Source organism: Urocampus carinirostris, chromosome 4 (assembly GCF_059441175.1).
Source record: "Urocampus carinirostris isolate Australia breed hairy pipefish chromosome 4, RoL_Ucar_1.0, whole genome shotgun sequence".
Classification (NCBI taxonomy): domain Eukaryota; kingdom Metazoa; phylum Chordata; class Actinopteri; order Syngnathiformes; family Syngnathidae; genus Urocampus; species Urocampus carinirostris.
The window spans coordinates 43,374,839-43,506,286 of NC_142352.1; the positions used below are offsets into that span (position 1 = coordinate 43,374,839).

Below are 131,448 nucleotides of genomic sequence, written 5' to 3' on the forward strand. Positions count from 1 at the left end.
CTGTTTTGCTCTGTCCTGTTTTGTTTGAGTCGGAAGAAACCTGTGTTTGCACGTTTTTAGTTAAAGCCTGTTTGTTCTGTCTTGTCCCTGAGTTTTGGACGACTTTTATTTTACTAAATAAAAGTTTTGATCGTCAACGCAATTGAGTTCTCCCTTCCTGCCTCCTGCCTCCTGCCCCCGTTCTGGTCCGGTCTCCCTCGTGACAGAATGAGCCAGCCAAGAAATGAACTGAGCGGACGATCCCATCCGACTCCCGTGCCTGCCTGTCCGACCCCCCTGCCGAGCGCCGAGTCCGATCCGTCCGACGCCGATGGCGCCTGCCTCTCCTCGTTCCTGCTTGTTCGGAGGAGGGAGCGGGGTTGCCCCAATCGAGAGCGTCCACCCATTCCTGGGTGCGAGGGGGGTTTTGGGTATTGCCCGGGAAGATTTGACGCCTGCCTGTTCGACTCTCCTGCCTGCCTGTTCGACTCTCCTGCCTGCCTGTTCGACTCTCCTGCCTGCCTGTTCGACTCCCCTGCCTGCCTGTCCGACTCCCCTGCCTGCCTGTCCGACTCTCCTGCCTGCCTGTCCGACTCTCCTGCCTGCCTGTCCGACTCTCCTGCCTGCCTGTCCGACTCCGCTGCCTGCCAGTCCGACTCCACTGCCTGCCAGTCCGACTACGCTGCCTGCCAGTCCGACTCCCCTGCCTGCCAGTCCGACTCCCCTGCCTGCCAGTCCGAATCCCCTGCCTGCCTGTCCGACTCCCCTTGCCTGCCTGTCCGACTCCCCTGCCTGTCCTGATTCTGCCTGTTCTGATTCCGCCTGTCCTGTTTGCCTGTTCTGATTCCGCCTGTCCTGTTTGCCGGTTCTGATTCTGTCCTGTCTTGCCGGTTCTGATTCCGCCTGTCCTGATTTCGCCTGTCTGTTTTCGCCTGTCTGTTTTCGCCTGTCCTGTCTGCCCGCCGGACCCCCCCTGCCAAGCGCCGAGTCCGGTCGTCCGACGCCGATGACACCTGCCTCTTCCCGTTCCTGCGTGTTCGGAGGAGGGAGCGGGGTTGCCCCAATCGAGAGCGTCGACCCATTCCAACTCCGCTGCTGATCGCCTGTCCGACACCCCCCTGCCGAGCGCCGAGTCCGATCCGTCCGACGCCGATGGCGCCTGCCTCTCCCCGTTCCTGCGTGTTCGCAGGAGGGAGCGGGGTTGCCCCAATCGAGAACGTCGAACCATTCCGGGGTGCGAGGTAATAATTTTTCTTTTTGGGACCTCAGGAGCTGTCCCTTAAAGGGGGGGCTCTGTCGTGTCCAGCATGGTCGCCGTGGCAACCGGCTGGCCCCGCCCCCTGGGCAACAGCTGAAGCAGATCACCTAATTTGCGTGTTTGCTTCTTATGGGGGGTTTGGGGTTTTGCGGGGGCTGGCTCATTGCATTTTCTGTCTGCATCTCCCGTTCTGTTTTGCTCTGTCCGGTTTTGTTTGAGTCGGAAGAAACCTGTGTTTGCACGTTTTTAGTTAAAGCCTGTTTGTTCTGTCTTGTCCCTGAGTTTTGGACGACTTTTATTTTACTAAATAAAAGTTTTGATCGTCAACGCAATTGAGTTCTCCCTTCCTGCCTCCTGCCTCCGTTCTGGTCCGGTCTCCCTCGTGACAGCTGTGAACATGCATGGTTTGAAATACACATAGCTCGAGAAATTTGTATTTACTTTACATAACATGAGCTATGCTGATACGATGAAAATATGCTGCTGCCCATAGCAAAAATTATTTAGTGTTCAAATCAGACAGAACCAATTGTGACTCAAACAACTTTTACTTCTTTCCGTGAGTGATGGTGAATTCTGTCCCTTTGAAAACCAGCCTTTTCAGCTCGGTTCAATGAAAACAGCTCTTCAGATTGTTTTTGTTGCTTCAACCTATGGCTCGCAAGCTTTATATGTATGGCTTATTTCATGAGTACATTTGGCTCGGAGATGAAATTTAAGTAATGCTTATCTTTTTAGCGACGGTCCAAAGTCAGATGGTTGAATGCCTAATTAGGTACATGTGAAGTCATAGCACCACTGAGAGAACATCTGGTTCATTTACAACTTCAGTTTACAGTCAGGGTGTCACACCAACATATCCCGTTTTGGCAGTATGAGTCCCTAGGATATCGTTTTAAGTGATGGCTCATTAAACCATGAATGGTCACTGTTGAGATACTTTATGAAAACCCAGAGAACAAACTGTAAACGCCCAGAAATGCCACTAATACACATTTACAGCAATTTGGTTGGGTCAGTTATAAGGGTGGGCGGAGCCATGCACACAGCTCCAACACACCCTTGGCTCTCTTGTTTAGTGCAGTCTGTGCCAAAGGTAAATATGACGATACAATATTGTCATATCATTCTTGTTTGAAGTATTTTGTGATATTTATACAAAACAACTTGCTTGCACCCTGTTTTGAAACCATAATTAAAGACAAAATGAAGGTAAAAAATAAACCACTACAACAGGGTGCATAGTGATTTTATGTGTCCCAGGATGAAATTGATGTGAATTAAAAAAAAAAACATTTTAAATACAGTCCAAACGTCAACCCAAACTTAAACAAAGATGAAAAAAAAGAGTTTATTCTAAGATAGACATCTTGCGCCAAACAAGCAGTTTGACAAAGGCTGCAATGATGATTTCAGCCATAAGAAACCGTCAGCAAGTAGAATATTTTGACCGGAAAAAATGACAGGTCCGTATATTACCAATAATAGTGTAATCTTTTTCACAAAATGAGTATTTTGTCGGTTTTTAGGTCGTTTATCAAATTCTGGTCATTTCCTCGTCAAATTTTGCTCATTTTTTTACAATTCATGTTTGCTTTTTTTCCTTTTTATGACGTTTATTTTTGTTTGTCATATTTTGGTCGTTTCCTGGTCATTTTTCTTTTGTCAATTTGTGTTTTTGGTCAATGTTTTTTGGGGTCACACTGCGGTTGTTTCCTAGTAAATATTTGTTTTTGTTTTTTTAAAGGGGGGAGTGAGTTCCGTGATGTGTTTTTTTTTTTTTTAATATATTTCTTTTTACTTTCTTGCTTTTTAGGGGCTGTATCTTGGACATTTTTTGTTTATTTCTTGGTTATTTTGGGGGGGACATTTTTGTGGTTATTTCTTTTCAAATTTTGGTTGTTTCCTGGTCATTTTAAACAACAAATTTAAAGTCAACAACACTGAGTCCATGAAAACATTGCGTAAAGACCTATCACAACAGAAAAATGCGCGTCATAAGGAAGCGGTTCTTGATTGATGGGGAGCCAACTCAAAAAGCCGTTTCGTTTGCAAAAGACACATTACTAGTTTCTGCACACGCAAGCTGACTTGTCATCCAAAGCACAGTGGAAGAGAATTGACTAGAAGAAAATGAGTGTAATTTTATCACTTTATTGTCACTGTTTTGGATTTCTGCTCACTGCTAAAATCGATGTGAAAGGAAGCGAGAGGTCAGACACTTGATTTTGTGGAACGGAAAAATGAGCTGCTGTTTTGAAATTATAGATCTGTTGATAGACAACACTCACATTTTCCGGGCACTCTACACTTTGCTTTAGTTATTACAAGAAATCTATCAAAAACGTTTTTTACTAATTAGAGCCCACGCAGGGTTGGTATAGGTCTGGAAAAAGGTGTTATATAAAATAGCTATTATTACTGTAGTTTTTTAGATTGGGGGTTACTGAGGTTACATTAGTGCAGATACTTACCTGTTATGGACGGGTTGTCTAGCTATCGCTCAATAGATTTTTCATTTTAATATTAATGTACTAAATTACTTATGTTTCAGCTCTGTGTTTGTAATTTTCTTTGCAAATTACTTGGTATATGGGAACCTACTCGGTTCCTTTTTAGGAGCAAACGATAAAAGTAATTCGGATTTACATATTAGTGTCATGACCTGTGACTGCTCATTTGGCATTAACTGGCTCGGACTCTGATCGGCTCACTGTCCCTATTTAAACCCACTCCTATCCGTACCCTTTTGTCAGACCATCTGCAAACCTCAGTTAACACTAGGCAAACCTTTTTCGACCCTGACTCTCACCTGTTCTTGCTCCCGGCTTCGACCCGTTTTTGATCCTGACCATGTCTACTCTCCTGTCCCGGCTTTCGACCTCTTTGTCCCTGACCATTTCTACTCTTCTTTCCTGGCTTACGACTCGTTTAGGACCCCCACCACGCTTTTGCTCTTCTGTCCCAGCTACTGACAAATTTTTCCATTCCCGACACCGCTCGCCACAGAAGATCCACTTCAGTGTTCAGCGCAACCTTCCCGCGCCTAGCGAATGCCGGATCGTGGGCGCAGCCCTTCCTCTTTCCTTTAATAAAACTTGTGAGAACGTAACAGAATTGGGTCCCGTTTCCGTTCTGGTCCTGACAGATTAGTTATTTTAGATAGTCTTGTTCTTTGAGCACTTTCAGGTTATGGTCCATGTCATTATCGGAAGAAACACTCAGCTTCTTGTCCGCCAAAAATAGTGGTCTGATGATGACAATCCACACAGAAAATAGAACAGAATCTTAATAGTATAGCGCTTTATTTACAATTGGTTTCTTTGATCGTGTATAAACTGACCTAAAAAAATTGTCCGTTACTGGTAAAAAATAAAAATAGTACCATATAGTTACTTAAAAATATATATCTATCATTAAAACGTGAGCAATGTAAAGGAGTAGAAAGACAGCTACAATTTAGCTTCAGAAAAATAACATTCATAAAAAAATGACTCTCATAAGCAAATTCTTGAACTGAAGCATCGATGCAGAATTTTATTAGCAATACTCCCGCTGGGTTTTACTTCCTTTCTATACAAAATGTACACTATTTATACATCAAATAATGAATGAGCATGTTTTTGGGCCCACTTTTAAAATGGTTTGTTTAAAAAACAATATATAGCTAGGGATAAAATGTTTCTTTTAGTTATTACAATCAATAAGATTTTCTGTATATAACCTACTTATAAAAATGATTCATAAAGGCTTAAGATCAAGTACATTTGGCAGATAAAAACAATAGAAACTACAAATCCATAGTATTGCAAACCCATAAAAAAAGAGGTCTGTGGCAGCAAACAGAGTAGGAGGGTCTTATTGTGGAAATAGTTCCTAGGACAAACCCCTCATCCTCCCTTCATGCTTTCTGCAGAGACAAAGATTAGTGTCTATTAGTCTTGAACTTCTACACCTAAATGGCACCATATCGCTTGGATCCGAGTGTACATAAGGAACAAGACATGATGAGATGTTATATAAGTGTTTTTGGAATCTGATGCTGTTCATCGGCAGGCCTGCTGCACTTGATTTATCAGCTCCCCAAAACGGTCAAAGAGCCTCTCCAGCCAAGCTTCATTCTGCAGGCACTTCTGTACGGTTTCCTCATGGCCCAGCACTCCCAACTGCACACGCTGGTTGGCAATCTGGTAAGCAAGACACCATAATGAAAGTGAGTGGCTTTAAATAAAACAACAACTATAGGAGCAAGCATCTCACCTCATCCTTACACATGAGGTATGTGTGGTACTTGAAATGCTGTAGAGAGTGATAGAGAGAGAACCACTGGGTTTTTTGTTGCTCCACTGTGTATTCCTACACAAACACGGGCAATGTACAATAGTAAGCAATGTACAATTTCACCCTCTGCTGGACAGACTTTATAGTACCGTATTTTCCGCACTATAGGGCGCACCGGGTTATAGGGCGCACTCCCAAAAAATAGTTTTTGGTCCTATATCTTCCATAGATAAGGCGCACCGGATTATAAGGCGCTACAATGGGAACGTCGACAAAACAGTCAGATGATTCAGTCAAACTGATTACCCCCTTAACATTCCCAAAGCTTGCAAAGAAGCAAATACGTGTCGTAGACACGTGCGGATGCGGTGTTCGTACGATGTCACTCAAATGCATCGTTTCAAATATCATTCGGAAGGTTAAAGTCTTGGGATTCAAGAAATGCCAACCATTCCTTAGTTTCTATTTTCTTTTTCGCCTACAACTTTACTGTGCATATGACAATAAACACTTGGAATTGAGTTTAATTCACTCAACTCATCACAGCAACATCAAGACCGTTCTAAAACAAGATACCGGGAAAATATAAAGCCGCATAGCTCACATAAGTTCTCACGTTCAACAATGATACGCAATCATGGTCTTCTTACAACCGTGAGTGTAGTAAATCCAGGAGAGTAAAATATTTACAAATACAGACTAATGAAACATGTTTCTTTATGGCGTAGTTTAGCAAGCTTGCTATTCAGTCATCTTTTTCGGCCAATTGCAGGGTTTGTTTTGGCCCTCCAGCCAATCCGAGGCCCCGAATAACATCAGCCAATAGCGATCGATTCAACTGATGATTGACACATCTTTTTCGGCCAATTGCAGGGTTTGTTCCGGCCCTCTAGCCTATCCGAGGCTCCGAATAACTTTAGCCAATAGCGATCGATTCAAATGATGATTGACACATTGGTTAGCCAATGAAACGCCGGTATATAAATCCCAGCATACAACGCGGACTACTCCACGTTCGTGGGAAAATCGAGTTGGCGGCTGTTGCGTAAATTGCGAGACCTTGCGATTTAATATTGAGCCATTTATAGGGCGCACTGTATTATAAGGCGCATGGTCAGCTTTTGAAAAAAATTAAGACTTTTAGGTGCGCCTTATAGTGCGGAAAATACGGTACTTTTACAAGAAATCTCCAAAAGGGTTATGACAAGTTTATTTGGGACAGAGGAAGAAGTAATAAGAATGGTAACTATTAATACATTTAGAAAAACATGGCATCTGCTGTCATAGCAGTACGAGAAGTGGAAGTACTGGGCCTTAAATAACCCAAATAAGTCAAGTTTGAAAAGAATACTTTAATATTTTGTAGACTAAACACAGTTTAAAACATTGTAAAAGAAGTCTTTAACTCCTTTTGTAATTATTGTTAGTGGCAGGGTTTGGTCCGTATTCACCTCAAATAAAGGAGTGTAACAACTCTAAGGAGCGCAAGATAGAAGTACAAAATTCTATCAGATGTAGCCCAGTGTGTCAGTACATTTCTTTGTAAGTCAAGTCAAGTGATGTTTATTTGTATAGCCCTTAATCACAAAGAGTCTCAAAGGGCTGCTTTGCAAGTGAAACTACCGTGACTTTTATTCATTGGGTTAAAAAAAGCTACAACATTTAACTGCAGGAATATTTGACCTACTTGAGGCACTTTGTTAGACATCTTGTCTGGCATCATGGTCTTCTTGTCATAGGCAATTCCACTAAGGCGGATTTTAAAGGCGGGTTTTTCCCCATCATTTGTAGGCTCTGTCACCATCAAAATCGCTGGCAAACTATCCAGTGCTGTCTGAAGACAATAGTATATCAGGTTAGTGTTCTGCCAAAGCAAAGTATGGAGATTGGGGCCCCACTAAAACGATGGATGATCAAATTGTTGAGGTTGTTCACACAAGATGAATTGGACAAAACCCACCTTGACGACTTGCTCAGGGTGCATTTTGTGAAGCAAGCGTTTTATGTTATCGTTGATTAAGACCTCCATCTTTCTCATGTGTGGGAGGAGGAGCTCATCTGCGCGTGACAAATTAGGGAAAATCAGAGCTTTCAAGAGAAACCATCTTTAAGATTTTCAAAGCTGGGAAAAGTCTTTTCTGAAATTTACCATTGGCTCTTGTAACTTTTGTCATCACATCTTTGTTGAGGGCAACACTAACAAGCAACTCAACAAAGCTTCTGAAAGTCTCTTTCATTGTTCTTGTTTTAAGAAGTCGCAACGAAAAAGGCATAGGAGGCGTTAAATCTGTGAGAAAAAGACAAGGAAATGGGAAATAAAACGTTAGACCGCAATCCAAATAGATGTTAGAACAACTCAAGTGCTCTTTTACCATCCTCTTCTGCAGAAGATCCCGAGTCAGCGGGTGACAACGCGTCCTTCCATTTTTTCCTTTTTTTGGGCGGGGGCTCAGCTCTTGGCTTGAGAAGTTTGCTACGAGACTTTGGGCTTGGAGATGACGTGAAGGGCCCTGCTGTGAAATCCAGCAATGTCTTTACTTGAATACCCCTGTGAGGTAAATCAAAGGTAGACATCACTCGTGCAACCAAAACATGCTGTAAACTAGTGCAGTGTTAACACACCTTAATGAGTTCATGGGCTTGCAACGCGGCTTTCGGCTGCATAGTCGAACATATTCCCTTTTGTTAACCGTGTCGAGAAACTTCACATGGACCCTTTGGTAATTAGCTTTAGCATCGCCAAAGTACCCAAGATACTTCACACAGGAAACAAAACAGGATAAATTATATTTGATTATGAAGGAATAGTCACAGAAGACAAAATACGATGCATAGTTAAGAATGACACACATTTTAATATTTAAATAGACATATGCCATCATGTGAAAAGATTAAGGAAAAATATCCAAAAGTAGAAGATACATTTTATACATACATTAAGTGGGGTAAGATTTGGCTAATGACAAATGGTGTTTACATTATTAGACATTCACTTAAGTTATGTAAGCTTACACTGTTCGTGGCAGAGAAGACGCGCTTTCCATCTCTTAACTCGGGCACAAATTTCTGCAGCAAGGCTTTCTGGACTTTCCAGATGGCGGGAGGCTCCCTTCCTGTGCTCATTGTTCCCTGGTAACAACCCATTAAGAATTCAAACATTTAAATCAGAGAATTTTCTTTTGTTACGTTCTAATACGTAGTCCTTGATTTGCAGCCAGTGGCATACCTTCAAGGTCTCAATATCTTCACTCCTCACAACAAACTCATCTCTTTCCCGGTACATTCCTTCCCCTCCGCTGTCGGACAGCTCCTCGTCAGTCAACCCCTCAATCGCCACACTAAATAACTGAGCAGCTAGCTGACCAGGCTCCTGCTTGACCGCAGACGTGGTGACCGTGGTAAACGTGGTCGGCACTTGAGCAGCAGTGGATATTAGTGCTGACCGAGTGTCTGTAATGCCGAGTGTCACAGTGGGAACTGGGACTGGTTTTGCCAGAGTGGGGCTGTGGTTATCTGACGGAATGTTAAACATTTCGGTAAGAAATACAAGGATTGAAATAAATATCTTCAAAAGTATATTGTTAGTCAACGTGGGAGATAGGGAACTTGCATGAACATCTGATCTCAAACCTCCAAAAAGGCTATTTAAACAAACATGTATTCCACCAATGCATTTGTCAAAAATGTATTATGACCCACGAAAGACTTTCAACACATTAAAATACCACCACCCCCTCCTTTATGTAGCACCAACGGTGGTTCCAACCAAACATGAAGATACTTTACCTGACTTGACTTTCTGTTCTGAAGAAGGATCATCAAGAGTAGAGAGCACTGAACAGATGCTGTTCCTCAGTGCCTGGTTTCTTCCTGCCTGCTCTTCTTCATCTGAGCTGAACGATGGTAGTGTCTCAAAACTGTTCCGAAGGTCCTCATCTGGAGGTTTCTGCTGAGGACTTACTACTTGACTTTGTTGGGAAATCCGAGAACCCGATATAGTCTGAGTTTTAGGGGGTACAACACATGCTGGTGATTTGACCAAAGGTGCAGGCTTTTTGGAGCGGCCAACTGTTCTTGAAGGATTCGTGGGATACTGCTGTTTGGGGCCAGATTTAATGAATTCCAGGAAAGAGCCAATAAAACCACTTTTCACCTCTGGTTGTTTGGCCTCCACTTCCCGAATCTTTTGTCTGATCCTCTCTTGTTGTGGACATTCATCACCTAAACTTTGTGAAGGAGTTGGGCTGGCGTCACCACGTTTGGAGGTTGGTTGTTTTGCCTGCCCTGTGCGCTTGGCTGGTTTAGGTGGTACATTATCTTTACCAGACGCATCTTGTTTTGTCAAAGACTTTGAGTCAACCTCCTTTTTGGAGGATTCTGGAATACTTTGGCACTTTACAAGCTCGTTCTGAGTTGTAATTCCCTTTCCACTGCCATTGGAAGCTAACGTGTTGTAAACCTGGACTGCTGAGTGATACCTCTCAAGACATCCATCTTCTTTTAATTCAGTGGTAATTTCAGAACTATTATTGAGGTTAACAGATTTCCCTTGTTGGTTTGTAGGGATGTGTGTACAATTTAGCGTCAAAGAAATAGAGTGAGAGTTAGTGTCTGTGAGGATTGTCTGTTGAGGTGTTGAAAAACTAGGTGACATTTGTGATATATCTACAGTCTGAAATGAATTCTTGGCATCAACAGGACTTTGAATCGCAACCATTTGAGCTTCTGAGGAAGGCCTACATTTAATGAATTCTTGCGGTGTGACACCACAGGCAGCCACAGTCGCAGCCAATATGTCATCAACATTTGATAAAATATGTCTATCATCAGCAAGTAACATGGAATCTGAGAAGCAAAGAGAGTTGAGGGCAAAGTGGTTTTTAGCATCATTTGACTGGTGAATAGCAGACTGGCTATAGTGGTCTTTAGAGGAATCAGAGCATCCTGGGCTCTGCTCAGACACGATTGTGGCCAGCTGACTTTGGCCTCCAGCGACATTTGGATCCATCTGAAGATACTGGATGTTAAGCGAGCCCAAACCCTGCACTGAGTGAAGACTTTGCACTGGTACAACCTTTGAAGACATTTGAGCATTGTGAACAAGGGGCTGCTGAAGAAAAATCATCTGGTTAGGCTCGAATAAAACCTGACCACCAGTGATAAAATGGGGTTGGTCCTGGTGTTTTTGTTGTACCTCTGATGATTTGATGAGGACAGAATGTTGCTTCAGTGCCGGATTAAGAAGTGGACGAGGAGCTATAATACTGGAGTTTTTTGTCCTGGGATTGACAATTTCCTGTCTATTAATTTCACCCTGGTCATTTGGGGAGTTCATTCTTTCATCCCTAATTTGTGCTGTATTAAATTGTGCAATCTGGTCATCGGAAAGCAAAGTGCCTCTGATGACGCTTTGCGTTTTGTGGGAGTCATCCATTTTGGAAACAATATCAATCACATTGTTTTGCGCTCCAGAGGTGCCATTTGAAACTGAACCCTGCGTGGATGCCTGTTGTAAAGCCTGTAGCTCCCTTATAGGAAGTTCTTCATAAGCCAGTCCGCTGTATGTTGGTTTTATGTCTTTTAGTGATGAGCTGGAGTTATTAGTTAAACTTTCTGTTGTTGATGGGTAGGAAGCAGACACAGTTTCATAGATGTGTTTACCCTGCACTGTTGCCTGTTGAGTAATAGTAACAGGCAGTGTTTTATTCTCAGCAGAGCCTTGCATCATGTTGTAGTGTTGTGCAGTGGTAGACAGATTCTGTCCACAACCAGGATTGTAGGAGGAGCTCATGGTTTGCACTGTGGCATAACATTGGGACTGACTCATTGATACCCGGTCCTGTGTCTCTGTTGAAAACGTCACATTTGGGTCAGACTGAGAGTGTGATGAGGGATAGTTCTCAATGAGGGCCCTTTGACTCAAACCCTGAACCTGGAGACCATATTGTTTCTGGCTCAGCCCTGGACTTGAAGAGTATACAATAGACAGACCCGTTGATGGCACAGTGGCAGACAGAGTTGAAGGGGAAGGGAGAGATTTGTAGAGGGAGGACATATTGCCTGATGAAGAATACGAGGGTTGTGAATGGGTTTGTGTCGTGACATAGGTTTGGGAAAGAGTTTTTGACATAAGGCTTGACAGTTGGTTGGCAATTACAGAGTTCTGCTTTTGCTCTGGGTTAGAATAACTATTAGGGAGCTGAGATGTAAGGTTCTGAGAAAGTCTTTGACTCTCTTCATGTCTCGCAGAAATACATTTTGGGGAAAACTCTTTAGTTGATGGCACTGTAGTGCAGGAAAAGCTCTGAGTGATCGTGTTGGCTTTATGATTCAGAGCTCCATTCACTCGATGAGGAGAATCTTTTTCTGTGGAAGGCCTGCAAGATTCTGGAGTTGCACGGGGTTGGTCTTGTTGGAAGGACATCGCTCTGTCATTGTGAGATCCATAGTACCCTGGTAAGGAGTCCTCTGAATTAGGTACTTGCTCCGAGGAGGTGTGGCTACTAGAAGGCCTTTGGTGGTGTTTGATCACACTACATTCTCGCTGCAGTGATCTCTCGACAGAGCTTGAGAAAACTGTGGCCCCGTAGGATTGTGAGGCACTATGAGAGGCAGGAAGAGTTGATGGTAGAAGGCTAAACTGTGGCTGTAGGAGGTGGGGGGCTGACTCCTGAGCAGAGCGGTAGGTGGAGGACTGGATTGGTAGAGATGAGCCCAAGACGGGCCCAGAAATGTTGAAGGCAACAGCCGATGGAAGCACAGTTTGATTCGGTTTGAGTTGTTGAAGCGAGTCCTGATGAGTCAGTAGAAGACTGGTGGAAGTGCTAAGGCCTGGATCCTGGAGAGTTGCAGAAGAGTTGGCAGAGTAACTCTTGGAAGCATATGGACTGCTAAGTTGATAGCTTGACAACGCAGCTGGAGAAGGAAATGTGGAAGAAGGCAGAGCACCAGTCAAATACAGCTCGGTGGTGGAAGAGTTTGTACCTGCATTGCGAACATTGTAAAAGCAAGATATTACATTATCAAGCATCACATTTGTCAGGAAGACACAATTGTTGAGCAAAGGGACCGTAAATTTTCACCTGCAGTCCATGAAGGTGGTCGAAAGACAGGACCAATTGAAACACTAGCAGGACTTTTTGATTCCATGGATGAAAGGAAGCTCATGATGGAGGTCTCTGAAGTATTAATGTTCGATTCAAGTGCCCCTAATAGTAAACCGAAGAAGAAAAACTCAGGAAAATGCAACTATTACTATTATTATTATTACTATTATTTTAAAATAATAATAATAATCACGCTAATAATCACTCTAATTATAATAATTCAAAAACCATTTTAATAATCTAGTAGAGGGCTCAGAAATGTTGAAAAAATATAAATAACCTCACATCTGTTCTAATTTGTGTTAAAAAAACAAAACAAAAAAAAACATCACAAACATTAAAAGTAAAGGCACCAACCATTTTGGTATTTTACTTTGACCATTAGGTTACTAACCGATAGCAGCGACAGGCATGCAAGTCAGCTACCTGCTTGCATTAGGGATTCGGTGTGTTGCCCAAGGAGACTTCGACATACAACACGAGGAGCCAGGAATCAAACCCGCGACCTCTTGATCCCAAGACGAGCCTATAACTCCTGAGCTACTGCCGCCCGTTAAAGCGAATGTGCTGTACTTGCCCAGGTATCTCATAATCAATTCTACAAAATATTCATGGGCTTTCAACACATTAGAGGGCTACATTTCAAAGCAATTCTGCAATTCTACAATTCACCTGTGGCATTAGCAAGATGTGCTGTAGTGAAGGTGGGGAGCTGCTGTATTGATGTGTAGTTCTGCCGCTGAAGAAGCCCTGCATTAGGCTGTGCTGCACCATAACTGGAACTGAATGCACACAGACACACACACATACAAACACACACATCCAGATTACCTCAAATTTTACTCCAAACACTCGCGGATAAACATGATTGAAAAATACATCAAACCATCACAGTTGTAATGTACATTGTATACTGTGCAAGAACATAAACATTTGGGATTAACACTGTAGCTGCACTAATAATTCCAACTTGCAAAGTTACTGAAATAGCTTTTAAATAAATAGATCCCTGATATCCGTTGGCCTTTCCTTTCACATAATTGAATCAGATGCAATTGCCAACAATGCATGAGTGGTCTGATAAAGAGACTTTTGACTCACTGTGGCCTTCAATCACATTGTCCATAGTGGCACCCAATTAATTGACAACCTGTGTATTTGACAAATTATCTTTTTGAATTGATGTAAAAAAACGAATACGCCTTTACTTACTTTATTTTTTAAGTGGATAGGGTCAAACGAATGAGCAGGAGTTATTTACAACAACCACCAAACTTTAAGTTACTGAGTACACTGCAAAACAATCAATCTTATTTGTCACCCAATTTTTGAAGATATTCTATCCTGTGTCTGGAAAAAAATAAGAAAAAGCTTCCTTAAAACAAGCTAAATTACTATCTACAAAATGATAATTGAAACCTTCAAGTAGCAATACAATCTTCAATGTACTACGAAGACAATCGTGTTTACTGGTACATTCTCTCATTTTACCTGAAAAAAACAGGATTAAATATCACAAAATAAAAACAATTACAGTACTGTATACTTAATAGGAGCAAGATTTTGTGTTAATTGAGTGAGAATTTATTTTGCGCAGTGATTGGTTGGTTTGCTTTTATTAGTGATGAAGTTTGCGAACTTTAGTATAAAGCTCGTTCCTCCATTGTGTATCAGTAATTACAAGCAAAAACAACTCGCCTCTGTCACGAATATTTAAAACGGATAAAGTAGGACATAATTTTGGACAATGGCTTCTGAAGCTAGATGTTTTCGCTTGTCGTTTATTATATTGACTTTAGATCACTGAACAGTGAGTCAGGGAAAACATTTACAAAAATTCTATACAATTTTTATTGATAATATGTTACAGAAAGATAATGTAATTTACAACTCCCGGTAAGCGCAGATAGTAGACTCGACGCTAGCTAAACTAGCAAGGTACAACGCAATAATAACCAATGACATAGCCGTTTAAAAGTTAGACAAAACTAATAGTGTGATGTTCCAACCCCCAAAATCGCTACAGGTTCACCCCAAAAACACAATCTGTTGTACTTCTGTACTTTATACATCGAAAGCTAGGCCCTCCATCACCGACGTTTCCTTTATACGGTGACCGTACATCTTTCACTCACCTCGGCTTGATGGTCGTCGAGCCGCGGTTATAGGCCCAGGAAGCTGCGGGCTGTGCTGCCGGGGCCAGCGCGTCCGCAAAGCTGGGGCTCGGGTAGTTCCTGTCCATTATCCGGCGAACGTCTCTCTACCCCGGCAGAGCTTCGTTTGGCAGCGGCCACCCATCGTAGCGGCTGCGGTGCGGTGCGGCAGACTACTGCACTGTGCTCCGGTCAGAGCGGCACGCAGCCCGCTAACTTTGCCCGGGTGAGTTCGAGCTATTGCCCGGATGAAAAAGCGTGCCTTACCCCCACGCCCCCTTAGCATGTGTTGATTGAGTGCTGCATATACAGTACATGATTTTAGGTGCACATGATAGTGGTATTATGCCATAATACACACTCGAGAAAGTTTTCTGAAAATTCCAAATTACTCACACTGTTTAGATTTAACAATAGCGTTGTTCTTGTAGCACCATTTCCCATGTTTTCTGTTTCTGCCAAAGCAGGAACAATGCACCTGCGTGTCTACCGGCTGCCATTTAACAACAGATCACGGGTTTTGACTTGTGAATGGTTGGTCAAATAAATTCACCATTCCAACTTTTTAAGCTTGATTGTTTATGAACTAAAACATTTGGTGGGTAGATCCAAGTATTGATACTAAGCAAGCGTTTGGATTGGATCGATACTATTCTCTTGGGATCGACAATGTTTTTGCACTATTATTTTTTCGCTGCAAAGTGAAAAAGCTCTACCTTTCTCTCACTCTGCTACTGCCCAAATCTATGCCTGAATGGGTGATCGATAAACTAATATGATAGACACTATTGTAACTACTTGACTAGCCCCTCTCCATACTTGTGTGCTCTGCTGCATCCAGCCTGCAGGGCAAAATTGGGGGCAATGAAGAGTTTTAGACAGCCAGATCAAGCCCAACCCCACTAGAAGCTAAAAATTACAGAGGCAAACATGAAGCATGATGTGGACTTTTTTCATCTACAGAAAGGGACAATGCTGAGTTTCATTTGCGTGGCAACGTGGTCTGGTTCTATGGCAACACCACAAATATACATGAACCTGTGAAAAAAACAAAAAAACTAAATGTAAAAAAACAAAAATGTAGACCTGTAAATCGGTTGACACCATGGCAACAGAACTTAATTTCCCAAATATTGCGCAACGGAAGCTATTTTAGTTGTCTTGTTATATTTATTTTATTCAATATGTTTTCCATTATTCAATAATTATGATGTTTCCAAGCAGAAGGTAAAAGATCAGTAAAGATCGACACTGTACTACCCTGTCTTCACTTGGATCAGATTGATACCAATATTCCCAGGGTCGCCCGCCAACAGGTTTAATCCGCCCCACAATACAACATGAAGAGCAGCACAAGAAAAAAATGATAGGCATCATGGCAAAAAATACATGTCCAGCAGATGTCAAAAAAGTGTTAAAACACTTAATTCCCAGGGCTCCCAGTACTTTTTTTTTACTGCTTTGTGTCATCTTCAGTACTTTTAATACTATATGTAGATTTCATACCTTTTAGTACTTTTCAATTATTTCATACTTTTTCAGTAGTTATTTCAGTTTTTAGTATTTCAAGTACATGTTGTACTTTAACTAGTTTTCAGTAAATTTCCATACTTTACAGAAATTTTTCAATTTCACACTTTTTAGTATTTGTTTTCAACAGTTTTTAGTATTTATCATTACGTGTACGACTACTTTCAGTTCATTTTTTATACTTTAATACTTGTTATGGTTTTATATATGTTTATATACTTTATTTTTTCAATTTTTATACTTTTCTCATATTTTATTCTACTGAGACAAGTCTTCTACTATGTGAGTTTAATATTCCTTAGCCCGCAAAGATTAAACTAACATCGCAGGACCAAAGCCCTTCTGAAGCTCTGTTTTTATTATATTTGTAATATAGGTGGTTTCATGACATTTGTGAATACAAAGGCATGGTAATAATCACAGAACAGAACACGAATATTTTTTTTTCTTGTTTAAAACTTTTAATGATGTTGTTTTTTTAATAATTACAGATACAATGTTTGTAAAGTGCTGGTATGTAAAAGGAAATGCAAAAAAAATAAAAAAAAATTAGTCCCTATATTCATTAAAATTAAATATATAGCTAAGATTTCATTATGCGCAATATGCTTCGACTTGATACCTTTTGTTAAGTGAACAGAATTTTGTATCATTATTTTTATCTGGAGTTGGGTTTGTTTGAAAATAAGCCTTGAATGTCTGTTTAGCAGGTGTTATTGTATTGGATAACATTCATTTATTGCTTTTGTCATTTGCTTATTTATCCCCTTTACTCCCTACAAGCAGATAGATAGATAGATAGATACTTTATTCATCCCCGAAGGGAAATTCACAATTAAGTAGTTTCAGATACAGAAGATCATTCTCAATCACCTTTACAGATTTTAAAACAATAAAGCAAACTTTACAGCAACAAAACCATCCTTTAACAGTATAGAAATATTGTTTAAAAACTACTGACCCCAAAAAAAGGATGTGCTCAATCCTACTGAGCTCAATAAAATATCTTCTAAAAGTAATAACACTGTGGTACCTTGAATCACAGGTACAGTCCATTCTGTATGATTGTTTCCATGCAAAGAGAGAACATGTTTGTGTTTCTTATAGGTTGACTGACAATTGCAGTTGATGAATACTGTATATACTTCTGAGAATTTGCATATTTTCTGTATACATTTGTTGCTTCACTAATCCAATGCGTTAATAATAATAAAAACTAGGGTTTTTATTGTGTTGATTAGGCTAGGTGACCGTATAAATTATACTGTGTTTGTAAAATCATTATTTTGGTTTTAGACATTAAAAGAAGAAATAAATCGATTATAGTACTTTTTTTTTTAAAAAGAATGGCTTAATAAATTAAACAATGATAATACTTTGTGAACCCAAATTTAGGCCACTCAAGTTAAGGTACCACAATAATTTGCTATTTTAACTAATCATACATTCTAATTTACCCTTATATTCGATTCTAACACACAAAAACATACTACAGGGTAGTTTTGCAATACACGTTAGGTCAGGGGGTCACCAACCTAGGTGAGCCATATTAGCCCCGCTGACAGATTTAATCGGTCTCGCGAGACTATGCTGAAAGAAGCATTAAAAAAAGTGAACTGCTTCTAGTCAAACAATGACCTGCAGTTTTTAATGTCCACTGAATGTCTCCAAAACATGCAATAAAACACTTCCAAAGTAGCCTTATTGCATGTTTCTCAATGCAAATAATCACACGTTGTGCTTAAAAAAAGATATGTTACTTTTCAATTACTCTTAATCAAATACTTTTTGGTAAATTCATATAATTATTCGTATATTTGTGTGTGTTCCCAAACCAAATGGATAAGTTGTTACGTTAGAAATACATATCAAAATGCTACCCTTTGCACTAATCAGTGACAAAAAAGGAGCACCCAGCTTCAAAAAGGTTGGAGACTCCTGCTCTAGAATGTTAACATTAAAACTCAATTCAGGACAAATACATGAGTTTAATAGGACAAGTCAATTCCTATGGTAAAAAAAGAGGTACAAGAATCGAGTAAATCTTGTGATCTTTTGTATACATTGTAGAGCTTCTCTGGAGTGGAATCAGATGGGACACTCTTAAAGACTACCTGCGAATACGTTCAGGTTGGGTCCTAGCAAGAGAAGACAAAAACTGGTAAATACAAAAATATGAACACAACTACTACTAATAATACTAATGATGATAATCATGAATTACATAAATTTGCTAAGTCAGGGGACGGGAACTTTTTCGACTCAAAGAGCCATGAAATCAAAATATTTTTATTTGTTTTTGAGGGGCACGCCATATATTTTAGGGCAAAATTCAACAAAACCACCAATCTCGCTCTCCAGACAAAACCTAATCCTTCAGTACATTTTATTTCACTGTGTAGCATTTGATGTAATTAATAATTGCAGGGGCCTGTGTCCCATATCAACAAAATTTCCACTTAAAATTAGTCTCTCTCCTGCAATTATTTTAAGTCAAGGTAATTTTTGTCGTAAATAATGGTTTCGAAAGAAGTTTAGTAAAAATGTAACAAAATACTTTAAATGAAAAAGGATTGGAATGTATGTTTGGGAGTGCTCTATGTGTGCAGAAATCCAATCACCCCAACTGCTCACCCAATCGAATTGCTCCGGGTGCTTAGCTGTTGTTTTCTGGTGTTTACAGTTTTTCTGTGGGTTTTCATCATATAGTGTCTCAACTGTGAACATGAATTGTTCATGGCGCTTCCGTACGAAGAATTCCCTAAAGTCGTACAGCCAAAATGGTGTCTGTTGGTGTAACAACGTGACTGTAAACTGTAGTTGGGACTTTGTCCTATATATTCTGGACAAAACTACTTCACTGTTTTTTATTGTGTTGCTTCGGCTACTTATCCACTAAAAGTGGAAAGTAATGATGAAGATTACCATGGAGACATTTCTTCTCCAAGCCAGAAGTTTTCATGAAAAGCACCATCTCTTGCTCACGAACCATATGTTCCTGACCTCTTGTCTAAAGTGGATAATTTACCCTGGATAGGGAGGAGGCGGGGCATCGTGTTGCCCGCTTTTTGCAATGGCTTGCTCATAAGAGGGCAGTCCCGGGGCCTCCACGTCATCCGAAGGAAGCGGCGGTGGGAGAACAGGCTCTAACGACACTTCCTCTAGCCTACGTATGAGAGGGGCGTTGCTCCTCCTGGGACGAACCCGAACTGAGCTGTGGGAACAACACAGTGTAGACATTTGCACAATATCTATTTATTATTGTTTATTCAAGTTTTACACAGTGAGACTTCTATATACGAGCTGCTTGAGATCATCTTAACCCAGCAGCCGAGTAAGCAACAACATTTCTGCTGCTTTAGCGCGTGGCGGAGCTTCAAAGTCATTTTATCACCATCTTATTTATCCTATTGCTGTATTGTAATCTCCCATTACTATTCAAGTGTGTTTTTAATGATATAAAATATGTCTTTTGTAGCTATTTTGGATTGGATGATTTTTGGAAGGCCGACCTGATTAATTGCTTTTCAGTTACAGTAATCCCTTCGTTGTATCGTGGTTTAATTTTGGCGGTTTCGATACTTAGAGGATGGATGTTCCACGTGCATGCATTGTGTTCTGCAGCAGACAACACAAAGCAAATTCTATCACAGAGGTAGATTGCGAAGGTCTTTTTGTGTGTGTGTGTTTAGGGGTAGAGGGGGGTCTTGGGCATGACTTGTGATAGGCTAGTGAATGCTGGGAGGGCGGACAATTCCAGTGTCCTCGTTTGCCTGCGTCCCTGCGTCTTAGACGCATTATTTTTGCTGGGGACGCATAGTCTCAAATCAACGTGCGTCCCCGGGACGCAACTTTTTTGACACAAAATTGTCATTATTACCCGATTACATTTTTTTAAACAAAGATTTACCGCACTCCAAACTTTTCGTCAGGCAGATCCGCCATTGTTGTTTTGGTCTCGTGGATCGAGTTTTTGTCTGCACGCCGATCTCGAGTTGTGTGGTGAAAAGTCCGTCTCTTTTTAGAGAACCGGCTTTTTCGGCTCAACTCATTCAAGAGAGCCTGCTCTCTAACGGCTTACTTGCTTTGATGCATTATATTACGAATGATTATGTTGTATAAAGAAGTTAAGAAAAAAAGGAAGTATAAAAGGAGAAAATGAAAAAAAGACAGGTTTGAGGTTATCCCTTTAACAATCATATTACCAACAATAATTTGATGCAGAAAATGAATTAATAATTTGATGATTAAAACTGAATGAATATATAGATTTTATTATATTATTTGTCACCGATTTACAATTTCAACCTCGACAACACTAAATTTTGGGGACCCATAGATCTCTGTTGGGACCCATAGATTTTTGAGCATGCGAGTCCCCTGGACCCATCACTTTTCAGAGGTAAAATGAACACTGCAATTCGATGTCTTACCCAAAAAAACTGCTAGGCACAGCGACAGCTAGTATTTTAGCAGCTCGTTACATTGGAAAATTAAATAATCTAATTGGACTTTGAGGAAAGTCAGAAAAGTGAAAAGAAATGCTAATCATCACCGGGTGCTGCATGGACTGTTATCGGGTGCGGAAAGAGACAGAGACGGCTAATTGCGGCGTCAGGAGAGAAAGCTTGAGCGGGGCCGCGGGTCTGGCCCACTTCGACTACTACAAGCAGCTTCTAAGAGTGGCTACTTCAAGCCACCCCTGACGAGCCTGTATCTCACCAACACCAGATAGATTACCCAGAAAACGGATGTCCTCCTATTCCTCCTAATCGCTACATTTGTGACTCCTGTATTTTTATCATCACAGAGACCTGGCTCAACCAGAGGATCCCCGACGCTAACATGAAGCAAGAAAACCACTCTCTACATAGTGTTCTTCCACTGAATGGAGAAGCCCTCTAATGCAGTTGTATGATTGTATAAGGACAACCTGCAATTCTGTGTCCTGTGTTCTTATTTATAGATCTAGAGTTGTTATTTTGTTACAGTCGTATTTATTATATGTTACTGATAAGTAATAAATAAATAAATGTCTATACTTCATAGGTGTTGACTATCGCTGGACTTTTTTGGAATGCTATATTCAGTATTGCTCGAGATATAAGCAATTTTTGATACAAGTACAATAAGGGAATTAATTAATCTCGTATGTAGAGGTATTATTGTACAGTTACACTTCAAAATAGGGCTGGGCAATTGGCACAAAAACAAAATAGTGATTTTTACAATACTGGATGATTAATTTTATTCAACCCATTAAAAATAAAAAATAATGAATTGGAAAAATTATCACATAAATCAAACTATATAAAAAATATGTATATTAACAATATTTGATGGATTTTGAAGACATTTTAAACCCATCCCATCAAAAATGTCTTTCAAAAAGGTTTTTGTACAAAAATATTTTTTTCAAAAAAGTTCAGACAACAATAACGGCTTTTAAATGGGTGTTAATGTACAATTAACATTTGGTTTTCCCAATTAAAATAAAATTAAGGGGTTAGTACTTATATTAATCCTTAACATCCCGACTAAAGATTCTGCCAACTATGCAAAAACTTAGAAAATGCCTTTTTTTTCAAACTGTCAATTTTTACAATTATAAGTGTATTTGAATAATAAAAATAATACTTTAGAGTGTTGATTAACCCAAATACAGTTTTTTTTTTTTTTACAATAATATGCTCTATGCCAGGGGTGTCAAACTCATTTTAACTCGGGGGCCACACGATAGAACAAACATTCTGTTGGGGGCCGGACCAGTAGATTAAAGAGAAAGAAAAAGAGAGATAAAGAAATAAGAGAAAGAGGGGGGGATAAAGAAAGAGAGAGAGGGGGAGAGCCTGAGAAACAAAAGAGATAAAAAGAGAAGTCATGAGAGAGGGGGAAAGAAAGGGAGAGGAAGAAAGAAATCTAAAGAGAAATAGAAAGACAGAAGGAGAGAAAAGAGAAAAGAAAGCGCAAAGGGTAGGAAGAGAGAAAGAGAAAAGGAAAAAAAGGAAATTAGAGCAAAATAAGTTAAAAAGACAGAGAGAGAAAGAGACAAAGAGCAACAAAGGAAGAGAAAAAGAGAGACACAAAGAGTGAAAGACAGTGGGAGAAAAGGGATAGAAAAGAGAGAGAGAGAAATAAATACAAGTGCAGTGTCTTTGTGAGAAGCACCATTCTTTAGCAACATCAAGTTGACATATTTCAACCTGCAGCTTGTTTTTATCTTGTGCTTCTCTGAGTGTTGTCTCACGGGCCGGATTCAATCCCTTAGTGGGCCTGATCTGGCCCGCGGGCCGCCACTTTGACACCTGTGCTCTTTGCCTTACCATTAGTCACAGCATAGTAGTTCGTATAATGTTCCATTGACTTGATCAGCAAAATAGGCTAAATATATTTTAGGTGGCGGCTATTTTGTCACTTGTTGTAGAGTAAAAATACCTGTCAATACTCCACAAAGTCAGCTAACCATGATTGGTCGTTACCTAAACCCTGTGTTTATTTTCATTATGTTTCTTAACTCATCTTAATCAAATATCAAAATGTGTATTGTGAGGTATCAGTTGTTGATAGAGAAGTGAATCTTGGTAAACTTTCATAATAATTTAGAGGCTTTTTGCGATGGAATTACTGTTAACCCCGATCTCCTTTACCTGGCTTGGCTGAGGCTGTCCTTGCATTTGCCTGGACAAAAGTACCAACTCAGCAAGCCCACAAGGACAAACACGACTCCCAAAACAACCAGTGCCACTAAAAGGGAAGTGATGTCCACTCTTGAAGGTCCTTTGGTCTTCTCTGTGGAGCATCAGAAAATAATTAGCAAGCATCATATTGTGTCTCTTTCTGACTAAAACAATGAATAAAAAATAAAAAAAAGATCGCCGTTCTGACAATAAAAATTGTTTTATTGATAAACAACTTACATATAATTTGGGTATGATACTTAATGAAAAAAATAAAGCAGCAGACTGTCAATACAAGAAGCTTGACAAATATTGTGTGCTCAGGCAGACAGACAGGTTTTATAGGAGCTGCAATTGCTCTGCATGACTTGAGTCAGGCAAGGGCTTGTGTAAACAACACGTTTTACTAAATTATGTATTTTCATAGAAGCTCATTTCAGGTGAACGGATACAACCGTCATAACAGAATAATAACTGTTAAAAAAAACAACAGATTAGATGTGTCAACTAAAGCGCTATTATTGAATCCGAATTCTAATGTATTATACCAGCGTTTCCGATACCACCTCTTTAAGGTAAATGACAAAAGGCGCTCCCTTTCTCCCAATCTGTCCTTCTCTTTTTTAGAGGGAAGGCACTAGTAACTAAGAGGCGTCATCTCTGTGTATGCCTGCTTTTTGAGCTGAGCAGAGTGGTTAGGGGCAGAGGCCTGGAGTTCAATAAGTAAGACAACATGAAAAAAGAACTGTATGTAAAAATAATGAGTCGAAGCAGGAAAGGAAGCCAAATATTGATTTATACTAATGGTATTGGCTCCTGGGGTTAAAGGAGCAAAACATCATAATCCGGTGGTCCGCAGCTGATGACCCAGTCAGGCCCAAATGTTTAGGGTACACTAGCATTCCAAAGGCACCAGATGAGGTGCATCAGGCAGAAATGATTGGCAGGAATACCACCAAATTTTATTTCCAATGGGTTTTTCCAGACAGGATCTAGTGGCTACTGTGAAAGAGCAGTTGGCATTCAGGAATGTCTAAAAGACAACCAGGAAAGACTGGATGACTGCAGGAAAGTCTTTACTGGGAGTGGAGGGCCAGTCACCCTACGCACTAGTTCTGTAAAGGACACCCAAACACACTACAAAGTCAAATAAAAGAAAACAAGCCGACAGGCCCTCAGAGAGGCAGGGTGGAAGAAGGGGCAAGACGAACAGACCTTACGGCAACGACTGGAATGGAACTGGACAAAGTTCTAGGACATAGAGGAAATGCAGGGCTGGGTGGGAAAAGGTAACCTCGTTCAGGGGTCTGCGGATCCACCAATGAAAGATGAGGTGCTCATCAAGGGATTAGCAGCAACAGTACACTGCATCTGCAGGAACTAGGAAATAAAAATCAGGTCTCAAACCGCAGAGCAAAAGGGTCCAACGCTGCTGAAGAAAGGCAGGAGGGTTAAGGGCATATTCTTCTAGGAGAGCACCCCCTCGGACACTCCCCATTCTATGGGAAATACTGTACACTAATATCATATTCGATATTAGAGTTGTGAATGTTATGGCCATTGAGTGTACATTTTAATATTTAGTAGTTTATTATTACACAAAAAAATTGTCCTTACCTGCAGTGTATCGCTTCCAAAAATCATTCTGTAAAACACAAATATCGGAGTTAGTCTTCTGAATTCAGCGTGTTACTTAACATATTGCGTGACTCAACTGTAGCCTGGACATTTTCAAAAACCTCACGGGCTTCCTCGTAATTGCAGTCTTCTTCGTAACACTCTCGTTCCAAGTTTCCAGGGACGAAAATCTCAAAATCAAACCGGTTGAACAGCAGATGACGACCCAGGAACGAATTGGCCTCCCCTTCATCCGCAAACACTGACAGGCCAAACATATTGCGACATGTAAAGTCACGACAGCCAGGGCAAAAGCTTTTACTCTCTGTACTTAAGTTAATACACTGCATAAAGCACACATTGTGTTAAAAAATGATAGGACTGATTCAAAATACAGCTTCTAAATGTTACCCATTTAAAAACTGAACACATATTTTAACATTTATCATTTATTAAATCCAGATCAGTAGTCTAGATGGTAGGGCGCCCGCTCCGAGACTGGGAGGTCGCTGGTTCAAGCCTTGGCCGAGTCATACCTAAGACTTACAACATTGGTACTCATTGCCTCCCTGCTTGGCGTTCAGCATTAAGGGTTGGAATTGGGGGGTTTGGTCACCTAATGACTCCCAACACCTCAGTTGGGGGCTGGGAATCCCCTCCTCTAAATCAATCTCCCAAAAAGAGTAGGAAATGACTCTAGCCACCTCCCACTAGGGGGATATGGGTGTGGTATATATATTTATTAAATCACTAATTTTACCATTTCGTGTAACATGATTATCTCAAACATGGTTTTAATCCTCTGCAAAGAATGTTTTATAATCCTGCTGAGCTGGTGAATCAGAATGTCCGGTACAATACGGTCATGGCCAGTGGTTGTCAAATATTTCTTATTTGTTTTTTCTGTATTTTTCAGATGTAGATTTTTCTTTTGAGGCATATTGCAACAAACATCACAAGATTAACAAATCCCACAAGAGGTTTTAAGCCGAAGAATTATAGGTGAACTGTCCCCTATATAACTAGAGGGTTTTTCTATTAATAATTTCGACAAATTTTCATGTCTTTATAACAGTCATTTATTAGAAATTATTGCATGGTTTAAAGTCACGATATATACATTTAAAAGTTTCTGAAGGGTTTTCTCTTCACACATTTTCCCTCCTAAATTGTGTGAATAAGGGAAAATTCACAGAGAAATGTGAGAAATGTCCTTTCTCATAAGACTCCTGAAGTGAAGTGAAGCAAAGCAAATTTTAGAGCAATGAACTATCCCTTAGTATGGATTACCAGTTGAAGACGCACCTAATGAACACAGAATAACCTTAAAACAATGAGATGTTTATGGGCCACCACTCATCTATACAAGGCATTTGTATTGATATTGTGTTTGTAAAATATGAGTTGAGAAGCAAAATACACCTTGATATAGTTTGAGAGCGTTCTCCATCCGGGCCCCGGTGCTGTGGAATGCTCTCCCCCCTGAGATTCAATCTGCAACCTCAGTGGAAATGTTTAAATCTAAGCTTAAAACACACTTCTACTCTATAGCATATGAATAACCTATATTTTATGTTGATAATATGTGTATTATTTGCCCTCATGTAGGTTTTAGATGAGGGGATGGTGTCTTAATAGTCTCTGTGGTTTGCAATAATCTGTGGTCTGTGCAGCCCTTTGAGACTCTTTGTGATTAAGGGCTATACAAATAAACATGGCTTGATTTGACATTTGCAAATGAGATTTCAGTTTGTTTTTTTGACTTTTGTTGCACACTGTTGTTCATGGTTTTGAGTATTATAAACTGTTTACATCATTGTCACTATTGGCCAATCATGTTGCTGTTCTTTGTTATCCACAACCTTCAGGTCGAAATTGTCTTTGTGTGGTTCAAGGTTCAGGGATCATTTAACCCTTTGGGTCGTAGGGGCACCGCTTTCTTTGTTGTGTCTTGGGTTAGTACAGCCTTCCGGTGCCCATCCCTCTCCAGGCTGGTATTTGAGGTCTGGGTTTCATCTAACTATCCAAACACAAAATGCCATTTTAGACTATTAGAGGCCCTAACATCAAAATATTGGAAGAAAAGCCTTTAGGTTGACTTCCACTTTAATCAGATAATGTAATATTATATATATATATATATATATATATATATATATATATATATATATATATATATATATATATATATATATTGATTATGCAGATGATTTTATTTAGTTTTTTAATCATGTTTTTTTTGCGTCACGTTATTGCAATTTTGACTTTGTGTGGCTTTTTCTAGGTAACAAACGTACTCATTAAATTGAAGTCAAATCTCGATTCACTACTGACTAGATATTTACTTTTTTTTTTTTTAAATAATAAAGAAAATGTTAATTGTTAGCACGGCGGCGCAGTGGTTAGCGCTTGTGCGGCACAGTTCATGTCATGGGAACCTGTCGTGGGTTCAAATCCAGCTCCAGACTTCCTGTGCGGAGTTTGTATGTTCTCCCCGTGCTTGCGTGGGTTTCCTCCGGGCACTCCGGTTTCCTCCCACATTCCAAAAAACCATGCATTTCAGGTGAATTGGCCGGTCTAAATTGTCCCTAGGTGTGAATGAGCGAGCGAGTGAGTTGTCTGTCCCCGTGAGCCCTGCGATTGGCTGGCAACCAGTTCAGGGTGTCCCCTGCCCACTGCCTGGAGATGGCTGGGATGGGCTCCAGCCCCCCGCGACCCTAATGAGGATAAGCGGTACGGCTAATGAGATGAGATGAGATGTTAATTGTTAATTTAAAACAAATTAAATACATCACACATTAAAGCAGTGATTTTCAACCACTGTGCCGCGGCACACTAGTGTGAGAGATCTTTAGGTGTGCCGTGAGAAATTATCCAATGTCACTTCTTAAAATGTAAAATTTTATAAAACATTTATGAATCATTTTCTGCAAATATTATTATGTCATTGTCAAGTGTCTGTGCTGTAAAAACTTGGGGTATTATAAATTATATTGTAATTAAACATACTGTTCAGTGTCATCTTATAACATTTTTGGTAAGTGGTGTGCCGTGAAATTTTTCCAATGTAAAAAACGTGCACTGTCTCAAAAAATGTTGAAAAACACTGCATTAAAGAGACATTGTGTACTATTTGACCACTGTATGTCACTATATTGTGTCCTGCAACCAAAAACAAGTGATAAAAAGCACAAGGAAGAAAAAAAACTAAAGATTCAAAGGGACCAAACTAAACTATTTTTCTTGTATTTTCTTTTCCGCCATGCCTTTTATGAGATTCAGTTTTTTGGGTAGCTGTAGCAGCTCCCTATAGGTGAGACTTAACATTATGTAAAATAAATCCTAATTTCTCCATCCAGGAGTATTTTAAAACATGCAAGTTTAAATGTAGTTTTGTTTTAATTTATTTTTCCTATTAATTAAATCATTATTATTTTTGGGCAGCACGGCGGCGCAGTAGTTAGCGCGTGTGCGGCACAGTTCTAAGGTCTTGGGAACCTCCTGTGTGGGTTCAAATCCACCTACCGGACTTACTGTGCGGAGTTTGTATGTTCTCCCCGTGCTTGCGTGGGTTTCCTCCGGGCACTCCGGTTTCCTCCCACATTCCAAAGACATGCATTTCAGGTGGATTGGCCGGTCCAAATTGTCCTTAGGTGTGAATGAGCGAACGAGTTGTCTGTCCCTGTGTGCCCTGCGATTGGCTGGCAACCAGTTCAGGGTGTCCCCTGCCCACTGCCCAATGATTGCTGGGATGGGCTCCAGCACCCCCGCGACCCTACTGAGGATAAGCGGTGCAGCTAATGAGATGAAATGAGATTATTGTTTTTATTATGAATTATGATGTTTTTTACCACTAGGAGGCGGTAAGTTTATTTAGTGCTTACTATTGGTTAAAAACTTACTTAATTAAAATATACATATTGATTTACAGTGCATCCGGAAAGTATTCAAAGCGCTTCACTTTTTCCACATTTTGTTATGTTACAGCCTCATTCCAAATTGTATTAATTTAATCTCTTATCTCAAAATTCTACAAAAAATATTCCATTATGCCGATGTGAATTTTTTTTTTTTTTTTACTTTTTTTGAATTTATTAAAAATAGAAAACTAAGATATCACATTTACATAAGTATTCACAGCCTTTGCTTAATACTTTGTTGATCCACCTTTGGCAGCAAATACAGCCTCAAGTCTTTTTGAATATGATCCCACAATTTTAGCACACCTATCTTTAGGCAGTTTTGCCCATTCTTCTTTGCAATAAGTCTCAAGCTCAATCAGGTTGGATGGGAGACGTTTGTGCACAGCCATTTTCAGATCTCTCCAGAGATGTTAGATCGGATTCAAGTCTGGACTCTGGCTGGGCCACTCCAGGACATTCACAGAGTGGTTCTGAAGCCAATCTTTTGAGATCTTGGCTGTGTGCTTTGGGTCGTTGTCCTGCTGAAAAATGAACCTTCGCCCCAGCCTGAGGTCAAAAGCGCTCTGGAGCAGGTTTTCATCCAGGATATCTCTATATATTGCTGCATTCATTTTTCCTTCTATCCTGACTAGTCTGCCAGTTCCTGCTGCTGAAAAACATCCCCACAGCATGATGCTGCCACCACCATGCTTCACTGTAGGGATGGTATTGGCCTGGTGATGAGCGGTGCCTGGTTTCCTCCAAACATGGCGCCTGGCATTCACACCAAAGAGTTCAATCTTTGTCTCATCAGACCAGAGAATTTTGTTTCTCATGGTCTGAGAGTCATTCAGGTGCTTTTTGGCAAATTCCAGACGGGCTTCCATGTTCCTTTTACTAAGGAGTGCCTTTCGTCTGGCCACTCTACCATACAGGCCTGATTGGTGGATTGCTGGAGATGGTTGTCCTTCTGGAAGGCTCTCCTCTCTCCACAGAGGAACGCTGGAGCTCTGACAGAGTGACCATCGGGTTCTTGGTCACCTCCCTGACTAAGGCCCTTCTTCCCCGATCGCTCAGTTTAGCAGGCCGGCCAGCTCTAGGAAGAGTCCTGGTGGTTCCAAATGTCTTCCATTTACGAATAATGGAGGCCACTGTTCTCATTGGGACCTTCAAAGCAGCAGTTTTTTCTGTATCCTTCCCAAGATTTGTGCCTCAAGACAACCCTGTCTCGCAGGTCTACAGACAGTTCTTTTGACTTCATGCTTGGTGTTTGTGCTCTGACATGTACACTCAACTATGGGACCTTATATAGACAGGTTTGTGCCTTTCCAAATCATGTCCAATCAACTGAATTTACTGCGGGTGGACTCCAATTAAGCTGTAGAAAGATCTCAAGATGATCAGTGGAAAAACGATGCACCTGAGCTCAATTTTGAGCTTCATGGCAAAGGCTGTGAATACTTATGTAAATGTGATTTCTTAGTTTTCTATTTTTAATAAATTCAAAAAAAGTTAAAAAAAAAACTTTTTCACATTGTCATAATGGAGTATTTTGTGTAGAATTTTGAGATAAGAGATTAAATTAATACAATTTGGAATGAGGCTGTAACATAACAAAATGTGGAAAAAGTGAAGCGCTGTGAATACTTTCCGGATGCACTGTAGATTAACAGCAGAAATACATGAATTATCTAACAAGTTTGCATTATTTTAAATACTCATAAACCAAGACATTTGCATTTATGTGACATAACATGAGCGCCACTTGGAGGGAGCTAACATATGTCAACACATATCTTGCTGTTACGTGTACCCAGAAAAAACAAAAAGCTTGCAAAAGGCTTAGCAAAACAATTAGTAGAAAAATGTTCCAGTTTTGTCACTTTGATTCTCTGTATCTTGTATTCTTACTTGTGCTTTTTATCAGACGTTGCATTTCTTTGTAAGAAGTACTGTAATGCAGTATTAATAAAATTATGTGACACTTCCGTCAATACCAAATAGTGCATAACCGCGTTATTTTGCTACTCATGAGATGCACATCATGTATTCCAATGTCCTCCAAGTTCTGAACACACCAGGGTCTCTCACATTGTCACATACTCTCGATCCACCAGCTACCTCAATTTGATGGGTGGGTTTGTCTATATTTACATACAGAGTACAACTGAATACAGTTATGGTGGCGTCCTCGGACAACTAGTTGCCAGCCAGTCACAGGTCACACAGAGACAGACAGCTCACACGCTCATTCACACCTAGGGACAAATTGGATCAGCCAATTAACCTAACATGCATGTTTTTGGAATGACAGAGGAAACTGGAGTGCCCGGAGGAAACCCATGCAAGCACGGGGAGAACATGCGAACTCCACACAGGAAGGTTCAATCTCACGACCTCAGAACTGTGCCGCACATTCGCTGACCACTGCGCTGCCGTGCTGCTCATCAACAAATATTTGTCCTCATTTCAGCTGCATGGAATTGAATATAACAATGCCCAGCTTAATTGTTGCGTGCGTGTAAGCTATGTGTGTGGTCATCCTCCCAGCACCACATTTGCAGTTTTTTTTTGTAAAAGAAAGCAACATGTCCAAGTGAGAGGCTATTACCCACAGTAACTATAAAGAAATTAACAAAACCTCATCCTAATTTATTTGTAAATGTTTGTCAGCGCTACCCAGTCGATCAGTTTGAAGTGTAAGGTGATGTTCACAAATGGGAAGTGAGACTCCAGAACAGTATTGAATGATCCTAAATCACTTGGAGTAAAATATAATAAAATATATACCAGCTAAACACTTTGGGTGACCAGCACCCCCAAATCTCTGAAACCAAAATAGCCCCTGCTTCTTGATTTCAGTATTTCATTTTAGAGCTGTGAATACAGCTTAGATGTGAGTGTATACGATAGGGATAATATCACAATATAAGAAGGGAGAAATTACGCGGCCTCGTACTCTGCTTGAGATGGCACCACCGTAACTATATTCAGTTGTATTTTGTAGGTACATATAAACATAAACCTTGAGCAAATGCCATATTCAGTGTTGTGCTGCTGGCAGATTGAGGGATGTATGGCAATTTATGAACGAGAAACCGTTAAACAACAACATATATAGTAATTAGTGGTTTGCTTTAAAAAGTGGCGGAGAAACGCACCATGGTGTAACGACAGTTAAATTACATTTGCGTATTAAAGATATGTTACAGTCCTTGGATTGAGAAAAGTAATTGCATTCCAGGAACGCGTTACTTTGCAACACTGTTTGTAACTACATAATTACCTTCAGAGTAACATGCTAAACCAAAAAATATGAATAGTTCAATGTTTCCACAGTTTGACCTACAGGGGGTTGTCTTCTATGTGAATATAGGCTCTATACCAGGGGTTGGGAAACGTCTTGACCCAAATAGACATACATTTTGAGAAATTCAGGAAAACCCGCTCTCCTGACAAAAACTAATTTTTCATAGCATTATATTTCACTGCGTGGCATTAGATTGATACATCCCAACCATTATCTGTAGCGCTTATCCTCAGTAGGGTCGCGGGGGTGCTGGAGCCCATCCCAGCTGTCTTCAGTAGTGGGCAGTGGGCAACCTGAACTGGTTGCCAAAGAGTTGCAGGGCACACAGAGATAGACGACTCACACGCCCAATAACAGCTAGGGACAATTTGGACCGACCAATTCACCTGACATACATATTTTTGGAATGTGGGAGGAAACCGGAGTGCCCGAAAGAAACCTACGCAAGTAAGATAGTTTAATAACATTTATGAAATAAGAACAATGCCAGAGCCTGTGTCCTATATCAAGAAATGTCACACTTTAAACTTGTCTCCCTCCCACAGTTACTTTGGATTTTGACCTTTATTTTGACAAATAATAATTTCAAAACAAGGTGCAAGCAGATTTCTTTTGTAAATATGTCACGAAAAACTGCAAACGTTAATGGATGTATTTCTTATCAGAGCAGTGGACCGATATGAAAGAGAGGAGCGTGCTGTTTATGCATAGCTTCACCCACCCATACCGCTAACACAATCAAATGTTTCTGTGTGCTTGGCTAGCGTTTTGGGATAATTAGTTTTTTTCTGTGGATTTTTATCATTTTCTCAACACCGAACATGCATTTTTTTACAAGCTTGCATAAGATTCTTTAGCAATGTACAGCCAAAACAGTGGTGTGACACTTTGACTGTAAAGCAGGGGTTGGTAACATATTTTGACCCAAAGAGCCATAAAAGCAAAAATATTTAAAACTATGTTGGGGGAGAGGCACACCATATATTTGACGACAAATTTCAACAAAACTGCCAAACCCACTCTCCAGATAAAAGCCAATTCTTCAGCACATTTTATTTCACTGTCTGACGTTTGTTGGTTTCTCATAGCCTATATAAATATAAATACACCACCTAAAATGTGTCTCCCTCCCGCAGTTACTTCTGTTGAGGCTCATATTGTCTGTCATTTTTTCCCCCTAAGTAACGGTTTCAAAACAAAGTGTAAGAAAACTTCTTTTGTAAAAATGTCCCAAAATACTGCAAACGAGGATACCAACGTATTTACCTTCAGTCCTGACAGCGCTGGGCAACATAGAAAGATTGCACATGTCCTGTTCTATGTATAGCTCCGCCCACCCCTACCGCTCACCCAATCAAATTGCTCTGGGTGCTTTGCTAGAGCTTCTAGGTTAAACTTTTGTTTCGGGTTAAAGTATGCTCTGTGAGTTTTCATTATAAAGTGTCTCAACAGTGAACCTAAATTGTTTAACAAGCTTCCATATAAAGGGGCCAAAACGGGGTCTGCTGGTGTGAAACCCAGACTCTAACCTGTAGTTAAAATTTTGTCCCATATTTAGTGGACCGGACATCAGTACTAACCATATTGTTTCGGCTTCGCATGTATGATAACCAGCTCCATATGAAGCAATATAGTAAAAAGTACTATTTTTTCCCCGAGCCAGATGTACTCATGAAGAGAGCCATATATAGCTCGCAAGCCGTAGGTTCCTTGACCCATGCTGCAAACTGTGCCCTTCATATACTGGACAGAATGTTTTGCGTTTTCGAAGTAGCTTCGGCTATCCGCGCACCAAACTCTACACTGGGTTTATCGTAATTGAAAAACTACAGAGGAAATTTGCACAAGTAGTATTTTATCACCGAACCATATGCACTCATGAAAAGAGCAACATATGGCTCGCGACCCATAGTTTCCGAATCGTGCCCTATACGATAACTAGACAGTTACTTTCGGACTAGCACGTACTTTTTGGTGTCAGAAATTCAGGAGGTAACTTAGTAACTTTTTAAATTTCAAGGCAGTGTAGCATTTGCGACGCTGCTTTGTTTACGTATTGTTTCTAGAGTTTTTCATCATATTTAAGTGTAACGGGTGTAATAATAACTTTTGTTTTATTGAAATTCCTGCTGAAATATGTGTATAGTTTTTGGTAAATGTCCTGCAATGCTGAGTCCAACAGTGCCATCTGCTGGTATGGGGTGGGGTTTGGTTTTGGCTTCTAACATGTGACCAGGAGGCGGGGTTTGTTGTTAGTCTTACGAGAGAGAACTACAAAGGTAAGACCTATCTTTTGGTGCTGCACAAAAGAAGATAATTTTAAACATTATAACCCCAGCTGACAAATCTCTCACCATGCATAGTAATGTGATTGATATTGTCAAGCTGTTTACGTTTATTTTCGTTTTGTTTCTGTTTTACTAAATATTAATTCCCCTTGTAGAGATCAAAGAGATCAAACCCAGCAGAAAAAGCTAATGTTGTGACTCATCCATTTGCAGGTAAATTGTACCCATTTTTATACTCATTATTGTTTTAATTCCTATTTTCTCATATACATTAAAAAAGGATGATGTTGGTTAAAATTCAGACTAAAGAAAAACATGTTGAATTCATTGTAAACGTTAAAAATCCACTATACGATCTCTTGTTAAAAGTATCTTGTTAAAATGTAAAGATGTAAAAATGTATTGTGATATTCTAATGTATTTTCTGTAAAGTGAAAAGAAAGCTCTTTGATATGCTTTGTTGTTAGTCTTACGAGAGAGAACTACAAAGAGATCAAAGAGATCAAACCCAGCAGAAAAAGCTAATGTTGTGACTCATCCATTTGCAGAAACTGTAATAATAAAAACCTCATCATCCAGTCCAGCGTGAATGTGGATCTTTGGTGGGACACGTACACCGCGGTAACATAAGCACAGACTGTCCTTTATTAAGGAAAGAGGGTTTTACAAATGATATCTTTTTGGGTGGTGCTTGGGTAGAATTTGGAATTGTTGCAAGCAACTCCCAAAACGGACTAGTTATACATATTGAAGTAACTAGAAACTGTAACTACAGTATTTCAGTAACGTGCCCAACACTGGTGGTCATATAATGGTTAAGGGGTGCAAGTCTGTAATTTTTGATCTGCAGTTGTCTAAAAATCGACTCACCTGCTTCTAGAGATTCGTCATCAATGGAGTGCAACCTCCTGACGCAGGCTAGCTCTGCACAGGTGAAAAAGAGGACCAGGGGGACGAGGAGAAAAAACATGGCTAGGCAGAAACCGACACATCAAAAGGCCAACAAAAGATAAGTTTGCATAAAGTCCACTAATCTCGTTGTAGGCAACAGTCGTTTATGTCCACGGGATAAACCGCCGTTTATACCCCCACATACTACTGATAAGACTCACGAAACGTCACAAGCAGTAGGGTCCACTTTTCTTTTGTAATTTGTTATAGAGGTATTCTCAAGAGGACGCTCGTGGCTTGAACTTGGGTCAAAGGAATTTTGTTTACTCTAAAGTCAAAACTGCTCTTCCTTGAATTACCTGCGCAGGCTCGACCAATCGAGCGCCATACCTGGATGACGCGTGGAATGTTGTGCACATGAATGGGCGCTAGATGGCAACAGTTTCTGATTTTCTACAAGGTTGATTTATATTTACGTAAAATCGAAGTAACAAAACTGCACACTTCAGTGGGCCTGGTATTGTGAAAAAAAAAGAAACAATGATAGAATGCGACTAAAATTAATGATACAAACTTTTCTATTGCTATCATTATGATTAATATTATGGAAAACGAAGCAAGGTACACTTCTAAAAAGGCCAAACCCTTTAGATTTTAACATTCATATTAATTAAAATAATCTAATGTTTGAAAATGATAGAAAACGATGTTGTTGTCACAGCATTGTAAAGCCAAATTTAAATCAAACAGATTGGAAATCAAAAACAAAAGTATTGTTCCTTTGTTTTGGTCATTTGTTTTCCCCGTTTTTTTTGTTTTCCCCTGTATAATGTTTAATCCAAATTGAAAAAACAAAACTTGCGTTCCCCTTTTTTCAATTTTTGATTTTCCTTGTTCAATTTTTAATACATATTCATAATTCCAACTGTTGGGAATAAAGATTCAATCAAATAAACCAATACAAGCTAAATCTCATCTGAAATTACAGTTTTAAATTCCTATAGTGTCATAGTTGCCATGGCGCTCAATTGGCCCCGCCTGTGTGGCGCCAGCTGCGGCTCGTTGACAGATTGGCTTCCCTTTTGTTTAAGCTCAGTGCTCTCACTCTCCCTGGGTCAGTCCATCAGCGAACCTCTGTTGTTACAAGGCAAGCATTTTTTACCCTGACTCCCTCTTGTCCCGTTTTTGCTCCTGTTTTTCCACCTGTCCGTCCCTGATCTCCCATGTTGTCTCCGGCTTACGACCCGTTTTTGATCCCGACCACGCCTTCTCTCCCGTCCCGGCTATCTACCTGTTTTTCCGACCCTGCCACCGCCATCTCCCTCTATGGGAGATCCACTTCTGTTTTCGGATCACGGTCTGATTGCGAGAACGACTTGCTTCCCGCATCCAGCGAGCACCGGATCGCGGGCGCTGTCCTTCCTCTTTCTATTCAATAAACTTGTGGTTAACGCTACGTATTTGGGTCCTGCTTGCGTTCAGGTGCGACATATAAAATCAATAGAACACACCGTACAGTGTAATGTTTTGTAGAAAGACACGTTGAATGTTTCTTGGAGGTTCAGCAACAATGCTGGAGAACATGAGGAGAGTATATTTTGGCTCCAATATTTCTGGAACGAATTGTGGTATGCTTTAATGAAAACTGTGGGATGTGGGATACCCAAAACATTCAATGTGTTCTATTTGGGGAATCTAACAGAATAAATATTGCAGAAAAAGGAAAGAAGAGCACCAAGTAAAAGTTCATTTGAAAACAAGGAAAAAAAGGGAAAACAAGACTATAGTACAAACAAGAGATCCCAACCGTGGAGAAGTGGGTGTGCACTGTTGAGGAAATATTTGTAGAGGATGACATTCCGTATAAGGATAGGCCGACAGGAGACCTAATTTATTGACAAATGGGAAAATATGAATGGACTATAGGAAAAGGAAGGACAGTGAAAACCGAACAATGAAGACTGAACTTTGAACAATGACTTGTTAACGATAGATCCTCTATTTCACAACATTTCGATGTTTTCACCTTTGTTGTCTTGTTTTTTGTATGTTAAAGAAAAGAAAGAAAACGCACAATAAAAAGCATGATAAAAAACAGAATGCCACTTTGACATTATATTACGTTTAACACGAACCACAATACTTAAATATTTGATGAGAAAATAACAGCATTTAAATCCCGAGTGAAGTAAAATATACCGGTATTCATTGGAAAACCTCCACTCTGCAAAAGGGGTAAACGACGAAACTTCAGAATAAAACAGATATTCATTCAAACTGCGGTGGAAAATGCAGTACAAAAAATCATATAACAAACTTTATCCACAGCTACAAGCCTAATCCTCATGTTTGATGCAAAGTGTTTTGTATTTAAATCTTCTAATTTGTTTTGAAATAAGTAGAAATTTTGCATACCACAAGAATGCGCACTTGTACCACTGATGGCTCGCATTCACTTCAAAAATCATTGATCGATCCCGTAAAAGGCTGCAGTGAAATGTAAAAGCCTTTCTCTTTTTTAATGAGCCTTCAGACGCCAGATTCTACCTAAACATTCGAACTCCATCAATCTATTTGAGGCTTTTACAAGTTCGGGGCTATACCATCACCTCTTAATGGTGAGGCACATATGACATTTGTAATGCAACGCTATCTTAGCGATCTCTATGCTTCTTTTAAAGGCACTCAACCTGTCGCGGGAACTGGCCAGCGACCTGGACTTGTACGGGGAAAACTGTTTGGAAGAGCCTAAAAGTGTTATTTTTGGGAGAACACGCTACCCTGAACCCTCCCCACCCTCAGCCCGACATAAAACAAAAACAAAACAAAAACCCAGACATCTAAAATCATGAAACTACACATAAACTATTTTAAATTGGGTTATACAATTGATCTCTTGCCCTGCTTTCGTCCTAAATTGTCCTTGAATAAAGCATACCTTTCAACCTGTACGTTTTTGCCGTACAAAGTACGTTTATATTGCATTTTAAGACATGTACGACCTACAAGAAAATCTGTACGGAGTAACGCAAATTTGTCAATTATGGGTACCATTCGGTATACACCGACTATCATGAAACGGCAAATCAATCAAATCAAACGAGTTCGCCGCGGTAGCCTCTATCTCGGTATTGTTTTTTTTTTCTCGTTGCAAACGAAGCAAGCGGTTTGATGCTACTGCGCGCATGCATTTGCCGCCTCGGATTTCATGAGGTAGTTATGTAGTGAAAGGAAGTCCGTCTCTTTTTAGAGAACCGGCTTTTTCGTGTCATCTCATTAAAGAGAGCCGGCTCTCAAACGGCTCACTTGCTTTGATGCATTATATTACGAATCATTATTGTTGTATAAAGAAGTTAAGAAAAAAAGGAAGTATAAAAGGAGAAAATGAAAAAAGACAGGTTTGTGGTTTTCCCTTTAATCAGTATATTACCAACAATAATTTAATGCAGAAAATGAATTAATAATTTGAATAAGAAACTGTATTGTTCTACTTAATTATATTTGCATGTATTTTTTCCTTCTATAGTGAACGTCCAAGTTACTTCAGTCATGTCAAGCAACTCAGTATCTCACAACAAAATGTTAATTGACAATATATATGATATAACGAAACACATCTACAATATAACATGTTAAACGACATAAATAAACACATTTGAAAAAAAAAATATGGTGTAAGATTATTTTGTATTTTGTAAGAGGAAAATACAACATTTTATAAGGGCATGGAGCCGTGGAGGTTGCAAGGTATGATAAAGGGACATTGTTATTTTATTGTCATCATTATTTAGAACCTCATAGTTGTAAAAAAAATCGTTATTTATGAAAAACAAAAACAATATTAATGTGAATAAGAGGAAAAACACACATGAACTGTCATATAAAACAGCCTTTCTAAAAGTACTCATAAGTCGAGAAATTTGTATTTGTTTCACATAACATGAGGCTGACCTAGAGGGAGCTAATATGATTGTCCAACATCTTGCTGCTATGGGTACCCCCCAAAACCAAAATTATTGTTAATGGCAAGGCAAAAAAGAGAATAAATACGGTCACTATAAGTCTCTGTGGTTTGTTATCTTCCTTGTGCTATGTAGACCAAAATTTCTGTTGCACTACACAATGCAGCGTCATAAAGTCGTCAAATATTACCCTTTACCATCTATACTTTTGCTTGTTTCTTCAGGATCAACAAGGTTTTAAGACTTAAAAGAGTAAAATAAGATAAACAAATGTTACGATAAAATAGAAAAATATTAACAGGTTAGTCCTTGGAGACTGGTTTAGAGTGGGGATGTTTACTTCTTGTTTTAAGGGACTTGTATTGTCCGCCAGAAGGGAGAGGATTAAAGAGGGTGTGGCACGGGTGAGAGGACTCCTTTCTGATGTTGTTGGATCTTCTGCAGTATTGCAAACCGGCAATGTCCTCCTAAATAAGCATAGAGCAGCTAATTATTTTTGAGGCTTTGTTGACCTGCAACCTCAGCGGAAATGTTTAAATCTAAGCTTAAAACACACTTCCACTCTGTAGCATATAAATAACCTATATTTTATGTTGATAATATGTGTATTATTTGCCCTCAAGTAGGTTTTAGATCAGGTGATGGTGTTATAATAGTCTGTGGTTTGCAATAATCTGTGCTCTGTGCAGCCCTCTGAGACTCTTTGTGATTAAGGGCTATACAAATAAACATGACTTGACCACTCCCTGTTAGGTTTTCCTGTGTGCTGCCATGCTTCCAGGACACTTCATGAAAGTCACAAATATGTAACAATACAATGCATTCAAAAGAAAAGGACAGAGACCCAATGCCGGAGTGACTAATCAGGAAGAACGGGTCATGTCAAGGTCGAGTTTGGGCTGGTAGGATGAGAAAAATAATTTTTACTTATCTGTCAGTTGCGCTATCTAACTTTACTTGTGCATTCATTCTCTAATAGGCCACATTCAGCGCATCTGGGGGATTTCTCCCCTTTCAAATTTGAAGTTTGTTTGGTCCACCACCGTTCTTCTTTTCTCAAGCGGTAAAATTAACACTGGACAGCGCAAATTAGATAAGTAAATGATAAATCGTCTGCATTTATATAGCGCTTTTCAAGTCATGACTTTCCAAAGCGCTTTACAATGTGCTTCACACTTACCCATTCACACACACACACACACCAATAGCGAGTCAGCCATGCAAGGCGCCTATCTGCTTATTGGGGGAATTAGGGATTCAGTGTCTTAGCCAAGGACACTTCGACACATAACGCGGAGGACACGGAAATCCAACCTGCGACCTCTTGATCCCAAGACGAGCACTTTACCTCCTGAGCTAACGATGGACGGCAGAAAGGTGCTCGTTGGACCCGGAAAAGCCAGGAAAAGGAAAAAGTGTGAAGACTGGTATCATTCATTTTACTCATCTTGCACCTGTCAATTGTGTGTCTCCAGTTGTGTTTTGTGCTACGTGTTTGCAGAATTTTGCAGTTAAATGTCTTCACCGGGTAGCTCCTCACAATCAAATAAGCTTATGGTGATGAAAATTACATCTCTTTTTCGAGAAGCGGCTTTTTCGGCTCGGCTCACTAAAAAGAGCCGACTCTTTTGGGTCGTAAAAGCCTTGTCAGATTTAGCTTTTATCCATATATTAAATATTATTATGTAACAAAAATTATTTTTGAGTGATAAATAAAGCTAAAAAGCGAAAGACTACAAAAGAAGAAGACAAAATAAAGGCAAAAAGAGAGAAAAAAGAAAAAACAATATTAAATTTTTTTGGGGGGGGCGGCAGTGGCTCAGGAGGTAGAGCGCTTGTCTTGGGATCAAGAGATTGCAGTTCGAATCCCGGCTCCTCCGTGTTACATGTCGAAGTGTCCTTGGGTAAGACACTGAACCCCTAATGCCCCCAATAAGCAGGTTAGCGCCTTACATAGCTGCAGGGCCGCTATTTGGAAATGTGAAGCACATTGTAAAGCGCTTTAGGAAGTCTTCATTGTCTTGAAAAGTGCTATATAAATGCAGATCATTTCATTTTTTTTAGTCTTGGGATCAAGGGATCCTAGTTCGAATCCCGACTCGTCCGTGTTACATGTCGAAGTGTCCTTGGGTAAGACACTGAACCCCTAATACCCCCAATAAGCAGGTTAGCGCCTTACATGGCTGCAAGGCCGCTATTGGGAAATGTGGAGCACAATGTAAAGCGCTTTGGGAAGTCATTGACTTGAAAAGCGCTATATAAATGCAGATAATTTCATTTCATTTCATAAAGCAAGAAAAAGAAGTCAAATGCTAGAAGAATCAAAAGAAAATATGGGTAAATTAGAAAAAGGAAGGGAAAAAGCAGGAAAAAATCAAATGAGGAAAAGGTAGAAAAAAGAAGAAAAAAAGCTTGGGGGAAAAAGGGAAAACAATATAAAATGAATTAAAAAGAAGAAAAAAAGCAGGTCCTCTCACAATTATTCCCAATAAAAATGCATCATAAGAGCTTGCTGTAGTTCCATCATTCAGATTCCACTTCCATAGGTAAGTGGGCTGGCTTTGGGTGTAAAACTCCCGGGCTAAAAAAGCGGCCCACTCTGGCTCTTGATGGACCCCTATGTAAAACACGATTATTTTTTTCACACGGGCAAATATCTATCCCCGAGTTGAGTCTAGGCCTTCTGCTCAGTGTTTATATAAAGCTGATATGATGTAATTGCACCATATCTGGTTGACTACTGGACGTTGCTAATTGAAGGCACGACAAAAACTCTCTTGTACTCGAGGTATCTGGATTCTGTCGAGTCTCAGGATTTATCCAGAGGAATGTTGACACGGAGAAAAGGGCACAAGAAAATGATGAATCTCAGACTTTATCTGCTGTCTGATGTGAAAACCGAATCTGTCTTATAAAACGATATCGTTACCCAAATGAGGAATTACACTGCGGTATGCATTTACACTTTTTATAGTTCACACACACTAAGGCTGACTTTTGTCTGTTTATTACTTTTGTGCCTTTTTCATGATTTAAAAATGCAGAGGCATCTCTATCTCGTCTGGCCTAGATAACAATAGGGTCGGAGCGCTAACAGCAGATAAAATGACCCGAGTATTTACATCTGGGACCTCTCACATAAGGAAAGCTCGATTGAGACAAATTAGAGGCCAGGAACCAAAGCAGGAGCCAGACCAAAACAGAACATTTTGCAACCAAGATACAAATATTCCACTAACTGAAGACACGTGACTCGGTTTCTCTGTTGTCACAGATGGCGTGGGCCTGAGAAGAAAAGATGCCACTTCATCCCCAAGCCCTCTGAGATAAAAGCTGGAGATGCTGCTCTCTGTGGACAACTTGGAAAGGGTGAGTGATGAGCTACCGCAGACGTCTTGTGGTAATGGAAAAGGAGCTCACCGGCCTCAATGAAGGGGTGACTTGATTGATATCCCAAAAGACTTGTTTGCTGTTGTTAAAAGAAAGTGTATAAGGATGTGTGGAAATTTCAAAGTAGACTCCTATAAGTTTGAAAGCCGCCGCCCATTTTCAGGTTCTGGTGTAGCTGGAAGAGTGGATCCCGTAAATGTAAACACAAAATACTATTTTAGAAAATGATGTATCTACATTAGATGAATAGGTATCGGATAGTGTACAGAAACAGAACAGCAAAGTTTATCAGGGTCTTTATAATTCAAAGACATCAAAGCTACTGTAACACCATTGTTTACACATTGTTTATAAATGTATTTCTCAAACATTATTAAGAAAAAAAACAGTTTTTTTTCAATGCATATTGTCAGATTTAATACTTAAAAAGGGGCATAAAACATTACTTTGCTTTTATTATGAATGTTTCAAAACCAATTTGATGACATTGCCTAATAATGAACCGAGATGAAATAAAATATACATCAGATATAACAAATACTACTAAAAGATTAAATCATTTTGAATAATGCCATCTTCACTGTTCCACTGTTAAATTACATTTTCTTATTTCCATACCATAGTACTACAAAAAGACTAGAGGCATTTCACACAAAAAATATTTTGCAGAAAACGGACTAATCAAAATTGGAGAACACACTGGTCAAAATTAGAGAACATTGACTCTGGCATAGAAAAAATTCTGAAGGTTACATTAGTTAACAGTTAGAAAGTGTACAGGCTTCTGTTGAGAATGACTTCAGCACGTTTTCCGGCCACAGGATAACACTAGTCTCTCACACTGTTCTGGTGTGATTTTGGTCCATTCTTCTTTCAGCCTCCTCTACAGTTTGGTGATTGTAGTGGGTGTTTTGACCATAACTTTGTCACCAAAGATTTTCCATAGGTTCTCTCTTGGATTTAGATCAGGCCAAGCCATTAATTCTATGTTTTCGCCTTCAAATAAATTCTTTACCCTGGAGCATTGTTCTGCATGAAGACTGCATGCTGATTGGGCGATGAATGCAAGTAAGGAACCATGTTGAAGAAGGTTCTGATACACATTTGCGTTCACTCTGCCATGTATCTGTATAAGGGGATCGACTCCTGCTGCAGAAAACATGCCCTAGACTACAGGTGTCAAACACGCGGCCCGCGGGCCAGATCAGGCCCGCTAAGGGATTGAATCCGGCCCGCGAGACAGCACTCAAAGAAGCACAAGAGAAAAATGAGTTGCAGGTTGAAATATGTAAACTACATGTTGCCAAAGCCAGGTGCCTCGAACAAAGACACTGTACTTGTATTTCTTTTCTCTCTCTCTCTCTCTCTCTCTCCCTCCCACCTCTTTTCTCCCACTCTCTGTCTCTTTAACTTTCTGTGTCTCTCTTTTTCTCTTTGTTGCTCTGTCTCTTTCTCTCTCTGTATCTTTTTAACTTATTTTGCTCTAACTTCCTTTTTTCCTTTTCTCTCTTTTATCTTTCTCTCTTCCTACCCTTCGCGCTTTCTTTTCTCTTCTTCTGTCTTTCTATTTCTGTTTGGATTTCTTTCTTACGCTCTCTTTCTTTCCCCCTCTCTCATGACTTCTCTTTTTTATCTCTTTTGTCTCTCTTTGTCCCACCCTCCCTCCTTTTCCCTCCCTCTATCTCTTATTTCTGTATCTCTTTTTCATTCTCTTTAATCTACTAGTCCGGCCCCCAACAGAATGTTTGTTCTGTCATGTGGCCCCCGAGTTAAAATGAGTTTGACACCCCTGCCCTAGACAATGACACTTCCTCCTCTACCTTTCACTGACTTTTTTGCACACTTTGGGTTAAGCCTTTCTCCAATGTCTCGCCGGACATAATGCTTCCCATCAGACCCAAACAGATTAAATTTGCTTTCATCACTACAGTGAACTGTGGACTAGTTATCCTCTGTCCACACAACCTGCTCCTCTAATGAAAGGTTTGGTCACTGCAGTGTGGGCCTGTCTAAATGCTCCTAAACAGTGAGACACTCTATGACGAGATACAAGTTTCAAATAAGCAAAATTATCTGCCTATAGGGCTTTTTTGCAGTGTTCAATTCTAAACAATACATTCCATTGTGTTCATTTTCAAAAAATATATAAACTGGACCCACCATCTATTCTGCACTTCTGATTCATACATGCTAATGTCATGATTACCTAAGTGAAGCCACCTGGGTTAATCAACTGGCGCGCTTGAGTGCGCTTCCTGATTGGTTTATGTTCCCTTTTTAAGCACGCTATGCCGAGATCTCTTCGTCTGAGGATTACTTTTGTACCCCGTTTGACTCTCCTGATTTACCTGTGCCTTCTTGACCTGGTTACCTGATTCTGCCTGCCTCCGATCCGACCTGCTTCCGTCCCACGCTACGATCTTCTCTCCAGTCCCGGTAAACTCGACCTGCTTCCGTCCCACGCTACGATTGGCTACGTGTTCCGAAGTAGTCTTCACGGCTTTGCTGCTGACGTACGACGGTCATCGCGTCTCCCGCTATCCCTTTACGCCTCCCCAAATAAAGAATTGTACGAACGCTCTGGGGTCTCCTGCTCTGTTCTGGTCCTCCTGACAGCTAAAGGTTTTTGAATTATGTTGGAGAACTATAAAAAGGGTGCATTTTCTTTAATTTATGTAATTGTTCATGTGTGGATGGCTCTCTATGCCTCCGGAGTCTGCCAGGAAGGAACCTATGCTGTACCGCAGTGGCGGACCGTCAGGACCTGCAAGGCCTTCTCTGCTGGCCTATAACATATCTGAGTCATGGAGGTAATTATATTTTGTTTATGAATACGTATTGAGTAATTCCAAATTGACTGTCAGCTTCTAAAAATTGCTTTCCCATGGCTGCGCTCTGTGAGATGTGTGCTTTCATATTTAAGCATTTAACCAATTACATTTCAGCCTTTACCTGTTGCCAGGGTCATAAATCTGAGTCCTCCACAAGGAGATATGCGGGCCTTGAGGCATAATAGGTGAGAATGAAACTGTTGGGTAAGCCAATCAGATTTAGAGTTGGCCTGCTAGCAGGTGAAAGGAATCGTCAGCTAGGGGTGGTAATGCACCAAAGTCTAAAATCCATTATTCTCCTAAATCAAAATTACATTTTTTTTTTTTACCCTACAGTGAAGTTTTAACTTATTTACACTTTGAACTTTTTTATGCAAACAACTTTAATGTCAAGCAACTCAGAATCTCAGAAAACATACAACAAAGGGTTAATAATAAGTATTGTCTTTTGCAACAACAGATACATGATGAAATACAAGAATAAACTTAACCTTTTTATGTACAACACATTGTCACTGAAAAACACAGGAAACGTAAATTTAACTATTTATAGATGTAAAAAAAAAAAAGATCTAACACAAAACAACATGAACCTTTTTTATACTCGACTAATTTGAAGTCAACAAAACAGAATCCCTGAAAAAAAAACCCATGCATATTGAGCAATCACAAGTTACACATCATGAAGAGCTATCACTGAGGGCCGATGTGAAAATGGCACGGCCCGCCACTGCTGCACCATCATATCCTGCCCTCTCTTATGCCCTGCTTGACGTATTGCAGGGCGAGCAGGCTGGTGTTTTGTCAGTTGAAGGCTATACGTGTTCTGTGCCTCTGACAAGTTTCCATCACATGCGGCTCTCAAAAAGAAAACAAAAAAGCACCAAGCGTGCACCTTTGATAGCATTTGACTTTTGCTATTCTGCAGTGTTTGCATTTCAATGCTTCAGAGTGTGAGAACATATTTGTTGCAAGATCAAAAAACAAACACAGTGAGTCATGCTGACCAGTTGGACATTGCCTAGCAACCCAGTGAATCATCCCCCGCAAGTGTTACTAACGTTGCCGGTCTCACCACGAATTCCTCGCAGTTTCCCCAATGAGTAGGGGTGGGTGGATCGATCCAAATATTGATATTATCGATAGTCAGCAAGGACTGGGATCGGATTGATACTATTGTCCTGGGATATTTCGCTCCTTCACCAATTTCCTCAAATCGCTGCTATCCCACCAGTATCCTCTGCTTCTCTTTAGGTGTATACCTCTGTGCGTCTGACAGGCTCACCTTTAGCATCCCTGCCAATCTGGCCTGCTGCTGCATTCTGCCTGTCAGGCGTAAAGAGCCAAATCTATAGTTCCACCCCCCCTGTAGCTAAAAATTAAAGCGGCAAATAGGAAGCGCAGTGCAGCATGGACTTTTTTTTTAAACTACAGGGAAGGACAATACCATAGCATTGCTCTCCAACCTTTTTCAAGCTGATAGGTACTTATTGTTGCTAAGTAGAGCAAGGGCCACCGTTTTAATATGCATTTTTGAAATCATAACTCATTAAGTTAGTACTAGGTTGTTATTATGTTATTACTGGGTCAAAATGACTCCGCCCTGATGATCTATTTTCAGAACAGGTCCGCGGGCACCTAAGGGGTCACTCTGGTGCCCGTGAGCACCACGTGGGAGACTCCTGATCTATACAATTGATATTAAGCAAGTACTTGGATTGGATCAATACTGCTGTCCTTGGATCAATACTCCACTCCACCAAAATGCCCAAATTGTTACTTCTCTATGAAAATAGTGCAGCCATTCTCTCTCTCACCCAACGCCCACGTTCACTATGTCTATGACTGAGTCGGTGATTACAGGCACACTTTTAGCATCTCTTCCTTACCTGGTTTGCTGCTGTGTTGTACCTGCCAGGCAGAAAAGTTGGCCAAATCTTTCACCCACCCTACCAGAAAATGAAAATTACAGAGGCAAAAAGGAAGAGCAGCATTGTGTGGACTATTTTTCAACTACAGAAAAGAAAATGCCTGCTGTAATTTGCGTGGTAAAGTAGTCTGCTCCTGTGGGAACACCACAAAATGACATAAACACATAAAAAAGGAGGGCAACGGGCTGTAATCAAAAATGTAAACCTGTTACTGTTCCTGAACAAAAACCTGTAAATCCGTTATCATCATGGCAACAGAGCCGATGAGACAATTGATACTTTATTTGCATTACTAACTTTATTTTTAAAACATTGTGCAGTGGAGGTACTTTATTTCTGTAGTTGACATTTTTACAGCATTACAGTATTTGTATTTTCATTTTTTTGGGTTTGACTTTCTTGGCTTTTGTTCTGAAACAGTTGCAAAAGAAATATTTATATATTTTTTTGTTCTTTTAAAGTTTGCAATGTAGTTTTTTGATAAGAGGTTAAATCATTATTACTGCCTAAAATCTTGGTGCTGTGTTTATCGAAATTATAAACCAGACTTAATAAATGGCTACGTTCTTTAATTAGGATGTCATTTCCGGGCTAAATGAATTGTTATTGGACCGGTACTGATCAATACTAGCCTGTATTCTCTTGAATCAGATGGATACCAAAAGTCCCAGTATCACCCACCCCTACAGACGAGTGACCTCATCATTGCAGCTAATTTCTCAACGCAAACTACTGCCCGTTTGATAGTAACGTGTTTTACTGAAAACAGATGTCCAAATTCTCGGGCATGGGCCACCTTCGAAACTGATAAAAAGAAGCCTGTACAACAGGGGTGTCAAAAGTCATTTGTCACCGAGGGCCACGTAAGTTTAATGGCTGTCCTTAAAAGGCCTGATGTAAATTATAAATGTAACTAAACGTAATTGATATGTAAATTAAATTTGAATAGGATACTCATCAATCCCCCTTCTTTCGTTCTATTAAAAAAAGCCTTCTGACTAAAAAGAAAAATCGACCGCTTTTTCAAAACTAAAAAGTAAAAAAATCTTGACTCGAGACTAGTATTTTGGTCTACGCTTTATTTTGAAGGGAGACAGTCTTATTGCGTGATTAATCCAATCCAATGATTGAATTTGATTTTTGTTTAGGTAAAATTTTGAGACTTCTTGTTTCAAACACATTTTTTTAAAAAAAATTCTCTAGACAGATTGTGCACAATAAAAGCTAATGCTTTTTAAAGTCAAAAGCTCATGTAAGGATAGATAGATACTTTATTCACCCTCGTTGGGAAGTTCAAACTTCCGGCAGTATCCTTGTGTTGAAAAATAAAGTAATAAAATAAGAATATAGAATACAAAAAATACCCAATATTGTCAATTCATGTTTATTTGTATAGCCCTTAATCACAAATAGTGTCAAAGGGCTGCACAGATCAAATACTATTGCAAACTATTATTACTGACTATTATGACACCACCCCCTCATCTAAAACCTACATGAGAGCAAATAATACACATATTATCAACATAAAATATAGATTATTCATATGCTATAGAGTGTGTTTTAAGCTTAGATTTAAACATTTCCACTGAGGTTGCAGATCGAATCTCAGGGGGAAGAGCATTCCACAGCACCGGGGCCCGGATGGAGAACGCTTTCGAACCTGCAGATCTTTTCTTGGCTCTTGGGATCACTAGTATACCAGCATTTTCAGAGCGAAGGCTCCAAACCGGAACATAGGGGGAAATTAAATCTGAAAGATATGAGGGAGCAAGTCCATGCATGATTTTGTATAATACCAACAGAACCTTAAAATCACATCTTAAGCTAACAGGGAGCCAATGCAGGTTAGCTAAAATCTGGGTAATGTGATCAAACTTTCTTGTCTTAGTTAAAAGCCTTGCAGCAGCATTTTGTACCAGCTGAAGGCTCTTGATTTTGGACTTTGGGAGACCAGAGAGTAGTGCATTACTAACGTTTTGCTATAGAATATTTAGATAGTGCTATGAAAAATACACAAAATGTGGGGGTGGGGTTTAATGTGGGCTTTTACTCCCCCGGGTGGAGTTAAAGAACCTCATGGCATGAGGAAGAAATGATCTCCTCAGTCTGTCCGTGAGACAACTGTGACAGCAGTCTGTCACTGAAGCTGCTCTTCTGTTTGGAGATGACGCTTTGTAGTGGATGTCATGAATTGTCCATGATTGACTGCAGCTTGTTCAGTGCCCATCTCTCAGCTGCAGTTGTCAGGCTGTCCAGCTCGACAGACTAGGGCTTTTAATTTGATCTTTTTACTTATGTCCAACCACTATTTTAGTGTTTTTATTGTTGAGGAAGATGTGTTTATACGTAATAAGGTTTAACTTGGATGATTTTAAGAGGCTGGGAACATATGACTTGGTTTTTGGTTATTTAGCATCTGGAAAATTCACTCAAGATACGAGCAATTCTACGTATGCGCACGATCAAAGAACAAATTGATCGCGTAAGTAGAAGCATCACTGTTGAGGCAGCAATAGCTCAAGAGGTAGAGCGCTCGTAGGTTCGATTCCCAGCTCCTCCGTGTAATATGTCGAAGTGTCCTTGGGCAAGACACTAAATCCCTAATACCCCTGATAGCAGGTAGCTGCCTTGCATGGCTGACGCTATCTGGTCTTCATTGACTTTAAAAGCACAATATAAATGCAGACCATTTACATTACACTGTATAAGAAAGTCTTTTGGTCATTTTCAGGATGATTAATTTCCCAATTCCACTCATTGACATCCATATGAAATATTGGCGCCTTGTGACACTGAGCCCTTACTTTGCAGCTATAGAAGTTGACAGGCATTGTGGGAAATTCAGTTTTTGGTCAAAGCACTTTTGTGACCTGATTATTTTTAGACGCTTAGACATGTAAAGCTCTCACGGGCTACATAAAAAACTTTTGGTTAAAGTTTGACACATGCTGTAAAAACATCACAAAAAAAAAAGACTATTGCATCGATCCCCATTGTTCTTTTATTGGATAGGTATAAAAGTTGAGGGAGCAGTTGTTAAAAGAAGGAATCCAGGGTTAGGCAGTTGATAGAGGGTGTGAAGGTGGAACTAGGCGGAGGGTGACAGCGTTTGCAGGCTGGATTTGACAGTGGCGAGGTTGGCTTTCCAGGAGGAAAGGGTGTCAAATAGCTGTTGCCACTGCTGCTTGCCGAAGGTGCGGTGCGTGCTGTGGCTGTTGGAAAACACATTTTAGAGAAGGGGTGAGAAAACCTTTAAAGGTTTCATTTTTTTAAAAGCATAGGGTTAAAAATTTGGCAAGGGGGGGGGGGGGGGGAAATGAACGATTTTATCTTTTGTTTCTACCAATACAGTCTCAAATCAGATACCTCAGCAATACATGTAGGCCTAATGCAATTTGTCTCATATAGCCTCTGCGATTTAAAAAGATCAATCTTTAGTGTGTGGCATTTTTCACTTTTGCATTTCCTTTAAGGCAAAAAAAAGGAGACAAGTCTTTTCATCCTTTTGTGAATGCAAAAACATTAAGAAGTACATGTCATATAATGTTTCTATAAATACACCATTTAATCTTATTAATTTTGAACAGCTTAACAATAAAGCAACTTAATTGCGTCCCTTATAAAGCACTACATTAGATCATACTATTTACTATCACTATTTAGTTACTCTATATAACACGCTGCAGTGGGCATTTGCACGTCACACTGGGTATTTGTATATTGTATTCTTTTGGCTTTATTATTGTACTGTTCTCAGCTCAGGGATGCTGCTGGAAATGTGAATTTCCCTTCGGGGATTAATAAAGTATCTATCTATCAATCTATCTATATGGATTGAAAAACTCCATCTGCAGTACAAGTAGCTCAAGTATTTTCCCCATTGAATTTGATAAATACCTTTATAAATAAAATAAATACATGAACAAAATAGCCAGCGAAGAAAAATGTAACTGGCGTTTTAAATGTTGGGCACACTGGGGACAAGAGTGGCACCAAACAACACAATTTCATTAGTATTACATCCTGACAAGCCACATGTATTTGTTTGCCCATCCATGTTTTAAATTATATTAGACACAATTGGGTGATGCATTTATCCTGGAGACATGAAAGTAAAATAATTTGAGAGGCTTACACCAGGGCCTTTGCAACCCAAAATGTTGGAGGAGCCATATTGGAGCAAAAAAAATGTTTGGACCCACACACACAAAAAGAAAATGCTTTATATAACCCTTAAAAAGAACCGAGACATTCTACTATGCATACACTTTTACTTATATTAATTATAGAACTCAAAGACAAGGCTCATTTAATTCAGAAATAAAAATAAATAAATCAGTTCCTATTAAGCCTTTTCACCCCCAAAGTGCCAACTTTTCAAACTTTTGTTTTTAGATTTACAATGAAAATAAGAAAGAATTTTGGGCAAGTTGTTCCCAACCTCTTCTAAGCTGAGAGTTACTTTTTTTGATACTGATTAGCAAAAAGGGCTAGCAATTTTATATGCATTTATAAAATAAAAACATAAGCTATTACTTTGTTATTTTAATGTTATTGGCAGGTGGGAATTAGTTGAAATAGGGTTAAAATAGAATCAGTCAAACACTAAAACATCTGCCCTGTAAAAGGAGGACCTCGGCACCCAAGTTGGTCATGCTTTAGTCTTTCCAGATGAAACGGGACACAAGATAGCTGCCATGTCACTCGGGTCAGGGTGACAAAACACACTCTTTTGTTCAACAGCAGGGCCCGACAGCTTTCACTGGTTTACCCCTGCCGCATCATACGGGTGCCCTTCCTATCCCATAGAACATGTCTAAACATCCCACTATCCTTTTACAACGCCTCTCCACTCACTCCTACAGTGTTCTCTTTTGCCCGCATTCCCGCGTCCTAGACGCATCATTTTTGCTGGGGGCGCATAGTGTCGAATCAACGCGCGTCCCCGGGACGCAACTTTTTTGACACAAAATTGACATTATTACCCGATTACTTTTTTTAAAATATAGATTTATCGCACTCCAAACTTATCGTCAGGCAATCTGCCATTGTTGTTTTGGTCTCGTGGTTCAAGATTTCGTCTGCACGCCGATCTCGGCAAACGAGATTTCGTTGCTTCGAGATTACGTCATTGTTGTGGTGCTTGTCGTCGAGTGAAGGTTAAGTATGCCTCCGAAAAAACAGTATTAAGTAAAAATCAACACAAAATTGGTCATTTATCAGTGTCAGTATTAAGTCGAAACGTAATGCAGAGAGTGATATCAACGGCAATAATTCCAGCAAGGAAAGCACGTGTGTTGAAGCGAACGATTCGACGAAAGAAAATAAACAAAAGAATACTCCTAGCAAGAAAAGGACTTTTCTGCCAAAATGGACTCAATCATATTCCTGGTTACGCTACGAGAAGGATGATAATGGAGGCTACATGTTCTGTGATGCGTGTACCCAGCGTGACAAAAAAAAAAAAAAAAAAAAAACTGGATTGCATAAATCATTTCGCAATACGAACTTTCAGAAGAGCATATTGGATCGGCACCACGACAATGAAAACCACAAATTAGCTATGGAAATTCTGTTGCTCCAATTGGACCTTGAGAGGGCATTGCCAACTGTGGCAGGAGAGCAAACCATGAAGAATATATGAACTGAGAACCTGAAGTGATAACTGCCTCGTATTAGAAATTAACTGTGATGATTAAAACGGAATGAAAATATAGATTAATATTTCAGCAAGATTATTTTGTATAATGTACAATATTGTGAACTGAAAAATCTGAAGCGATAACTGCTATGTATTACCAATTAACTGCGATGATTAAAACTGAATAAAAATATAGATAAATATAATTATTTCAGCAATATTATTTTGTATAATGTACAATATTGTTGTGAACTGAAAACTCTTGAAGTGATAACTGATTTGTATTACCAATAAACGGTGATGATTAAAACTGAATGAATATATAGTTTTATATTATATATTTGTCGCCGATTTACAATTTCAATATAACACTTAATTTTGGGGATATCTGTTGGGACCCATAGATTTTTGAACATGCGAGTCCCCGGGACCCATCACTTTTCAGAGGTAAAATGAAGACTCCTCCTATCACCAACAAGAGCTCTAGCTTCCACTAGATTTAGACCTTTTACCTGCAGTGCACTCATAACACCATCCATCCTTGTCAATCGCGGCCTTCCTCTTGGTCCCCTTCCATTTACTTCTGCTCTGTAGATCCTCTTCAACATTTGCTCCTCATCCATCCTCTCCATGTGTCCAAACCAACTACTCTCAAAGTACTCTTATCCACACGCTAGCTCAGTTCCACTACTACTCCAGTTCTGTCCCTCACAATTTCATTTCTAAATCTATCCAATCTTGTCACTCCTAACATACTCCTCAAACACTTGATCTCAAAAACATTTAATTTCCTTCTCAAATCTGCGTTCAGGCTCCAAGTCTCTGCAGCATACAACACAGTCGGCACAGTCACACTCTCATACAGTCCCCTCTTAACATCCATACTCATACTCTTGTTGCTCATCACTCTCCTCAGAGCACCCAAAACCCAGCTCTCAGCCTCCTTCCTTGATTCAATACCTCGCACTCCATTCCAGCAACTGCAACCACATCACAACCCAAGTACCTAAAGCTTTCAACTTCATTAGTACCTCTCCATTCAACCTTATTTCCAACGCCATGCCCACTCCATCACGTGAACACTTCACCTTACTCTTCCCAACATTCACACATAACTTACGCCTATCACACACTCTTCCAAAATGTTACAATGTTTACAATATATGATTTTATTTTACCTGACAACCACTTTTTGCTGTGTCTGGTCAATTTTGCAGCACACCATCTTTGCCCGAACAGCTAAAAAGTACACACACAAAAAAAAGAAAAAGAATATAAATGGTCAACATTTAGAAATGCTGGACAATGACAGTACTCCTACAGCTTAAGGAAAGTTAAATCAAAACTTTTTAATGATGACCAAAAAAATAAACATTTGAAAAAAACAAAAACAAAAAAACAAACACAAATATTTCTTTCAAACGATGCATTGTCCCTTGTACACATTACCTGGCATAGCTTTTAGTCACGGCGAAAAATGTTCGTTGGACAGTCACTTAATTGAACTGACCCTTTCTCAAGACAACAGATACATGTTACGCAATCTTTTTAGTTCAAAGAAATCAAAATCTTAATCATGTGTTCACATTTTTAAAATTTTGAAAATTTGAATTAATGCCAATTAAAGCTTTATTTTTAGAATAATTAAATCAATGCCTTTTAAGAATTTTCAAGGATCCGTGGGAACCCTGAGTTAGCGGAGGAAAAGAGTGTCAAGTGTTTTGTTCTGAGACATGTCACAGTGCCAAGTAAACATCCTTTACCGTCAATGACAAAAGCTTCAACATCTTCTGCTCCAATCAGCAGCTCCTGCTCCATGGTTTCAAAGGAAATCTCCTTAAATTCCACCGCCATGCCCATGAACGTAAGCAGACGCATTTTGGCCATGTTTTGCTCGTGGTTCAGGCCTGTAAGGGGGTCATGTTTCAGTCATAGAGCAGTTACAAGCTTCCTTTGGGGACTTTATGACTGTATTTTCTGGACTATTAGGCGCACCTAAAACCCCCAAATTGACCAGAAACTTTAAAGTGCGCCTTGTATAACACAGAATAGGATGGATAAGATGAAAATGCATTCAGCTTTTTTAGGTGTGCGTTACTACACGAGGTTTTACAGTAAAGTACCATATTTGATCAATTGATAATCATCCCTGGCTCAAATCGCCAACATCGTATGCAACAGAATTTGAACCCATTTTGTGGTGGTGATAGAGCTGACACTTTACCACTAAACCACCAGAGGTACATATGGCATACGAAAAGGCATTAGAGCTTATCTCATCGCACCATTTTTACTCACGTTGCCAGAATCATTGTTTGGGTAGTACATTTTGTTCTGCATTGTAATAGGTTAAACAGTCTCTCTACTTCACCTGTGTGTCATCAATGTAGCCAAAGACAGAAACAGAAAGTCTTTCAATGAAATACTATACAATACCTACTTTATCTTTTACGTATGTATTAGATGTTGAAAGATTATCGGGCGGGCCAGTTATCGGCACACAGATATTTGTAAATTTCCAATGGAATATATTTAGCCAATCAAGCCGATTATTATTAAGCACAACGAAGAGCCAAACTTTTCTCTTCCTCTCCTCCCCCTTCTGTCTCAGATGCTACTCAACTTGCACCTTCTGATTGGATAAGTAAATGGGGTGAAGCCACTGAAGCAAAAAGCCCACTCTGCACTGTCGGCAGTCACAGACTGCAGAAAGAGCTATGATGTCAATATTTTTCTTCATATTCACAAATATTCTTTACATTCGCAAATATATTTCTCATTCGCATTTCCTGTCTTTGTTTTGTGTCTTTTTGCATTATTAAAAAAACGTTCACGCCAATTTTCAGGCTTTTACAGCAAATGAATATCAGCTCTCAGCCTCCTTCTAATAATAATAATAATCGGTATTGGCCCTGAAAAAAACCCATATAGATCGATCCTTAGTACGTTTACAAATTAAACTGCATTGTTATTTACGCACCGGTGAAGAAGTGGAGAGACTGTTTAACCTATCAGAATTCAGAACATAATGAACTATGTTTCTGGGACCGTGAGTAAAACTATTGTGAAATAAGCCCTAATGCCGCTTTGTATGTCATCTGTTCCACTGCTTGTCTTGTGAGGTAGATTGTCGGCGCGCTCACTGATGAGACCCAGGTTAGATTCCCGCTGCATACAATGTCCTGCAGTTCTAATAAGCGATGCTTATCGACTGAACTATTATATGCTGTTTGTGTATACAGAGCCCAACGGTTGTACATGAATAAACATTGGAGCTTTTACTGAAGTCTCAGTTTCATGTGCCTTCCAGTCTGGTGTGCCTTATGTAAAGAAAATATATGACAAAAGATAATTTTTGGGGTGCTGCGCCTTTAAGTGCGGAAAATACAATAATCATATATTAAAGACCACCACGGTAAGGCATGCAACTTTTCAAAACTTCTACTTGTTTTTTTTGGGGGGAGTCCGCCCTACGTGTGTGTTCACAACTGATCTTTCAGGAGACAGCAACTCTGCTGACGAATGCACATTCTTTGTTTGTCAAATGATTGGTGGGGGGCAGTGCAGGCTTAGTATACGACAAATGACTACAAGGTCCAATGCAGAAAGATGTGGTCTTGCTTAATCAATATTAGGTGATAAAATTAGTCTGTTCTTAATATTGGACACCTGCAAAGGAGCTAGCACCTGATGCCAGTTTGTTATTTTGACTAAATTGCACCGCTAACATCATTATGGGCCAATAATGTTGTTTTTTGATATCCACATCCTTTGTCAGATCTGCGGTAACCAAGGAGATAAAATAAAACAAAAGGGTCTGGGGGAGACATTTTAGAACAATTTTGAATTTCTTAATTAAAGGTTACTCCTGTTTTCCTTGCAAGTCATAAATCCATTGAGGTCTTTTTTTGAGTGTCCAATGAACTATAAAATAATAACTATCCCAGTTAGTATTATATGACCACGGGGGCAAAAAAAGTAATTTTGGTAAATACTTCCACTTCCAATATTTCTTGCAGGATGAAATATTGTATGATGGTGATAAAAATGAAATGATGGTTGGTTCAAAGATAACATTTTCCATGCCAGTTTTTACATCTAATAATGTATCAAATTAACTTACCCGAAGAATCAATGAAGTCTTTGTTATTTTGGTAAAACTTGACATATGATGCCAGCTTTGCACTTACAAATATAGTTAACAGCTGTAAAATCGAGAGAAAATACATGTCAAACATATGATCCAAGTTCACTTGAAGACAATGAATATTGATGGCTTTGGTGACTATATAATGCAGGTACACAATTCTTTGACCATTATCATATATCGTAGCTTATTACACAAATATTTACACTCACGTCATGGATAAGCTCTCCCTCCAAGAAACGAACGGGCTTGAGCGTGAGTAGGTGGTCAAACAGGAAGCAGTTAGGGTCTTTTAAAGCTCGGACAATGCATCTAAAGAATATAAAGTGGGACCAATTGGCAGGGCGTGCAGTAAAAATAAAGGGGACCACATTGTGGTGGAACAGGGCTGCAAGTTTACCTGTGAGCATCAACGCGAGCTTGAGATGCATTGTCTTCTGTGTAACTTCCCAGCAACTCTACCATCACTTTAGCTGCAGCTTCACTGCAAAACAGATTTGCATTACTATGATAATGTATTTGGCAAAAATTGTATGCATGTTTTGCATCTTGGTCAGATTTTATATTAAAGTCAGTTGACTGAATATGGACAAACTTGCCAACCAGCTTAATGTCCTGTCATCTATATGACAAATAGAATGTAGTCACCTTTTTTTGCAATCCACCAGAGCTTCATACACCAGCCTCAAAAGAGTTTGCTTCTTCTCTGTATTTAGATTCCAATCTACAATCCACTTGGCCACCTAACCGACAAGATGAAGAAAATATCAAAGGTAACTTTTGACAAGAAAGTGGAAATATCAACTCAGAATGAACAAACCTGATCAAGGTCTGTGGGGATGAAGGCGATGGCATTGCAGGCGGCAGCCACTTTGATGAGGCTGCATAATACTGTGTACCTGACAGGAGCGTTCTCATCCATGCCATGGAACAAGTTACTGAGCCTAAAAAACAAACACGTAACTAATTTCAAATGCATTTGTAGTGTCCCTCCTTACATTTGTTGTGTCTATTTTGAAAATCCATGTCATTGACTGTGTATTTTGATTCAGAAGATTGCTAAGTTTTCACTGACACTTCCAATTTAATTGCTTTAAACTTCATTCTGTAGCTCATGAGACTAGAGCTTGAAAGAAACAACATAAACGTGCATAATGATCAGAAAAACACTCACAGTTGCATCCTAAGGGAAGGTCTCTCTCCTTCACGGAATTTGACCAATTTGTCACATAGACTCTCTATGAGAGATTCTTGTTTCTCTGCATCCAAGATCAAAAGCAGTGAAACAATGCTATTCATTACACTTTCCACATCTGTAAAGGAAACAAAAAAGGGATTGTAGGATTACAAATCATTTGTAGAACTTAATAACTGTGTGAGGTTTAGTTCCCCAGTTTTTGCCATTTGAACACATTTAATCGTTTTTCAGATTATTATAGCACACCTTTATCATCTTCTTGAAGACATACGTCACACGCCTCAATGATCTGTGCCAAGTCTACGTGTAGTCCACCCTCAGAGTTCTCCTCGGGTATTTCAGCTCCTTTGGACTTGAGGTAGGCTCTCAACTCGGATGCCTTTAAAAAAGAAAGTTGCAAATACTTTAGTCTAGAAAAAGGTATTTTGCATCAAAGAGCACGAACGCATTTATTACATTTGTTACATGTTGTTCAATCAGTTAAAACATTTTATTCATCCGGAACTAAAAATTAATAAAACAACAAGTAACAAAATAATACAGGGGTCAATCAAACAGGATGATATAGAACATATGTACTGTAATTAATTTGGAAGTTGTGGTTATCCGCTTCCAGTAATGTAGTTAGCTTAGCTCGGTTGCTAACCTTTCCGTCTCAGTGTTGAGGAATTAAGCATCAATAAAAATAAGGTAAATAACGTATTCGGATTTGAAGGTGATACCTGGTCGTCCTCTGTTATATCGATGAAGGCAGGGACGCTCATTTTTGTTAATTTCGTGCGCCTCGCATAAAAGCCACGCTCCAGCAGGGATGAGCTACCCGGAAAAGAAAAGGCAACCGGTCACAGTATCTACTTCCGGGTCCTTTTCTTAAAGAGACAGTAGTGTAAAAGAATCACTCTGAAGGGGTTTCATTCACCCCTGGTGTTTCACAAGCGTTTTGAATGATGTCCCGTTTTATTACACTGAATTGTTTCACTTAATTTCACCCTTCCAAATTTACGACTAAATACGTGCATATCTGTGCTGGAAAGCCTCAGCTAATGTAGCCTTAGCCTCAAAGGTCAGCCAACCTCTTAAATTTGATGTCACCCAGACTTCCACACCACATCTCCATATTTTATTTTCCCTGTTCAGATATCCATCTCCTCTCTTTGGGAGATTAACCCTGGATGACTTGAATGAGAGTTACTGAGGTGAACCTGATCCCTGAAAGAGGTTATCTGATGGAGCTGCAGCCCATCTCCTTGGACCACCATTACAGGCTGGCCCAACCCGGAAACGACGTCTGTGTCAGAGGGGAAACAATAGGTGTGGCGGATCGATCCAAATAACCATACCAGGGCTCTCCAACCTCTTTAAAGCTGAGATTTACTTTTTCTTGCTAAGTCCGATATGTATTTCTAAAATCACAACTAAATCGATTCAGTCAATCACTAAAGATGTCTTTTTTTCTAGAAAATCACAATGACCCTGCCCTGGTGAGCTAATTTCAGAACAGGTCCACAGGCACCTATGCTGTCTGTAGGGGACTGTACTATTAATACTAAGCAAGTACTTAAATTGGATCAATACTATTGTCCTGGGATTAATACGCCACTCCACCAAAATGCGCAAAGTGCCACTTCTCTATGAAAATAGCGCAGCCCATCTCTCTCTCACCCAACGCCCACTTTCACTCTAAATTTATGCATGAGTTGGTATTGACAGGCACACTTTTAGCATCCCTCCCTTACCTGGCCTATACCTGCCAGGCAGAAAAGTTGGCCAAATCTTTCACCCAGCCAACCAGATGATAAAAATGACAGAGCCAAACATAAAGAGCTTCGTTGTGTGGACTACAGAAAAGGACAAGGCCTGGTGTGATTTGTGTGGTGAAGTGGTTTGCCACTGTGGCAACACCAAAAACTTCCATCAACACATGTAAAAAGCTCACCCTACAGAGAGCAATGATTTGCAACAAAAAACATGAACAAGTTCCTGTTCCTAAACCAAAACCAGTAAGTCCGTTGTCACTATGGCAACAGTGTCAATGTATTTATATTTTGTGTACTGTTAAAGTTTGCAATGTAATTATTTAATATTAAAATACAACTTTTTCAGTGCCTATAATCTTTGTACTCTGTTTATTTTATTTAAAACTAATTTACTGAGAATGGTTAAATCAATCAGTTATTATAAAATCCAAAATGTTAAAATTTGAAGATGCTGTATAGTGAACCTTAATTCTTTCGTATTAATATACAAAGCAAGTAAACACCAAGTTCCAAAACACATTGAACAATTGTTTTGGTCCAGAGCAGACACTCATAATCTCACGGAAATGCATAACTTCAAAGAGCAATATTCTAAACATTGAAAGCCGTTGTGCCACCCGAAAAGTATGCATGTCAAGAACAATATAGACGATAATCTTAAAAATGTCCCTAACTCAAAAATATACACTATGCATATTTGAGATAAATGTACTAAAGAAGATTAATACATCAAGTGGTTTTTTGGGGGTATTGTATGTTATAGGAGTCACTCGTGATATTATTACAAGTTTAAAAAGTCATTTTATTTATTTTCTTATTCTCCTTTTGTCACGACCAGAACAGAAGTAGGACCCAGATGCGTAACGTTACTCACAAGTTTATTGAAATATAGAGCAAAGGCAGGTCCAGCGATCCGGTGCTCGCTGGACGCGGGAAGCATGCCGCTCACAGATCGGAGCGTGTTCCGAATGTGGAAGTGGATCTTCCGGGGCAGGAGATCGTAGCATAGTTAGATGGAAAAACAGGTCGTTAGCCGGGATGGGAGATCAAAACGTGGTCGCGGTCAAAAAACGGGTCGTAGCAGGAGACAAACGTGGAAATCAGGAACGGACAAGAGGAAAACGGGTGACAAAACGGGATTGACGGTAGTCAGAGTCAAAAATGGTTGCCTTGTGAATACAGTGGTTCCCTGATGGACTGACAACAGGCGAGTGAAAGGACTGAACTTAAGTAGGACGGGTAACCAATCAGGTAGCCAACAGCAGCTGGCGCCAAATGAGCAGGCACAGTGTAATGAGTAACCATGACACCTTTGTGGGGTAAGCTTGTGTTTTCTTGTTTTGATTTTGAATACATCTTCCCTGGAAGAAAAAATGGAATAGGGGTAGGCACTTACTCAAAAGCTTTGGCTTCAGCCTTCGCCCTTGTTTATGTCGTGCATAACTGTATTGTACAGCTGTTTTTTTGTGAAAATGGTTTGTTTCCTTCTGTCAATCAATGATTTACTCTGCCTAAATAAAAAGCTGTGTATTTACTTGGATCGGATCGATACCAAAATAATCCGTCTTACCCACCTCTATCTAACACCCTCAGTGACCTGTGGGTGCACATATTCTGCCTCTTTGCCAAGCTCAATCCTGTCCGTTGTTAAAACGGCGGGTCAACGGGTGATGGAAGTGAGTGGGGTGAAAAGGGTAAGTAGCAAAAGAGGTCACCCTAAAAACTGCGGGGTCGTGTTGCAAACATCTGAAAGGTACCGTGCAAGGTTTCAATCTTGGCTTGAACATACAGGATTTGTTTTCACTGGCTTTGCTCACAGTTCATTTGTCAGAGAAATTAGGATATTTTTAGGACTGAGTTACTTTACAAGAAGTTATTATTCCCTGAAAGGCTTCTTGCCACATATTTTTTTCGGGCTTACATTTAAGGAACTGAGCTTACTACAGTCGGCTTTTAAAAAAAGAGGGGAAATGGCTGATGGAGTATTTCACCATCGTGCTCACACGATGCGTCATCTTGTTGGGAAGGCAAGTGCCTGGTACAGAATCCAAGCTTCAATCTCTGTTGCCCTTGTGCGCTGTCACACCAAATAATTTATAGATAGTTCTCCACAAGTGTGCTAGTGTACCTCTACGCCTTTCATTATCTGATTAACAACTCTTGTCAAGAGCCTGGTGTATATCAAGCCCTACAAAAGTTTTTTCCCCCCGCCCGCCCCAACTTTAAAGCACCAGGTGCATATGAGACTTTTAGAGGTTTTCTTCAAAACGCTCTTGTAAAATTTACCTATTCCGAAACAAAATTTCGTCTGGCTGTTGGTAAAAAAAACAAAACTTTTGTGTTTTCATTTTGAATGTGCAGTGTTGCAGTTTGAGTTATTTGCATCGCATTAGAAATGGAAAAGTAGATAAATAACTTCTGAAGTAAGTTTGTATTTCCTGAACTAAGGTTGGGCAATAAATCAAAATAAATTTGATTATTTGGTCATTTCCTAATTTGAAAATGCATTTCATTTTGAGATCCAGTTTAAAAGGTAATTGTGTATTATTTAGCGCCTCCTGGTGTTAAAACACCCTTCATTAAAAATCACCATTGATTTGAACAATAAGCAAAAATACATGAGTTATCATATAAACATGCATTTATTTAAATACATTACCCGTACGTTGAGATTTTTAAACCAACTGAAAGGGAGCTGACATGATTGCCCCCCATTTTGCTTCTACGGGTACCCTCAATAACCAAAAATCTTGTAAAACGCTGTGCAAAAAGTGCAAAGAAAATTGGTGCTGTTTGTCACTTTGAGTCTCCGTAGTTTGTTTTTGGTTGCATAACATAAAACAGCCGCATCAAGTGTTTAAATATTACACAGTATCCCTTTAATGTCACGGTTGCCCATTGACTTTACTTGGGCCCGCCCGTTTGGCGCCAACTGCTGCTCGTTACCTGATTGGCTTCCCTCCTATTTAAACTCAGTGCGCTCGTTAACTCCCTGTCAGTCCGTCAACGAATCTCCAGTATCTGGCATCGATCAGGTCTGTCTCGTCCTGTCCAGTTTCTTGCTCCTGTCTCCAGTATATGTTATCGATCCCGTCTGTCTCGTTCTGTGTGGTATCTTGCTCCAATCTCCAGTATCCGGTATCGATCCCGTCTGTCTCGTCCTGTCCGGTATCTTGCTCCAGTCTCCAGTATCCGGTATCGATCCGCCCTGTCTCGTCCTGTCTGGTATCTTACTCCAGTATCTGGTATCGATCCCATCTGTCTCGTCCTGTCCGGTATCTTGCTCCAGTATCCGATATCGATCCCGCCTGTCCTGTCCGGTATCTTGCTCCAGTCTCCGGTATCCAGTATTGATCCCGTCTGTCTCATCATGTCCGGTATCTTGCTCCAGTCTCCGGTATCCGGTATCGATCCTGTCTGTCTCATCCTGTCCGGTATCTTGCTCCAGTATCCTGTATCTGGTATCGATCCTGTCTGTCATGTCCGGTTTCGATCTCTTCTGCCCAGCGATTGCCAAATCGCTGGCGTTTGTGTTCCCGCGCATGACTATCCCGTTCTCGCAAATTAAAGCTTGTGTGAAAACGTTACACGTCTGAGTCCACAGTCTGTTCAGGTTCTGACATTTGAGTGTTTCATTTGAATTTCTCAAATATATTGCAGTTTCTTACTCGTTAAATGTTTAATTTTAGCAAGGTATGAGTAGGTACTCTTTTTGCACAAGCTGTTTGGATTGTGATCAAACTTATTTCAATTCAGCTCTTCTTTTCTGAACGTTTTGGAGAGGATTAAAAGGGCGCACTGTAATATTTGACAACTAAATGTATATTGAAGTGCAAACAAAACAACTACGACAAAGTACAAAGAGAATACAAACTGCACTAATTTTCTTCTCATTTGTTTTTTGTTTAAGGGTGTACTCATAACAGCTAGATGGCGGACATTCAAGTTAGTTCCCTCTAGGTAGGTCTCACTTTATGTCAAATAAATACAAATTTCTCGCCTTATGAGTATTCAAAAAATACTTCAATACGATGCATTGTATATTTTTGCTTGCTATTAAAATGTAAAAAAAAAATCAATGACATTTTATTTACCACTACAAGATGCTAAATAATACACAATATCCCTTTTATATTAAAGCATTATTTAAGAAACTATGTGTACTCTTCTATACTTTGTTTGGATTTTTTAATATGTTTTCAGAATTGTCACAGATGCCACGAAAAACAAAGAAAAGTGGAGGTCAAACTGTCCTGAGTAAGCTCATCACATGCTAAGCCATGTTGTCATCCACCACTGCAAAGGGATTAAGGTACTTCTTCAGCAGTAATGCGCAACAGGGTCAAAGTGACTCAATTTGACAAACACGCATTCACACACTTGGTGGTGCATTCGAAAACAAGACTAGTTTTCAAGATTCAAGATTCAAAGTGTTTATTATCATATGCACAGTAAAGAACCACGATTTCCTGCACAATGAAATTCGTACTTTGCTGTCCACACGGTTGCCAGCGTAATAAAACTAAGAAACTATATACATGTATGAATAAAATAATATTACGAATATTAAAAAGATAAAAATACAAGGTGAACTTAAGATGAGTAAAGGCAATTAGGTAAAAATAAGATAAAAAGACAGTTGAAAGTGACTGTAGTGCAAGAATTGTCCAAAATAATTTGAGGCGTTGGAAAAAATATTGATTCGGCTATCAACGTTAGGAGGCCCTACAATTGTAACCTCACAGAGTTATTGATATATTTATTAACCATAAACAACATCCACTAAAATGAGGACTTTGGACATTGTGGCGGTTTCATCTTATTAAAAAGCTAGCAATCATTTAATATATAAAATATTTCGGCATTGATCATTTTATTTATGTATTGGTCCCATGTACAGTATTTTAGTGACGTCAGTCAGTCACAATGCTTTTCCCTTTTTGTAAGTGAAATTGAAAGTATACCTTCAAGAGAGTAAAATGAAATGTCACACGATCTCAGTAGAGTTTATTATTCATTGCATAACTTAACCTACCACGATTAAACACAACCACTGATGTCCTCTGAGGCCTGGCTGACTCTCGCATGTTTTTAGTCATTGATGTCTGATGAAATATTAAAGTCCCATTTCAGTGGAAGAGTATTTGTCAATTTGCCTGAGTCACGCAGTCTTCTTGTGGATGCCAGTTTCCCATTTGATGGTAAAATAGTTATTTTGAAGCATTGTTGCCACAGAGACACTGTCAAACGTTTAATTAAATTCAATCAGAGCAGTTTTTGCTTTGTACAGAATTTGAAACAGTGGCAATCATTTTTTTTCAGTTTGTCTTCTGTAAATGCAGTATCCTAAAATATATATTTGGGATGGGTTTAGGGGCTGACTTTTTGCGCAATTTGGATGGTACTAAATTAAAACCAGCTTTAGGCAATGATATTTACTGAAAATACACTTAGGTGTGTCAAAGTCTTGTTTATAGAGTAAATAAGTCCTTCCACAATGAACTATAGGCGTTAATGTTATTACGGTATATGCAAGACGCAATGGGGATGCCTTTCTTATCAAATGTAACTTACTTTGCTGGAGATTATTTTTCCCAGGAAGTAGGACACCTCTTTCATGACTGGACTTGTGGTGCATTCAAAGACCAGACAGACTCATATTCAAAGGAAACACTCTGCTGAAATCTCAATGTTTTTTTGCAATTATGTTCCAGTCTAGGTACCTCCTTAAAACATTTTTCAACTGAGCTTCACTCGAGAAACGTTAATTGTATCATTACCATACACAAACTACAAGTTTCTTTGTCAAAGTAATACACTTAAAGTTGTATCCACATTTTTATCATTTCAAGCCAAAACTCCACAGTTCCATTCTGCTGTCTTGTTATCATTCACGTCATGATGAAACTATTTCGATTGGGAAAGAGTAAATATAAGTCATACGTATGACCACTGATATTGCTCTAACATTATGATAACATTGTTTCGGGAACTGTCAGATTCTCAAGGATGTTAGCTTGGTGCCACTTCTCAGCACTCTTCCAAGAATCTAAACCAAGCATGTCAAACATATGGCCCGCAGGCCGGAGTCGGCTTGCTGGATGATTTCATCTGCTACACCCTAAATCTCTGTGTATGTAAAAATAAGAGGCGAGTCTCTACGTCATTCCCATTAAAAGTTCAGACAAAATAATAAAATGCAAACCCAATGTTCTTTTCGGCTGCTAGAAGGAGTAGAATAGAAAATAATACAATTGAATTAATGGCAACAAGTGAAATGCAGTGCGAAATTAAAACGTGCCTTCCTGATGGTGCAAAAACATTTACAACATTCAATACCACAGTTCAGATAATAGGTTAAGGGTAATAGTATAAAAAAAGTTATATTCCTAGTTATATTACATTAAAAAACAACAACTTTAAAACAAATAAAGAAATACCTAAATCATCCATCCTTTGTCATTATTGCGGATGACAGAAATAAGGATGACGATTGCCTTAGGGCAGAAGCTGTTTTTCAGTCTATTAGTTCTAAACTTGATGGTCCTAAATCGTATACCTGAGGTCACAGTTCAAACAAGTGATGTTCGGGGTGCAAAGTGTCCTTAACAATTTGTCCTTAACTGAACGAGTTGGTACTAGGAAATATGCATTCCTATTTTGCAACGTGATGTGTCCATCTTGAAATATGGCGTGGACTTTAAACCCTGGTGTTGCATATTGGGTGACAATGTTCTGAGGGTGGCCAGATCACAATGGCACTGAAGGAGCAAGGGCAGTGGACTAAGGTGGGACTTGATTGCTATTGGATTTGGAGAAGAGAGGGTCTGACCCAACGTTATTTATTTCAAACCAGTTTGACAATGAAGCAAAATTATATTGTTAAATGTTTTGAGTTCAAATTATTTAAATTTTTAAATTATTTTACTAGTCCATCCGGCCTGAGAACAGAGTCTGGATTCGGCCACAAAGCCAAACTGACATCCCTGATCTAAACTGAAAATGACACCTTTTGTCGCAATAGTCTTTAAACTCTTCTGACACCTTACGATAGTCATAGTGTAGAAATGTTCCAACTAATAATTTCTGTTTTGGGGTCTTTGTACTTTCTGGCAACATTTAGTGCTGCCGTAACGCCCATGAAATCTCTTTGTAGCAATAATTCTTTGTATGTGTTGATGGCAGGTCTCCCACTCGGCCTCCTACAAGATAAATGACGGCATATTAAGAGTCAGCTGAGCCCAGGTGCATCCTCACTCTCTATCGGCCGGTCAAGCGGTGAGCATCTATGTAAAGCAGCTTCATGGTCATCGTCCAACATGGCCACCTACTTTCCGCCCACTAATTGTCTGTTTCCCACAGTCCAGACCACCTTCGCCGGCTCTAAAAAATCCCCCTCGCTCAGGCTCATCTATCAGTCAGTGACCTTGTCAGGATGCATTGCTTGACTTGCTTTGTGCTTCCCGAAGTGAGGTCGATTGCTCATTAATTAGTTAAAGGCCGAGTCCAAGCGCTTTCTTGCATTTATGCAAGCCATCGCACAGAACAAGAAAAAAATGCTTTCACGGAAGGGGCCTCATTTATGACATTTCAATAGAGGCTTAATGATTTATTTTTGTTTCATTTTGAAGCCCCAAAAATACCTTTCATAGTTGCATTGGCTCGTGACAGTTATAAACAAGGTTGTCAGTATGTCATAACTGTTTGATCATTGCACACAAAAAACGTGATTTTGTTTTTCAACACACACACATTTTGTTTGTATAGTGATCACAGGAAATAGATTATACCATTTTATTAGGACCACTAACGGTTTGGGAACAGCTGGTGATTTTATATTTGTTTCTTGATCTTTTGCCGTCCTCGACTTGCACTTTGAATAACTCTCCTAAATTATTTTAATCAGTTTTAAGGTCATACAGTTAACGAACAAGCCTTAAACTACTGCACCTCAAACAACTCAACATTTATTATACAATGGAGGCCATTGATTAATATAATCAATTATGGGATCACATTTGTTTGTTATTGTTTACACTCCAACAATTGTGTGATTAAATCCCTTGCTGATTTTGTACATTAGGTTTTGTTTGGCCTATTTAACAAACTTGTAAGCTTGTTTTGCACTAGAAGCAAAGACATCTTCACTAAAATGTTATTTGTTTTTCAATTTTCCTCTCTAGTAATACTTTAAATAAACACAATTGTCTTATATGGCGAATGGAAGACACTCTCTTATTTTTTGGATTTTTTTCCCCCTTGATCTATTATTTGAAAGAAAATTATTACGTTTTTGAAATAATAATTTGATCATAATTTTTAATACTATCATATTTATAATAAATTTAGAAAGTTGACACAAATAATCCCCAAAAAAATCAAGAACAACAACAACAACAACAACATAAAAGAAAATCAAACGAAACAAGTGGAATTGATCAAAAACTAGATTGTTATGTATACACACACACACTCATATACATACATACATGCATATGCATACATACATACATACATACATATATAGGGCAGGTTCGATTCCCGGCCCCTGTGTTATATGTCGAAGTGTCCTTGGGCAAGACACTGAATCCATAATGCCCCCAATAAGCAGGTTGCCGCCTTGCATGGCTGCACGGCCGCTATTGGTGTATGAGTGTGTGTGAATGGGTAAATGTGAAGCACATTGTAAAGCACTTTTGGAAGTCTTTATTGACTTGAAAAGCGCTATATAAATACAGATCATTTCATATATATATATATATATATATATATATATATATATATATATATATATATATATATATATATATATATATATATATATATATATATATATATATATACACAAAAATCACAATTTCCCTTTTTAATTATTTAATTGTATCTAACTAACTAACTAACTAACTAACTAACCATCCCATAATGTTGGAGGTGGAATCAAATGCAGCAAAAGCCGGAGGCAGGTGTGCGATATTTATAAACGAAAACCAGGAAAAACAAACAAAAACAAACCAGGTTTTCAAACTAAAAAGGTGTCCAAACCATAAACAAAAACCAAACCTGACATGGTAACGGACTGTAGGACAAAAGTGGTGTTTAATAGCAATGATGCGACAAAAATTGAGTCTAACAGTCATATATGAAGGGCTAGGATGATTAGGGACAGGTGCTTGTAGATTTGTCACACCTGTGCCCAGTTCCAAACCTGATTGGGGCCCTCATGGGGAAGGTAGGGCACTGGATTTTGACTGTCGGCCTGTCCGTCTGTCCGTAGGTCCGTCCGTCCGCCCACCATCCGTCTGTCTGTCGATCGACTGACGCACTCTTGCACTGACGCACCTAACTACCTCTCTTCTTACCTGCCCACATACCTATACACCGACGTCTTTGTCGATTTTGGACTTAATTAAAATACGATAGTGCCTTCCTAGGCTTTACCCAAAAACAGTTTTACAAAAAATAATTTATTAACTCCATAAAACTGCAATGACCTTCGACTTTTAAATATGCTGAAGCCAATCAATATATTTTCACTTTTTGGACAGCTTCTAAGTCTTTGATATTAATGATACCCCCGTATTTTCAGTCAGGCAATGTTATGATCAGGATCATGTACTGATAGGCAACTCGGAATAATTGTCTATTTAGGTCTGACATGCACCTATGATTTAAGCCTCAATTGAAAAAATGAACACAACCAAAAACGGTTCTGCCCATGTTGTATCACTGTCAGCCCCATGGTAACCAATCTGGCAACTTCAGGGTCATTCATTCCCTAAAGTGGAATGTGAGTGATCTTGTTCAACCTTACAGCAGCGCCCCCAAAAAGTTGTTGGAGTAGGACGGCGTCTCCCGCCATGATAGACTGACTTCTTGTCATCAAAAGCTGTTTATATTACGCACATTTGCAGGCTTGTACAAGTGTTAAGGTGACCTATGGAGACAACGGTTCACATCCACTTTGCCTGGCTTGAAACCAAAGATGCCAAGAGTGCGTCATACTAATTAGAGGCATGTCATACGCTGCCTGACCTTTCACTTTTTAGATAACGAAACAGCCTATCTCATTGGAGTTGTTGATTTAGTCAGAGGTTCTCAATAGGTGAACCCGAGTCTAACTCCAGTATCGGTGGCATTTGCGTATGGAACCAGACCTCTGTAGTTGTTTGGACACTTCTAATCATTGAATTCAGTTGTGAGCAGTTGGGACTAACGCGTTACAAAGGGACCAGGCCTAGAATGCAGTTACTTTTCATAATAACGAGTACTGTAATGCTTCATTAATGAAATTTTGTAACTCTACTGTTGTTGCTACATGATGCATTACTGTGTTATTTGGCCACTTATGAAATGATTATCATGTATTGCAATGTCACCCTCGATCTGTTAGCAACATAATTTGAAGGTTGGGTGTGTTTATATTTACATACAAAGTATGAGGTCACAGTTCAAACAAGTGATGTATGGGAATGTCGAATTTCTCGTCATGTACATACTGTTCCTACTGTATTAACTTGGACCAGATCCAAATTTACGACAATAAAATACTCAAATCAAGAGGTCACCTGTTATACACGTATTTAGTTGGATGTCACCAGTAACGAATGGTAGGCAGCATATTGGGAAGGGAGCATGGCTCACACAGGGACGACAAACCAACAAGAAATGAATGGGACAAACGTTACAGAAAAGACATTTTCTGCAAACGTGCTAAATTTTGATATTTTTATTAATAAAATTATTTTTACACACCATGTCCTAATAAAAACAAAACGTCTTTGACAGTACCTGGAAATAGAAAAGAAGATTTTCTAGTGGTTTGAACCACAGAGACAAAATTGATATAGAGTGTCTCGGCTAAGTGTTCGTTGGCAAGCTCTCAAGATTGCACAAGCCAATAAATATGAAGGCTTCACTGCTTCCAAAGGTTGATGTACATGCTTCTTCTATTTGTTTAGTCATGTGGATAGTTTAAATCAGTTTAGGTTGTCAGCTTCTAATATATACTGTAGTTTGTAACTAGATAGCTACTTTCAGTGTAACGTGCTACTTTTTCGTGTCGTAATCTGGGAAGTAACCGAGCTACTTTTTCAATGAAGCAACTAAAACTAATGACGTTTTCAGTAACGCTCCCAACACTGATTGTGAGTCATGGTGTCCACGCTCACAATGAGGTTGATGACAGCATAAGCGCAGTAACCGCTGGAGATATGCACAATGTTTTTGGTTGCCTGCTGACGCCCTGTTGGCCGCAGCTGCTGCTGGGCGTGACAACACAAAAAAGGACGCGGTTTACTGTAAAGCGCTGATAACGCGCCGGCCTTGAACGTGACACACAAGCACCTGCTGGGATGAGACATGGATTATAGTGCACATCTCAGAAGTCTGCAACTTCGATGTAAACGCCACAATAGTTTACATTTTTTGTTTTACATAAGACCAGTTATGACTTATTTATCACTTAATGATGTATTGCAAGCACAAAACTATTTACCAAATCCACAAAGAAGTGCTTGAAGTAAAAAATGTTTTTACAGTAATGTTTTTACTTTGATGGCTGTTTTTTTTCAACTGAACGTCCCAGAGATAGCTTTCCCTACAAAAACTAAATTCTTGTTCCAAGACGAATCATAGTCCTCATTTTAGGTATTATCTTTCGTCTAAATGATTAAAAAAAACAATAGTATTAATAACTGTAAAATAAGATAATATCCTCATTTTGCTACATTTGAACTCTTTTGTTTCTCTCATACAACAAGAAAATAATAGTTTAAAATGTTTCAGATATTGTTAAGGGTAAATAACGTCTATAAACGTCAGACATTCTGCGATAAAAATCTGAAATTGCTGCGTTTTCTGGGTATTTTAAATAAAATCATTCCTTTAGACAATTCATAAAAGTAAAAATACGTGATACACTTTACAAAGTTTTAATACAAATATTCCTTAAAGGAGCATCGTGTATTTTTAGCACCCCCTAGCAGTAGAAAAACCTATTAAATCAAAATATATATTGATTTGAATAATAAGCAAATACACATAAATTATCAATTAAAAGGTCATTTTTAAAAAAAATACTTGTAGGTTGGGAAATGTGTATTAATTTCACTTAACACGAGGCTCACCTAGAGGGAGCTGATATGATTGTCCGCTGTCTTGCTGTTATCCAAGAACCAAAAACCTCCTAAAAGGTTGGGCCCAAAAAAAATACCAAGAAGAAAAATAGTGTGGTTTGGTCACTTTAACTCTACATAGTTTATATTCTTTAATATACTTTGTTATTTGGTTGGACTACACAATACAGCGATTATATAAGTCAAATATTAAACAGTGTCCAGGCAGCAGGGCAGCTGAGTAATTTCCATGTTTGCGGCACAGTTCTGAGATCATGGAATAAAATCCAGCTACCACCATTACTGTGAGGAGTTTGCATGTTCTTCCCATGTCCGGCGGGTTTACTCTGGGCACTCCGGTTTGCTCCGGCATTCCAAAATCATGCATTCCAGGTTAATTGACTGGTCCAAATTGACCGTAGGTGTGAATGAGTGAGTTGTCTGTCTCTTCAAGGTGTCCCCTGCCCACTGCCCGAGGACAGCTGAGATGGGGTCCGGCACCCCCACGACCCTACTGAGGATAAGCAGTGCAGATAATGGATGGATGGATACACTGTGTCCCAAGATATTTATTGAAATATTTCTTTAAATTAGATTTGAGGGTTTTTACAAAAAAATAATTTCCTAAAAAAAATTAATAAAAATACCAAAACCAATAATCATACTTGATTTACTACATTTTAATAAAAATATATTTTTTAAATAAAATAATTTATCATATTAAAAAAACTCCTCCCTACTTGCCCACATCTCACTTATGTTATCAATCAGACCCACCGACTAACAATAACTGAACTGTTTGCATTTTTTGCAGTTACATCTGATTGCACTTTATCATGGACTTATGCTGCTGTTCTTTTTTATGGTTCCATGTACGCATTTTTATTGTATACATTGTATACATTGATGGGTTTTGGGGTTTTTTGGACATGTATTCTGGATTAACTATTTCTGTGGATTTTACATTTTCATTTAATTATTGAATGAATGGATGCTCCAAAAAAGTTTAATTGGGCTATTTTGACAAGGACAAGAAATATTATGAAACTGAATCTTCTTAAAGTAGTATATACAATTAACAGATTTACTATCCCGGCGGAACAAAATTATTTTCCTTGAAAACTTGATTGAGTATTTCTTTCCAAAATGTCCTTACAGAATTTATGCAGAGGTCGAGATTCCTCAACTCTTAATTATTTCATGTCTGAGCAAAATTTGTTCTTTTACCAAAAAAAAGCTAAATATTGAACTAAATCACTAAAACATTATTTGTGTGTTTATTCCATAGCTGGAAAGTCAAACTCAAATTTTCTGTTCTCAGGCTTGGCCAGATCAATAACCGAATGTCAACTCCAAATAATGACCTTTGTTTCTCAGTACTATGCTTTATTATTCAGTCTACATTAGAAGCCTACCCTATATATTTTAATCACGGATGACAAGGGATCTTTTCTAAGCAGACACATTTATTTACAAATAATCAAAAAAACACAATGATTCTAATGTTTGGCAATGAATGTATTAACTGGTTTATTTTAATTGAGGGAATGCCGTTTCAAACTTGAAAAACTGTACAAACTCAAGTTTTACCTTTAAATTGTCATACTGGTTAGAAATAAAACATAAATAAATACATAATAAAAGTTCTAGCAATGCAGGAAATTAGTTCTTTTACACGTGTTCTTCTTCTTTGTTTTCTGGTTTATGTAGCTTTTAATTTTCTTCTCATCATAACTCTTGATAGAACTGACCTAGAGACCTTATTTTTTTGACATACTAGAAATTTATAGCGGGCCGGATTAAATCATCCAATGGAACTGGCCCACGAGCTGTATGTTTGACATGGCTGTTCTATAGGGAAGAATAGTAGGTTTGGTGGTGGAGGGTGAAGGTGAAAAGAAACAAACAGCAGAACTTGCGCGTGTTAAACATCATTGGACAAGTGTTACGTCTGACGCATAGTGTGGAGAAACTCACTGGCCCACAGATTGTTCTTCTCTTCGTTTTATCACAGCAACTGATATGTGACTCTTTGAAGAATGCTCACTGTTGGTAGGAAAGGGAATTTTGTTTTTTTTTTAAAACATCAAAGACATTGGCTTGTTCATTAAGGACACAAAGTAACAATGTTTTGTTTGATAAAAGGACCTCAACAACTTTTTGTAATATTAATACAAATTCTGTTGACAGTTAACGCTACTGGAAAATACGAGCCCTGATTTTAAAGAAATACCAGTCAACGGTTTTAAAACTTCAACTCGAGCTCATTCGATATTAAGGATGTGCGTGATCAAGTCTCTGGTGTGCGTCGATGTGTAATTTGAAGTGATTGGCTGCACGTTCACACATTGCAATCTCTCGCATCTTGTCAAAAACAAAGTTTTAGAATGTAGGTAACTGACTGCTTCAAGCACTGCATGAAAAAGTGTTTGCCTGTTTCTAAAATACTCATTGTCTTTATTGTATTCCTATTTCAATGTTTAGGATCGTCAAACAATAGCAGAAAAAAATAATAAATAACAACCTCCCCACAGACACCATAATTTCTTCCAGACCTCTCAATAGAACATGACTGACAAAAACTGAAGCCAGGATAAAATAATGCTGCAACAAAAAGCCATTAAACTTAAATGATGAAATCTACAAAGAAATAAAGTTACTGACATTTATTAGTCAGTCTTACTCTATCTTAAATAAGAATCGCGGTGTGAGAAATTGTGAAAATGAGTGTTGTCTGATATTTACTGAAATAAGCCAGCTAATACTCAAAATCAGCAAATTCAGCTTTTTCCCAAGGGCCATCACCACCCTAAATGAGCGCACAAAACTGTGAGATAAGATATCTTGTGTCTTATTTTAGGGAATATGTTGCTGCTAAATGTTATTGCACTTCTTTTCATTGCAATATTGTTACTTTTTTTTAATTCACAAGCATTGTACTAGTATTATAACTTAGGTTAGTTTCTTAGCACTACGTTGTATTGTATTTTTATTTTTTTGCCTTTTATCCTGAAAGTTTTTTTTTTCTCGTTTGAATTTTTATTACATTATTACCCTGTATTGCCGTGTCTTATCTTGTTGCATACAATGTTTACTTTGTTGTTATCAATTCAATTCAATTTATGAGTACAGTGTAGGAAAATGATCCTATGTTAAAGCCCCAATGTGAATTGTTTGAACACTAGATGGCACTGTGTTGTCTGGTGCAAGCGAGGGCCAGTGACACACGGCAGTGGCCGGTGCCAGACGAAATGGTGCTGACTTAATTGAGGAATCCACGGTGAAAAAGAACTACAAATTTATATGATAGTTTAGCTTTATTTTTGCTCGATATTCAAATCAATGGTTGTTTGTATTTTTACTGGATGAATGTTTTTTGTACCACTAGGAGGCACTAAATATTACACACGGTCCCTTTAAGTATTATTTGTTCCCAAACTACTAGATTTCTAAACTAACTCTCTAGGTAAATAAAAATAGAAAAACTTGCTTTGTTTCCCAATGTTTTTTGGTAAAACACAAAATCTGTAAAACCAAAGTATTTGAAATATTATTATCCTACTTATTCCTCGTTGTATTCTTTAGTTTATTCATTCATAGTACTTAAAAGAGAGAACGTATCTGCTACCTTCCATATCAGATAATCCTACTCAATTAAAAGATTATTTAAGTTAACAAGTGAAATAAGTTGAAATATAGTAGAGAATAAAAGGCTTTAGAGAGTCAGTTTTCTTTGTAATCTCAATTCAACAACTACAATTCATGTTAACTTGTCATGTTTAACAGTTGAAAAACAAGTTACACTTTGCACATTTTTAAGAAATTCTTATCTACATGTCCAAGACCAAAATAACACCTGCAGATCAGCAAAACAACCACATCTATTGTAAAACTGATGACTGATGTTTTTGTAATAAAAGTCATGTTAAACCCCATGTGTTTTCGTTTCTTTTTTGTTTGTAAAAAAACACCTCGATTTCCACGCACACAAACAGATTTTTCATTCGAATACCGAAAAGTAATGTCTTTTTCACGTGTGCCGCCAGGTCACATATCTGCATAGTTTATCATGCGTCTTTTTTGGCTGGGACGAGGGCTTCTCCGATTCCCTCACGGCGCTGGAGAAAGTCGGGCCCTTGTGTGTTTCTTGTTAGGGGTCACGGCTCGTAGTGACCGTTCGCCTTCCTCTCCGCTCCGATGTTGTTTTAAACCCGCAGCTAACCACGGAGTGATCTGAAGAAGAATGGGCGTATTTGGGGACCGCCATCCGTCATGGGGGCTGAAGGGCTGGTTTTCTCTCTGACCCGTCACCTCTGATGAATCTTCGCTAAATACTCCACTGGGGAAGGCATGGCCAGAGTTTGCCTTGGCTTCACAGCAAATATTTTGGCCAGATTGCCTCCATTGTGCCACAACCTTTTGCTCTCATAGCACATTATTTATAGGCTTTGTTTGTTTATCATGGGTGGACCCCGGAAGTTTTGGCAATTGTTGAGGGAGAAATAATTTTTCCATGCTTCCATATTTAAGTCAACTCGGTGGACATCCTACAAAGATTTGGGTTTTCTTCTGGGATAAGACTTTGCGTCCGTGCTAATTCCCAGAATTAGACAGGAAACTTAAATTAGTCAGCGTCATAGCATATAAATAAGAAGCACTTTCCCTGAGGAGTGCCAAAGATTTGTTTTTACCTTATCTAGAAAATAAATTTTCTAAAAGCTTTGGTGCTGCTGATCAGTAAATATCAAGCCTCTGGGAATGATTTCAGTACAGTACAGTGACAGGAATAGCACTGAACAGATCTTGGTTCACACAACAAGGAGCACCAACTTTTCGTGTTTCTTTGCTTCCTCTATCCAGCAATTGAGTGTGTGGGCGGCCCCCAAGTGACCTAAATTGTGTGAATGAAATTTTGCAAGCAAAGTGCCTTTGTGTGTTTAAAAGCATTGTTCGGATATTGGGGGTATTAGCAATGCATAAAAAAGCACCAAAGTGGAAGTTGTGCTTGTAATACACTCTTTCACAAAATGTTTTCTTGGAAACGAGTATTTTCAAGAAACTTAGCAATGTTCAACTGTTGTTTGCTAAACAATGGTAAAAGATTTTCTTATGAAAGAAGAAGGATCAAGCTTTCTTTTGACATGTCCTATGCCGTTACAGCTACAGAACTAAATTTACTGTAGGCCTTCAAAAGGAGTCAAAATGGCAGAAATTGGCTGGCACCCGCACTTCCTATTTGAGAGAAACAATGCATTAATCTTTTATGGAAATATAGTATCCAATGGAAAAAAATAAATGATAAAAAATGAGAGAAATATATAATAGAATAAAAAATAAACAATTGATATGGACTTTTCGGGCTAGTTTAAAGGTGATTCTCTCTTCATGATTGCACCTTAAGTTAACTGTTTCATGATACAAGTACGTGCTTTTCTTTGATGCGCTTAAATAAAATTTTTTCATCTTTTCTGGGGTTATGGTTGGCGTTCTGACTGTACTTAAAACGAGCCTTTTCTTACTTTCACTATTTTCATGCTACACTAAAAAAAAACTGCAGTGACGTTCATAAAGTCATTTTCCAACCCCGTCTAATCAAAATAGCTGATAGGAACAGAGGGGGAAAAATTATAAGGGCTCTTTGAAATTGGTTATTGTTAACACAAACTTAAAAGAGAAATAGTTTATTTTCAACTTTTTAAGGACATATTAAAAGACACACCCACCTTTAAAATATTATTTTACATTTATTTAGTTAATCAATATAATGTTGCTTATTTTCTTTTAATTTTTTTCACAAAATTAACTTTAAAAGTTTTGTAAAATAAGGGGGAAAAAAATTAAAACAAAACAAATATATATATATATATATATATATATATATATATATATATATATATATATATATATATATATATTTTTTTTTATTTTTTTTTTTAATTTTTATTTTTTTTATTTATTTAATTTTTTATTTATTTATTTTTTCCCGGAGTGAGTTCACCAAAATATTTCCAAAGACAAGTCGACTAATTTCATTTTAGTTATAGGATTTCAAATTGGTTATGAACAGAAGAGCCTCAATATTTCAACAACTACTTACCACCATTGGGAATAGCCAAGAAGCCTCCTGTCACAGACCATATATTAAGCAATGGAGCGTCCATTTGGAGCCTGAAGAATTGCTTTTTCTTCTTTTACACTGAATGTTTGTACACTCGACCCAAAATCAAGTCACTCAACTGCTTATCATGCAATCACAGATGTTCCCTGGAATTCTAGAAGGATATTCCAGATGGTGATGACGGGAAGTGCTTGAGAATCTTTGTACGGTTTTAGTGAATTCTCTGTTTTTGATGTTAAATGTTGGTGTTTTTTTTTTTTTCAAAATCCATCACGTTGTGGTGCGATTGGCAACGGTCTTTGCCCGTCAATCTTTGTCAACATGATACTATTCTCACCCATGAAGCACATTTTGTTATTTAAATAGAGACGATTATGAAAAAGTAGCACAGCCCCTGTTGAAATGCTATGATGACATGATGTGAAAAAACTAGACATAGAAAAATATTTTTCATAAAATTTGGCCTATTGACTATCAGTTATCTTCATTCTTGGGAAAGAGAAAATGTAGTATATATTTAGCGTATTCTCTTAAATTTTTACATATGTTAAGTAAAATAAAAACATATACTTAAAATAAGCAAAATGATCTGATCTTGCAGATGGTAGACAATTTTAGTCATTTTAAGTATTTTTCTTAAAGGTTTGTAGATTTTATTTTCTTAAAGATAGCAACTATCACCTTTATGTAAATGGGGTAATAATTGATGGGCTTACAGTCCACTCACGGCCTAAAAATTGAACCAATAAATGTCCCATGTGAGTCAACCTCAAACTTCTCCAATCAATGCCCCCTGGGGCCAGTAATGGACCATATACACTACTTTATGGCCTCTGGTTTGTACAAAACATGACATCAATTACCAATACACAGCAGTTGGGTTCAAAAACCCGGCGCCGATCGAAGGCGACGAGTCACGTCGATAGCTTCGCGTGACAAAATGATTTCCGGTAGATATCATGTTGATGGTTGATACTGGCTGAATAATAATAATAATAATAAAACAATATTCTATATGCCATAGGGATTTTCTTATAAGGTTAACTGTTTGATTTAAAAAAAGATCATTCTCTATTTTTCGACACCTGTGAATAAAGGTCATTCGTTTTTAAATGCTAAAGTTTGGAGTGTCAAGTTTGGAATTGAACAAATATTAGATGAATCATTTACCAAGTTCTGTAACTAAAAATAAATTGTTTTTTTTCTGATATATTTGCATTCTTGTATGCTCAATGTTATAGTGAAAGGTTGCTTTTAAACAGGGCCTTAAATGTTCTGTTTGTCAGGAACCAGAATGAAATCTCGGACCCAATTGCGTTCGTTTTAAAGGAATCTTTATTGGATTGAGCTGACAGAGCTTGCTTTGGAAGCCAATGATTGTCGGTCGCTAGCAGCGTTGGACGGAATGGCAGTGACAGGTAGGCCGAATCGATACGGCTTAGCGGGCAGGTCGATGGCCAGGGCAGGAGAGCAGGTCGTAAGCGTGGGACAGAAACAGGTCGACACCGAAGGCAGGCAGGAATCAAACAGGAAAGGTCTTTGGTACTGGAATATGGCAAAACACACAGGGCGACACAAGTACGGTCTGACACTCTCCTCTGGGTGCTGACAGCTTAAGAGGAGAGTGCCAGTCAATCAGAGAGCGCGCTCCTGCGCGCCACACGATTGCCCCAGGTATCTTCATTTTGGCAATCATGACACTGTTAGGTCAAAGGGTCTGGACCACCAAAAACTATTTTGAAAGTTTAAAACGATTACCTTTTAAGAAGCTTTAATTCAGATGTAGTTTAATAATATATTACTGTCTTCTTTAGATAAATCTCTGAGATGCATTTGGTGACTATATAACTAACAATTAGGTTATAATAACAGTCTATCCGCCCTGAAACAACATTGTCAGTCAAACATGAAACAAGAGATAACAATAGTAGCCTTTTTAAAAAATAACATACATTATGGTTTTCTAAGAATGGTGTCTAACTGATTTGAAATAAAAAATAAAGAGGTATCATTAATTCTTAAAGACTGTTATTTTCGTTTTCATATTTTTAGTACATAATGCTTAAATGGACATTGTGTAACATTTGACCACGAGATGCCCCCCTATGATGTAGTGCAACTGAAAACTAGTGCTACAAAGCATAATTAGGAATACAAAGTACAGAGACTCAAAGTGACTAAAAAACACAATTTTTCATCTTTTTTTTTTTTTGGGCCAAACCTTTTAAAATATTTTTTTTTACCTTTAGCAGCAAGATGGCAGACAATCATGTCAGCAGCTCCCTCTAGGTGAGCCTAGTATTAAATAAATAAACAAACATATCTCAACTTATGAGTACTTAAAAAAATGCACTGTTGTAGGATAGTTTGTGTATTTTTGACTATTACTCTATTCAAACTAATATTCATTTTTTTGTGAATTAGGGTTTTTTTTTAACACTAGGAGGCACTAAAACCGGGGTCTCCTAGTTATACCTGTGGTCACCAAGTACCCACCTAAGAACACCTAAGTAGCCTGCGGACAGGTTCTGAAATAGGCTCACCACTGATGGGTCATCGTGACTTTCTAATAATTCTATCAGGTCATAGTGGTTGATTGAGCCTATTTTAATACTATTTTTAATGAGAACAACATTGTAATAAAAAAGTAAGACTCAGCTTCAGGTCTTATAGAACAGTTTTTCTCAATTGGTGGGCCGGCACTCAAAAATAACTGAGGATCATTTAAACAATTTAACTGTAGGTGGTGATAATTCACAGCAAATGCGATTTGACACCCATTATTGCACAGAACAGAAAAACGACCCATAAAGTTTGTTCATATATGTTGAGCATGGCAAAACCCGAAAGTACGAAAATCCACTAGGTCCCCATTTTAACATGCATTCTGCTGGCCTCTGCTTGCAGCAATAATCGAACAGAGATAATGGCTTGCTGTTAAACGTATGCAGAGAATGGAACAAAAGAGTCCGCCCCACATGTCACAAATTTGTTCTCCCAGACTCGCTCTCAGAAATAGTCACTTGGCGATAATGGACAACAGTGCATTTTATTTTAGGCAGGCCAGATTGGCATACCTCACGACAAAAAATTGCTTTGCCGGCCACTGCTCGTAACAATATACGATCAAGGGTAATAGATCGTGGCCGCAGGAGTGTGTTCACTTTTGGGCGGACAGAACAGCAGAAGAGCCGTTAGGTCCAACACAAATGTTTGCATTTTTTCATTTAATGTTTTTTTTTACATGTTGGGGATTAGGTTTAATTAAAAATGCAGCCCGTTGAGCATTGAAGGGAGTACATGTATTATTACTTGTTGTCGTTTTGGTTTTGCTGGTATTTTTTTAATGTGAATCTATTATAATATCTGTGGTTTAAACTGCGTTTTTTTAAATACATTTCAGAAGTGGACAATTTTCTTGATTTGTGTCACTCTGTGTAATTAGGGTGGGTTTGTGAATCCTCAAGTCAGACGAAGTTAAGAACCACTGTTATAGAACAATTTTGAAAAACAAAAACTCTTAAGTTTCGATAGCTTTTTCCTGTTTTACTTCCAGCGAATTAAAAAAATGTCCTCTCTGGATAGTTGCATGGAGTAAACTGCACTTGAACATGACCAAACGAAGACGAGTGTGTGGTTAGTCAGAGCCTGCTGAGAATTCAGTATGGGTCAGGATAAAGCAGAAACTTTCTGGCCCCACCCCCTTGGCCTGTGTGACTGGAGCCGGTAGATGAGTCTTCAGGGGGGGATCTCGAGACAGTTGTAGAGGCACAGGAACGAGGCTGTGATACCCTCACACACTCCTACTCACAGCACATACACAGGCACACCCCCATTTTGGTCAGCATCCAGTCTTGATGTGTTTTCATTCAGGCGCGAATGATGGCCTGGTAGTTCAGGAACTGCAACGAAATTTTCAGAACTTTTTCACTTATTTTTTACTTCGTCTTCTCTGGAATTCCACCTTTCTTGTTGGACTCTCAACTTTCGTCCCTGATGTTGACTGAACCTTGCGGCGCCATGTCGATGGGCTCAGACGTCCGAGATCTGACCCTCTTATCTCCGGGCCCCCAGGTACCCTCGCTAGGTGGGGCTGGAGGCGGCTGTGGCCAGTGGACCCCACTCTTGGACCTCCATCCCAGCTCCCCATACAACTCTCTGCCCTCGCACCACTCCCTCATCAAACAGGAGCCCACCTGGGGGACCGCCGACCCTATGGAGGACCCCCACTGTGGACTCGGGGCCTTCACATTGCACTTCTCAGGCCAGTTCACTGGCTCCGGCCCTTGCCGGGTAGGGGCCTTCGGAGAGACGACGGCGGGCCAGCCCAGGGTTTTTTCAAGTGGGACCTACCTCCCTGGCTGTGTGGACAGTCCTCCTGCTCCCAGGAACCAAGGTAAACGTGGCCAGGCCAGTGTTACCCAAAGCTCAACGATTTGTGATGAATATTTCCTTGGAAACTTGACATTCTCAGCTATATTTTTGTTGGATTTGTCAGCCCTGTTGTGTCTAGAAAGGATGTTGTGTGCTTTACTGGGACAACATGCCCTGTGTCAGGAACTCACTTGGAACGTTTCTGGAAAATCTCTGTCAAACACAGAAATCATGCGTAATCAAAGTTGTGTGTGAAGTAATATCAGGGGCTTTTGAATTTTTTTTGTCAGAACACATTTACTGAAATCTCTTTTCTAAAAAGTAAAAATAAATGGAATACATTACTGAAGTACTAAGTGGTGTTAGCTGTAAGTCAAAAGTTTTAACATTTAAAGCTGCTTAGAGTAAAGCCGGATCAAAGTTTTAACTCAGTTAAAGCTTTGAATTACAGTTATGAATTTTATCAACAAACAAACAAATGCAGTCATGGCAGACACAGCTAGACTTCATTGTACCGTAAAACCTTTTTGAATATAATGTACATTCGTTAACTTTTAAACTGCAAGTCATAAATAATAAGATTAAATGCTAATTTGGCTAAATCTGATATTATTCCGCAAGAGACTCAAAAGTGTCTGTATTTATGTGCTTTTTTATTTTCTTTTTTTTTAATTAGCAGACACTTATCTATGTATTCAGTTTTGTTGTCACTCATATTTTTACAATTTGTTTTAAAAATATAATTATCAATTATTTTATCATTTACTTACTAGCTTATATTATGTATTACCTGTTTTTCTTTGTGTTATTTGGTTTCAATTAGTCCCTATATGCTATATAACATTCATTTGAGTAAAAGATACACCCTCATGTCTATATTAAATTAAATTCCTGACCAAAACTACCCGGCAGAATATTTTGTAATATATAAGTCTGTTTCAATTTAAAAGGCAAGGAATCAATTTGGGAGAGATTGATGACCATGATCTAGTAAGAGCCGCAGCCAATAAATAAGGAAACGTGTCTGTGATCTGATTGAAAAACAAGGGTGAAAAAACAGCACTACAGGAAAAAGAAGGCTATGCACTGCATCTATAAAACAAGCTCATAGAGCTAAATATTAATAATTGAAAGGAATTGTCTTTACTGTCATTGATATCAATGTTGTGAAAACATTTTTTTGCAACAAGATTAGACATGGTACTCCAGGGTAAACATGACAAATACTTTAAAGAGAAAACAAGAATAAAAGACTATAAGGATAACATCCAGAAAGAATTGTTAACAACGTAGAGCTTAGAGACTGGCCCAAGTCATTGATTGAAAAGAACAGTGGATCGTAATAATAGCGCAATGGAAAGAAGTACAATATAACATTCAGCAGCAACAAAAAAGAAAGCCAAACGTGACAATACATTTGCACAGTTTTGTGCAATAAGATTTAGCAGCAACAAAAGAGAAAAAAAACAAAATAAGTCACAAGAAATGTTCACAATTTTGCACTCTCGTTTAGCGTGGCGATGCCCTTGAAAAGTTTTACTCTACCTAAATTTCTTTCCTAAAAGCTTTGCATGTGCAAGATTTTTTTTTTTGTGTCACCAAGAATTTCTGATAAAGTTTGATTTTCAAATTTATGGTTGACAATGCAATCTGGATTTTCCATTTGAATTTGAGCCTTTTGTATGCAACATAAATATGAATCTCGTCCTTGCAAATAAAGCTCCGCGGAATCTTCTGGGGCTCGTTATTTGAAGGTCAAAGGTTGAACTGTGGACGTGTGCGCTGATGTGACTTCCACAGACACCGTGCACGCACTCTTATTCACCAGAGAAGTACTTTTTGATGAAGTGATAAACTGCTCTGCAAGCTGCGGGGATTTGAGATAGTCAGTCTTTTTTTTCTGGAGAAATTTCTCTACGGCCCTCCAAGGACTTACTTTTGAAAATTCTTAACTTCTGCTTGAACTCGGCTCCACTTTCCCATATCGAGAGCTCCTATGAAAACCTTTATCTTTGTTCTACTTTAGGTTATGGCGCAATGGGCTTGGACGGGAATCCCGGTTACCCTCACGCGGCATCTCACCACAGTCCTCAGCTCTCCAGCTTGGCCTTCAAGCACGAGGACACGCTTTTGCCACCGAACAACATCGGTAACAGTCTAATTCCTGGCACATTCTCGCTAAGCTGACTCAATTACTGGAACACGGCCGCGTTTGCAGCAAGGTCGAAGACGTAGCCCATCATTCTTCCTTTTGTTTTCCCTGTTGCTATCTCTGTGTGTAACTCAGTTGTAGACTAAATGTATAGCAAGCTATTCCTCATGGCATTAAATCGCCTCTGCGGGTGTGACAGAGCATCCGGTGTCAGATAATTTGATGCGCAACAATGTGTCGGCCGTGCGATGCATAAAACACTGGGCTAACACCCACATTCCTAACAGGACGGGAGTGTTTTAAACTCGACTTGACTTTCCCAATCCGGCAATGAAATGCCTCACTTATGTCTTTAAAAGCAAAAGGCTGAATATTGTTGAAACTTCTTGCTCACCTTAATAGTCTGTAAATTTCTGGGGGCAAAAATGGTTGAGGTACTATAACAAAGTAGAGGTGGGAAAACTACGGCCTGTATACTTCATGCGTCCAGTCAGGCTTTTTAACTCGCCCGCCAAACAAAATGGTAAAAATCTCACAATATATACAATAGAAAAAAAGTGCTTCGAGTAAATTAAAAAATCTGGGGTTTTTTTTTGTGTCCGCTTTGTCGCCATTGTCTCTTTGTTTGTATACTACATAATACTGTTAAAGGAATACTACAAAATCACTACAAAGCTAAAAATCTAATTTAATATTTAATACAGGGACCTAATATATTATTAGCTTTCATTCTGAAAATGAAAAAAATCTCCAGAAATACTACAAAAATACTTCTACATTAATGCTATATTATAGAAATACTTCCACAGAAATACTACAAAATCATCACAAAAGTAAACATCAAATTTAATGTTCAACACAGGGACCTAATATATTGTTTTTCTTTCATTCTGAAAAGAAAGAAAAACTACACAAATGGCACAAAAATACTGCAAAAATACCACAAGAAATTCAGCAGAATTACCACAAAAATAGTACAGAAATACCACAAAACTACATCTACAGTTCTAATACAAAGTACTACAAAAATACTACAAAATACTCCTATTGAAATACTACTAAAGTTATACTAGTAAAACTTGAATACAGAAATAAAACAGGAATATTACAAATTTCCTGCATAATTACTACTAAGAAATTCTACAGAAAACTACAGTTAAAAAGTACTACCACAGAAGTGCTGCAAAAATACATCTACAGTAAAACAACAAAATACTACATAAATACTACAAACATTCTACAACAGTAATACAATAATACAGTTTACTACTACAGAAATCCAACAAAAATACACCATCAGAAATACTATAATACAGAAATACTACAATACAAATACTGAAAAAATATGAATTCAGAAATACAAAAAAGTGCAACTACAGCAATAGTAAAAAAACTAAATATCAAATTATGTGCTTAAAACAGGGTCTAATATGATTTTCTTTAGTTTGTGAGCCTTTCAAAACCAATTTGATGAAACTAATCTATTTAAAAACAAGTATAAAGAAATACAACATGTAAATACATGTTTTTTTACATATTAATGAAAACATCCGATGGGTCTCCAGGATCGGCCTGTCGGACATTTTTTTTTACCCAATGTGGCCTGCCAACCTATATAGTTGCCCACCCCTGTACTATATTGACCAAAGAGTGATTTATAACATCAATCCATTTTCTGCACCGCTTATCCTCATTACGGTCGCAGGGGCGCCGGAGCTGTCTTTGGGCAGTAGGCAGGGGACACCCTGAACTCGATGCCAGCCAGTCGCAGGGCACTGATTTATAGCAATGCTTTGCAAAACAGTGGAAATCGCCAATGTCATGAAAAAAACTATGCGCTTTTTTCCTGTTCATTTACTAAATCACCACTGAATGAGTAACATTTTTTTAAAAATCTGTCATGTATTGTATATCATCAAAATTGTTTAGTTTGCAAATACAGTAATCGTATTTGTTTATCGTCACACGAGTGACGAAAGGATATAATAAACAGCAATATAAAACTTGAACTGTCCAAAAAAAAAGTAGTCACCCAAAACACAATAATGGGGAACACTTTCTCCGATTTTATCAAGGAATGCACCATCAATAAGGTTATACATTTCTCCGTCACAGTTTTCGAGATGTGGGGTGCAAAACCTTCCACGGGCAGTTTGATTTGGAAGAGTAAATATTTGATTTCGGTGTAAAATCACAAATCGATTCAGTACAATACTTTTAATTGACAAAATCCTTCTATAAAATATAACCCCACACAAAATGATGATTCAAATTATATATTGATATCTTTCAAATTTGAATCTGATTTTATTTTCATAAATATTTCACATTTGATGATTTTCCAGGTAAATGCCTGGCTTCAACGCGATACAGTATCAGTTCCTGTGGTAGCTGTACTGTTGGTGGATAGTAGTAGCGGGCCGGGCGTTCACTTGTGATGGTTTTACTATCAGGACCATAAAACGCACTTTTCAAGGTGTAAATTAAAGGTGAACTTATTTATCTTATTTTACTGTGCATATTAATAGAGTTGATTTGTGTTCTTTGCAGTTGATCAGCAGTACCCTCCGCCTCATCCCTCCCATCCCCCTCCTGCCCCACCTGTGTTTGGGTGCCACAATCCTGCAGACACCTGCCCGAGCAACCAAGCACTACTCCTGAGAAACTACAACAGGTACAATAAATTGTTTTCACACAAAAAATATTTTAAAACACCAAACGGGATTTTAAGTTTGGAGAGCCACCTATTGTTTCATAGAAAATGGAGGGAAGGAGATCAGTAAAATGAGAGAGAAGAAGAGAGAGAAACAGAGTCGGAGGGAGGGAAGGAGACAGAGAGAGGGAGGGAGAGAGAGAGGGGGAAAGAGGGAAGAAGGTAGGGGAAGTGAGAGGGGGGAGTGAGAGGGGGGAGAGAGAAATAAAAGGAAGATAAGGAGACTGAGCGGTAAACAATAAGGCGAGACAAAGAAATGCGGAAAAAGACCAAGTGAAGAAAATGTGAAACTGATAAACAAGTGGGGGATAATGATAGAAGAAACAGAGAAAGAAAAAGAGATAAACTAGAAAGAGACAGATGGAATAGTAAGAGACAGAGAGATAGATGAAAGTGACTAAGAGATGAACAAGAAAAAGATACAAATACAGGCAGATAGGGACAGAGAGATAAACGAGAGCCAGAACCACAAGGGAGAGCGAGAAAGAAAGAGAGATAGATGTAAATAATGGATAGAGAGAGACACAGAGAGAAACGGAGATACAATGGAGAGAGAGAGAGAGAGTCAGACAAATAAACGAGACACTAAGAGACACGTACTTTAGAGAGAGGGACAGGAAGAGACATTGGAACGAGAAAAAATGAGAGCTAGCAGATGGGTAAAGGAGAAATGAGGGACACATGGCAAGACATAAGAGAAACATGAATGACAGAGAGAGCTAAGAGAGAGACAGAGACGTAAAAGTTCAAGACAAATGGGAATAAGTGAGCAATTAGAGAGCGACATAAGAGAGACTTGAGAGCAACCAAGAGGGATAAAGGAGATATTCATGAGATAAGGAGGCATGATAAAGAGAGATATGAGAGTTATACCTGAGAGAGTATCCAGAGAGAGACATGAGAGATACCTGAGAGAGACACAATTGATATAGATTGTATGGGGCAGGGGTGGCAAACACGTTTGACACAAAGAGCCGACATTTTTAACTGTGAGAGTCAAAGAGCCACACCATGCACTGACCTGCCATGACAGACAGACACACACAAACACTATCTATCTATCTATCTATCTATCTATCTATCTATCTATCTATCTATCTATCTATCTATCTATCTATCTATCTATCTATCTATCTATCTATCTATCTATCTATCTATCTATCTATCTATCTATCTATCTATCTATCTATCTATCTATCTATCTATCTATCTATCTATCTATCTATCTATCTATCTATCTATCTATCTATCTATCTATCTATCTATCTATCTATCTATCTATCTATCTATCTATCTATCTATCTATCTATCTATCTATCTATCTATCTATCTACATTGGTCATATCCCTCAAGAGGGGTGACCGACAGCAAGACAAACACATAACACACAAACACACACAGTTAAAAACATATGATTTCCCATAACACACATGACATAACACTATTTCCGTTTTGATTTGCATTTTGCCATTTTGACCATGAGGGTAACAGTCTGCACGCTGATGAAATGTTTACTCAGTTTCCCGGAATTAGACGTAATCTACGCAGATGATTGGCAGTCAGTTATTTGTCCGGAGCAGCATAAAAACCACAAATCTGCCAAATTAATTTCAAAATATTATTTATTATTTGTGATTTACTCTGATGGATTCAAGTGTGTTTTAAGAGGGAAAAACGACTAAACATGAAACAAGACAAAGAGCCTCAGTATATAGAAAATATGATGAGGCAAGGGGGGGGGGTGAAAATCTGCTGATTGGCCAAGAGCTGCATGCGGCTTTAGAGCCGCATGTTCGCCACCCTTGGTATAGGGTGTTTGTTAAGATTGAAAATGCGCATTTATAAACGCTTGGTTGTGTTACGGACTTGTTTTTATCTTGACGGAAAACATTTCTTCGGGTGAGTTCGGTCGGGATTCGTTGAATGCCGACTCAGCTTGTTTTGGGTATAAGAATGAGGAGCATGTGAAAAGCAAACACTGGACTAGCGGTTGATAAGATGAGATGAGAGACTTTGCTGTTTTTTGTTACAACTTATGGCCTGTGCTTGAAAGCGTCAAGCAAACACACACACAGAGTGTACATGTATGTCAGATAGCAGTGAGTCTTTCCACAGTTGACCGTTGTTCAGAACTGATGGTTGTATTTTCCTCAAGGACTTCTCAAGCAACGAAAGCCAGATTTTCACCCCCCCTTTCACCAAATCCCCCTCGAAACGTTCCCGCCTTTTATGATACCGAGGACAGAGTGATGTCATGCGGTGGTTCGTGGCGTACAAGGCACCGAATCGCACCCCCCCTCGACTGCAGACAAACACTAACCCATCTCCGTATGTGTGTATGCCTGTGCGGCCGCGTGATATGCAAAGCTAAAGAATGGCTGGTAGGCCATGTTTTTTAATGAAGAGTGCAGTGGGCGGACAGGATGCGTTAATGGGCAAACCATTTGGAATCCCCCTTCATTATCTTCACAAAAGGAGAGGAGGCACATAGTGAACCCTCGCTATCAGAGACTTTGCCAATGTGCTCCTATTTAAAGAGCCACCCCTCAAGGTTTTTATTCAAAGGAATAAAGATGAAACGTGCTATTCAATATAGTACATAAAAAGAAGAGAACTCAGTCAACTTGTTGAAAAGCTTTGATTCATTTTATTCTTTATGTTTTGCCGCTGTGTCACAAAAAGGGCAGAGGAAAAGGCAAACTACACTTGTTGACTTGATCCTGGATTGAGTTAGAGCAGTGCTTCGCAATTCTTTTCTGCTGCGCCCCACCTTGGAAGAAGAAATCCTCTCACACCCCCAAGTCCAACACCCAACACGCCACCACCACCCATGAATAGCAAACAAATAACAAAATTGGAGGGCTTCTCTTCTCAAGGTCAAAAAGTGATGTAGAAAGCCAAAGGCTAGCTGCACGTTAGCATTGGGGATTCTTGGGTTGAATCACTTGTGATGATTAAAATTCAAGAGTCACAAACGCAATGCTTTCCCACAAGTTGTATCCAGGTCACAGTTTAAAATTTATTTTTTATTTATTTATTTTAAAATTTATTTTCATGCATTATATCGGTAACGGATTTGCCGTTGGTGAAATACAGGCTCGGGCCTAGCCACAATAGGCCAGTCCTGCAGCCTCTCTATTGATTTCTCTCCCGATGCCATCTCTGTCCCTTCCCAGACCCGATAAAAATCCACAGAGCACCCGGTGGTGTATAGCGTTTCTTTGCGCTCTCAAAACTTTCCTCAGAGTCCAATTTAATTCATAAATGTATTTTCTATGTAACACGCCGCTAAAATGCTAGCTGTTGCCGTGCTTCACAATTAAGTTTGGTGGACACATAGACTTGTGTGCTCGCCCTGCTGTTTGACCAACAGCTTACACCAGCCTATCACAGTCGCACTCACAGACAGTCACCCCCATCCAACACACACATACACACAAAACCCTTGGCAACCTGCCTCCTTGATAGGATTCGCTGTGTGTTGTCTGCTGTAGAACACAATGCAAATGCGATGAAAATCCGCCAACTATCGAAACCGCGAAAAGTAATTGGCGATCTAGTGAGGGATTACAGTACAGCAAGATACCGAGCATGGTGGCATTCCAGGTTTAGGTATGTTATCTGCCCCCCACCCCAAAAAAATGCTCTGTGCTATGGTCTTGTGATACAGATTCAGACACCGAATTCTTTATTAGTCCCAGAAGGGTCATTGAGTTTTACAGTCTACCCGTACATACTGTTTATACATGTAATATACAGTGTTTTTCATTGAGGAGAAATAACAGAGAATTGTTTTTTTGAATTGTGTTATTATAGAAATAAATTTGGTAGTTTTTAACAGAATACGTAAAGGAAGCATGTATAATGATGAACGTGGTTCCTTCTGGTGTGCATGATTTGATAGCCTTTCAGGAGTATTCGAATGTACCAATAGACATGAAAAAAGAATTTTATAAAAATGACCCAGTTTAAGTCAACTGTGGACCAATCAACTAGTTGATTTGATTCAGCTTTCTATTTTGTTTTACTTGAAGGAACATTCAGTTTTATATTGTGAATTTTTTAGCGCATCCTGGCTGTACAAAAAAGACTTTGTTAGAATGTAGGGAAATATTTAAATGATAAGAAAATATATGTAAACCACTATACAAACATGCATTTTTAAAAATACTTGTGGGTCAAGAAAAGGTTATTTATTTTACACAACATGAGGCTAACCTAAAGGGAGCTGACATGATTGTCTGCCATCTTGCGACTAATGGTACCCCAAAAAAACGAAAAAAGTGTAAAAGGCTGGCTAAAAGACAAAATTATAAGAAAAATGGTTCGGTTTGGTCCCTTTGAGTTTCTGTATTATGCATTGAAAAATTGTTATCTTGTACATATGAAAAGAAAACATTTTTTTAATGACCTCGACCCCCCTCCCCAATACAAGAAATCAGGGACTAAATTCAAATTATGTAAACAACAATTCTTAAAAAAAAGGGGTACTTAAAAAAATCCATAAACATACCACCCTCCTTTTGGACTTGTTTCAAACATTGTAGAAAAATGCACATTGTAAATTGGGTTGCTTTGTTTAGAATATAACAAAAAAAATGGATAATTTGGTTTTAGCGCATAATAAAATCATGGCTGTTTGTTTATAAAAACCTGAAAAATAATAGTATTGTACACGAACCCTTTTTGTTTAAGCTTTGTGTATCCTTAGATTACATACTTTGAATTTGAGCCTTGGGGGCTTTTCTCAAAATTACCCCCAAAATGTTTTGTGGGGGAATTATTTTTCAAAGAGTCTTGAACAAAAATAATTGATTTTCTTTGTCTTCTTAATGCTTTAAAGAAATAATACACAAAACAATGGTTAAAACCACTGCCAGTTTTTAAAAATGTGTTCAGCCCCTAAAAATTCCTAGTTCAAGACAAGCTGAGATTTACTTTCTTTTTACTGATTAGCAAAAAGGGCTACCAGATTGATATGCATGTCTAAAAATGACAACTCATCATGTTTTTACTACGTTATTACAAGGTTAATACCAGGTTTTAATGATTAGAAGTTGAGTTAAAATAGGTCCGGTCAACCACTAAAACAAGGGCCAGGAACGTTTTTGACCTATAGAGCCATAATAGCCAAATACTTCGATATTTTATTTTTCATTTTGAGAAAGCCATACGATATATTTTAAGACAAAATACTGCAAAACCGCCAAACCCGCTCTCCTGACAAAATAAAAGTTTGACTGTGTGATGTAAGACTATTTGAAAATGTATGAAATAAGAATAATGCCATATAGTCCCATATTCACAAATGGACCACTTAAAAATTGTCGCAGTTACTTAAAATCGTTAAGGCTTATTTATACATTCTTTATTTTTTCATAAAGACCTAAATTATAGATATGTACACATCTATTGATTAATGAGCGTCTATGTAAAGGATTCCTTAGCAATGTATATCCAAAACGGGGTCTGCTGGTGTGACACTGACTGTAAACTGCGGTTGGGACTGTGCCCTTTATATACTGGGCAGAAGCTGTTGTATTATTAGCGTTACGACGGCTAAGCATGCACCAATTTTGGCTTTGCACTATTCAGATTTGGAACGCTTTCAAAGAAATTTGCTTGTTCTAAAATTTATCTCTGAGTCATATCTACCAATGAAATAGTTCCCGACACCTTCACTAAAACATCATGCCACTTAGAAATCAAATTTCCTGAAAAAATCAGAATGATCCATCACTAGTGAGCTATTTTCAGCTGCCCACAGGTTACGCAGGTATTCATAGGGGGCTACCTGGTACACATGGGCACCACGTTGGAGACCCTTGTCCTAGATTGTACTACAACACTGTCAAAACCGTTGTTTTGTACAAAGCAAACCAGAAAGTGGCCTCAAAATTATCCAAGTATTGTATCAGACCCGATTTAAGTTCCCTATGTTTTGAAAAATAATTTTAGCAAATTCGGTACTGCTGCTTTAATATATTTTTGTGTGCAAAGGATAACAAATATATATTTTTCTCTATATGTGTTGCATCGTCAATGTATATTTGTTTTCACTCAAAAAACTTAACCCTCTTCTTGTGGTAGTTTTCAGGAAACACACACCATGTTAGCGGGTCAGAGGCGACCCATGTCTGAAAATACACTAAAACTGTCAGGACCAGAACAGAAAAAGGACCCAATTGCGTAACGTTTACCACAAGTTTTATTGAAGGAAAGAGGAAGGGCTGTGCCCACGATCCGGTGTTTGCTGCACGCGGGAAGCAAGTCGGTCTCTTACTCGGATTGTGATCCGAACACAGAAGCGGATATTCCGTAGCGAGTGATGGCGGTGTCAGGGAAGGAAAAACTGGTCGGTAGCTGGGACTGGGACAGCAAGACGTGGTCGGGGTCGGAAACGAGTCATAAGCCAGGACGGGAGAGTAGACGTAGTCGGGGACAAAAAGAGGTCATCAGCCAGGGCAGGAGAGCAGACGTGGTCAGGATCAAGACAGGTCGTAGCCGGAGACAGACGGGAGCAAAAACCGGACAGGTGGGAGTCAGGGTCGAAAAAGGCTTGCCTAGTATACACTGAGGTTCGCACATGGACTGACAACAGGGGACTGACAGGACTGGGTTCAAATAGTCACAGTGAGCCAATCAGAACCCGCGGCGGTTGGCGCTAAATAAGCGGGCACAGGCGAGTCACATCAGTAATCATGACAAAAACATAATAATACATTATTCATTCTTCTCATCTCTTGGTCACCTTCATAAGTTTCCTTATGCATAAAAATATTTTTTCAGGTCTCTGCCTTTACACACTTTAATTTCAATTTTTAAAAATGTTAAAATGTACCTGAAAATGTTTAGATAAATAAATGAAATGCTGTTTTGTTACATATTACTTAGTAATATTACATCACTTTTACCTTTTTTCATTCTAATATTAATAACTATGGTAACACCTAGAGTTTTAGTGTCTGTTTCGACTCATAGATATTTACTTCAAGATCAAGGCTAAAAATCCTTTTTCTAGCGATAGTATTTTAATGCATATATAAAAGAAAAAGAACAACAGGTCAAAAGAGAACATATATATTTGCCAGACCAAACAAACAACAGCCAAGGCCAAAAACAAACCAGGTTTTGGCATGTTATGAATGTTCCGAAATAGACAAATAACAAAATAGAGTAAAAGTATCTGTGTGGATGAACTTGCATGTGTATGCAAGCATGTAAGATGCATGTGCGGGAAAAAATAACACTTTTAGCGTCTATTTTGCAGAGATATTACTTGCAGTTGATGCACAATATGTCCAGTCTTTATATGATTTCGGTTTTGGCTGTAGCTAGTGTTTTATGATTTTGTTTTTATAGCTGGGTCAAAACGGACCCTAACAATACAAATGTAACCATTTTTATTAGAGAATTTTATAATGTAGTCATTTTTTCACTCGATTTTGTTTAAATAGACATTCCCGACAACTTCAAGAAGCCCCGATGCAATTATCAAATGTATGTAGTTTATCCATGCATTTAAAATACAAAACGGGTCGGAGATGGGTTCAAGCAATTTGGGATAAAACTGCCCTAACCTGTAATATGATTGCCTTCTGTCAGGGGTATTCAGGGTTGTAATTTTTTTTGTATTCCACTTTCAAACTGTATCTCCTTTAGTCGTAAATTAAGTGGCAGGAGAGATTTAAAAAAATGTTCGCGATGTTTTTATATGCGGGACTGACAAGGTGTGATTGACGTTTTTGGCCCCCACATAGTGTTGATGGCTATGTTCTTGCTTGTTGTCAGTGACAACCTGTACCAAATGGCGTCCCAGCTGGAGTGTGTCACGTGGAACCAGATGAACACGCTTGCATCTTCCATGAAAAGGTAAAAAAACACACAATTGCTGTTTCCTTGTAGCTTTAACAGGGGTGGGTGGCAAGGGCCCTCAAGGCCTTCTCTGCTGGCGTACAAATATATGAATCATGTGATCTTAATCATATTTTGTCCATCAATACTTGTTAATTATTGATTCTGTTTTTTAATAATGCTGTTTTTTTTGTGCTTTGCCTAAATAAAGCCCCAGATGATGGTAAACATAGAAGACAGTAATTCCTAGTTGTCTATCAGCTTCCTTTCATTTCTTCTCACCTGATTGGGCTGTTCCAGACCTGTGCTTTCATATCCAAGCATTTAAGCAATCACTTTTCATGATTACTTGTTGCTAGGCTCAGAAATCTGCCTATGAGCCTGCAATATTTTATTTGCAGCTGTCCCCTGAGCATAACAACGGCGATCTAAATTACGAATTGGTTCAAAAGTAGATTCCGGAAAGCCTTGAGAAACGTAACCGCTTTCACAAACATAAGGGGCGTTAATTCACCGAAACGATCACGCTGTTGACCCACTGCACAAGCGGATACAGTAAATTCATCGTGTCCACTCCTTCTGTTGAACAGACCTTTTTCAGCCATAAGAATAACAAAAACGTATTCTTGGAATACAACAGAGAACCTTCAGATGGATCAGAAATGCACGAATAATCCGTATGAAAGAGTAATTGCAATTTTTTTTGAGAAAAGACAGGAGAATTGATTTTGTGTTTGAATAAAAAATATGTTGGGTGAGTAAAATGTGGCTATATTCCTTAGGCTTTTGTTGATACTGATGTATTGCAGGTTGCAATAAAGGTTTTAAGCCATTAAATAGTTACTGTGTTTTTGATTGATTCAGACTAGTAATGCCTTGAAAAAAGGGAGTGTAAATAAAAATAAAATGATTAAAAAACAAATATAAAAATATAAAAAGAAAAAGGAATAAAGTAAAAAGAAGGGAATCAAAAAAGGTTCAGTATATGCTAATAATAATGTAACATTATGCACAAAATGTATTAATAATTTAGAAAAAAATATATTATACTACTAAATTAAATTTTTCACTCTACCACAAGATGTCACTGTGTTGTCACTTTTTGTACCAGACAACTTTAAAACCAACTTTTAATTCAAAACATATTCAGTACAACATCAAATAAACAATGTAATACAAAAATAAACTTTACATTTGTCATGTAAAACACATTGGATGAAAAACACATGAAATATAAATTAAAATATGAACAGATGTGCAAAAAATAAAGAACAATTGTAACCATTTTTAACTCAACAAATTCAAAGTTAACCACACAAAATCCCTGGAAAAATATGTGTTCGCGAACAATCTGGCTCAATTACCCAGTTTGTTTGTCGTTTCGTAAATGACACGTCACAAATTCAGAGTGGAGTGAAGGCGTAGGTGTAAAATGCACGGTCCGCCACTGAGCTTTAATGAGGGGAAAATTCTACAGCAGAGGAAGCCAGATGGCTGCTGGCCGGCTGCCGGGCAAAATCAGAAAGTAAAGATAAGGATAATAATGTTTGAACGTTTCACTGTGCAGGCTGGGACTTGTCTTTACAAAAAATGATACACACTTCTTCAAGTGCTCGTTTATAAGTCATATTTTGGTTAACGTATTTATGTTAGATGGTTTCTGATACCTGCCGACTGCCGAGTTTCATAACGGTTCAATTCCAAAGCAACAATTTTCCATAACTTTATTCAGGTGGACCTAATAAGTCAAAAAGCATTTCTTTTGGGTCATTTGCAAGTGACCTTGAGTGAGAACCTTGGAAAATATATCATCGCTTTCACATGCAAAAAATGTTTTTCCACTTTCTACTTTTTTTAGTTTGTTTTTATGGAATCTTCACAATGAAATCCAACTTTGGTTGAAAATTGACCATTCCAATAGTAGGATAGGTTACTATAAGAAAAGTACCCAGTTTTGGTTGTTGTTTTGTAAAATATAACCCCGTTTTATTGGGTGGCATAACTAACATGGTTTTAGTGGTTCAGATAGAATCGACCCGTATTTAGGGTTTGTTTTAGGCAATGTACCGAGTTTTGGGGCGATGTTTTTTAAAGAACTTAATTATTGAGATTGATATGGAGTTCAAAACATTTTTTTTCCCGTGCTTTATTTCTTGATAAAATAATCCTTGATGGGAATTAGGCAGCCCGGCAGCGCAGTGGTTAGCGCGTGTGCGGCACAGTTCTGAGGTCATGGGATCAAACCTTCCTGTGTGGAGTTTGCATGTTCTCTCCTTTGCCTGCGTGGGTTTCCTCCGGGAACGCCGGTTTCCTCCCACATTCTAAAAAACATGCATTTCAGGTTAATTGGCCGGTTCAAATTGTTCCTAGGTGTGAATGACTGAGTGACTTGTCTGTCTCTGTGTGCCCTGCGACTGCCTGGGTAATGGATGATGGGAATTATAGGACAATAAAGCCAAATTTAGCTTTGGCATTGGAAATGAAATGTAATGCAATGAAATGAAATAAAATTCAATTTAATTCAATTCAATTCAATTCAATTCAAAAGGATTCTATTCTATTCTATTCTACTGTAGTCTTCAATAACAAAATTTGGAGATATGTTATTTTCACATGACAGTGATGATACATAACATTTTGTGGTGGGCCATGCATTTCACATGGAGGCCTTTCGTGATGGCCTATAGTGATGTGTCGTTTGCTCATAGAGCCTGCTTGTTCGGTAACAACAGGAGCCAGCTACCCACTAATCAAGAGCCGGTTACCTTTGATACGCTTTTTTTAATCTCGTGATTGGCCAATAAACATATTTTCTCAGGGATTTTATGTTGTTGACTTTAAACTTATTGAGTATAAAAAAAGGTTCAAAATGTTTTTTTTCGTAAATCTAAAAATGTTTTTATTTTTCCTGTGTTTTTTAGGGATAATGTACTTTACATATCAAATGTTTATTTTTGTATTTCACAGATTACTTGATTCCTTTTTAAATAACATTTTGTTGTATGTTTTTCAGAGATTCTGAATTTCTTTGCTTCAAAGTCTCATAGTATAAAAAAAGTTACAAAATGTGAAGAGTTAAAGGTCCACTGTAGAGTGAAAAAAATAATACTATTATAATTTAATTTGAAGAGTTAAAGGTCCGCTGTATAGTGAAAAAATAATGCTATTATAATTTAGTAGATTCAAAGATTTTGGACTTTGCTTCATTACCACCCCATAGCTGATATTTTCTTACACTAGCAAAAAAGGCTTTATATGTTGCCAACCTGAAATCTGATAGATAGATAGATAGATAGATAGATAGATAGATAGATAGATAGATAGATAGATAGATAGATAGATAGATAGACGATAGATAGATAGATAGATAGATAGATAGATAGATAGATAGATAGATAGATAGATAGATAGATAGATAGATAGATACTTTATTCATCCCCGTAGGGAAATTCACACTTCCAGCAGTCTACCCCGTTGTTTATTAACAGATGAACATGATGCCCTAGGGGTGCTTGTAGAGGAGTGGATGACGTCACGCCAGTCCAAAAGTTCGACATCCCTGCGGCAGATGGAAAACTTTTCTTTGTGAAAATCCAGGGATACACCACCTCGTGTTAGCAAGTCCGCCTCCTCTCCGATTCCCCCCGGCTTTCGTGGGGATAAGCTAAACCAAAAGTTAACTTGTCACTTGATATGTCTCAGGGGGGCATGCAGATGTGCTTGTGAAGTCCTCTGGGCTGATTTATGACCATGGCAACAATAATTGATGAAATATGATTGGTCAAATACTAAAGTATAAAAGGACACATCTGAAGCAGCACAGCCAAGGGAAAAGTAATGAAAGAAACCTGACAGACAGTTTGGAATTATTAATTAAGTGTCCATGGACAAAATACAATTAGATCACATGATTCATATATTTCTAGGAGGCAGAGAAGGCCTTGCAGGCCCTGACGGCCCACAACTGTCTCATTACACACAATGTACACTACGTTGTTACACAAAAGAAATTTCTATTGTAATTTGTTTTATTCTAAAGGATAATAAGATGACAATAAATTGAGATATGTTTCTGTCACAGTGATGCTACATAAATTCTTTGTATGCTTGATATATTTGATGCATTTTGTTTTGTAGCAGTCACACAAGCAGCTATGACAGCGATCCTACAGTTCCGCCCCCACCCATGCTGTTGAGCGCCCAGTACCACATCCACACACATGGTGTCTTCAGGGGCCTTCAGGTCAGTCAAGTGCAAGCAAATGTAGAATTTGAATTTGGGGAAAAAATAATAATGTCGTTTTTCTTCTTCAAGGACGTAAGACGGGTTCCCAGTCTTGCTCCCCCAGTTGCGAAATCAAACGAGCCCGGTGAGAAGCGTCCTTTTGTGTGCGCCCATCCGGGCTGCAGCAAGAGGTACTTCAAACTTTCCCATCTGCAGATGCATGGAAGGAAGCACACTGGTGAGTTAATCTCCAGCATAATTAGAATGAATATGTAATTTTAAAAAAGGCATAAAGGGACAGTATTTTTGAGTGATTTCTAGTGGTACAAAAAAGTTTATTTCAGTAAAGGGAAAAAATGCTTTAAATACTGGGAGAAAAATGCATGAACTATCATATCAATGTTGATCTTTATCCCCCCAAAAATCATAGGCCGAGAAATGCGTTTTTCCTTTACACAGTGGAATCCACACTTAGATCGCCACCACGTCCGTCCGCCATTCGGCTACTACTCTGTGTTCTGTAGCACTGGGCCTCCCTCGCACCAGACAATACACTGCCATCCAGTTGTCAAATATTACACACTGGAGCTTTAACACTCCTGTTCAAAATATTTTTCAAGGTTTAGGGTGAGAAAAAAATCTAATGTAATTGGTTACAGATTAAACGCTCTCTTCTGAAGTTTGGACACAGTTATCCCTTGCTGTATCGTGGTTTCGCTACTTTGGGGATTTTTATTGTGCAATGTGTTTTGCATTCTGATTGGCTAAAAGGAAGAAGATGCTTTCTATCGCCAGCAAAGTTAGACTTTTTGATAAGCTAAACTTGCTCTGGAGCCACATGCAGGTCTTGGTGCTCCCTAGTGACTCCCTGGTGATTTCTAAAAAATGTTTGACAATGGAAATAAATCTGTGGGTCAATACTGGACGGTAAATGTAGTTTTCCATAACGTCTCCATGTAGACAGTTGTGCAAAAAAGCAAGATTATTTTTAAAACTACTTTTATCTAGTAAATAAACACATGGGCCTGTAAATAGCGTGTTGTTGAATTAAACAATGAAATAATAAAATAATAAAATAAAGGTGGTCGGCACAGCGGCTGGGTGGTTAGCACCAGCCCCACTGTGCAAATGTCCACCCCCACTGTTCAAATTTGGAACCATAAAATAAGTTTAAAACCCTTATTTGAAGCCCAAGGCCCCGGTAATTACAACTACTGGGGTTTGCATGTTTTTCCGTGCGAGGGTTTCCTCCGGGCATTTGTTTCCTCCCACATTCCAAAAACATGCATTTCATGTTAATTGGTCAGTCCAAATTGTCCACAGCTGTGAATCAGCGAGTGAGTTGTATCTGTGTGCCCTGCGACTGGGTGGCAACTAGTTCGGGGTGTCCCGTGCCCACTGCCTGAAGATAGCTAGGATGGGCTCCAGCACCCCTGAAACCCCAGTCAGGATAAGCAGCACAGTAAATGGATGGATGGATAAAGGTTTTTACTTTGTTGGTTTTGACATTCGTGGGGTGTTCTTAGAATGCAATCCAGCCAAAAATACAGATTTTTATTCAAGTCAACTATTCCTGACATGTTTTTCATTTACGCCTTACTATAAAATCTGATCCTGTGGTGAGGAGCCATTTCCCGCAGGGAGGTGTGAGAATTCTCCCACCGTGGTCCGCTGCGTGTCGTAAGAGGCGACTAAAGTGGAGGGAGCGAGGGGACTGGCGATCTTCTGCTCTCTATCTCTACTCCCTAAGAGACAGCAAGGCAAATAAAGGGGGGCGGGACACCGAAAGGTCTCGCAAACCCTAGTTATAGGGTCACTAAATGTGAGAGGATGTGGAAGTAAAGCAAGTGAGTGGAAGAAAGAGGAGATTGGAAGGATGATGACTAATAGTAAGGTTGATGCGAAAGTGTTCTGGAAAGTAGTGAAAAGAGTACGAAAAGAGCGAGTCTGGAAAGGAAGAGAAAGTGAAAGATAGGGACGGTAGATTGCTGGTAAGTGGTAGTGCAGTCAGGATGAGATGGGCAGAGTATTTTGAGGAGTTGCTAAATGTGGAGGAGTGACAAGATTGGATAGATTGAGAAATTAAATTGTGAGAGACAGAACTGGAGTAGTAGTGGAACTGAGCAAGCGTGTGGATAAGAGAGTACTCAGTTGGTTGGGACACATGGAGAGGATGGATGAGGAGCAAATGTTGAAGAGGATCTACAGAGCAGAATTAAATGGAAGGAGACCAAGAGGAAGGCCGCGATTGACTTGGATGGATGGTGTTATGAGTGCACTGCAGGAAAGAGGTCTAAATATAGTGGAAGCCAGAGCTCTTGTTTGTGATAGGAATGAGTGGAGAGGTGTTGTAAAAGCATAGTGGGATGTTTAGACGCGTTCTATGGGATAGGCAGGGCACCCGTATGATGCGGCAGGGGTAAACCGGTGAAAGCTGTCGGGCCCTGCTGTTGAACAGAAGAGTGTGTTGTGTCACCCTGACCCGAGTGACATGGCCCCTTTCTTGTGTCCCGTTTCATCTGGAGGGACGAAAGCACGACCAACTTGGGTGCCGAGGTGCTTAACTTATTTGGGTGTTTGGGCATTTGGGTTGGCCATGCTTCAAAAACTTTTGTGTGTGGTTTTTGCTTTTTCCTTTTTTATTTTCTTTGTTTTTGTATGTGTTTGTCTTGCTGTCGGTCACCCCTCTAGGGATATGACCAGGGTAATACATTTTAATATCCTGCTAAAAAGCTAAAAATATGATATGTTTGAACCATTTACTGTACCTTCCAGCAGCGCTTTAATGGCATCTGTTCACCATTTTCACATTTGGCAAATGTTTTGTTTTTCAACTCGATTGTTGTTGTAACTCTTCTTAGCATTTTTGTCCACGACCCACTGAGCCATTTTGTAATTAAGGAAGGGTTGTTCAAATGAATTCACTGAAAACAGGTCTTAAACATTCAATTAGTCTGGCCCTTGGCTTGTAACCGAATATTTCGTGCCTGTACATCCATTTAACTTTGACACCCCTGCTTCAAGGCATAACACAGCAATGCTTCACTGGTATTTTTTAGTTTTCTTCAGTGGAAATTTTCCCGATGTAATATGTAGAGTCAATTTTTTTTAAATTATGTCTATTTATTTTGGATTTTTTTTTTTTGGTGGTCACCGATTCACGGTTTCCCATCCATCACCCCATCCATTATCTGCACCGCTTATCCTCAGTAGGGTCGCGGGGGTGCTGGAGCCCATTGCAGCCATCTTCGAGCAGTGGACAGGGGACACCCTAAACTGGTTGCCAGACAGTCACAGGGCACACAGAGACAGACAACTCACTCGCTCATTCACAATTAACCTGACATGCATGTTTTTTGGAATGTGGGAGGAAACTGGAGTGCCCGGAGGAAACCTACGCAAGCACAGGGAGAACATGACCACTCTACACAGGAAGGTTCGATCTCATGACCTCAGGACTGTGCCGCAAACGCGCTAACCACTGCGACACCGTGCTGCCCTCACGGTTTCTCACCCGAATTAATTTGACATTGCTTCATATTGTCTTTAACATTTATCATGAAGAAAGTAATACTCTAAACATAGTTTAATTTGGAAAACACAAATAAATAATGCATGTGTTTGATATTAACAAACGACATTCATTTGCATGACAAGAAAATTGGATTAAACGAAAGAAAAAAACCCATCTTAGAGCTAGTGTTGATCGGTAGCGGAAGCTAGACTGTTTCTAGGTTGCGTGTTGGTTTTTGAAGGAGTGGGCAGTTCTGGCCAAGGGGGGGCGGTCTGAGTCACCGCCCTGTAAGTGGAATCGGCTTGAGGCATTGCTTCTACACCTCCAACAATTAAGTGGTTTATGTTTCAGGAGAGAAGCCGTTTCAGTGTGACGTCACAGAATGCGGCCGCAGGTTCTCTCGCTCAGACCAGCTGAAGAGACATCAGCGCAGGCACACAGGTAACAAACTGTCATTTCACACTTTGACGCGTGCACCAAAACTCGTGATCCCTTTCATTTTCCACGATTGGGTGCGTTGTTAGTACGTTTTAATAACCCACGTCACATGGTTGACGATCAGGCGATGATGTGATTGTAATCCTGTGCAGTCCTTTGAGACATCTTGTCATTAAGGGCTATACAAATAAATGTGACTTGACTTGACTTGACTTGACGTGACGTCACAGCTGAAGCTTGAGGCAAAACAATTCCCTCCACGTAAGTAGGTGTCTGTCTGTCTCCGCAGAGGTGCTTTTATTTTGACGGAGAAGTCCAGCAGGCTCTGCCATGTTTAACCAATCAAATGTAGCAGCCTCGTCACATGACCATAGTCACCTCTAGCGGGGGTAAAAATTGTTTTCGGATGAAACAGATCGAAAATGTCACTTGGCAATAGCGACTATGAAAACACAGAAGAAGAGGAGCACCCCTGGCCTCACATCAAAAGCATGTTTACCTTAAAAACTGAGTGAAACGATAGCTACAATACGCACTCCTTTGTTCAAGTTCATGGGCTAGCTTGTTGTTCTGCTTGCAGAGTCTGTAAAGAAAAAAGTACCAGGACTTTGAATGTGCCACATGCGCTTAGCGTATTAATTTGATATATACTATTTGTATTTCATTATTTAGTAAAACACTAGAATTTACGTTTATTATTTTAATCTAATGTTAAATTAAATTAATTTTCTGTTGATTGGATGGACTTTGATTATTTGATGATCTAATTGGTTGTTTTAAAAAAAATCAATAAATATGACATTGCTAAAGTTACTCAGTCAGTACTCGAGTAAATTTTTCACCAAGTACTATTTTACTTTTACTCGAGTAAGTATTTGGATAACTACTTTTACTTCTACTTGAGTAATATTATTTTGAAGTAACAGTACTTTTACTTGAGTACAATTCTTGGCTACTTTACCCACCTCTGCCTAAATGCCAACAAGAGACGCTACTCCTAAATAAAATCAAGAAATACATGAAGAATTAAATGTATCTAATAAACGACTTGGATTATGTACCCAACGTTTGTTTGCAACGTGAGCATTGTTCACAAAGCTAATGTTGCCATTCAGGCTACACACTAACAGTTAGCTGAGGCTAAGAAAATAACAAAATATTTTGCCGATATATTAAGTAATATGGACTTGAAAGCAACAATCACAAATGTTTAATTTCTCCTACCTGATATAAAGTGTTCGCTGCAAAACAAAGCATTTTTAACAAGTTCTTTTCGCTTTAATGGATTTGACCAAAAATATAGAGAGTAAACAACTTAGCCCATGCTTCTACATTTTATTGAACTTCTTGTTATTACACTATTGTTACAATGCGCTATTATTTTATTGTCGTATTATTAATGCTTAGTCCAGTCCCTAAGCACTACGTTGTAAATATTTTTGTTTATTTATATTGAAGGTTTTTTCTCTTTTTTTCTCTTTAACATTTTTATTATCTGTTTAGCCTTGAGTGCCATCACGCCGTTTCACGGTTTACAGATCCTTTAACCGCCAGGGTTCTTGGGGCACCACTTCCTGTGGTATTTCCTGGGCAAATACAGCCTGCCGGTGCCCATCCCTCTCCAAGCTGTTTTTTTGCCATAGGGGTTTGCTCCCCCTTATGAAATGGATAGTATTGCTTTCTATGGTTTACAGTAGCATTAGAAGCCTCCTTATCTGATACAGCGCCTTCATCATCTGGTCACTGTTGTTTTTCGGTGTAAAGAAGAAAAGAGACGGACGCGTGACGATACTAATACTAGAGTATTTGACTTTTTAATAGAAGTGAAACAGAGACATATAATAGTATTGATAAGGAACGGTAATGCACCAAAGTTATGGATGCCAGCCACCGTTATACTTGAAGAAGAAGTAGAACAACACATGAGGCACCGCCATGTGAAAAGAAAACATGCAGTTATTAAACGTTGAAAAAAATTGACAATAAAAACTATTTAAATTATTTCAATTAATAAGAGTTATTTTCCACTTTATTGGCATAGGAGTGAAGCCCTTTGAGTGCAAGACGTGTCAGCGAAAGTTTTCACGGTCAGACCATCTTAAGACTCACACTCGGACTCATACAGGTAAAACAAGTGCGTATACCTTTTTATCTTCTTGCGCCGCATTTCTCCACTCGTCGGAATTTCGACATTGGAGACAACCGAATCGATCATCGCACTGTACGTTAAAAGCCCCTTTCTCATCCGACGCTCTCTTTTTCCCCACCTTTCGTCCATCCAGGCGAGAAGCCTTTCATGTGTCGCTGGTCCAACTGCCAGAAGAAGTTTGCCCGCTCGGACGAGCTGGTGCGCCATCACACTATGCACCAAAGGAACCTGAGCAAGCTGCAGCCCGCCATCTGAGCCAGGAAGGTGGCGGCGCCAGCGTGCCGGCCAATGGAGCGGGAGTGCCAGGTCAAAGGTCCTGGTGTTTTGCCAAATGTGTAAAAGTGGAGGTCACAGCTGATGCCAGTTCATGCCGACCAACCAGGCATCCGCAAGGTCCACAACAAGAATCTCAGCCACAACTCTTATTTATGAGAGGCTGTCTAAGAATTAAATCAAACGTGCTCTATCTCTAACATCATACTCTCACGCTGCACAACTATACTCTCATAAAGACAAGTAATACTAATGCTCAAACACTACTATACTCTCTCACAGAGACTACTATAATCTCACACACACACTCCTTTGCTCTCTTACACATATTACTATACTCTGATTCACACACTACTATATTCTAATAATCCTATTACTATACTCACATACACATACTATGTTACTATACACTCATACACACACTACTATGCTCTCACACACATACTGCAGGGTGTTTTGAGATGTAAATATCGCAGAAAGTATATGATAATGGCAAATGAAACAAAAAAACATTAGTGTTCAGGATCACAAATTTATTATTCAAAATCTGAAAATTCAAAAGCATTTAGATGATGTAGATGTATCACAAGTCTTCAATATGCGCAAAGTCAGCAAACCAGCTCTTGGCTAACACGCGGAAGCATATCTTGGGTAACAGTCTACGGCAGATTACTTTTAAAAAAAAGTTCATATATGAATTTTTCCCTCATGAGTTTGTACAGGGTATTTATTGTTGTGATTAATTATTAATATTCCAAAGTTCTAACACTGTACTATACTCTCTTACACATACTACTATACTGGGAGTAACTCCAGTTTGAAATCGAACTGTACAATTTATACACACATATCAGTGGGCATCGCCTTGGTTACCAAAAGTAACCAAATAAAAACCAAAATGAAAGTTGAGATGATTTTACACCAAGTGTAAAAAAATCCCTATACTAATAGCAATTTTAATGGTGTGGGGGAACAGTTGTGTGTGTAAGCATCTATAGTAGTGTGTGTGGGACCTGTGGGTGTATAGTAGAATGATTGTGAGAGCATAGTAATATGTATGTGAAAGCATAGTAATGCGTGTATGAGAATATTGTAATATGTGTAAGAGGGTACAGCTATGTGTATGAGAGAGTATAGTTGTGTTTGTATTTTGGTATGACTGTGTCTGTTTAAGAGTATACAGTCATTGTGCATGTGTAAGTCTGATGTTAAATGTGAGAACAAGTGTGATTTACTTCTCAAACGGCCTCTCGTACTTATTGGGTCATTTCCAGAGACGTTATTCCCAATTTATAACTGAGCCCATTTTTTTAAACACGAAGAAACGGTCAATGTTTTATTTTTATAATGAAAGACACTTGCACTGTTATTTGGATTTCTTGTATGAAATGTGCTATATCAAAAAACTGGACTTGGATATGAATTGGTCACTTAATTTGTCACTTACATGTGTCAAACTCATGGCCCACAGGCCATACGTGGCCCGCCACATCATTTCATGTAGCCCGCGAGAGCTTAATGTGTCTGCGCATCTAAGAATAAATGGGTCAAAAGAGTGCTAAAAACTGAATTTCCCACAGTGCCTGTTGACTAAGATGCAAAGTGACTAATTAGCAGCACAACACGCCAGTATTTCCATACCAATGCCAATAAATAGAAGTGAGAAGTAAGTGATTATGAAAATGTCCAAGAAAATTTTGTTATACGGTGATGCCTCTAGGTACAAGATTTATTTGTTCCGAGATCGTGCTCATACCTAGAATTGCTCGTATCTCGAGCTCATTTTCCCAATACGAAATAGCAGAAAACCAATTAATTTGTTCCTGGCCTCCCAAAGTTAACCCGAAATAGCTATAAAACAAATCTTCCTGATCATTAAAAACTCAATCAGATTGTAATTGAACATAAAAATAAAGTTATAGGATAAATTAGATGATAACACAATGTCTCTTAAGCCCTGGGCTCAAGTGGTGATGTCTGGAAATTCAAATAAATTACAGTATTGAAGTAATGAAATGTCTTTATAGTCTCATTGGTAGCAACGTAGTAAAGCATTGTATCCAATGAGATTGGACATCTCACTTTTTTTTTTGAAATTTTTTACCGTTATCGTAACTCAGATTTTTCTTCGTATCTAGGGTAAAATATTTGTTTGAAAGACATCTAACATTTTGAATTTCTCGTAGGTCGAGTAACTCGTATATTGAGGCATCACTGTATTTAATATGTACCATATTATATACCAGGGGTCGAGAACATGTATCACCCAAAGAGCCATTCATGCAGCCATCCATCCATCCATTATCTGGACACTTATCCCCAGTAGGGTAGTGGGGGGTGCTGGAGCGGATCCCAGGAATCTTCAGGCAGTGGGCCAGCCAGTCGCGGGGCACACAGAGACAGACAACCATCCACTCACTCATTCACACTTAGGGACAATTTGGGCCAGACAAATAACCTGACATGCATGTTATTGGAATGTGAGTGCCCAGAGGAAGCTCACGCAAGCACGGCGAGAACATGCAAACTCCGCACAGGAAGGCTGGTAGCAGGATTTGATCCCACGACCTTAGAACTGTGCCCCGGACGCGCTACCTACTCAGCCGCTGTGCCGGCCATCCAAAGAGAGAGCCACTTCATATTTTTTAAGACAAAATTCAACAAAACCACCAAATTGTCTCTCCAGACCAAAAGCTTATTTGACAGTGCATTTTATTTCACTGGGTGACATTAGATGATTGGTTAAAATGTATGAAATAATATAAATATGGCACTTTAAACTTTTTTTCTCTTGCAGTTACTTAAGATCGTTGGGGCTCATTTCGGCCTTCATTTTTTTCCGTAAATAATCGTTTCAAAACCAGGTGTAAGCAGGTTTTTTTTTGTAAACATGGCATGTGTGAGAGAGGGGAGTGTGTTTTGTGTTGAGGTATCTGCCCACCCTTACTACTCCACCCAATTAAATTGCTCTGCATGCTTTGTTTGTTGTTTGGGGTGTGGATTTCCATTACAAAGTGTCTCAACAGTGAACAAACTTTGTTTAATGAACCTCCATATGAAGGATTCCTTAGCGATATATAGCCAAAACGGCACCTTGACTGTCAACTGTAGTTCAGAGAATGTCCTATATATACGGGACCGATCTTTCATATATTAGTGTTTTTTCGGCTTTGCACGTATTAAGGTTGGCACTTTGCATACCAGAAATGGAACGATACAGAGACATTAAGTGAGCCGTTTGTACTCATGAAAAGAGCCATATCTGGCTCGCAATCCATAGGTTTCCGACCTCTGTTATGTACTGTACTTGTAATGACCATACCATTTACATTTAGTTACATTCATAAGTTACATCAGGCCCATTGAGGACAGCCATTACGCTGATTTAGCCCTCGATGCAAATGAGTTTGACACTCTTGCTTTAGAGAATGTAAATACACACAATGCCGACTAATAACTGCAAATATGCGATGTACATGCTTACTTTTCTAGACGTTCCTTTTTTGTGATGGTGCATTTTTTTTTCTGGTGAGTCTATAAATGCGGAAGGACATCAATCTCCAGTGTGTGTCTTGTGGGTGTGCTCTGTCAGGTTAAGAGGCCACCTATGATGGAGGTGTTTGGGGAGTGACAGGCAGTAAAAGTGAAGCTCTGATAGGGCGCAGGTCTCACCCTCCTAAATCTCTGCTGCACATCTTCACAACTAGAAACATCTGGAACTTAATAAATCTCATTAAGAAAAAAAGGAAGACGCATACCAAAGCGTCACTATACCTCACCGAGGGCCCCGACGTGCATTATTAAAGACTTTACATCAGTGTTGCCTGTGGGTGTTATTTGGAAAGGGGAACAAACTAAAGGTTCGATATAAGGGGTAGGCGAGACTTGAATGTTGGTATCTAACCGATTCAAGTAATTACAGGGTCGTTCTGATCTGATACTAATACTTTTTGCTTGGAAATTCCATAATCTCTGTGTTCATTTAAAATAACGATAAATGCACCACAAAGATTTAAGGCACTAAAAATATTTTAACTTTTTTTAAAGGGACAGTGTGTAATATTTAGCGCCTACTAGTAGTCCAAAAAACACAATTTTTTTAAAAGAAAACAATAAAGATTTGAATCATAAGCAAAAATACATAAACTATCATATAAGTGTGCTTTTTCTTAAAGTTAATTGTAGGCGGAGGAATTTGCATTTATTCAACAAGGTTTGAGATCTCTTACACTTTCTAAAGGGAACTGACAAATTTGTCAACTATCTTGTTGCTAAGTGTACCCCCTAAAAAACAAAAACCTGTATTTTTTTCTTTTCTTTTTTGCTTTTTTTCTGATCATTTTTCTATTGATTTTGTTCCCTTTTCGCTGTTTTTACCTTTCTGTTTTCTGACTTTTTCCCATTCCTCATTTTTTTCCTCACCTTTTCTTCCTTTACTCTTTTCTTCCTTTTTCTCATTTTTTTCCTCTTTTCTTCTTTTTTTCCTCGATTTACTATTTTTTTCCTTTTTTCTTTGTTGTTTCTTTCCGTTTATTTCACACAGCCCCCCCCTGTTTTCCTTTTATCTTTTTCCTTTTTATCCTATATTTATGAAAGGCTGGGCAAAAAAAATAGGAAAAATGGTTCATTTTGGTGGTAGTAGATTTTTCCTTATGCTTTTTTAGCACTTGTTTTTTTATTTCACTACACAATACAGGAGCATCTAATGGTTAAACATTACACATTGTCCCTTTAAATAACTACAATGCAATAAGTATAAAAAATTTAAATGCTTCCATCAAAACAACTGTAAGACCCCAAAAAGCAGCGATATAATGAAAATACATAGATAATGCCTTCCATTACATAATATTTTGAAAATAGGGTCAGTAGTGCAAATTTTGCATGTATAGCAAATAGAGTGATGGAATTAAAAAAAATAACATAATTCTACTAAACAACTGATTCAGATCAAAAGTCTAAGGCAGTGTTTTTCAACCCTTTCTGAACCAAGGTACACTTTTATTTATAACAAAGTTCCGAGGCACACATACAATGTAAACACCCTTTAACATTGTACAAAATAAAATACCAACAGTTTCAGAAGTTAAAAAAACAGCAATGGAATGAAAATGCAATAAGACAACTACACTTTCTTACACAATATTTTGAAAATAAATGTAGTAGTGTAAATTAAGTTTAAACACAATTGTATCCAAATGTAAAGATACAGTGGAACCTCGGTTTTCGAACGCCTCTCAGTTCGAACAAATCTGAGTTCGACCAAAAATTTAGAGAAATTCTTGCTTCGCTGTTCGGTCAAAAATTCGGAGTTCGAACGCCGGTAATGCCTGAGTGCGTACGCTAGAATGCGTACGCTAGAGTCCGATGCTGAGCGGCGTACGAGTGTAGATCGTGTAGATCGCCCCCACCCCTCGTGACCAACTGTTATCACGTGCGCACTTGCCTCTTTTTGCTTTCGCTTTTAATATCGGTGAACGGAGTGTTTTAGCCCCTAACTATGCCTCCAAAGAAGGTCGGTGCAAGCAGGACAGGTGAAAAAAGAAAAGTTGTTCGTACAACTATTGCCTTTCAGAAAGACAAAATAGCTAAATATGAAAGAGGTGTGCGAGTTTCCGATCTTGCTAGGGAATACAGCATGCGCCTTCTGCTGACCACCACAAAGGTAAGAAATCCTATTCATAATTATTTTCTTTATGTTTTTTTTTTTTTTTTTTACACGTTCGTGTTAGCGTAATCTTTCGTACGGAAGATTACGATAACGCGAACGTACGATTAGCCTGGGTTAGCTTTATGATTCGAGGTAAACATTCAGGGTGTTGGAACTGAGCCCAAAATTCGGGGTGTTGGAATGGAGCCCCCTTTCCAATGAAGCGCTAGCCACTTGTGGTGCTAAATGACGTAAACGACCTGATTTTTATCTTTTTTACACGTTCATGTTAGCGTGATCTTTCGTACGGAACATTACGATAACGCGAACGTACGATTAACCTAGGTTGGCTTCATGTTTATGTTAAAAATTCTTGGTAAACATTCAGGGTGTTGGAACGGATTAAAACGATTCACATTATTTTTAATGGGAAAAATGATTTCGGTGATTGAACAAATCGGTTCTCGAACAGGGTTCTGGAACGGATTATGGTCGAGAACCGAGGTTCCACTGTAAATTGTGTATGTATAAACTTACCACCGACCAATTACTTTATTATCGTGATGGTTAAAATAGGAGCACAGATTCTAGCCCAGGACACTAGTATCAATCCAATCCAAGTTCTTGCCTTAGTGTAGACTACTGATACCTGACCGCCATCTGCTGTTAGGTAAATCATTTTTAAACTAAAAAAGCCTACTAGAACATCAGACGGTTGTTTCCCAACAACAGAAGGAAATAGTAAATGTGGTACGTTGCCTGCTGATTGTCCTTCAACTTATCCATCCATTATCTGCACCGCTTATCCTCAGAAGGGTCGCGGGGGTGCTGGAGCCCATCCCAGCCATCTTTGGGCAGTGGGCAGGGGACACGATAAACTGGTTGCCAGCTGGTCACAGGGCACACAGGGAGAGACAAATCACTCGCTCATTCATTCCTAGGGACAATTTGAACCAGCCAATTAACCTGACATGCATGTTTTTGGAATGTGGGAGGAAACCGGAGTGTCCGGAGGGAACCCAAGCAAGCACGGGGAAAACATGCAAACTCCACAAAGGGGGTTCGATCGCATGACTTCAGAACTGTGCCGCACACACACTAACCACTTTCCGCCTTCAACTTAATATTTCCTGAAATGTGTTGATGTATTGTGCTACCACAGTTTAATGTTATTTCTTTTATTTAACCCTTATGTTGTGTAGGCGTGGCCAACTCGGTCCTCAAGAGTTGCATGTCCTACATGTTTTGGAGCTTTCTCTTCCCCAAGTCAGGCAATGCAAATTTAAAGCTTGTTGGCGAGCTGTGTGGGGAGCTTGATAATGGCCCAGGTGATTGGACTCACGTGTAATTGAGCAAAGAAACTCCAAGAACATGCAGGATGCGGAAATCAAGCTGGACGCGGGTAGCAAGCCACTCATGTTCATGTTCCGAATGCGGAAGTGGAAAACGGGTGACAAAACGGGACCGACGGGAGTCAGAGTCAAAAATGCTTGCCTTGTGAAAAAGGAGGTTCGCTGACGGACTGACAACAGGCGAGATAAAGGACAGAGCTTAAATAGGACGGAGAACCAATCAGGTAACCAGCAGCAGCTGGTGCCAAACAAGCGGGCACATGTGTATGTAATGAGTAATCATGACACCGAGTTGGCCACCCCTGCATCTCTCCAGTTATAAAATGCAATATCTGATTGGTCTCAGGGAACATAAAATCAAATTAGAATGGGGGGAAAAAAAACGGGATAAAAGATAAAACTCTCGTTTTATGTGCTATTTCTTCTCGTTTTATTGAAAAGCTAAATACAAATATAGTACAATATAGTGTAGTAGTCCTGGCACTGAGGGTTTTATTTTACCACATAAATTCATTAAATTCACATAATATAAAATAGATCAAAAGCAAAAGTATTTGATATACTCTACCGTTTAAAAGTTTCCTATGAAAAGTGACACCTTTTACTAATAAACAGAGTTGCAACGTGTAAAATTAATACATACATACATACACACACTTATATATATGGATACATATATACAAAACAGTGTTTGATTCAGATCATTTTAGGACAGAAAAGTAGGCCTTGCAGGCCCTGACGGTGCACTGCTTGGATACCAATTTAAGATAACTACTGAGCAAATGTACTTACCTACAATCCCAATAATACATTTTTAGGGAGTACTTCCCTGGAAAAATAAGTAATTAAAATAAATGTTGAGAAACAATGTCTTATTGGACTGTACTGCACATCTGCCCTCATAGATATTTAAGTCAGGGTTTGAATCTCGTCTGGACCCTTTAGTTCAGGGGTCTTTAACGTAGTGCCCCCTAAGGACAGCTGAGGGGCGCACGCACCCGTTACAAAATAAGCTCATTAGCGCTGGGTCATTGTTGTTTTCTAGTAAAATTATTTAAAATGGTTGATTGAGTCTATAATCCTACCTCCAATAATTAACCTGGTAATAACATACCAACGACAGTTTAATCAAATAATTTGTTCTTTTCGAAATGCATATCAAACTGGGTGCCTTTTGTGATAAATACTAACAATGGGTAGCTCTGCCCCCTGCTTTAGTTGCTTGTTGAAGTCGGTGCCTCCCTCCTCCTACGACAGATTTACTATTTTATTGTTTTATCCGTTCTGTCAACGGAAGCATTTTACGCATGCAACCACACGATGGCAGTGTCAGCCTTTGTAACTCGGTGTGCCCAAAAAAATGAAAAAGCCCAACAAACGATCGCCAGTGATGTTGCATTCGCTCAACTCAACTTCTGCTCGCTTTGCACTGCAAAGTGGACACAATAGATATGCTAATAGACAGAGAAGCAGGAAGGTGGTGTCCATAATCGTCATCATCATCATCATCTTCATATTCATCATCAAATATGTATTTGGTGGGCTGATGTGCCAGGCCTATATAAGATCAGGTGACTCAGCGGCAGCAGGTGCTTCAATAAAATATGAGACCCGGTGATGTCACGTACCCGGAAGCAGCTGCGTGTGAACACGCAAGCCTACAAAACGTTGCTCGGGAATATGGAAAGCAGTTTACGAAAGCCTTGATAGAATAAATGGATTAATGTTCTTTTTGGCATCAGTAGACCATAGGTCAGGAACCAATGGCTCGTGAGCCATATGTGGTTTAACAGCTTAACAATTTCTCTTTGGCGTCTCTAATTAGGGTGACCAGATCCTAATTTTGGTTGGTGCGAAGCCAAAACATCACTGAGAAAACAGTTGGTTTAGTCAGTATATATAGGGCGCATTTTTATCTGCGGTCTACAGTTGAAGTGTCACACCATCATACCCTGTTTTGGCAGTAGGTTGCTAAGAAATCCTATGAATTAAAGCTTATTAAATTAAGTATGTTGATTGTTGAGATACTCTTTCATAAAAACCCTCAACACAAACTGTAAACAACCCCAAACGCCACAAAGCCAATCAGAGCAATTTGATTGGGTGAGTGGTCGAGGTGGGCACACAGCCATCCCTTCTCTCTCTCTCACTCAGTGCGGACCGCGCCAAAGGTAAATACGAGGATATCCTTATCGGTTGCAGTATTCTGTTTTCTTGCACCTTGTTTGGAACTATTATTTATGACAAAAAATGGCGGTCTAATAATCCTCAACAATCTTAAGTAACTGTGAGAGGGAGACTAATTTTAAGTGGTATATTTATATTGATACGGAACACAGGCCTTATAATTATTTAAGAGATTTCATCAAAACATCAAATGGCACACAGTGAAATAAAATGTGTTGAAGAATAACCTTTAGTCTGAAGAGCGGGTTTGGAGGTTTTATTGAACTTTGTCTTAAAATATATAGTGTGGCTCTCTACCAAAAAAAAAAAATGAAATAATTTTGCTTTTACGGCTCTTTCGTTCAAAAAGGTGCCTGAACCCTGCTCTATTTTTTTTTTATCTGAATCAGTTAAGTAGGAATATTTCCTTAATCATTTGATCCAGTTGTGTTAATGCTATATTTGCACTCCTGACCTTATTTTCCAAATATTGTGTGATGCAAAGTATTTTAGTTGTCTTGTTGACGTTGTTATACAGTATTCATATTTCTGTTCTTTTGCTGCTTTTTTAGGTCTTAATCTCTGAAACAGTTATTATAATAGAATTCAAGTCAAGTCATGTTTATTTGTATAGCCCTTAATCACAGAGTCTCAAAAGGCTGCACAGATCAAAGACTATTTCAAACTACAGATTATACTTACACCATCATCTGATCTAAAGCCTACATGAGGGCAAATACTACATAGTCTGTATCGCGTCGGTAAGATTCCAGCAAAATTCAAACCAATACAGTTTTGATGACGTGCATTGGACATTTCATACGCGTATATGTGGTAATAGAAGGGATCCCGAGTGGTATGGAAGATTGTGCCGAGACAAATGTAATTGAAATAAAATGCATTAAGTCCAAGGAACACATTTGTTAAAAATAGAACCATTTAAATGTTTTATACTGTTTGCATGATCGTTATTTAAAGAGACAATGTGTAATATTTGACCACTAGATGTATTTTGTAAACAAAAAAAAGTGCATTAAAAAGCCTGACCCTTCTCCCAAAATTAATATTTTTCCTTTTTTTGCCCAGCCTTTCGTGAATGAAAGACTAGAAAGAAAACAAAAAAGAGGAAACGGGTAAAATGGAAATGATGACTCTTTGGGTCAAAAAGATTTCCGGCCTCTGATATAGACCAGTCTACTTCATCACAGGATCACAACAAGATGCATGCGCATTGTTGACCCAAAGCAGCAGGAGTAGTATTGCGAGTTTGAATAGAGCAAGAGATTTGCACGTTGAGTTGCGTTTTGATAGTCGCAATTTCCAAGAACAACATGTTGTGTGTACAGGTGGACAAATCTCAATTTTAAAGGACACAACATCATCGCAATCCCGAAAGAAAACAGGCCTTTTCAAAAGCACAGTGGGAGTCTGTGGCTGCAAGACATTAAAATAATTGACTGAACCGAGAACATCATTAGAGATGTCTGCTTTTGCCGTGTCCGTTTCATATCTACATTTTCTTGGCACCTGGTTTCAATGAACCTGAACACCAAATGCCTTATTAAGTGTATTAAGTATTATAAATGTCGGGGAAATACTACTGTACAGTCTTGTACCACGGACAGACTGAGGAGATCTTTTCTTCCTCATGCCATGAGGCTCTTTATCTCCACCCGGGGAAGTAAAGGCCAACATCAAGCCATCAAGTGGCTCTTTTATTACAATAATTATTATTAATAATAATACTTATCATAATAAAGGTAACATTAACATTATTACAAATCTATATTTTGTGTAGTATATCCTTCATAATTATACAAAACTATATAGTTATAAATAATAGTTACTGATCAATTGTTGTTATAATTGTTGTAATTATTATTATTATTATTGTTATGATTATTATCCATCCATCCATCTTCTGCACCGCTTGTCCTCAGTAGGGTCGTGGGGGGTGCTGGAGCCAATCCCAGCCGTCTTCGGGCAGTGGGGACACCCCCACTTGAGATAGGGTGCCTGCCCTGAGACCGGGAGGTCCCTGGTTCGAGTCTTGCCCGAGTCATACCTAAGACCTACAACATTGGTACCCGTTACCTTGCTGATTGGCACTCTGGAATTGAGGGGGTTTGGTCACCTGATGAATCCCAATGACAGGTGTTGCAACACATCAGTTTGGTTGAGCGAGGGGGCTGGGAATCCCCTCCTCTGTATCAATTTCCCAGAAAGAGTCAAGATTGTGAGTGTGTTCTTGACTCTAGCCACCTCCCACTGGGAGGATATGGCTCTGGTATATACATACAGTATATCATTATTACTATTAGTAGTAGTAGTAATATTAGTAAACCCACCAATACCAACGATGTTCTTTAAAAGGGTGAAAGTCAAGGAATTCTTCTTCTAAAGATTAACTAATGTGTGAACTAAGCTATTATCATCATCTGAACAGCTTTTATCATTCGTTCAATTTTCTGGATGTAATTTGGTATTGGACCACTCAAAATATACAAATAAATACATTTATTTACAAACAAAAACGTCAACTAAAAGTAGTAGTAAAGTAATACTTCCCTTTTTTAAGCGCTAAGTTCGATAATTTGCGTTGAAAAATAATAGGGCTACTTCAGAATAGTTTTGTTGTATGAAATGTAATATCTTGATAAAATTGAGTTTTTAAAAAGGTAAGTATAGAAACAAATATACCGCTATTGATTCAATGAAAATCATAGATTTTATTAGGGTAAACAAAGTAACACGGTCTAAGAAATCCAGGTGAGTGCAATTCTATTCCCTTAAAAAGCATTCGGGTTCTATTTTAAGTGAAATAACAATTGGGAAGGTTTGTTTTTTAAAAAGTTCTCTGGTTGAAATGGTAGTTAGCAAACAAAGCTACAGTGTGTGGTTTATTTTGTGAGTGGCGCTTAGCTTTGGCAACATCCATCAGACATATTTTAAATTGCAGGTCATTGTCTGACATGTGCCAGCTTATTTTTCTCTTGTGCTTCTCTCATCTTAGTTTCGTGGGCCTTATTAATTATGTTGGGGGGCCTGATATGGCCAGCGGGCTGTATATTCACCCCTCCTGCTTTAGGGTCACAAACCTTTTATTCAAAGGTGGTAATCATCCTGCTTGCTTCTCTATCCTCAAAATGGCAGCCAAAAAGCATTTCCTTCATGTATTTTTCTATATTTTCTTTGCAGCTTCTTAATCCAGTGCACTTTGATTAAGACACATCTTTGCCTTTGTTCTTCTCTGCAGGGGGGTCCATCGAGAAGCGAGAGAAGATCACAGGGACAGCCGACTTGAACATTTTACTCACTCCGCTTCACTCCTAACAGCGGGTTGCCAAGTATGAGTCGACCGCAAGGACCTCGTGCCTTTAAATACTTTCAATCATTCCCGCCGTCATTATCCGCATTGATCTCGAGACCCGCTTTGGAATTTTCTTTATTTAAAAAGTTTCATTGCGCGCAGGGTGAAGCCGACTAAGTTGATTTTGCAGGCCCAGCCTTGGTTGCATCTTAGTGTTGCTCTAAGTTTATGACCTGGCTCACAATGACGAAACCAAAACAAGTGTGTAATCAGCTTTTCTGTGTCAGAAAGACGTGTGAATTGATCCGAGTATATGTATAAATAAATGTGAAAAATAACAAAAACATCCATACAAATATATGCCATTTAAATAGTTGAACACATAAATAAACTACGTAATTATCCATTTTGTTATATTTTTTCTGTATTTATGAGTTAATGTATTTTCGTAATTCTTTTTTCCTATAATTTGTCATTTATTTTCTCATGTATTTTATCGTGTATTTGGTTGTGTATTTTAGGCTTGACATAGATATTGCGGTTTTAAATCTCTTTGAGAGTTTACAGCTTGTCTGGGGATCAAAAGGTTGTAGGTTCGATAGTTATACGCCAAAGTGTGCTTTGACAGGACTCTGAATCCCTAATGTCCCCGATTAGCAGGTAGTTCCCTTGCATGGCTAACACTGCTATCCGTATGTGAGTGTGTGTGAGAATGGGTAAGTGTGAAGCACATCGTAAAGCGCATTGGGAGGTCTTCATTGACTTGATTATCGCTATATAAATGCAGACCATTTACACATTTAGACCATTTACGATATGTAAGAGATATTAGGGCTTTAATACCTTCCTTGGGGTTCCAACTACGGCTTCAAACTAGGTTTTTGCATTGGTGTTAGGGTTTTAAAGCTTTGTTAGAGTTTGCAGCTAGGGTATCTAACTAAGGCTTGGCATTGATGCTAGGGTTTAAAAGCCGTTCTATGGTTTGGAACAGGGTTTTTACCTAGGGCTTAATATTTATATAAGGGTTTTGAAACCTTTCTAGGGTTTACATCTAGGGTTTCCAACTCGGGCTTGGCATTTAGGTTTTGAAGCCATTTTTGGGGGTTTACGTCAAGGGTTTCAAACGAGTGGTTGGCATTGATATTAGTGTTTTAAAGCATTACTATAGTTTAGAGCAGGGTTTCTAACTAGGGCTTGGCATTAATAGGCTTTGAAACCTTTTTAGGGTTCACAGCTAAGGTTTGACCTCAAATTTAGGGGTTTAAAGCCCCTCTGGGGTTGGCAACTCGGGTTTCTAACTAGTGCTAGGTATTGGTATTAGGGGTTAAGTCTTTCTAGGGTTTACAGCTAGGGCTTGACCCTGATGTCAGGGTTTTCAGCCTTACTAGGGTCTACAGATAGGGTTTCAAAATTAAGGTTTGGCACTGATTAAGTGTTTAAAGCCTGTCTAGGGTTTAAAGCAGGATGTTTAACTAGAGTTTGGCATTGATATTAGGATTTTTAGCCTTTACAAACATTTTCAGAAAGGGTTTCCAACTTAAGAATGGCCTTGATTTTAGGAAACTAAAGCCTATCTAGGGTTTACAGCAAAGGTTTTCTACTAGGGTTTAGCATTGATATTAGGGCTTTAACGTCTCACTACTGTTGACTGCCAGGGTTTCCAACTAGGGTTTGGCATTGATATTAAAGTTTCAACGCCTTTCTAAGTTTTTCAGCTAGGGTTTCCAATTAAGGGATGACATTGATATCAGGGTTTTAAAGCATATTTAGGGTTCTATCTTAAATTCATGAGTGTTAGAAGTCACACAGCGTGTGATTCTCTTTCCGCTTCCAGCCGGTGATTTCCAAAATGATGCTTATCGTACATTTTTGTCAAATTTAAGATACAAATCTTCAAATCTAATTTCCCTACCATTGGGATTATAGGAATTTTTTTTTTTCCATATGTCATCCGGTAAAGTCCCAGGTGCTTCCGATGGGATTTCTTATGCAAAAAAGACATTATTAATCCTCCATGTGCTGGAAAGGTCACTGCGCATGTAGCTCGGGGGGCCCTGTGGAGGCCCGGGCGAATCCCAAGGGACCCTAAGCGACGAGACCTCCGGGAGAAGAAACTAACTTGGAGTCTCGTGTGACAGAACTACACTGCAACAACAGGAGGCGCTGTTAGGATTTCTCAGCATGCTAAGTCAGTCATGTTGTTTTCCCAGACAGCCTTGTTACCGCTTCCCTCAGGCCCTAGTACTGTACAGTCTGAGGGGCCAAGAGGGTCTTGGGTGGGAATTGGGGGTATTCCCTGTGGTGCAACTCGGAGCCGGAGGGGCTCCAGTGTGTCGGAGCAAGGGGGAAATGCTTCAGCCTGGAGGGGCCTAGAGCTCAGATGGAACTAGAGGGTCATCTTTCTCACTCTGGGAGCAGATCGAGGAAGACAGCGGGGGGAAAACACTTTGGGGGGGGGGCGGGGGTTCGTCCCATGAGGATGAACACGTGCACTTGTACGCGCCAACGTGACGACGATTTCTTAAAATCTCTTCCCTTCTCAGCCGTCTTTCATCTCTTGGCATATCGCGATGGAAGATGTTCACCTCTAACAGGATTAGAAACATCTCCATCATGTGAGAGAGGACATCACACAGCAAACCAGGAACCCCTGGGGGAAAGCGGGGATGAAGCACAGCATCTCCTCCTCTTCCTCATCTTCCCACAGGATTCCAGATGCCGGGATGAGAGGAGCAGAGGAAAGCGGGAGACAAATGTGGACAAATGGAGCGAAAGAAGCATTTTGTCCAAAGATATCAGTCTCATTGGGATAAAATCGTCTCCGCTTGTGCCCAAAGTAAAAGAAAACAAAAAACAACTGCAATCTGTCTCACATTACCTACAACATAGGACATTTTTAATCGTCAATTAGATGAAAAGTAGATTAAAAGTTTGATGAAACACCTACATGCAGAATTTTTTTTTTGGAGCAAGCAGTAATAGAGATGATAGGTGTCCTGTCAACTTATTATTTAATAACTTTCACTTCTTATAGCGGCTTTAAAAATGTGCAAGTGTCGTAGAGCTTAACTCAAGCTGCACTTCGTTTTGAAACCAGAGGTGGCAGGTGCGAGTAAATAGAGGGAAAAGCTCCACACTTTTAAATTATTCAAAACCAGATAATTGAAAACAGAAATTATTTTTTGTCTATATCTGTCAATGCCAGTAAATCTGCTAGGATACAGTCATACTCTTGACTTGGAATTTATAATTGTTTAAGAATGAACTCAATTTACTTTGAATTGGTTCATGTAAGGGCAGCACAGCGGCACAGTAGTTAGCGTGTGTGCAGCAAAGTTCTGAGGTCGTGAGATCGAACCTCCTGTGTTGAGTTTGCTTGTTCTCCCCGTGCTTGCGTGGGTTTCCTCCGGGCACTCCGGTTTCCTCCCACATTCCAAAAACATGCATTTCAGGTTAATTGGCCGTGCCAAATTGTCCCTAGGTGCGACTGAGCTAGTGAATTTTCCGTCCCTGTGTGCCCTGCGATTGGCTGGCAACCAGTTCAGGGTGTCCCCTGCCCACTGCTGGAATGGACTCCGGCGCCCCCGCGACACTACTGAGGATAAGCGGTGCAGATAATGGATAGATGGATGGTTCATGTAAAATTGATTCTCCTCAGTGATCTTGGATCTAGCATCAACGATGTCACACCCCGCTACCCGTCAATGCCAAGGTCAGGCTCATCTCCAAAGAGCTGAATGAGGCTTTACACCGATAAACAACAGTGACCAGATGATGAAGGTGCTGTATCAGAGTCACATCAGGAGTCTTCTCCTGCTACTGGTAACAATTGAAGTGAGTACTAAAAGTATCTGTTTCATGTTGGGGAGCAAGCCCTTACCCCAAGAAACTGCCTAGAGAAGGATGGGCGCCGCCAGGTTGTACTTGCCTAAGACACACAAAAGGAAGTTAAGCCCCTACGATCTGTGAACTGTAAACTAGTATTTTGCACCGTTTTCTCTTTGTGGCATACTAGGACAACTACTCTACATATAAGTGAGGCTAAATTGTTTACACATGTTTACATATACATTCTATCAGTACTACTACATTGCAAATTGGAAATAACAGATATTTTGCTAATATCAAGGTTTTTTTGGTTGACTATATGTTATTTTTGTAATACAGATTTTCCCATTTTATTAGATATCTTTTTTTGTAAAGAATGAAAAATAATGACTCTCTCTCTCTCTCTCTCTCTCTCTCTCTCTCTCTCTCTCTCTCTCTCTCCCCCCCTCTCTCTCTCTCTCTCTCTCTCTCTCTCTCTCTCTCTCTATATATATATATATATATATATATATATATATATATATATATATATATATATATATAACTTATTTCTCGTAAGATATGATAAACAGGTTAAATGGCGGTAGTTTTGTGTTGTGTAAATATTTCCATTATATGAAATAAATGCTGCTATATAATGTAATGTATGATTATATATATATATATATATATATATATATATATATATATATATATATATATATATATATATACAGTGCATCCGGAAAGTATTCACAGCGCTTCACTTTTTCCACATTTTGTTATGTTACAGCCTCATTCCAGATTGTATTAATTTAATCTCTTATCTCGAAATTCTACACAAAATACTCCATTATGACAATATGAAAAAGTTTTTTTTTTTAACTTTTTTTTAATTTATTAAAAATAGAAAACTAAGAAATCACATTTACATAAGTATTCACAGCCTTTGCCATGAAGCTCAAAATTGAGCTCAGGTGCATCTTTTTTCCACTGATCATCCTTGAGATCTTTCTACAGCTTAATTGGAGTCCACCTGCAGTGAATTCAGTTGAATGGACATGATTTGGAAAGGCACACACTTGTCTATATAAGGTCCTACAGTTGAGTTTGCATGTCAGAGCACAAACACCAAGCATGAAGTCAAGAGAACTGTCTGTAGACCTGCGAGACAGGATTGTCTTGAGGCACAAATCTGGGGAAGTATACAGAAAAAATTCTGCTGCTTTGAAGGTCCCAATGAGCACAGTGGCCTCCATTATTCATAAATGGAAGACATTTGGAACCACCAGGACTCTTCCTAGAGCTGGCCGTCCTTCTAAACTGAGCGATCGGGGAAGAAGGGCCTTAGTCAGGGAGGTGACCAAGAACCCGATGGTCACTCTGTCAGAGCTCCAGCGTTCCTCTGTGGAGAGAGGAGAGCCTTCCAGAAGGACAACCATCTCTGCAGCAACCCACCAATCAGGCCTGTATGGTAGAGTGGCCAGACGAAAGCCACTCCTTAGTAAAAGGAACATGGAAGCCCGTCTGGAATTTGCCAAAAAGCACCTGAATGACTCTCAGACCATGAGAAACAAAATTCCCTGGTCTGATGAGACAAAGATCGAACTCTTTGGTGTGAATGCCAGGCGCCATGTTTGGAGGAAACCAGGCACCGCGCATCACCAGGCCAATACCATCCCTACAGTGAAGCATGGTGGTGGCAGCATCATGCTGTGGGGATGTTTTTCAGCAGCAGGAACTGGCAGACTAGTCAGGGTAGAAGGAAAAATGAATGCAGCAATATATAGAGATATCCTGGATGAAAACCTGCTCCAGAGCGCTTTTGACCTCAGGCTGGGGCGAAGGTTCATTTTTCAGCAGGACAACGACCCAAAGCACACAGCAGAGATCTCAAAAAATTGGCTTCAGAACCACTGGCTGTGCACAAACGTCTGTGCACAAACTGGCTGCACAAACGTCTCCCATCCAACCTGATTGAACTTGAGACTTATTGCAAGAAATAATGGGCAAAACTGCCTAAAGATAGGTGTGCTAAACTTGTGGGATCATTTTCAAAAATACTTGAGGCTGTATTTGCGGCCAAAGGTGGATCAACAAATTATTAAGCAAAGGCTGTGAATACTTATGTAATGATTTCTTAGTTTTCTATTTTTAATAAATTCCAAAAAAGTAAAAAAAAAAACTTTTTCACATTGTCATAATGGAGTATTTTGTGTAGAATTTTGAGATAAGAGATTAAATTAATACAATTTGGAATGAGGCTGTAACGTAACAAAATGTGGAATAAGTGAAGCGCTGTGAATACTTTCCGGATGCACTGTATATATATATATATATATATATATATATATATATATATATATATATATATATATATATATATATATATATATATATATATATATATATATATATATATATATATATATATATATATATGTATGTATGTATGTACTGCTTTCAAGTATCCCAAAGTCTAGCAGCAAAAGCCTGCAGTTGGTACAAAATGCTGCAGCAAGGCTTTTAACTAAGACAAGAAAATTTGATCTCATTACCCCAAATTTTAGTTGACCTGCACTGGCTTACTATCAGTTTGAGATGTTATTTTAAAGTTCTGTTGGTGTAATGCAAAATTCTGCTTTGACTGACCCCGTCATATCTTTCAGATGATTTCCCCCAATGTCCCCCTCGAAACTTTCGCTCAGAAAATGCTGTTCTTCTAGTGCTCTCAAGAGCCAAGAGGAAATGCGCAGGTTCGAGATTGTTCTCTATCTGGGCCCAAGGGCTGTGGAATACTCTGTCCTCCGGGATTCGATCTGCAACCTCAGTGGAAGTGTGTAAATATAGACCCAAAACACACTTATATTCAATATCTTATGAAAGATGTTGACCTCAGGAAGCTGACAACGGATCATTCGATTATTACCTACATTTCATGTTGATGATGTCTGTGCATTGTCCGTTGATGCCTTTGCAATATCCATTGCAGCCTGGTCATCCTGTAAGGGGGATTACCTCATGTGCAGCGCCTTTTCAAGGTTTCTTAATTTCCTCATATGCTGAGGTTTTTGAGTTTTTCCTTTCCCTCATTTAGATTTTAGATCAGGGGATGGTGTAATAGTAGTATGTAGTCTGTACAGCCCTCTGAGACTTCTTGTGATTAAGGGCTATACAAATAAACCTGAATCCAACTGACATGAAAATAATTCTGGTTCCTAGCCATTCTATTTATTTTCCCCCCCAAAAAAAGTATTATAGAATGAGGATGAAACACTGAAAAAAATTTAATGTATCGTAAGTCATTTTCTACATTAGTCTGGCTTTGACATAGCTAATATAGCTACTCAACATTCTATTTTAATAGTTTACAAGCCAAGTAACTCCACCAGCGGGTGTAAAGTGCTGTGGTTGGAGCGAGCAGGAACGAGCAGTAACCTCAGCCATGGATATTAAAAATTGATGTACTCCTCTGAGGTTCATTGTCAAGGCAGTAAAAAACATGAACACTGCTGAATTAACCCACATTGCTGTTGCACGCACGTACAGTCGCGCACCGGCGTGATGTTGAGTGTCATGGTACAAAATGTAATATCCGCTACATTCAGACTTAAGGACTGACCTCTGAGGAGGATTTTACTTTCCTTCACATGCAGTTTTATACAAGTATATAAGTTATAAGGCAACAGGTGAGGTACAACAAGAGCTGGAAAGATGGTAGTTCCTTCAACATTTTTACTACAGAATATTCCTGGCACAAATGAGCTACAGAACAAATTCAAAAGTGCACCGTGAAAATGGCTGGTTTTAGAATATTGACGTATGTCAGATGGCAGCACGGTGGAGCAGTGGTTAGCGCATGTGCGGCACAGTTCATGTCATGGGAACCTCCTGCGTGGGGGTTAAATCCAGCTCAAGACTTCCTTTTCGGAGTTTGTATGTTCTCCCCGTGCTAGCGTGGGTTTCCTCCGGGCACTCCGGTTTCCTCCCATATTCCAGAAAAAACATGCATTTCAGGTGAATTGGCTGGTCCAAATTGTCCCTAGTTGAGTTGTCTGTCCCCGTGTGCCCTGCGATTGGCTGGCAACCAGTTCAGGGTGTCCCCTGCCCACTGCCCGATGATTGCTGGGATGGGCTCCAGCACTCCCGCGACCCTACTGAGGATAAGCGGTGCAGCTGATGAGATGAGATGAGACATATGTCAGTGAATTTATAGTCATGATTGTAGTGAGTTTTTCAGTACTTAACATGTGATTATTTTGACCATTTCATTCATTTAGTTGTAACTAATCCACCTTACAATTATCCATGTACTTGAAGTTTGAAGTTTTTACATATTTTGATGGTCATTTGATGTCTCATTCAGTATTTACATTGTTCCGATTGATATCTAGTGTGCTCTTAAGAAATATCCTCAGACTTGTCAATGGCCCGCAACTCCTTGCTCTCTTGGTCTCTTGTATATAAACAACGGCCCTTGTGACACACACAAACAGCTCGTTCCGTATTTCACAGACCCAGAATATATTCATTTTTTTATTGTCGTAAAAACCTCCACAGAACCATTCCACTCGAGCTCTTGTTTCACTCCTTGAAGTCAGGAGGAACAGGGGTGTTGATTTGAGCATGCAGAAGAGAGACAAAAGCTCTCTTAGTCTTTACTGACTATTACCTTTATACTGGGAGGGCAGTATGTAAGTCAAAACAAAACTTAAGAAAATAAAAAAATGGCGGGCAAGAACTCTTATATTTTATTATATTATATTGGCAGTGTAAGTTTACTACACAAACTGGTTTTAACTGGGCTATTGTTCACAGCTGTTTTCATACTCCAAAATATACCATGGTTAAAATAATGGAGAAGCTGAATAGTTACAACCAAGTAAATGAATAAATGACTAAAATTACGGGTAAATGAATAAAAGTTATAAAAAAATGAAAAAATAAATATTAAGGAGGCTATGAATGAAGAAACCGTACAATCATGACTATATATATATATATATATATATATATATATATAAATTTAACAACACATTTCAATATCACAACACCTCCCACCTTAGAGCTAAACAAGTTAAAAAAGATAACAAAAATGTATTGACATAAACCCTACGGAAAAATCCTATTGTCACACAGTATTTGTATTATTATGTACGCAGGACGTATTATCATACAAAGGGGAGAAACTCAGCCCTTCTGTGGCATCACTCCAACAAGTCCTGGAGGCAGAAAGAAACGGGAACTCAAATTATAAAGACATGAGGACGTATAAGATATTCATAAGAAACTGGAGCAGGTTGTGATTAAATCCTCGGAAAAGGAGCAGCAGGGATGTCAGAAGAGTATGTTGTCCTTTCTGATTTGAATTAGTAGAAATAGTTGCTATGACAAAAAGTGTTCAAAGAAATGAATAAATGAAGTGAAAATTTCTGCGGTTGTGGCCAATGGTCTCATGAGTCTTTTCTCACCCTGAGGGCTCATTATTATCAGTGTAGATGGCTTGATGAAGGCAGACGCTCATATGTGAGCCGTCTGGAGGCATCACCTCATGCACAGAAACACACAAATTGTGAATGATTGGGGGGATGCGTGATAAAGAGGAAGTCTGAGTGTGCAAAAATGACCACAAGGCAGGCCTGTATACGGGCTTTGTGTATATTGTCATTTTCTCTCATGTTTTACACACACTCGCACGCCTGCAAACACAAGAACACGCACACACATGTAGATGCACCCTGACACATGACAAATCTCATACACTATGTACAGGAAGTCTATTAGTGTCTCGGGTCGAGTAATTAATTACTCAAATGTGGGATGCAAGACCGACGCACAACTGTAATTCTGCAGGCACTACCTGAGTGGTGTGTATGTTTCTATTAGAAATTGCTATGTCCTGACTTATAGTAAATGCAATGTCAAGACAGAAGTTTTATTACGGTCAGCTCCATGACTCTAAACCGTGATTTTGATTATCTTTTGTGACTCCTACGAATTGTTTTTTTTTTGTAAGTCCTTGGGCAAGTTAAACAGAGCCCTCCATACGTACGACACTTTGTTTAACACACCAGGTTAGAGGGGGTATGCTACATTTGTTCTTTATTGGTTGGACTGGTTAGTAAAGGACTTGCTACTTCGGGGCAAGGCGGAGTTAGTTAGGCAGATTAACTGGTTTCCTTCTAAGCGGTTTTATTGTTCTTTAGTTTGGCATACAGGGCAGCACGGCAGCGCAGTGGTTAGTGTGTGCGCGGCACAGTTCTGAGGTCATGGGATGAAATGAAATGAATGAAATGATCTGCATTTATATAGCGCTTTTCAAGTCAATGACTTCCCAAAGCGCTTTACATTGTGCTTCACATTTCCCAATAGCGGCCATGATCTGTGCAGCCATGTAAGGCGCTAACCTGCTTATTGGGGGTATTGGGGGTTCAGTGTCTTACCCAAGGACACTTCGGCATGTAACACGGACAAGCCGGGATTCGAACTGGGATCCCTTAATCCTAAGATGATCGCTCTACCTCCTGAGCTACTAAACCTTCTTGTGTTGGGTTTGCATGTTCTCCCTACTGAGGATAAGCGGTGCAGATAATGGATGGATGGATGGATGGATGGATTGATGTTTGGCATACCAGTCACTTGATCTGGACCTACACTGAATCGTTCTGTAGATGTTCTGATATCCTATTCAATACATCTACATTTGTTAGTTACCTTGTGTTGACCCCATTCTTTGGTCCAGAACATTCAGGTTCCCATTATTTTCCTGGTTAAAGCTATTATTATTATTATTATTATTATTATTATTATCAAACCCAGGCATACAAGCTGTAACAAATACCACTGGAACTGGGATTTCTTGAATGGGAAAACATCAAAATTGTGTTTTCTGTGCTCATTTCTTGTCATTCATTTGAATTGTTGTCGAAATTTGAAGTGTATTATTAAATTATGAAATGAACCAAGATTTAGGTTGATTCTAAAATCCTATCAGTGTGCATAAAAATATATTTTCCGACTAATAATACAATGGGTCTTTCAACAGAAATTGGGGTAAATGCCAAATTAATAAACTGAAATTTAAAAAGCGGACTTATTTACGGAGATTAACAAAATTTTAGGACTTTTGAATTCAACACTCTAAACCATACATGTCCAAAGTCCGGCCCGGGGCTAGTTAAGGCCCATGATTACAGTTTTCACTGGCCTGTGACCACTGTCATAAAATGATAACATGTGGCTCGACCGCAGTATAAAAGTAATTTGTAAAAAAAAAAAAAAACAGACCAAAAAAAAAAAAAAAATCCCCATTTCACCAAATAATAGGAATAGCCCTTTGGCCACCTTGCCATTGGCCTACTGTGAAAATTTTAGCCCACCCTATTTACGACATTGTGAATGTAAATAAAAAGAGGAAAGTTGACAGTGAGAGTTGCCGCTTCCAGGACAAGTGGAAATTTGAGTTTGTTTTCCCGAAAATCCACTGTGGCTGTCTAATTTGCCAAGAGAGTGTGGCTGTTTTCAAAGAATGTAATATCAAGAGGCACTGGCAGGCGTAACATGCTGACTACAAAAATCTAACTGGAAATGAACACTGTGAAAAGGTGGAGCAACTAGGAGCTGTTTTAAAAGCAGTTGCGCTTTTTCACGAGACGCTGCAATCAAATGAAAACGCTTCAAAGGGGAGCTATGAGGTCGCGACGCTGATCGGCAAGCACTGCAAAACCTTTCACGAGGGTGAATTTATTAAAGACTTTGAATGGTCGGCCCACACACATTCTTAGCTCACCAAATCTGGCCTTGCTTTCTCCTGCTTTCTGAAAAGTTTGGAAACCTCTGCCTTGAACCAAGTAAGAGTATTATTTTACATAATTGACGTTAAATATTGTGTATTGCCATGTCTATTATTTATTCAATTGCGGGCTTTTGTTTGAATTAATTTGGAATCTGGTGTTAATCCTCTATTAATTTTACCACCCATTCAACCCAATTCTATTCCAGTAGCCTTTCTTCCCACTACATAACAGCGTAAGTGCTACAACAACAGCACAAAAAAACACATAACTCGCTCACAGTATTTTTTCCTCAATATTATATAAACCAGCATAATGTCTTCTTAATTCAACAACAACCCAAGAAAAACAAGCTTTCCAGACATTGCTCATAGCGCTCTGGCACAAGGTCGTACATCACGGCGGAACAACACATGCATGGCGCTGTCCCCTTGTTCCTAATGAGCTTTATCGCATTGGTCCCGCTTGACTTGTCCTGTTAAGTGGCACACATATATCCATATGTTCCACATGAGCGGGCAGCGAGGACATAGTGGGTGGCGGAGACGCTTTCTCAGTTACATGGCGCGCTTTTGAACGGCAACAGCCAGCAGCGAGAGCAAGTCAGCTCGGCTGAGCGTCTCGGCAGTGCGTGGCCACGAGTGTGTAGACACCGATCGGTCCTGAGCGCTCACGACAGGGTCCATTTGTTCTTGATGTTAAAGGAGTTAAGAAGTCACATCAGAGATGGCAGCAAATCGTGAAACGAGACGACGCTTCGTCCTGGCTCCAGAGGGCCACCGAAAGGGTTGTTTTATTTAATCGAGTGAGAAGTTTCTAATTCTGGTTAGAGCGTCGAATTCCTACAAAAAGCTAAGAATGCACCATAAACCCCCGCATATTCCTTTTGTCCCGCGTGAGCAAAGCGAGGGTTGTGTTAATTTTTTCGTATGATATCTAACCATGTATATATCCAGTATACCGTATATATATATATCTGTTTGTTTGGCTGTTTGTGTGTCCGTCCACCCAAGTAAAGGTGGAAGGAGCACTATTTTTTTTACCAGAGAGACGTTCCAATCTCCCAGGCCAGAACGACATTGATTATCAACACTATATTTTACATCAGTCGGGTAGGTTACCCCAGATCTGAAAGCTGCCACCCAAAAAGCTGACTTGGCATATTTTGTTTTGCTGACTCAGCAGCTTTTCCAGAAATACATTCTACCCTCTGGGACCAGAAAAAGTTTTCCAGGATCACAATCTTTCACAAGCTATTAGGTAGGTCGTCTAGAGGTGAAAATGCTCCCCAAAAAACTGACTTAGCGCTTTTGGTTTTGCTGACTCCAAATTTTTCCAGGCCAGAACAACATTCAATTACAACACAAATGTCTTGCTAATGCTAATATGCTTGTTAGTCGATTCATACCGGCGAATGCTATCTAGGGCTCTTATGCTAGCAGGGATTCAATGTTAGCAAAATCATATCGTGTTAAAGAAATCGACTCATTATTGTCTTCTCACTCTTTTAAAAGCTGCAAAATTGTGAAATATGACAATTTTTTCTTTGCTGCAATTCAGGGACCCTTAATTATTTTATTCATGTGGCTTGATTT

At 39.1% G+C, this 131,448-nt stretch overlaps 4 protein-coding genes and 2 long non-coding RNA genes across 7 annotated transcripts; 3 read left to right on the plus strand and 3 right to left on the minus strand.

The window, feature by feature from the left end:
• Positions 1–4,525: 4,525 nt before the first annotated feature.
• On the minus strand, positions 4,526–15,042 carry qser1 (glutamine and serine rich 1). Its single transcript, XM_088334648.1, has 13 exons — positions 14,760–15,042; positions 13,297–13,406; positions 12,601–12,726; positions 9,305–12,502; positions 8,745–9,031; positions 8,531–8,647; positions 8,141–8,274; positions 7,891–8,066; positions 7,668–7,805; positions 7,479–7,576; positions 7,206–7,352; positions 5,498–5,593; positions 4,526–5,424 (listed from the first exon to the last, which is right to left on the minus strand). Exons 1-13 carry the CDS (start codon positions 14,864–14,866, stop codon positions 5,284–5,286), a joined length of 4,875 nt encoding a protein of 1,624 aa, XP_088190774.1. The 5' UTR covers positions 14,867–15,042; the 3' UTR covers positions 4,526–5,283.
• On the plus strand, positions 14,669–31,010 carry LOC148367644 (uncharacterized). The gene is made up of 3 exons (XR_015850354.1): positions 14,669–15,003; positions 18,378–18,468; positions 30,818–31,010. It is a non-coding gene; the product is annotated as an uncharacterized LOC148367644 (long non-coding RNA).
• Positions 18,276–35,398, minus strand: prrg4 (proline rich Gla (G-carboxyglutamic acid) 4 (transmembrane)). Its single transcript, XM_088334649.1, has 6 exons — positions 34,972–35,398; positions 24,700–24,863; positions 24,602–24,629; positions 22,955–23,096; positions 19,336–19,521; positions 18,276–18,445 (listed from the first exon to the last, which is right to left on the minus strand). The coding sequence occupies exons 1-6, from the start codon at positions 35,069–35,071 to the stop codon at positions 18,418–18,420; spliced, it is 648 nt and encodes a 215-aa protein (XP_088190775.1). The 5' UTR covers positions 35,072–35,398; the 3' UTR covers positions 18,276–18,417.
• Positions 35,399–50,092: 14,694 nt separating this feature from the next.
• Positions 50,093–58,967, minus strand: eif3m (eukaryotic translation initiation factor 3, subunit M). Its single transcript, XM_088334650.1, has 11 exons — positions 58,818–58,967; positions 58,342–58,474; positions 58,072–58,210; positions 57,718–57,841; positions 57,546–57,640; positions 57,298–57,381; positions 57,110–57,209; positions 56,874–56,955; positions 54,514–54,657; positions 53,929–53,989; positions 50,093–50,321 (listed from the first exon to the last, which is right to left on the minus strand). Exons 1-11 carry the CDS (start codon positions 58,857–58,859, stop codon positions 50,198–50,200), a joined length of 1,128 nt encoding a protein of 375 aa, XP_088190776.1. The 5' UTR covers positions 58,860–58,967; the 3' UTR covers positions 50,093–50,197.
• A 3,892-nt stretch (positions 58,968–62,859) lies between these two features.
• LOC148367647 (uncharacterized) lies at positions 62,860–67,873 on the plus strand. The gene is made up of 5 exons (XR_015850210.1): positions 62,860–62,887; positions 63,763–63,812; positions 64,056–64,164; positions 67,038–67,130; positions 67,215–67,873. It is a non-coding gene; the product is annotated as an uncharacterized LOC148367647 (long non-coding RNA).
• Positions 67,874–81,829: 13,956 nt separating this feature from the next.
• wt1b (WT1 transcription factor b) lies at positions 81,830–109,597 on the plus strand. Of its 2 annotated transcripts, none has more exons than XM_088334652.1 (9): positions 81,830–82,479; positions 84,484–84,606; positions 87,160–87,283; positions 95,114–95,194; positions 99,314–99,419; positions 99,492–99,639; positions 103,267–103,356; positions 105,395–105,478; positions 105,636–109,597. In XM_088334652.1, exons 1-9 carry the CDS (start codon positions 82,080–82,082, stop codon positions 105,755–105,757), a joined length of 1,278 nt encoding a protein of 425 aa, XP_088190778.1. In that variant the 5' UTR covers positions 81,830–82,079; the 3' UTR covers positions 105,758–109,597. The 2 variants fall into 2 exon arrangements, with proteins under 2 accessions (XP_088190778.1, XP_088190777.1); XM_088334651.1 differs by having other exon boundaries at positions 81,831–82,479; positions 105,395–105,487.
• The last annotated feature ends 21,851 nt before the right edge of the window (positions 109,598–131,448 follow it).

Bases quoted from the DNA above. Each gene is read 5' to 3' on its own strand.
- qser1 (XM_088334648.1), bottom strand. From the start codon at position 14,866: ATGGACAGGAACTACCCGAGCCCCAGCTTTGCGGACGCGCTGGCCCCG. The intron at 7,806-7,890 runs GTAAAAGAGCAC...TTTTTCTCACAG, and splicing joins ATCTTCTGCAGAAGAGGATG to ATTTAACGCCTCCTATGCCT. The intron at 7,353-7,478 runs GTGGGTTTTGTC...TATTGTCTTCAG, and splicing joins ACCCTGAGCAAGTCGTCAAG to ACAGCACTGGATAGTTTGCC.
- prrg4 (XM_088334649.1), bottom strand. From the start codon at position 35,071: ATGTTTTTTCTCCTCGTCCCCCTGGTCCTCTTTTTCACCTGTGCAGAG. The intron at 24,630-24,699 runs GTTGAGTCACGC...TGTGTTTTACAG, and splicing joins TTGAAAATGTCCAGGCTACA to AATGATTTTTGGAAGCGATA. The intron at 19,522-22,954 runs GTAAAGGAGATC...TTGTTCCCACAG, and splicing joins GACAGCCTCAGCCAAGCCAG to CTCAGTTCGGGTTCGTCCCA.
- eif3m (XM_088334650.1), bottom strand. From the start codon at position 58,859: ATGAGCGTCCCTGCCTTCATCGATATAACAGAGGACGACCAG. The intron at 58,475-58,817 runs GTATCACCTTCA...TCTTTTTTAAAG, and splicing joins ATATAACAGAGGACGACCAG to GCATCCGAGTTGAGAGCCTA. The intron at 50,322-53,928 runs GTAAAATAAAAT...GTTTTCCAACAG, and splicing joins CAGCAAAAAGTGGTTGTCAG to CCACAGCACGCACCGCACCT.
- wt1b (XM_088334651.1), top strand. From the start codon at position 82,080: ATGTTGACTGAACCTTGCGGCGCCATGTCGATGGGCTCAGACGTCCGA. The intron at 99,640-103,266 runs GTGAGTTAATCT...TTTATGTTTCAG, and splicing joins GCATGGAAGGAAGCACACTG to GAGAGAAGCCGTTTCAGTGT. The intron at 105,488-105,635 runs GTGCGTATACCT...TCGTCCATCCAG, and splicing joins GACTCATACAGGTAAAACAA to GCGAGAAGCCTTTCATGTGT.